The sequence below is a fragment of the Lepidochelys olivacea genome (genome assembly GCF_965140295.1).
Source record: "Lepidochelys olivacea isolate rLepOli2 genome assembly, chromosome: 22".
Classification (NCBI taxonomy): Eukaryota; Metazoa; Chordata; order Testudines; family Cheloniidae; genus Lepidochelys; species Lepidochelys olivacea.
In genome coordinates this window covers 9,470,767-9,611,084 of record NC_140432.1, presented here as the reverse complement: position 1 = coordinate 9,611,084, position 140,318 = coordinate 9,470,767, and the positions used below count along the sequence as shown (strand labels likewise).

Sequence of the window (140,318 nt, the reverse complement as noted above, 5' to 3'; positions counted from 1 at the left end):
GGTGACTGGTGCGACGCATCTCAGTGCACCCCGGCTGGGAGTTGCCGAGTTGCCACGTGCCTCCAGTCCGATGGTCTTGCCTATGCCGGCTGGGTGTCAGCTCCCTAACACAACCAGCCTGTCAACTGCTTAAGCACCCACCTCTGAACCTGCCCAGCCGCCGAGTCCCTTCAAGGTGTGCCCCTGTGATATCTATCCCCTGACCACTGGACACCCACAGATATCCCAGATCCTCTGTCGCCAAAGGAGCAGTGTGCCCCAGTTAACCAGCTTTCCCTCAGCCCACTGCTCCTATCGCACACAGAGCAGGTGCTTTCAGTTCTAATGCAAGAAGAGGAAATTTTGTTTAAGAAAGAACAGAGACTCCAACCGAAACAAGTGTGCATGCTGGAAACACATAGCTATACTCAAAACAAAATCGGATAATGCAAACTAGGGCCTACACTTCCTGCTAGTCACCCTTCCACCCCAGCAAAGTAGATCCTCACCGCAAAGTTCCGCCTTTTGCAGTGCTTGCTAGCCCCATGGAGCCAGGACCCAATCTTTCATGGCACGCCCCTGCTCAGCAAGATACCTCCTCAGTGAATCGATGCAGGGTGTCTTTCTCCACCCTGTGATATACTGAATCCGTCTTTTGTCTTTATTCACAGGCAGGGCCATCCCCGTCTGTTGTAATGTTCCTTTTTTACCTCCAAGTGGGTTTGATTGTTTGCAGTTGTCTTTGACGGTTTTCCATTGACTGTTCTGGGATGGGGCAAAGGTAGACAATTGAGCCTTGTATTACATCACCAGAAGAGGGGTGACAGCTCCCTCCCACTGGAATGGGCCTTCCCCAAGACACATGATTCCCTGGTGACTAGCTTTTACTCCAAGACCACAAGGCATAGTTCTAGGTATAGTTACATTATTTCCTAAATATTACCCCATGCTCATCTCACAATGATTAGGAGTACTGATAAGTTACAAGCTTTCAGGAGAGCCCTCACAGGCTACCCTTCATGGATAAATACCATGAAAGTGGTGTATTGAGCGTAGCGAGTTTGTCAGGTCTGAGACAGGAGTTGCTTGTAAAAAACAGTGAGCCCTTTGCCAGCTGGCACCAATGGCACAACTGGCCCTTTAAGAGAGAGTGCGGCCCAGTGCACCTGTGACTGGTCAGCTGCTCCCCCCCACCCCCCAATGGGCTTCAGAGAAGGCACTGGGGCTATTTAAAAGGCCTGAGCCTGAGCTAGAGTTAAAGTAAGGCAGAGTTCATGTGAGAGCTTCCTGAGAATGGAGGAGAAATGGATGGAGCAGCAGAGAGTTGCCAGAGGGGGAAAGCTGCAGGAAACTTGAAGGAGAATGGTATCTGTAAGCGCCTGCTGATGAGTGCTGCGGCCAGTTCTTTGGAGGATTGGCTAGAGCTGGGGACCCTGCTAAGTTGTCTGGTGAGGGGAAGAACCATCATAGTCAGTGCAAGCCAGGCCTAGAAGCAAGGGGTTGGCTTAGGGGGAGAGATCCCCAGGAGCGGAGGTGAGGGGGCTGGGGAGTGACATGCTGTGAGGAACCCTGACTTGGGGTCCCAGGAGATGACTCCTGGGCAAGAAGTGGGTCTTGGCACTCTGTAGTAGGAGGCCTGAGGAGCAGGGCCCCGAAACAGGAGCTAAAGGAAGTGGGACAGAGGGCTTATGACTCTGGGTTGGGTGTGCTGGGAACGGTGGCCTTCAAATGGGACTGAAGAGCTGCTGTGGTGTAACCTTGTTTTACTTTGGGGGTTTGGGAGGAGCTATTTTTGCCCTGAGGGGCCTGCAGCCTCTGGCACATCCCTATGAATAGAAGGGCTTGAATGTGATGCTTTCCTTCGAATGGGCCGATAAAGGAGCAACTGAGGTGAGCTGGGCCTGTGCATGAGGGTGCAGGTTCTCTGTAACCTTCACCTGATGTATTGTCAGAGAGCAATCGGATCCCCTCTTGGCTTGTTTAGCCTAGGAAAATGAAGGCTAAGGGCTCTTAGCTGCCTCCTTGTGAGATTGGCTGTGATCATCCAATAGCTCTTTTCTGCACCTGCGCCTGTTTGCATTTGCCTTTCTTGAACATGTACTGTCCTTTTGTTCTATGTTTGTACAGCACCTAGCGCAGAGGGATCCTGGTTCATGAGCAGGGCTCCTAGGTGCTGCAGCAATACAACGGACAGCATGGGTGTGACCAGAGTTGGACACAGTATTCCAGCTGAGGTTTTACCCGTGCCTTGTACAAAGGCCTTGATGCTCATTAATATACAAGTGGGGGAGGGTGACTGGTGCCCTTTGAGTTGAACAGAGGAGGTGAATGAAATAGGCTGTGGATTAAACTCTCAAAAGTCCTGTTGGAAGGGAAAGGTTCCAGAACCTGCTCCTGACACCTCGGGGCTGCAGACTGCACTAAGCACCCCGCACCGCAGCGTCCCTCGGCCTGACGCTGACGACAGCTTGCAGGTGGGCCTTGTTGCTGCTGGGATGCTCTTGAAAAACTTAAGGAGACCGCAGGTTTCTTTGTAATGATCTTTCCTTTGAGTGACAGCTGGAGGGAATATTCATGCTCTGCATCTCATGCATCTGCGGTTAACATTGTCCCCGGATGGATTCAGTACTGGAGAGAGTAGTTTGTGTAAGCGGGAGAGATCTCCCACATGTGTCTCTGTTCCCTCGGGATATCTCCGTCTGTGGCTATCAGAATTCCTCAAGGAGGCAAAAAGGGATCGCACACAGGGTCAAGCATTGCACAGTCGGCCAAATGCACTTATTGGGATTTGCCTGCCTTTGATGCCGCAGATACTGGGCATTGCTGAAGGAGGAGGACTCCTCTAGGAGCTAACACCTAGCTCTCATGTAGTGCGTTTCATCCACAGATTTGGGGCCCTCTATCTTGGTTGGGCCTGCTAGGGGTTACTGGAGTACACATTATAAGGCACTTTAAGCTCTGTTATTAAGGAGGGGCAGTAGTACTAAACTTATGTTACATGGGGGGAAACTGAGGCACGAGGACAGGAAGTGATTTACCCGTAGGTCACTGGCAGTAGAAGAGCTGGGAGTAAAACCCAGCTCTTCTGATTCCTAACCCAGTCCCCTTGATAGACAAACAGCAGAGATTTGGAAATCTGATCATTTCAAGGTATCTTGCTGTGAAGGGAACACGTGTCTCTCCCATGGTAGGAGAGGCCATGCATAGACACAAAGAGCACTGATCGCTCAGTGATGGCTAAGAAGCCCTTTTGCTTCTCTTGATAGTCCCCAGCATTCATTGTCATTGTCTCAAGTGTCAAGATGACCCCTGGGTTCAGATTGTGGGGTGTCCTAACACCATGCTGTTTACTCGTTCTCCTTATAACTGGGGTTTATCTCTGATGCAAATGAACTGCCCCTTGTCTCTGGTGTCCCGATGCTCAGTTTATATTGTAGACACAGGCAAATCAACATCCCTTTGTCTAGAACAAACTTGTTTATCAAGCCTGCCCCAAAACATATTTCGGGACCTATTTCCAGCACAAGTATATAACTTTTTATCCCCCATCGGTACATATATTCTGCAACAACATTCATGACTGGGGTGTCACCAGGTCTCATTTGCTACTTCCCATGATGCTCTTTACAGATAACTCCTATGACAGAAATGTGTTGGGTGCAATGAGTGTCGGGCATTACAGAACAATGGGCCCTTGGCCAGTTGGCACTGAGGGGCTCGTAGGGTCACAGGTGGAATTTTTGTTTCAGATTATCTTTGTGCTTTCTTGTTTTCCTTCAAGTCAAAGAGAGAGAACATGCAGTGATTCTTTGTACCATTCTGCATCTGACCTCTGACACAGAATGGTCCCTAGTGTCTCCCCTGCTGCTGGCAGAGAGACTCTATTACCTTTAAAGGTGCAGTAAAGAGAAATCTGAATGGGATCTCTTCACTGTTATGTAAACTGCAAACACCATGATGCCCTTTGTATGTGCATCTGTGAATCAACTAAGACAAGAAATGGGGGAAAGATGCATTGTTGGGATTGCACTGTAAATCTTTCAAGGCACTTGGGGCTAGATTTTGCTGCTTTACACTCCGGTAATTCCACTCTCTTCGATGGGAGTCAGCCCTGAATTGTAGGTTGTAAGTGGGAGTGGTGCGATCTAAAATAGATAGTATCCAGACACAGAAGGAGCTGGTTTTTCCAGATCTGGTTCAGATGATGCTAAACTCTCCCAAGATTAGCTAGTGAGATCCGGGCAGCACTGGATCCAAACATTAACCCTTGCCTTGATTTAAACTCAATCCCAACCTAATGTGGAATTTTAAATCTGCTCTGGATCCAAATGCTTCCTCCTCAGCCCTTCTCCCAGCTCTCTCTACTCCCATTGGTGTGTTTCCAAAGGCAGAGAGATTTTTATTTTTGTTTTTTTTACATTCTGAAGCCACTTTGCAAAGTCAAATGAAGGGGGGAGGGGTGGAAAACCCCAACGATCTCCCATATGCTGCAGTTCAAAAAGAGCACTAGTTTAAAATAGCCTGGTAGAGCACTCGAAGCCAAAGACAGAGTGGAAAGGTTCTAGCAGAGGAAATTCTGGCTTTATTACCCCACTTGTCATGTTGGCTGTGTCAGAAACTGGACTGCAGCCCAATAGGACATACTGAGCGCTCCCCGCTGCCTAAGCCAGGAGCTCCGTCCTGACCACCTGATCAGGAAGAAGTATCCTGTCTCCAGGGAGAGAGGGTAGATCAAACCAAGCTGTTTGGCTGCTCTTTGGAGAAGGCTGATAGGAATGAAATCTGGCTGGGTCCTAGTGGGATCGTTGGGGAGAAATGGAGACAATCTGAATGTTGGGAGGCCGTTGTACACCTAGGGCCAAACCCATCCCTGCTGTCATTCCAAGCAGTCAGAGGATTTGCAGCAGGGATCTATCTGGCCCATGGTATTTGCCAAATAACCTCCATAGGAGTGTTAGGTGACTAGCCGAGGACATGGGGAAACTTGGGAGCAATTCTTGCTCGCTTAGTCTCTCTGTGCAATGGCAGTAGTCTCTCTCTCTCTCGCTTAGTCTCTCTGTGCAATGCTCTGCTCTTGTGGGTGTCTGAATGCACTAACGATTGTAAGGCACTCGGATACTATAGTGACGGGGGGCCATGTAAAGACACTGATGTCCATCTGTCTGTGTTATGTATGCAAAAGCTGCAGATGTACACAGGGTTGGCCTGGGAGAGTTACACATCTGTCTAAACAAATCAATGCCAACCGATTAGGAGCCAGAGTAGAGTGTATTTTGTAATGCCTTGTCCTCTACTGAAAAAATCTACTGAACACCCCCAAAAGGACACGCCTACATGAATCACCGTATTCCTAGTTAAAAAGTAATTCTTAAACAGGAGTTGCTTAACTTAGGCCCCAAATGAGATGTGGCCCGTCTATGCTGGGGTGTTTTGCACGCTTGTAGCTGCATGAGGGCAAACCCCTCGTGTAAATGCGTCATGCTGGCGTAAAAAGTTGGGTAAACTTCACTAATGCAAGTCACTTTTTTACAGCATGCAGCACATCTACAATTAAGGGTTTGCACGAGTGAAACTACAGCAATGCCAGAATTCCCTGGCGTACCGAAGCTCTTAAGACAGCCAGTTCCCCTCGAGTGGGCTACCTTGCTAAGCAACTGTTTTGAAGAAGAAATAGAAATTTCTTCTATTGCTCCATGGGTCTCTGCCCTTCTAGGTCCCCTCTATATGGAGGCTAGGGATGAGCAAACCAGTTTATTTTTTCAAGTGGCATTCCCTGTCTCCATGCTGTAGTTCCTGACAAGCAAGAAGTTTCATTTCTGCAGAGCTCTGAGAATGTCCAGGTATGGGCCACTTCACCTTGACTGGGCCTTTAAACATGTGTTACCTACTGATGCTAAACAATCTGCTCCACCTTGTAGTGAGCTGTGACCCTCTGAGTACGTTTCCCAGACCTGAAGAGCTGTTCCTTGGGTACGGTGAATGGGGGCGACTGCTCTGGGCCCCACGGTCGGTCTTGGGAGTGATGGGTCGGTCCTGGAAGTGACCACTTCGTCACTTCCACCCTGAGCCCTGCACCCCACTAGGGACGGCCCTGTGTGTAGCTCAAAGACTTGTCTCTCTCTCTCTCACCAACGGAAGTTGCTCCAATTAAAGCTATTACCTCCCCGACCTTGTCTCTAATATCCTGGGACTGACACAGCTCCAACACTGCATAGAGGTACTTTTCTGTCACTCCTGCCTTGGCTGGTGCTCAATCTGGAACTACCTAAATATCCCAAGCAAGTCCGTTCTTACCACACCCTCCAGCCCAGCTTTGCAGGCCTGAGGGCTGCATGGAGCTCCACTGAGCTTCAGCAAAGCATCCACCTGCTCTTTTCTGTAACCCCCAACCTTTCAAAGGTTCAACCCTCCTTCGGGCCCTGGGAAGAGCAATGGGTCAGTGAACTGTCCTTCCAAATCGACTGCTGCTCGTTGTAGATCGGTGCTTTTCCGTAGTGGCCTGTCTGACCAAACACTTGCATGAGAGGCAGGGTTGCTCAGGGGTTCGTACACGAGCCTGGGCTCCAGGGACCTCTCTTCTATCACAAGCTTCCTGTGAGACCTTAGTTGAGTCACGTAGTCTCTCTCTGTGTCTCAATTCCCTGTCTGTAAAATGCCTCCCAATGAGGCAGCAGAAGCAAAACATCATGCAGGCATTAATGTAAAATGCATCCACAGGTACTGGAGCCCTCATAGGCAACCCTAGATTTGCAGCCCGTTGTACTGTACGCTCCTGTTTTATACAGGATTCCTCCCAGATTAATAAGCCTCCTGCAGGATGTCCCAGCTGGAAAGATGGATGCGAAGCATAGCTCAGGTTCAGAACAAAACCAGAAATACTGTGCTCACGGCATTGCGAAGCTCCTGAGCTGGGGAAGCCCGACAGTTTGCCCGAAGTTTACACTTCAGGAATAAACCTGGTGTAATGGGGATTCACAATCCAAATACCAAAGACACATGTGGGCTGAGCGAGCTGTTCTACAGGTCATTTGTTTTCTTGTCAGCCTATAAACCAGCATAGTTGGAGCAGGGATTCTCACGCTTTACCATTGTGTGCTAACCAGCATACGCTCCCTGTCCTAGCCAAGGGGAACTGAGCAACTGTGACTTTAAGGGACTTGCTCAAGGTCACACAGAGTCTGTGGCAGAGCCAGGAGTGAGCCCAGGGCTCATGAGACTTAATCCAGCACCTTAACCATACAACCACCCTTTCTCTCTCAGTAAAATGCTCCTCTCCCATCTAGCTCTGCATGGCCACCTCTTTCCCCTCCATAAACACGTAAGACCCCTGCAGCAATTGCCTATGTGGAAAATCACATTGGGGAAGTAGTGGAAATATTGGTAGCTGACTTTAGTCTATGACTGACCCTTATTTGGCTGCTGTCGGTGCAATAGTTGAGCACCTCCACATCTTTCATGAATTTATCCTCAACACCCTGGTGCGGAAAGGCAAGGCTATTTACCCCCAATTTACAGATAGACAGACTTCCCCCACTGTAGGAGAGCTGAGAATTGAACCTCATGCTCCCAACCACTAGGCCACCTGCTTCCTCCCACTACATCGGGGATCGAGCTGCTGGGAATAAAGAGGGGCCAAACCAGGTGACCAGCCAGCTCTCCATCCACCGCCAGCCAGTGTTTTGCAGCCTCCTGGCAAGGTTTTGTAAACAGAGGGCCTAGAACCCGCCGACTCCGGCCTGAAAGAGATCTGCCCCGTGCAGATCTGTGCTGCCTGAATACAGAGATATCCATTGCATCAAAACTTTCTTTCCAGTTCTAGACATTTGACATTTTAGCCAAGTGAGAGGAGGGAAAAGTCTGCAAATAATGTTTCAATTCTTCTGCTCCCAGCTTCACATCCTGCCTAGGAAACAGCGCATCAGCCTTTTGGCTCTGCAGGCTGCTGACACCTGAGGCCAAGTAAGATCTGCCGCCAGGCACAGCACTTGTACCTTCTCTGGGCCGGCAGCAGGGGTCATTGGAGCACATGCGCTCCAAGCCAGGCAAAGGGATGTGGACAAATTGGAGAGAGTCCAGTGGAGGGCAACAAAAATTATTAGGGGGCTGGGGCACATGACTTACGAGGAGAGGCTGAGGGAACTGGGGTTATTTAGTCTGCAGATGAGAAGAGTGAGGGGGGATTGGATAGCAGCCTTCAACTACCTGAAGGGGGGGTTCCAAAGAGGATGGAGCTCGGCTGTTCTCAGTGGTGGTAGGTGACAGAACAAGGAGCAATGGTCTCAAGTTGCAGTGGGGGAGGTCTAGGTTGGATATTAGGAAAGACTATTTCTCTAGGAGGGTGATGAAGCACTGGAATGGGTTCCCTAGGGAGGTGGTGGAATCTCCATCCTTAGAGGTTTTTAAGGCCCGGCTTGACGAAGCCTGGGCTGGGATGATTTAGTTGGTGTTTGGTCCTGCTTTGAGCAGGGGGTCGGACTAGATGACGTCCTGAGGTCTGTTCCAACTCTAATCTTCTATGATTCTATGAAAGCTCTTCCTGAAACAATGTGGATCCCACAACTGGGTGCCCCCCTGTAATGGATCTGTGCAGATGGATTGACCACCGAACCGGACACCTGTTGCATCAAAGACAGGATATTGCAAATAAACCCACAAGCCTCTACACATCCTCTGTGGGAGAATCATGCTTAGCAGTCGGGGGAGCTGCCCTGATTATTATCCCCAATAGCCCTCCGAGGGCAGGGGAACCCACAGGCACCAGCCAGTATGTTGCACCGTAGTGTGCATAAGGCTGGCATGGCCTGTGGTGGAGGCTGCTAGTCAGAATCTTGCTCTCCAGCCCCCTCCCCCAAGGTTCAGAACCAAACCCAAATCCAGGGCCTGGTAGGCCTGTGAGGAACAGGATGCAGGGGAACCCTACACCCTTCCCCCTGGGGAGGCCTCGCGCCATGACCACCTCCGCTCTGCAGTCCTCCAGCATCCCCTGAGCTCTCAGTCCTGCCGTGGCCTAGTCTGGCCCCGCGGAAGGGGAAATAAGCACAACTCTCAAGCACGGCTGTGCTGGCAGGAGCAGAGCTTGACTTAAAGAGGGGCCCTTTGATGTTGGGGCTGCCAGCAGGGGGAATCTCCCACACACTTCTCCCTCCCTCTGCAGTAGGTGGGAGACTATCCCACAATCCCAAACCGTGCCCCTTGTAAGAGTCTGACCCAGGACTGGAGGGTACTGTGGGGTATTTGCCAACAGGTGGGATTCCCAGCCACGGGTAGATCTGTGGCCCCAGCTCAGTGTTAAAACTGAAGGCAGAGCCGCATTGCAGCTGCTCCCTGATTGATCTCTTATCTGAGTGATGCATTTTGGGGGGCTCCCCCTCTCATCTCTCTGCTCCTGGCCCCCAGGTTCAAGCTGTGTGCATGGGTCAGTGGGACCCATGAGGCAAAGGAGCTGGCTGGAGGCGTGCTGTGCTCCCAGAGCACAAGGAAGGGGACTGTGGGGCAGGATCACTCAGAAGGGAAAGAAGCAGAATGCCCCCTCCTGTTTGCACCTACTTGAACTGCTGCAGAGAGGCCAGGAGGTGAAGGGAAGAACAGTGGGAGACACAAGAGAGAGGAGAGATGGGGCAGGGAGAAAGATGCTCAGGGGTGAAATGGGGCAGGGTGGGGAGGATCTGCACCATGGGAACAAATGGAGAGTTCCTGCCCCACAAAGAGGAGAAATAAGTTAGAGAAAATAAAGGCGAACGGGGGAGGGGAAGAGAAAGTGGGGATGTGGGGAGGGAAGGAAAGCATGTGAGGGCCCCCTGCCCTGTCCACTAGTGGATGGATGTTCTGTGGCTGTGTCCTTAGATTTGTTCTCTCTTCTTGGAGCTGCAGAGTGGAGACAGGGGACATTGCCGCTGCAGTCTAGCTGCTGCTGTGGGGTGTGTAGCCTCTCGTGCCCTGAGTTACATCAGCCCCTGGGTTTCACTAGCAAGTAGGATTTTCCCCTCCCCTTCCCTCATTCAGTTCTGCAGGGTTTCACCCAGTGATGCCCCTGTTGTACCATTTAAAACTTGCAGGCCTGGGAACAGCACCACCCTGCCCTAGCAGCTGGGCGAAAGCCCCACACAAGAATCTATCCCAGCTGGGGAAGTTCATGCTGGAGTTTGGGTTCTGCTATTGCCCTGCAACCTGGCCTTCTCCTTCTGCCTGTGGCTTTGGGATGGGTGGAAAGGATCTCAGGGCCCAGGGGAGGAGACCTCGGCAATGCAACCTCACAGTGCAGGTGCCTCCTTGCTGGGGGAGGCAGACCACTTGCCCTGCGGCTGCAAAGCCAGGCTTGGGATAGCCCCCCCCTTGCCACTGGATCCACCACTGAAATAGTCCAGCCAGGAGCCACTCATGCCATGTGCCACACCTCTCCATCTCACGTGCTTTGTTGGAGTCACTCAGCAGAGGGAAAAGGCTCACAAACCCATCAGCCCATTGCTTGCCTGGCAGCATCAGTGTTGGTGATGAGGATAAAACAAGGCAGAGCTGGTGTGTCTCAGGAGCCATAGGAAACATAAGCCAAGGGGGATTGGGTGGCCTGGGGGACTGATAGTGGGCTAGGAAATCTGTCATGGCTAGGGGACCGAATCAAATCAAGCACCGCTCAGTAGTGGCCAAAAGGAACTGCTGTGTGAGGGGTCTGTGAAGACATGTATGGAATGAGTTGCTGAGTCTCAGCCTGGTGCCTAATGCACATCCCCAAAATCACCAGCGTGTTTAATCCATCTCCGCAGAGACAGCAAAAGCACCAATGAGCCCATGGAAAGTGCAATCCTCTCTCACCCATCTCCAGGCCTGTTACCATGTAGAAGAGAGGAGTTTGGTGTCATTCCAGGGCTAAATTCACTGAAGAAAGAAATACTGAGCAGGGGAAAGGGTGAAACAAAGAAGGAGGAGATGTGACTTTTTCCATCGTAGTGTAAAAGGGAAATAAAAGTATGAAATGCAATGTGGAAATAAACAGGTATGTGCATCTGGTGGATAGAGCACTAGAGTGGTACTCAGGAGATCTACGCTCTATGCCTGACACTGGCCTGCTGGGTGACCTTGGGCAAATCTCTTCACCGCCCTGGGCCTCTGTTTCCCCATCTGTAAAATGGGGCTAATAATACTGCCCTCCTTTGTAATGCACTTGGCGCGCTACAGATGAAAAGAGCTAAGAAGTATTGGGAAGGAAGTGCTTGGCTAGAACCCTAGCCATGGGAAATAGGAGACCTGGTTCAAGTCCCAGCTCTGCCATAGGCTTTCAGCAAGTTCCGCATTGGAAAAATGGGGATCTTAGCATGTCCCTCACTCTGGGAGTGCTGTGAGGGTAAATGTAGGTCGTACCTTACCTGTGTCCAGAAATGTAGGAATGTATCGTCATTTATAGACATTAAGACACATAATAGTTCCTCCCTGAAGAGTTTACATTCTATCTCTTATTCTGTACAGAGCCTAGCACAATGGGGCCCTGATCTCAGCTGGGGTCCTTTGGCACTGCTATAATACAAATAAGCTCATTTTATTATGTCTAAATAGGCAAGCCAGACAACAAGAGGCAGAAAGGAAGCATTATCCCCAGGGGAAACTGAGGCACAGAGCAATTAAACTAATTTGCCAAAGGTCGGAGAGGTAGGACTTAAACCCATGTTTCCTGAGGCATCAGCCAGCGCCTAAACCGCAAGCTTGTCATCAAACGTTTTCTTAGCATGTTTCCTTGTAAGTTACTAATTGAGTTGGAATGATGGGGCTATTGTTTAGTTCCTATTTTTGGAAAGCTTTAAACCTGTTCTCCTTAAAGCACACTCATATACCTGTGTCTAAGGGTACCACGGACTGGAGTGTCAGTGTGGAAAATAATTTGAAACCACAGTCAATCAAGACTGCCCTCTGGAGGCAGATAATATCCTCCTTAGTTCTGTAATTCAATAGAAATGTATTTTTAAAAATACAACTGAAACGAAAATGTCAAGGCCCTAAACGGACATGTATAAATGGAGTAAAGCATTATAGTGAGGAGAAATGTGAATGATTCTTTGCATAATATTGCAGGGATTTGTGTGTTTAAAGTTTTTAAAATAACAATACTTGTAGATCAAGGGTGACCTCTGGAGGCCAAATTTACACGATTGAGTGTTTAATACACTTATTGTAGATTGATATCCTACAATGATATATATTGGTGTTGGATGCACTTGCCCATTTATTATGCACTGATCTTAAGCAGTACAGGTGCTAAGCAGGGCTGTGATTCTTTTTCACAAGTTAGCTAAAGAAAATGCTAAGCTATCAACATTTGCCGGCATTGTAGTTTCACATCTTTATGATCAAGACGTTTTTCAATGAGTGCACTAGAAAATAATCTGGCAAGAAACAGATCCTGTCCATGGATCTTTTCCTAAAGAGATTTGTTCCTATCCACTGGGTTTTGTTTTAAAGGAAAACTAATCAAATGTATTATTTCAACCTCAGGAGATACAGTATTTACATAGGCTGGGCCAAATGCTGTTTTTAGTTACTCTGAATTTACTCTGATAGTTTCAGTGGAGTTACTCTGGGTTCACACTATGGAAGTGAACTCAGAGTCAGGCCCTGTGTACACAAATAATTCCCTGTCTTTTTTTTTTTTTTCTTCATTTGCACACTTCACTATCAGCTACAGGCCTGAATGAAAATCTCAAATTCAACATCCCATGACTCCGGATGCCTCGCTGCATCTTGATGCATCTGCATCATATTTGCAGCGTAAGGCCTGTTCAAATTGTTCTCCTGTATGGGAAAAGTTGTCTCCTCGGGCTGATCATTGCTAGTTCTTTCATGGAAACTGACACAGTCGCGCAGGGGGAATATAAAGCCCTGGCTGGGATGATTTAACTGGGAATTGGTCCTGCTTCGAGCAGGGGGTTGGACTAGATGACCTTCTGGGGTCCCTTCCAACCCTGATATTCTATGATTCTATTGGGGGCCAGGCTCAGGCAGCTGCCAGCTGAGAATTCAGTAGAGAACACACTTCCAAGCGTTAGTCAAATCACAGAGTGATATTCACTGTGTGAAGGTAATTCAACCTGGATGATTACCAGCTGATCTATCCCTGGATGAACAGATAGATAGATACTGAATTCAGCTGACTAAACACTATTCCCCAACCCTTCTTATAACTGTCTGTGGGAGGTGAGAACACACTCTAAGACACTGACTATTCCCCTTGCCGGGAGTTCATTATTTACACTAGCAAGAGAGACTAAAACAGCGCTGACATCTAGCGGTTGTTTTTGGAGTGGTAGGACTGTATGTACTTCAGAGATGTTGTCCCTAGACAGCACAGGGAAGGCAGAGAACTGAGTGCAAATTAAACAGGGAAAGCACAGAAAAGAGAGACAGCTCTGAGTCAGTGCTCCAAAAAAGAAGTAAACCTCCAAATTAGGCAGGTGACCCAAGACAATGTATCAGGGGTGGCAGGTGAAAGCGATCAGTAATACTAGAGGCTTTTCGTTGCTACACAATCATGGGAGCATGTGCAAGGGGCCCAATCCTGGAAGCAAAACTCACACAAGAGTCAGCACCTTAGGACTGGGGTTCTGCATTTTGAAGATTGGTGACTTCCCTGAGGTTTCTGTTTCTTAGTCTCCTGGCTCAGTGCAGTGATAGATTCAGGTGTTTGGAGAGGGGAAGGGGAAAGAGTTTGCAAACAATTTGATCAAAGGGGCTTTAAATTCACATTGATTATTAATTAGATGCTTTTATATGCTCAGCCCCTCCCATGGAAATTAAAGTCCCAATCCTACTCCCATTGAAATCAAAGGGAGCTTTGCTACTGACTTCAGTGTCACGGGCATTGAACCATAAATTCCTGTTCTCTGTTGGTGGTTTGTAAAGTGGATCTGAAAGGGTTACAAAGAGAAACAAATACTCCAGAGAAGTCAGTGGGTTCTTTTTTTTTTTTTATCTGCTCCTCAGATCTGTGAAAGGACAGTGCCTGAAGCCAGAGGTGAAAACCAGGTTTGGTTATGTTATCCCAAAGCACTCCTTAGAACTGATTTTAACAAGTCCTGAGAGACTTGTATCAGCTACAAGAAACTACGAGCTACTGTTTGCAGACAAAACCACTAATGAAAACCAGGGCTGCCTAAAATCTAAGATATAAATGTGTCCTCATAGGTCAAAGGCATGGCTGTGGAAGGGGAGGATAAGAAATGAGTTGTGTTGTATTGGAAAGATGTGTCCCCTGTGCCTTGTGAAGATGTTACTGCCATAGTCAAGCTTGTTGTGGTCATAATTTATAACCTGTTACCTCCAGATTCCCTTTTACCAAACCCTAGTCGGATTTGTTTCTGCTCACATTATAGGGCTGGATGCTAGGGCAGTGAGAGTTGATGAGAAGGATGGCATATCATTAAAGAAAAGGAATCAGTCAGGATTCCTGGGTTCCATTCATTGACTCTCTGCATGACCCTGTCAGATGTCATCTATCTGTGCCTCAGTTTCCCCATCTTTTAAAGGGGGATGATAATATCAACCTCACAGGACAGGGGATTGTGAGGCTCTAGTCATCAGTGTGCTGAGGTTCTTGGAGGAAAGACACTACAGAAGGGCCATGTCACGATTGCTATTTTTTGGGTTACTTTAAGAAAAGTTCACAATGTGAAGTGATGCTGAAAGTGACATTCTTCCAGAAAAATCACTATGGGAAAAATGGCCTCATCTTACACCACCAAGCCATGTGCAGCAGAGTCCTATCTGCAGGCTTTAATTACAAAATAAATATACAGTACGTCTTAGGCCTCTGTCCCCTACGAAGCACAGAGAGAGTGTACAGGAGTCCATTCTAGCTCATGCGTCCTAAGCAACGGGATTAGCAGCTAAGAGCCAAGAGCAGCCTCCTTATTATAGATGCTGGTGGGTGGGTGAGAGAGGCCCCAGCTTGACTTTCAGATCCCACAGTGAGTTGGCGGGGTGGGGGGGAACCATTATTTGTAAACTGAGCACGTTTGATACTGAGCCACTGAGAGAGAGGTCACAGATGGATTCCCACCATGTTGTTTTTACAGCTCTCTTTAAAAAGACAAGCAGTAATTAGAAACTTGGCCCTGGGTAGCACTCTATTTGGAGACACTGCTGTGTGTTTACTATATAGGTAGAGACTTGGTTTTTAAATAGAGACCATCAGAGAGAGGGGCGGATGTAAATACTCCCCATACTAAGACATTTGTGGAGGGAAAATAGCCTGTAAACCGTGATCCTGCCCCACCCCCGCAAGTCTTGGCCATAAACTAGATTTCCTGGTGTCTAGAGCTTCAAAATGCTGCATTAGCCTTTCAAATGTTTTAAGGATTCTTTAAGGAATCTTTCAAAAGATTTAAAACACAGGTTAGATTGGCTGATCTCTGGGCTTTCATGCACTGGAAGGGAAAGGAAGTTTTGGCCCAATCCTGAGCACCTGCAACTCCACGGCGGCTCCTGAGACCTGAGGGTGGGCTTTGCAAAGTGAGGCCCCTTTCCATAGGGCTGTCTGCAGAAGCAGCACCAGTGATGACGTTCCATAGGATTTTTAATGGGGTCTGGAGCAAAATGCAAAGCTTTGGTGTCTCTTGGGGCAAGTGGGAAAGGGCGCTTAGGAGGTAAGAAACAATCTATCAAAGGGGTGATTTCCCTCTCCCCTTCACAACAGCTGCTCCATGGTTCTAAAAACTTTCCCAGCCAAGAACATCTGCTTTCTGTTGGAGCTGTGTTCTGCTTTCTCCTTGCTGAGCACCTGCCAACAGGTGATTTTCCTGGGTCTGCTTCCAGCTCTAGGAATCCCACTCCCTGGAAAGACACTCCGGTAGCAAGCTAGCTGTGGTTTCTATTTCTCTAAATCATGAGATGGGATAGTTTCAGGAATTCCCCCCATCACGCGCACACCACACACACACACAAAAAAAAAAAAATGGGGAAGGAACAGTGTTGTTTGGGTCATTTTATTCTCATAGGCAAACACTAGGAATCTGCTTTACTGGCGAGTCCATAAAGCCTGGTGCTTTATTTTGGCTTTAGGAAAACAGCTTCGTTCAAACCCTCAGCATCCAGCTGCTTGGGGGAAGTTCTGTTCAGAGTCCGCACTCCCTGTGTGACCGCATTTGCTTCTGGACCACAGGGTGCATTTGCGCTGGTTGATATGGGGGGGATAGTGTGGACTGCAGAGGAAAAACTGGATGCAGAAGGTTTGCTTTCAGCCCTGGCGACAATGCTGTCTGAAAGGTAAGGGGCTGACTCTGCTCTCGGAGGGTCTCCCTGGAATCGGTGGGCGCCGCTTCAGTCCCCAGGGGTCGGACTCTGCCATGGCAATCAGGAGCAAGTCCTCTGGAATCAGTGGGGGTGAAACGGGTGTAAGCTGGGGAGAAGGAGGGTCTGCGTCTGGTCTCCGTGTAAATCAGGACTAACTCCCCTGAAATCCAGAGGCTTCTTGCTGTGAGAGCGGGCTCTTTGATCTCGGCAGAGGCTGGGCTGAAGGAGTTAATCCGGAGCGAGTAAACGGGTCGGGGGGAATGCTGGAGTTGACACTTAAACAGGAGAGGCGGGCCCTTCTGGCTCCTGATTGGCCTCCACTTCCATCCAAAACTTTTTTTTTTCTTTCCCTTTTTCACTTCTCCTCCTCCTGCTTCTCCGGGTCCCAGGGGAGGGGGAAGTGGAATAGTGCGAGATCAAAAATAAACCTCTTATGTCAAAGCAGGGGGAAGAAAGTATAAATACCGAGGAGTCGGCAGCCCGCTTTGGGGCTGCAAAGGCTTTGGAGGGGCTGCTCCAGGCGAGCTCGGCCAGAAGCGCCTGGGGAAGACAGGAGGGAAGCAAACTCTTAGAGAGAGTGAGAAGCCCCTTCCCCAAGCCCCCCTCCGCCTCAGCACCTTGCCCAAGCAGCCAGCTGACTGGCGGCTGCTGGGTGTTTGGCTTGCAAAGGTGCAGGGAGCCCCCAGCCCGGGCTCCGGAGGGAAGCGGAGTTTTCTCCATCTCTCCCGCTTGCTGGTAATTAAACCAGCCGGCGTGAACCTCTCCCTCTTCTATTGCATCTGGCTTCACGCCCCAGCGCCGGTCCCACGCCGGCTTGCGGAGCTCGCCCTGCCCTGCCCTGCCCTGCCCTGCCGGGGGGCGGCACTTGGGTCTCCCGTCGCACTTGTCCGGTCCCACCATGCCCCTTTCCCGTCGGGAGCCGCCCGTGCCTGGCAGGCGGGCACCTGCCTGCCCCCTCCTGCTGCTGCTGCTGGGGGCTGCCCGGGCGCTGCCCAGCCCGCCCGGGGACTCCCAGGAGGTGGTGCCCGTGCGGATCCCAGACCCGCGGGGCGGAGAGCGGGTCTCCTTCTGCCTCTCCGCCTTCCGCCGGGACTTCGTGCTGCAGCTGGCGCCCGATGCCCGCTTCCTCGCCCCCGGGCTGACGATCCAGCGCCTGGGCCGGCGGGGCCCGCGGGCCGAGGGCGGCGAGGCCGGGCTGCGGCGATGCTTCTACTCCGGGACCGTCAACTCGCAGCCCGGCTCGCTGGCGGCCGTGAGCCTGTGCCGGGGCATCCGCGGCTCCTTCCTGGTGGACGGGGACGAATACCTCGTCCAGCCCGCGGCCCGCGGGGGCGCCGAGCCGCTGCGGCAGCCGCACCGGCTCCAGCGGAGGGGCCGGGGGGGGCCCGCGCCGCCCGCGCCCGGGAGCGAGCTGCCCCTGGGGGCCGGCCGCCGCGCCAAGCGCTTCGTGTCCGCGGCCCGCTTCGTGGAGACGCTGCTGGTGGCTGACGCGTCCATGGTCCGGTTCTACGGGGAAGAGCTGAAGGTAAGACGGTGCTTCCCGCCCCCCGAGCCCCCTCCAGCACCTGGCAGGTCCCTCTCCACCCTCCACGCGTGTGGAATGAGAGGGGGCAGCATCCAGCCCCTTGCGATGAGCATCTCTGGTTCCTGGGGTGGGGGGGGACCTTCCCAATCAGAGATCCGGGGCTGAGCCCCACTGGGGAGCATCCACGCTCACAGGGCGAGGAGCTGCCTCCCCAGGAACCCGACCTATTGGCTCCCCCTGGAGGGAGCGGAGCTTCCGAGGAGACCTGCTGTCTCAGCCCAGAAACCAAGCCCCAGGGTTAGCGCTGCGCCCAAGGGCTAGAGGCTTCTCGGTCCTGTCTCCACACTTGCATCCACCCAGAAGAAATGCCCTGCGCTCAGGGGTGAGCCTGCGGGGTTCCGGTTTGGGAGCTGCTGGTGATTGTCCACGAGCTTGCTTTGCAAAGGCTCTGCGGCTTGTCCCTCTCTGGGTACCCTGAATGGGTGGCAGGGCGGGAGGGAGAGACCTGAATTCACCCTCTGGTGACCGCAGGCGTTTCTAAACATGGCCAGTGCCCTGGCTCCCAGGGCGGTTGTGACGCTTACCTGTATGGAAACATCCTATGATCAGACAAGTAATGGGTTGCTATAGAAATCGGTCTAAAAACCCCAGCACCTTTCTATAGGGTCTTGGCCCCACCTGGCTGAATTTTGTAGCAGGGATATATTTCTATGAGAGACTATAACATGGTCCCTCTTCCCCCCTCCAAACAAGTGTATTGTCTTCCATTAAATTCTCTGTGCTTTTGACATAAGGCTAGTTAACTAATGTTCCCAAAGTGCTTTCCGATCCTAAGTGTCACTGAAGCGTGAGTTTATAACATAGATATAAAATGAAAGAGATGATTCTTGAAGGTGACCATAAGAACGGCCAGACTGGGTCAGACCAATGGTCCATCTAGCCCAGTGTCCTGTCTTCCGACAGTGGCCAGTGCCAGGTGCCCCAGAGGGAATGAACAGAACAGGGAATCATCAAGTGATCCATCCCCTGTTGCCCATTCCCAGCCCCGGTTATGCCTGGGCATCTACAGCATCTGTAAGGTGGGCTTTCAAACCTGTAATGAGCATGATCACTTGCATGATCACATGATCCCTCACTGAGGTCCAGCTACATCCCAAGTGTGACACATTTTAAAACTCAGCTATTGTTAAGCAATGTTTATGCGTTCACACACACACAAATGACCATACGATGATCTGGGGTGTTTTAACCAGGGTAATAGTATTTTCCCTATCTGAGTCATTCAAAGATAGCTGCATGGGTTTTGATGAAGCTTTCAGAAAGTGTCTTGCACTCTTGAGCTGACAAATGGTGCCGTTTCAGCCTGAAAGGAAAACTCTGGAGACTGTTCTGAGCAGCTGAGTAGATGGATTTGCCCTCTGCCTTCACTGTATGTACACAACACATATACTAGCTAAGGCTAGTGCCTTTCATGTTGCTACAGAGCTAGCCGGGGAAGTAGGAAACGCGGTTGTAGCAGGAGGTGAAGGAAGTGTTTCTGGCCAACGGAGTGAATCATAGAATCATAGAATATCAGGGTTGGAAGGGACCTCAGTGATCCGTGTCTGGGCCTGCATCTCACCAAGGAGAAAGTGCTACTTTTTCACCTGGGTCTGAGGACAGGGTTTGGAGGGGAGGATGAGGGGAGAGGGGCAGAACTGTCCCTTGGATATATCGGGAAAGTGCTCTGCTGCAAAGGGGATTAACTGAATTGCCTCTTGCAGCTTTAGCACAGGGAGTAATGCAAGCCGCAGCTGAACAATGCACCAGCCTGCTTGGGGTTAGCCACCCACTATCAGTTAGCACAGACCCTCCCTGCACACGAACACACTCATGCCACAAGGCAAACAGACTCTTCCCCATGCTCCTGCCCTGGAAAACATTCTCTCTTCTATGGTAAAAGAGGTGTCCTTGGCCCGGTACAAGTCCAGGTCTCACGTGTCCATAGCATGATACCGATGGCACTGGTTGTCCCCTGTGTTCAGTCTGAATGGAGAGGCAAAGGACTGGGTGGGCTGGGGAGGCGGATCTCCCTTCTCACCCTCCAGCTCAGGACTGATGCTCTCTGGCAAGGTGCATACCTGCCAAGCCTGCTCTATGGACAGAGTGTCTGTCTCCAGGGCTGTCAGTCTGGGCCCCTGTCACCAGCACTGTCACTTGTAAAGCCCTTGGCCTATAGTCTCTGCCCAAACCCAACTTCTATCCACCTTCTCAGCCATCAGATGCACCAGAAGCAGTCGTACAAGTGTAAGCATGAAATCCACCGGCTCTTGTGTGGGGGCATAGGGCACATTTCGACAGCAGAACACAATCTACCCCAGGAAATCCCTGTATAACTTCTATTAGTGTAATAATAACAGCAGTCCCTAGGTCTTATAGTGCTTTTTATCTGCAGATCTCAAAGATATTTTTTGCCAGGGAGGTCAGTATCACTCTCCCCTTTTTTACAGATGGGGAAACTGAGGCACACAGAGGGACATGACTTGCCCAAGTGTAGGGGGAAAGGAGACCATGCCTCAAAGGCAAATATACCCCAGCCATCACTGGCACCAAGTGGAATCCACACCTCTCCGTGTATTACCCTGCCACCTGCTTGTGCAGGTATTTGCCGTTGTTTGGGTGGCGTGTATTCTGTAGCAGAGGGTGGATCTGGCACTGAAGGCCAGACCGATTCTAGGTTTGTCATCGCGTGGTTTGAGTGACCCACTCGTGCTTCTAGGTACTAAAGTGACAGACGGTGCAAGAGACTGGCACCAGTGTCTTAAACAGTAAAGTCTGTAGGATAGCAGCAGTTGATACTAAATGGTGAATGGTCCCTAAGCAGCCTCTGTGTGTGTACGTGTGTGTACAGTGTGTGTGTGTGTACATACTGGGGAGCACATGCAAGTGGAGGATGTGCAAGAGACGAGACAAGGCCTGACTCTGCAGTAGTTCTAGGTACGGAGCTCACATTAAAGCAATGGGATATGGGGGTGGGTAAATTTTAACCAGATGAAACCCATGTGCTGCATTTTGCCTGAAGTAAGCAAGCAGCCAGCAGGATTAAGGTGGGGTCTGACCCTTTCCCAAAGGCTCCCCCTCATGTTCTCCCCAGTGGGGCACATTCTCATTCCTGCTCTCTTCAGTTGAGATCTGATCACAGGTGCTGGAGGGAGGGCCTGCTGCACCCCCTGGCTGGAAGTGCTTTCCATCATATCCAGGGTTTACAGTTTGGTTCAATGGCTCTCAGCACCCCCACTATACAAATTGTTCCAGCACGTGTGGGCCTGATCCTGAGGTGTGCTGAGCATTCCAACTCCCACTGACTTCAATGGGACTTGTGGGTGCTCAGCAACACTCCGGTTTTGGCCCTTGTTTCTTGTTGTTTATATAATACTCGTAGGATGCTCAGTGCTTTGAGAAACACAAAGTCCCTGCCCCAAAGAGCTTACACTCAAAATAGCAGTAGATCAAGTCCTATTAGATGCAACATTGTGACTCAAATCCTAAGGTCCTAACTGGTTTCCTCAGTTCTTCACCAGACAAAGTCAGTGAGAGTTTGGAATGCGAGAACCTGATGTTTTGGGCCCATATCAAAAAACTTGGTCTTGGAGAAGAATGTCACCCCACCATTGCATTTCTGGTCCCAGCCCTTAGAGGGGCCATCAGTGCAGACCATAGTGGTAATAATGAGGTTTTGCATCTTCCATGTCCTATTTGTGCTTTCAAATGGGCACCAAGTGGCTTGAAAACAGCAGTAGGGTTTTCAGGATTTGTCCTCAGCTGGTTATTGAAGCTGCTCATAGCTGTCTACGGACACACTGATGAAATCAACAGATCTCTGACCGAATAACTGATCTTGCTGGGTTTATGTGATCGAGCTCTCACTAGGCAGCTCTCAATGGCACCCCGGCCACTGAGCTGCACTTAGAACCGATGAGATGCTGACATGCCAAGGATGTAGCTATGGGACAAATCCAGAAGCCAGTTACTGTGGTTTAAAGGAACGTGATGCCACCTGAGGGCCATGTAAACAGGCTGCTTATCAGCCAAGAGATCGCAGGACAGTGTGTAGAAGGGTGGAGGGGCCCTCTCCCGATCCACTCTTGGAAGTTACCAAGCTGTGTAGAGGGAAGGGAGCATAAACTTTAGGGCTTCTCAGGGGGAAAATGGAGTAACTCCATTTTCTGCAACTGAGGTTGGATTCTGGCTCATCATCTTTCACAAAAGCAAGATTGAACTGATTTCAGGGGAGTTCTTCAGGATTTAGAGGCGTAACTCAGAGGAGCATCTTGGGTAGGGAATATCCTAGTAATCCGCATTCGGTTCCCCATCCTGCCCCACCCTCTTCCCCTTCCTACTGATTTCTCTGCTTAATCCCAAAAGGTGCAGGGGAGGGAAATATCATTTTCAAGGTGTTTATTTTGGGCAGGTGGGGAGGGTCAATTTTTTTTTCCTGGCTGAAAAAAAAGATTAAAAAAACCTGACATTTGAAAAAAAAATGCCAATCCGTTCTAGTGCTGAGTTTACACACGTCAGGGCAGTTATTCAAAATGGCCCAACTCACCTGGTCTATTTCGGCTTCTTGCGTGATCAGCGACAAGAGTTCTGAGCTTCAGCTGGCAATCCAAGAGGCGGATCAGAATCCAGCTCACACTCCCTTAGCTGAACTGGCCCTGCTGAGCTGGTGGGAATGCACACTTGTTTGCATCAGTGGGAGCAGCACATCTGACTGGAAGATGCACAGCGAGCAAAACTTGTTGAGACAGAAGGGACCATATTTACATAGTTACTTTTCTTCCCGTAACAACACTTTCATGACCAAATATTTATTAAAGGTCAAAAGCATTGTTTATAGTAAGAAGCTATTTTCTTACATAAGCTGAAACAGATCAGGCGTGGGATATACATAAGAGGAAATGGGGGAGTCAGAGCAGTGTAAGTTATAATCAATTTTATGCTGCTATTAAGGAAGTTCTATCAATGATTTGCTTTTATTCATTCCATTCCATTTGCTCCATTCTTCCTCAAGTAGCTCAGCAGTTAGCCTAACTCAGACAGCAAGGGTCTGATTCTGCTCCCTCTTCACACTGGTGTAAATCAGGAATAACTGTGCTGACATCAGTCGGGGAGGTGACGACAGAACCGGGCCCTAAGGCTTTCTGTTTCTCATCACTTCTCTGAATCAGATTATTCCAGTGGGCATTTGTTGTTGCACCTATGGGCATGTTCCTGAGAGGTGCTGAGCACTCTCCACTCAGCAGGCCTTGGGAGCGCTCAGACCTTCGCAAGAGGGTGTTAGTGATGAACGGTGCCTAGATTCTACAGTGATAAATGTAAATACCCGCGCTATGCACACAATGCTCTGCACGTCTCCTCCAGAGACCCCACAGTGCTTTACAAAAGTGGGTGAACATCATTAGCACCATAGGGCTTTTTTTTTTAACAGTTGAGGAAACTGAGGCATGGAAAGGACTCGGGCCTAATTATTTCAGAGATGCTGAGCACCCACAATTGCCGATGACTTCTATGGGGCCTGGGGGTATGGAGTTAGGCACCCAAAGCAAGGGGTGTGTTTGAAAATGGGGTCTCTTTGACTTGCTTAAGGCAGCACAGCCAGTCAGTGCCAGAGTCAGGGCTCAGATGCAAATCTCCTGAGCAACGTGCTCAGTTCACTTGAGAGTGACCTCAGCCCACCAGGTAGGAGTAAGGGCTTTGGCTGTGGGCACAGTGTTGCCAACCCCAAGCATTCCACAATCATGAGTTTGATCTTAAAAATCATGAAATTTCAAACAATAATAAATGTTGGGTCCTTTTTCTTTGCCATCTGGTCTCTGAGCCTTCAGGGTGCACTGGGGTCATGTCTTCAAGCTTTTCTCTCTAACCACAAGGGCTAGACTCTTCCTTTGTTCTTGTCAAAGAAAACTGGGACTCTCTGGGTATCCCCTGACTCCAGCAGCTGGGGCTTGAAGAAAAAGCACCAAATATCATAAGACTCGTGATAAAATCAGCAGCTCTGAGTAAGTCATAAGATCTACCGTTGACTGTAGTGTTTCTTCCATACAGTTGGGGTCTGCGCTCGAGCTCTGTTGGGCCTGTTACAATCTGGGTCCTTTGAGAACAGCCAGTAGCTAAACTGCTGGATCGAGTTTGTGGAGCAAGGCTGTATTGCATCAGGTTACAGTCAAAGTCCCATCTATTGCAGACAAGCAGGGCACAGCCTCCTACATAGGCAAACTGTCCCGCAAAGTGACCTTGCAGGTGAGCTAAACCCAACCAGATCTTGCTGGTAGAGTTGCTTCTAGCAGTTCTCGTCTACCAAGTGGCTATTCCAGCTCAGATGAATTTTCTGTGTCCCATAAAGTCCCAGGGTGAAATTTCCGAAGTCTCCTAGGGGAATGAGATGCACAGTTCCTGCTGATTCCAATGGGAACTAGATGTCTGAACCCCAGGTGGATTTGAAAATGTCACCCTGGGCTTCCATCTGATGCAGGTGGACAGTCGCAGCTCTCCGAGGAGGAAACGGATATTTGCTTTGCTGCCTTTCTGCCACTCTGTGCTCTCTGGCCGGGACAGCAGATGGCTCCAGATGTGATTGAGATGGAGCTAAGATCGCCTTGTTCCGGCTCTCTCTCCTAGGCTTATGCCAGGATTTTTCACAGTTTGCACAATAGAGTTCAATTAATCCCTTGACAAAGGGAGCCAGCCCTCCTTATCTGATTTCTGGAGAAAGTGGGCATTCTGCAATCCATGGGGGCCATCTCTGAAGATTCAATTAACACGGGCTGTTTCCGGCTGCTTTTCACTGCAGCCCTGGAGGAAGGCGAAGAGCAAGAGAAGTGGGTGGCTGAGCACATCAATGCATTGGCCTTTGTGCTCCAGGGCTCCTGGCTGGAGTTTATCTTGCACATGGAAGTGGGATAACTTTGGCAGCCTGAACTCTGGGTTCAAGAAGTCCAGGACAAGGTTGAGCAAAGAGCTTAAGAGGCATAATCCAGAGGGGGCCAATACATTTTCCCCCCCTCAATTTCTGCCCACTGGATGTGGGAATCTTCTCCACTTCCTTTCCTGAACTGCAGCATAATGTTAAACAGCTGCCACAGCTGACCCCAGAGGTGGCTGCTGGCAAAATGACTGTTGATTATAAAGCACTTTGGTATGAAAGGCACAGTGTAAGAGATCATTGTTATTACTCTGCGTCTCATGCCTAAGGATCTGTGCATAACTCCCACATGCTGAGAAAACAACCTACCCTGGAATAATTACAGGGATGGCAAAAGGCTAAACAAACGTGGCTGTGCGCCTGTCCAAAGCTCCATCAGAAAACAGACATTGCGTCATCTCTCCGATCTGGTGTGTCTAGCAGGTTAGAAGATGGGACGAGACATCAGGATTCCTGGGTTCTACTTCTGGGATGGAGTGCGTTCTTGTAGTGAGAGCAAGGAACTTTGGAGTCAGTAAGACTGAGTTCTATTCCTAGCTCTGTCGCTATCAAGCTGTGTCCCCTTGGCCAAGTCACTTTAACCCTCCTGTGCCTCTGTTTGCCCACCTGTAAAATGGGGATAATGATATTTTTCTGACCTTGCAGCGATGGGCGGTGGGTCAGCTGATCAGGAAAGGGCCGTGGTGACTGAAATGCTGTCATCTCAAAGGAGAAGGAAAGCAGGTTGGATTCCAGGCCCAGCTGTACTGACGATGAGCCACCTCCCCTAGGGCACTAGGTCAGGTTACGGGTGGGGGGTGTATGAAGAGCACATTCTGAGCAGAGGATAAGAACATCGGAGATCCCCAACTCCTTAAGCATGGAACATTCAGCGAGGAGGGAAGGAAAGGAGAGTGGGAGGAAGAGAGAGAGAGTAGGAAAGGAGGGAGGAGAGACACAGCTGCTGAAGAGGGGGGGAAAGAAAGGACTAGAAACAGATGAAGGAAAGGAAAAGATGGGGCAGAGGAGGAAAGGGAAAGGGGAAAGCATGTGAAGGAACAAACAAAAGAGGGAGGAGAGGAGCTGGAGAGAAAGAGGGCCGAGAGGAATATGAGCAGGGCAGCAAACAGGAGGACTGGCCAGGGTTCACTTTGCCTCCTGCCCCCGTACTGCCCACAACTTACTTTGGCTGCAGCCTGGCTTTGTGCTAGGAAATTTCTGGCTCGGCCATCAAACTGCAGAAGGAGGTATTGCATGAGAGGCAGGAGCCAAGGCCCTGGCAGGAGCCCCAAGAGCTCCCAGCGACTTTGGTAAACATTGAGGAGGCTGCCCCACTCCCCACCCACCAGGGATTCCAGCTGGGGCTGGAACGTCCTCCTGGTTCCCACTAGCCCTTATCATAATGGAACAGGAGCTGATGCTGAGCCATCTCCCGAGGAGCTCCACTCCAGTCCCCCGGCTCAACGCTGCATATGCACCAACCGATTAATGCACTGACAGCCCAGCAGGGAGTGAGTTTTGCTTTGCAGCAGTAGGGACAAATGCTTGGGGAACTGGCTGCATAGTATCAAATCATTGCTTACTGTGGGGGGTGGCTTTTAAAGGTCCTTTTCAGAGCTCATCAGTCTTAAAAAACGACCACCTGTTTTCTTCCCGGGGCCTGTCTGCGTACAGAATGCCCTGCACTTATTTCCCCTCCAATAAATGCTGTCTTCTAAGGAGAAAAATCACAGCCAGTTAGGATGTTTGGCTTCAAAAGCGACCCTCCAATAGCAAATGGCAGTGCGGGCCCTACAATAACACATCAAATTGTGGTGGGGGGGTTCTACAAAAATAACCCGACAGTAAAAAATCATGTTGAATGGATGCGTGTCCTACTGAAACAACTCTACAGCAACAGGGGTGTGTGTGTGTGTGTGTGGTTTCATTCAGTTTTTTATCCTTCCCACCCAGACGATATTCAGAGGACAGTGCAGATTCAGATAAATAAGTGTGCAGAGAGGCGTTTCGCAAGACTCTTTAGTCACATGGAATCCTTAGATGTGATCAAATTAAACGTCACCACTTACGCTCTTATCTCTCATCTTATCTCCTTCGCCCTGTGTTGTGCTGTACACTAGTAGCAGTCTCATGATCTGTCATGGTTCGTGCTTTTCATGTCAGTCAGCTGCAGAGCTGCTGGCGTGACCGATGGGGCACGTGGGTTCCTTGCTGGGAAGGCAGTTTGTTTGCTTTGTAACTCAGCTGAGCAGAAGCTGTTAATACTACCTGAGCATAATAATACCTAATAATAATTAATATCTACGCTTCTGCAGTACGTCAGCTATAGATCTTCAAGCGCCTCATTAGGGATATTAAGAAACATCATTCCCAGAGGGAAACTGAGGCACCACTTAAGTTCCTAAGTCTGGTGTGTCTGCTACTGAGGGTCATTGAGTGGCATTTTCTGATGCGTTCCCCCGTCTGTTTCTCCTTCTGGGGGAATTGGATGGAATTTGGTTTTCTCGCAATAGCAATGAGCGGAGAATCACAACTCCACAACCACTACTAGGGAGGTGGAAAGTTTCCGTGGGCTTCATTAAACAGTGGAAACTTACCACTTTATTCCAGTATGGGCCAAATCCTGCTGCATCTGCCCAGGCAGCTGTACCAATGCACTGGGTGAAAAGGAAGGATTCCTCTCCCTTTCCCCTGAGAATTTGATAATGATCCAGATTCGTCTCCCCAGATTGGAACCTGCCCCTCCAGTTTTAATTCTCGGTCAGATCCAGGACTGGAAAAGGACCAATTGTCTCGCATTAGTTAAAGATGTGAGTGAAATCTCGAGAGCAGTTTTTTTGAGCAAGATGGCGGAAATCTCACAAGAATGCTCCTGATCCCACAACTCCGTTCAAGGTGGCAAAAATGGCTCACAAGATTTTTAATTTCATCAGATCTGATCTCCTCAGCCTTGATTCCACCCTTTTCCTAAATCTAACCCTGCTTCCTCAGCAGCAGGGACACCACGAAGGCAAATCCATGGAGATCCAACGACAGAGAGAGGCTAAATCTCACCCTGGATGTTCTTCATTAATACAGAGGCCCCTAGGGCTAGGGGTGGCAGAAAGGAAGGTGGAAAAGCAGGATCAAACAACTTTAAATGTTGTCTTTGGCTGAGAAAACACAATGATCCGCCTCTGCAGAACCCCTCAGATTCCAACGTGTTTCTGAACTGGCTCTGCTGGTCAAATGTACATTCTGCAGGTGACTTGCTTCTCTCCCAAGAGCAGCCAGGTTCCTATCATGGGCCAGCTGAACCAGAATGCGCTGCCCAGGCCGAGCGCTGGTATAAATAGACACCAGATGGTGGAACAAGTGAATTTGACCTTTTAATCTACACTAAATAGCTGTTTGTTCAGTTCACTTTCCATCTTTGCCTTCCAGTTCTTTTCTATGTTTGCAGATACAGGCAGGAAATAAGAATTTAACCCAAGCCCCACTGTGCCATCTGCCAAACCAGCTTACCCCACCACAGCGTGCTCCTGTATCCTGCATCTTTGGACCAGAAAAGATCTCATAGCACTCTTTGCAAGAATTGAGCTGTAAACCCAGGTGTCTGGGCCATTTCAATATAGGTAATTATTTTCAGACCCTTCAAAATTCTCATTCTGGTTCCAGTCTCCCTTGTTACCTCATCCCCCACCCCCCCAAACATTGCTATATTCTACTAAGCAGTGACCATATTCCACCCCAGAGACAGCTGCATTTCAGTGGTGGGTGATGTGAACCCCTGGATGGTTTGCATATGCGTTCAAGTGCTTCGGGGAGCCTTCTGCTTTAAATTAGAGGCTATTATGCCAATTTCAACCCTAGTCTTGTGAAATATGGAGTCCTCTTCAGATGCATTATTCCACAGCTTTGTGGCCTCTTTATCAGGGTGCCCATTTTGACTTTACCTTGAGGCAGAGACAAAGAATTCCCACATTTCCCCTGGAACAGTAACAGTGGACATTGCACAGTCTTGTGTATGTTTCTTGCCTCAAGAGTGAATTCTTTGCTGCATCTGCTCTATGCTTTGTAGCTGTATGTCACATAATGGAATTCTGGCCAGTCTGAATAAACAGGTCGAGCGAGTGTGCCCCTCACTCCTTCTGGTGCCTGCTATAACACAATGGACTGAATTTGACTAAAGTGCCTATTGCTAAAATTAGACATCTGTTCGCATGGCTATTCTGTGATAGGATAACATGTTGCAGAATGATTTAAGATAACTAGGAATGTCCTGCTTATATGGCACTGGTTCAAGGCGGCCCCAGTGCACCAATTAATCTTTCAGATGAGACATAAATCCAAGCTCCTGACCACATTTTGCAAATTAGGAGTGGCACTTTTCATAGGAACAGGGATACGCTGACTGCAGTGTGTCAGTCACACTTCCGTTTATTTAATTATGTTGCACCTCCTGACTCTTGCCGCTCCCTGCAGTTTCAGTTGATTGTGGTATTCTTCACTTCATACCCTTAGGTACTGTTCAATGTTGCTGTTAAACAGCTCTCTCATTCCACCCCAGAAGTGGCTGCATTATCAGCAATGACTGATCTCTACACACAGTCTGTGAAGTGCCTGGGGATCCTTGGGGATGAAAGTCATTTTGTACGTTATTTATGTATGAACGTTGCAAAGTACATCAGAGGCTCCGTGTTGTGACAACATTTCCGATCCACTGAATGTTGGGATGCAAGCGAGACTCCCATCATGGCCACTGATTTACATGTGTGCATTGGTGAGTCTTACTAATTTTCTAAACAAATGGTGCTTCTGCTCCTCCCATGCAAATCACTGGCCCAGGAAAGGCTGTGAGCACTGCGAGCTGTTTATTCCCCACTGAGGCAAAGAACTTGGCGCGTTCCATTCTACGGGATACTGTTCACTCCAGCTACAGCTGAGATTGTTAAACTCACAGAGCCAAATTCTGGTCTCAGCTGCTGGTGTAAATCTGTAGCAGTTCTGCTAACTTCAGAGCGGCTCTGGATTGGCACAGGTGTAAGAAAGGGCAGAATTCAGTCCTTATGTCTGACTCTAATCTAATTACATAATTATGCTAAAGTCACTGAGACCGCAAAGTGTAATTTGCCTGGGATGAGAGAAGCCGCTTTCTCTTCCCCAGTTCTCATGCTGTTGTGACATGATTGCATTTTTTTCTCATGAATATGATTCCGTGAGACGGTGCCAAACAGAGGAGGAATTTCAATGCGCCGATAAGATGTTTACATCAACCTAAACATTGCTGGAGCGTTTGACGTATTCAATAACCTCTGGTTCGCTGGTTCGCCCAAGCAGAAGGAACTCCTGAGTGAATGCTTGGCAGCTTTCATAAGTGCTATAGGAACAAATCCCATTCACAAATAATAACACCGGAGCCTAACGCCCACACACGGTTTGGACTAAAGTACCGCAGCACTCAGCGCTTGCTGGAACAAACTCGCCTATTTCCTGCTGTGCTCGTACCTCCCAGGAATCTCCGAGCCAGGAACGCTGACCACCCTTCAGGAGTGGAGAATGTGTTTAAAGAGCACATATTTGAAGCTGAGTGTAAAGGCCAGCAAATACTCCACCATACCATAGAGTGAAGACTTGGGGCCAGATCCTCAGCTAGTCAAAATTAGCGTCGCTCCATTAAAGTCAACAGAATTACATTGATTTTTACCTCTGCTCTCCCCTCCCCCATGTTCGTACTGCAATCATACATCCAATAATGTAGATTTTGTATCTTTAAAATGCTTGTAAAGCATGTGTCATGCCCCCTCTAGAGGCTGGTCCACATAGAGGTTAATAACCTGCTACTGTTGCTAGCTAAGAGAGTTTTTGCTATACCTCAACTAGCAGAGGCCTGTAGTTTGGAGCTGAAGGCCCTCGGGTCAAACCCCGCTAACCACATGAACATGTGGGTGTTATATACACAGCACTGAGATGGAAAATGTCAAGTTAAAGTGGTTACATTCTGATTGGTTCCTGGCTTTAGTGGACTGGGGCTGGAAAATGAGGGCATGGCTCACGCTATTACTGAGGACACAGACACATCCCTCAGATCATTGACATCCTTCTCCTGAGCAGCTGCAGACGGCAGTGCGTTATTTGCCGTACAGAGGGTCGGCAGTGCTCCAAGCTATAACAAAAGGCAATACCGACATCGACTGAGATGCACCTAGATACACCAGGGGCGGCCAACCTGGGGCTCCAGAGCCACACGCGGCTCTTCAGAGGTTAATATGCGGCTCCCTGTCTAGGCACCGGATCCAGGGCCGGAGCTACAGGGGCCAACTTTCCAGTGTGCTGGGGGGTGCTCGCTGCTCAACCCCCGACTCTGCCACAGCCCCTGCCCCCACTCCACCCCTTCCCGCCCCCTCCCCTGAGCCTGCCATGCCCTCGCTCCTCCCCCCAGAGCCTCCTCCATGCCAAGGAACAGCTGATCAGGAGGTGCAGGGAGGGAGGGGGAGCGGCGGGGCCGCCGATGGGCGGGAAGCACTAGGAGCGGGGGCCGGGGGGGGAGCTGATGGGGGGCTGCTGACGTATTACTGTGGCTCTTTGGCAATGTACATTCATAAATTCTGGCTCCTTCTCAGGCTCAGGTTGGCCCCCCCGATCTAGGGGATCTGATTTTCCCTGGTCTTGCACCTTGGTTATAATTTAAACCAGTACAGAACAGGTGTAAGAATTTTACGCCCCCTCTGGGCTGGTGTAAACGACTGCCCAAGGCGCAGGGCAATGGAAAATGCAGCCCATGGAGCGTATTAAGGATGTTTGTTAGGTGCCCACTTTAGACGCCGTAGAAGTTGTCAGGAAGGTTGTATTGCTTCATCCCTAGTGCCCGGGACTTAACAGAACCCTAACTAGCGGCCCCTGCGAAGGAACAGAAAGTGGCAGGCTTCACGCTGTATACTTTGGACCCAAGGGTTTAACCCTCTGGTTGCCCGCCTGCCTTTCTCCTTTCAGAACCACATTCTGACCCTGATGTCAGTGGCCGCTCGGATCTACCAGCACCCTACCCTGAAGAACTCCGTCAGTTTGGTGGTGGTGAAGGTGCTGGTTGTGGAGGATGAGAAGGCCGGGCCGGAAGTGTCCGATAATGGAGGGCTCACGCTGCGCAACTTTTGCAACTGGCAACAGAGCTTCAACCCCGCGAGTGACCGTCACCCAGAGCACTACGACACTGCCGTCCTGCTGACTAGACAGGTCTGTAGTCTCAGCCGCTGACAGACCAGAATCCATATGGGATTTACCTTGGCCATGGCCTGGAGCATAGAGGGAGATAAGGAGGGGGCAGAACTATACCCCTCCAGTACAATATTCTAACAGTGCTAGGTGCTGTACATACACCTACTAAGAGATGGTCCCTTCTCCAAGGCTCTTACATTCTATTTAGAGTGTAGACTGTTATTCCCACGTCCGTGGTGGGGAACTGAGACCCGGAGAGATGACATGACTTTGTCCAAGGTAACACAGGGACCCTGAGGCAGAGCTGGGAGTTTAAGCTAGATCTCCTGATTCCCGCTCCAGTGCTTACTCATAAAGCCGTCCTTCCTCTCCATTAAATATTTTCTTTCTGGTCCATCATCAAGTGCCCAGCAAAGGCATCAGAACTTCAGAGAAAAGGAAGAGATGAAAACTCCTTGGAAACTCACTGACCTACAGATCCCATAACAGTGAATTTTAGAAAACCAGCTGCTCGAGGAATCTCACTTAGTAGTCAGTTAATAGGCCACATCTTGTCTTACTTATTTTCATATCACAGAACCATGGGATTTATAGACAGCAACGATCTAGGAGTTCATTTTATCTATGCCTCAAGCATGAGAGAGCTTGGTAGATCTGAGTCTAACGTGCAGTACCATCTCCTGGCACAAACATACAGACATAGACAGTTCTTTCAGCAATCTATGTAGCAAGACACAGGTTAACATACAAGGAAAAGCTAGAAGTGGGAATAGACCCCAGGGCTCCTGCAGTCCCAGGGAGTGGCATGTTAACGGAACAATCGATAGATCCCTGGTTAGCCATATTCCTACAAATCTATACAGGCCATGAGTCCATAGAATCAGATGGGGACCCATGCTTTCTCTAACTATATTTCCCCTGGTTCCGTTTTCAAACACAGGACTTCTGTGGGCACCAGAGCTGCGACACCCTGGGAGTGGCAGACATTGGCACCATGTGTGACCCGAACAAAAGCTGCTCTGTGATTGAAGATGAGGGTCTCCAGGCTGCCTACACCCTGGCTCATGAACTAGGTAACTCCTTTTGTATGGCACGCACTTGAGGAACAGCCAGCCGGGCCACTGCAGCAGAATCCATGGCAGGGTCTTTATAGCTCCAGTTTCTCGGCTCTGAAGTCTCTCTCAAGTCAGGGGGGCTGGGAGGGGGCAGTTTAAACTGGAGTGCCGGATCCTCAACTGGTGTACACCATTGTAAACTGGCGTAGCTCCGTTGACTTCAATTATTATTATTTATTATTATTTTATTATAAATGATGTTTATTATATTAGTGTCTAAGGGCCAATCAAGATCAGGGCCCAACTGTGACAGGTACTGCTCACTGCTCAGAGTGTAGACAGTCCCTGTCCCAAAGAGTTTATGAGCTCAATAAACCAGGCAGACCCAGGGTGGGGGCAGAGGTAATACACCCAAACAGAGCAAACAAGATGATGGCACCAAACGTCTTTTTTTTTTTTTTTCCCTGCAGTCAAGCTATGCCACTTTACCCTAGCTGAGGATCTGGCCCAAGCACTCCAAACCCTTTTCTTTTTATTCACTGTGGTCCTTTGCTCTTGTATTGAACATTCCCTTTTTATGGTGGCACCTGCTTTTGCCTGCACCTGGCTGACGCCTGTCCTAGGAGAGGTGCTCCCCTTGGGCCCTCTGTGTGTGGGACTCTCCTGGAAGCAGATGGGGATTCCCCGTTCAAACCCACGACAAGGCTGTCAGCCTGAGAAGGGCGGGAAGTGTCAGAGGCCAGTCGGGATGTACTCAGAGAGGATGTAGGCTAGTGAGGATGGGAGGAGGGAGGAAGATGGCTTGCTAACATTCAGGTGCTCTCCTCTTCCAGGACACGTGCTCAGCATGCCCCATGACGACTCCAAGACCTGTGAGAGGCTCTTTGGGCCCCTGGGAAAACACCACATGATGGCGCCTCTCTTTGTCCACTTGAACAAGACCCTGCCCTGGTCCCCCTGCAGCGCCATGTACCTCACAGAGTTTCTTGACGGGGGACATGGTAGGAATCAATTCAGTACCCACTGGATGGCTGGGGTTATTCCAGACCACGGGGACCCAGGCCAGCACAGGTCCTCCAGGGCCAGATTTTCAAACATATTTAGGCCCCTAAGCTGCTGTGGCACTTTTGAAAATCCCATTCGAGCCCATCTGCATCCTTTGGTGCCTATATGCCATTGACAATATGGCCCTATTGATATCCCTGGCTCCTGTTCAGCTGGGTGCACAGACTTCATCTCTAACGGCTCCTAGGCCAGTCCAAGCACCGCGGCAGGTTGGAACACGCAAGCTGTGAAAGGCAGGCAGTGGGCCCTGGCTGACATCTTAGCCAGGCAAAGCCTGAATAGGTCAGAGGCCCCCAAGGTCCCATATCAGTCTTTTACCCACCTGCTTGGCTTATAAGCTCTCCGTCACAGACACCGTGCACTGGGGCATCCCAGTTATGCTCGGGAAGCAGTGGTGTTGGGGCAGCTTCATGCAGACAATGGCAGCTGAGGAATTGCTTCACTGGGGGATACTGCCGGCTTAGACGTGACGCCCACTGATCAGGGACAGCATAGAGATAATAAAGTCATCCCTGCTGGACAGCAAAAGAGAATGGAGCTGGCCCCTAGGAGCCCAGGACTATGCCTTAGCTGAATGGTAAACTCCTTCATTTCCAGCCTCACTCTGCTTTGCCCTGTTTGCTGACTAGGTGACTGTCTGCTTGATGCTCCAGCCGAACCCATCGTCCTCCCCACAGACCTTCCAGGCCAGCTCTCCATGTACGACCTGGACCGCCAGTGCCAGCAGATCTTTGGCAAGGAGTTCCGGCACTGCCCAAACACCACGGACGAGGACATCTGTGCACAGCTGTGGTGTAGAATGGACACCAGGGAGCCCCTATGTCACACCAAAAATGGCAGCTTGCCGTGGGCAGACGGTACGCCCTGTGGAGTGGGCAGGCTGTGCTGGGATGGCAGCTGCGTGGCACAAGATGCGAGGAAGCCCCAGGTAACAGAATGGCTGATGGGAAAGAGATGATCTGTCTCTACCTGGGTAAAAGAACTATTCACCACGAATGAGGCTGAAGAGCCGGGCCCTCTGGCATCTGCCCATGATCTTCCTCTCCACAATCATCTTTAAAAAGCAGCTGAGCTTTAGGCATTGCCCAGCCTTGAAGGCCATATTATCATTCTTATGTGTATTGTGGTAGCACTAGGAGCCCAAGTCATGGCCCATGAGCCCACGGTGCTAGGTGCTGTATAAACACAGAACAAAAAGAGAGCATCTGCCACAAACAGTTTGTTATCTAAGTAGAGTTAATACTTAGCACTTGCATACATGATTGCTCCCAAGATCCAGGGAAGTCTTGTTAACCCGAGGTGGGGAACCTAAGGCAATGAGCCGACGTGACTTGCCCAAGGCCACATGGCAACTCACTAGCAGAGATGGGATTAAAACCTTGAAGTCTTGACTCCCAGCCTTGTGCTCAGACTGCTAGACCCTACTTCCTCATTGCCTACATCCAAGGAGGGTGAACTCAAACACAAAACAATTTCTGCCCGGTTCTCAAGGAAGAGACAAGATGAGCAAATATTCTGGGTGTGAGTGTTAACTGCTGATAGTGTCGATGGCCCTGATCCTGTAATCCAGTCTGTTAATGTGGATCCCTGTGGATCAGGTTTATGCCAATTAGAATTGAGCTCCTAGACATCTGGTAATTTATAAATGAAGCACCTCATGTTACAAAATTGGGGGGAGAGGGAGGCGGTTCCCTTATCCTAGTCCGTCCTAACCTGTATCCAGGAAGGGCTCATATCTTTTGATTTACCTGGTTTTCTTGTGAATATCTCCTCTGATGGCATGTTACACTGAGAGATTTTTTATTTCAGCCTGTGCTGGGTAAGGCCAGCTCATAGATTAACTCTGCAGTGAATTGCATTATGGTTTGTGCTGGTCTGAACTCGACAGAGCAGATTGTCCTTGTGCCATTGAGTCATTTTCTTTCCCCGCTGGGAACGTACACAGAGATCAGCTACGTCTGAATCAGGCCCCAGGTGCAGCAAAGTATTTAAACACGCGCTTAACTGTAAGCACTTGAATAGGTTCATTAAAGTTGATGGTGCTTAAAGATAAGCAGGTGCATAAGTGCTTTGATAGATCAGGGCCCCCGTCAGCACTGTTAGGCAGCAACATATGGGGTCATTTCACTGGTGCTGTAGTCCTTTATTTGCCCTCCATATTTACATGACAGGATCAATGTCAGGATAAAAATCACAAGGCTGAGTCATAATTCACAACCGCTTTCCTCTGGTGTGATTCCTCTGGCCTTCATGACCTTGCTACTGAGTACAGAGGCTAAGAACTGAGGAGAGAACACCTCTCCTGGTGTGCCAAAGTATCGGCTCTTTACTCCTTTAACTGTGAGTTTCCTGTCCTTTGTGGGCTCCTGCTGCAATCATAATGATCTTTTAATGTACAAACAATCATATTTGTGTTCCCCCCCTACCCCGCCCCCCTTGCTGCTCGCTGTTTGCTTTCTGCACGTCACTCAGCTGGCACGAGGGACGTGGACTGCTCCGTTTCGCTTGGGCACCACAGGCTTGTTCCCTGTCTGGGTCTCCCGTGATGCTGCAAGGTTTGGGTTGCAAATGTCACAGGGGATGTTTAAACCTCAGCCAGAGCATGTGGCTTGGCTGCATTTTTTTAAAAAATATTTTGACCTCCATCGGGTTTTGTAGAACACCTTTTTGTCATATTTATCTATTTAGAAATGAACGCTGCCAGCGACCCCGGGCTACAGCAACACACCGCCTGACAGACAAACACACTGTAACATAACTTCTAGGCTCATTAACAGCCTGCCACCATAAGCAGCCACGTCCCTTAGGCACTTAGGCTTGCCTGTATAGGCTGAGATTGTCCATCTTTGGTACTCAGAACCCTTTTGAACATCCCACAAATGGCCTCTCTAGTGAGTAGTGCATTGGACTGGGACTCAGGAGACCTGGCTTCTATTCCTGGCTTGGCCACTGGCCTAATGCTTGGGCAAGTCACTTCCCTCCCCGTGCCTTGGTTTCCCCATGTGTATAATGGAGATGATACTGATCTGCTTTGTAAAGCACTTTGAGATCTACTGCTGAAAAGCGCTAGATAAGAGCAAAAGATTATTACTGATTTATTTCATTGCCGTAACAAGGGCCTTCTGTAACAGAATCCTTTGCAATGTCTTGCAGCCCGTGGTGGATGGGAACTGGGGCCCCTGGAGCCCGTGGGGAGCCTGTTCCAGGACGTGCGGAGGAGGAGTGCACTTCTCGTACCGGGACTGCAATGATCCTGCACCTCAGAACGGTGGAAAATACTGCGAGGGTCAGAGAGCCAAATATCAGTCATGCCGCACAGAGGAATGCCCGCTGGATGGTAATCCGCTGTTTGCAAGTCACACTACCCTCCACACAATATCCCTGGCTCCGTCTGCAGACGCTCCAGAGAGAACGGCCGGATTTCCCAGTGCAGGAGTGAAAGGAGCCATTGTACAGCTATTGATATAATTTAGGAGGCATTATGGATGGCAGCAGCCTGTCTGCTGAGATCTGACTGCCAGGCACTGCATAGCGTAATGTTAGGGAGACAGGGAGGGCTCTGTCTGCCACTGAGACAATCAGAGTATCCCTCACCCAGCTTCTGGAGGCAGCTCACGGCCTCCCATCCCACACTTACCATCAGGCTTATTCATCAAAACCACCCCTTCCCCAGTCACCACTTCCCCAAGAGCCATTGGCAGGTTAACTGGCCACAGTCTTCTGGTAGGGGTATCCACCCAGCTCCCAGCTCCCACAGGGTCTACTGGTGAGACTTGCAGTGTGTATGCACAGATAAGCAGCAAGCATAGCTCACTGACTGGATGGATGCCATTTGTAAGACTTCAGGCAAGTGATTCATTGCCCTTAGGTTGCTGTCGGGTCACATTTCCCCTTCCTTTCAGGGAAGAGCTTTAGAGAGCAGCAGTGCGAAAAGTACAACAGCTACAACTTCACAGATCTGGATGGGAATCTGCTGGAGTGGCTCCCCAAGTATTCAGGGGTGTCCCCCCGGGACCGTTGCAAGCTCTTTTGCCGAGCCAGAGGGAGGAGCGAATTCAAAGTATTTGAGGCCAAAGTAAGACACTTGCCTTTAATTATTATTGTCCTTGCCTGGAATATAATTGAATGAAAGGCCCCAGCTGGGGTCATGGAACTGTCTCATTATTGTCTGCTTCTTATGGCCCAGGTGATCGATGGGACATTGTGTGGGCCAGAGACCCTCTCCATCTGTGTCCACGGGCAGTGCATCAAAGCTGGCTGTGACCACGTGGTTGGCTCCTCCAAGAAGCTCGACAAGTGTGGGGTGTGCGGTGGCAATGGGTCAACATGCAGGAAAATATCTGGCTCACTCAACAGATCCAAGTAAGTCCTGGGAAGGTTGAAGCCTGGTATTCCAGGCTGTGTTGGAAGGACATGATCGTAGCGTAAAGGTGCACCAAGTGAGAGAGGGTTGTCTCTCCTGGGGATGTTTTTGGAGCAGCAGCTTTCACCTCATAATGGTCCTGATACTCACTCAGCCCCTGGCAGGATCAAACCCCCGAACAACCTGCAAACTCTGGACGGATGCTCTCAGAGGTCCTGATTTTCCATCGTTCCAGCTAATGGGAGCTTTGCAGGATCAAGCCCAGTGAGAAAAGGGGTTTAATCATAAAACATAGTCACTGTTTCCAAGGCTCTTTCCCAAGGGGCCAAACACTAGACTTCAGTGGAGCTCCACTGATCTACAGTAGCTCAGGATCCAGCCTCTGAACCGATTCTTCACTCAGTTACACCTCTGCAACCTCACTGACATTAATACATTCACACAGGGTGTAGCCGAGCAAAGAATACCCCCACACATTACTAAAAGCATATCTCCTTACACAGACGACCAGCAGCATGTCAGATGTTGACAATTATTTCAGATTTAATCACCTAGGTTACTCTTCCCCATTTGTTTTAATTTTTACTCTTGAAACAGCTTGGATAGTGAACCCAGACCCGGTCAGACTAACATTTTGTCCCTTGTCCGTTACACTTTCTGATTCTTATGTGCTATCTAAGTGCTGCAATGTTGTGGATGCCAAAATTGCTGGAAAAACTTTAAATATATATTTTTAAAAATACCTCTTAACATTAACTTTTAAAGGTATCATGATATTATTAAGGTTGCAAAAACAATTCTCTCTCTCTCTCTCTCTCTCTCTCTCTCTCACACACACACACACACACACACACACACACACACACAAGTTTAGACTCTAAACTACTTGTCAGTCAGGCAGATTCTGATCTACTTTGCACCAGTATAAATCAGGCATAACTCTGTTGGTTTCCATAATGTTAACCTGGATTTACACTAGTGTAAATGAGCTCCGAATCCAGTCAAGTGACCCTGTTCTGTTCGTTATCTCTGCCTCAAACTCCATGAAACTTCTGCAAAGTTTATTCCTTATGTAACCCAATCAGTGCCTGTTGCTTTCAACATTATCTGGTGCCACTGGCATGGGCTTGGTGCTCTACCAAGCACACAAAGTCAGTCCCTGCCCTGAGCGGAGAGGTTGAATTTCACCTGCGTGCAGTGGGCCAGCACAAGACCTATGCAATGCTTGCATGGCTCAATGATCTCATGCTGGCCTGACACGCTGGTGAGTTTTGTTGTCTGGGCCAGAGCTTAAAGAGGGTATAAATCAGTGTATTGCCACTAACATCAATAGAACTGTGGCAACTGACACCATCCGAAGAGCTGGCCCTGTGTGCTTAAAGGTTAAACTTCAAGCAGAATAATGCTAGCCAACAGAGCCCAATATAAAAGGCTTCTTGGAAAGAGAGTAACAAAGGGCTGAGATATCAAATTCCATGTGGCGAGATTACTCCCAAAGTCCAATTAGATTTCCTAAATGGTTTCCTTCCAGGGAACACAATGAATGGAACTTCCATTTGCCAATGAATTGTTTGTGGTTGACTAAAGAGAGATTAACGTGGTAATGACAGCCAAAAGGATTTAATCTACAAGAGATCCTATTAAGATCAGGGTTAAGGATGCCAGCGCGACGGAGAGCAGAATTCGACCCTAAGGCTTTGTTCCAAAATACTCTACGCATAATTGCAAGCCACAACGCAAGCCCTTGAAATGCCATGTGTGAATATTCCTGTCGGTTACAGGTGCTGACTTGTGCCAAGTGCTGGATTCTAGTGTGTTGCCTCATACCTGTCACAGATGATCATTATTGTTTGCTGAGCACAGACAATGTACAAGGCACAATGACAGAGTGTCCCTGACTTAAAGGCCTTTTAGTCCATAGCCATGACTCAGTGCTCACACTGCAGTCCCTAGGCCCCTGCATACTCCAGGATTCGACAGCAACACAATTTGCCCTGGAATCCAGCCCAGCGGCAAAACTGCACTCCAGAATCTTATTTCCTTTTTTTTAAAACCCAGTTGCTGTCTCTGATGGTTGCAAAGAAAACCGGATAGTTCAGTGGTTTGAGCATCGGTCTGCTAAACCCAGGCTTGTGAATTCAATTCTTGAGGGGGCCATTTAGGGATCTGGGGCAAAAATTGGGGATTGGTCCTGCTTTGAGTAGGGGGTTGGACTAGATGACCTCCTAAGGTCCCTTCCAACCCTGATATTCTATGAACCAAGTGCAACCAATGCAGAGATACATGCCTGAATCTGCAGACGGCCTGGAAAAATAGCTCAGACAGGTGTGAACTGCCCTCCTCATCTCACAGGAGATGTTAACTCTGAAACCTAAAGAGGACAATATAAATATCAGTAACTGCTGATTGTTTTAGCAGAAACATCCAGCCAGTGTTCTTATCCTCCAGCTCCAAACTGTCACTGATCCCTCCCCAGGTATCAAAATCCCCAGCTGCCTCATACCCAGCTGTCAAAACTCTCCTCTGTGTCCGTGATGAGGTCCCAATACGGATCTGAGCTTTCAGTACAAAACTCTGCAGCCCCATTGCAATGTAAAAATTTAGGGGCAGTGTCAAATAAAGGAAATTTCATATCAAAATAAATAATTGATTGCACGGCCCATTTTCACATTTTGTTCAGAAAAACCCTCCTGTTTAACTTTTTATCAGAGGCTGTCGTAGAATTTCCCGGCCACAGCACTGGAGTGCTGATTAGGTCAAGCTTGTCATGGGCAATATGCTAACCCGTCCCTGTACTAATTTGTTTGTAAGTTCAGGACGACAACCATCTCCTCTTGATTCATGCAGGTATGGATATAATGACATTGTCACGATCCCTGCTGGAGCTACCAACATTGACATCAAACAACGCAGCCACCGAGGGGTCCGACACGATGGAAACTACCTGGCTTTGAGAACCCTGGACGGCAAGTACCTCCTGAATGGAGACTTTGCCATTTCAGCCATGGAGCAAGACCTCCTGGTGAAGGGGACAATCCTGAAGTACAGCGGCTCTCTGACGACCTTGGAGCGGCTCCAGAGCTTCCAGCAGCTTCCGGAATCTCTCACCGTCCAACTGCTGACCGTCTCCAGTGAGGTCTTCCCGCCCAAGGTGAAGTACACTTTCTTCATCCCCAAGGACGTCCCCTTTAGCAAGCAGAAGGTCAAGGAGAAGAAATCCGCCAACATCATCCAGCCCATGCTGACCTCGCAGTGGGTTATGGGAGACTGGTCCGTGTGCTCCAAAACCTGCGGCTCTGGCTGGCAGAGGCGAACGGTGGAATGCCGGGATGTGGAGGGCCAGGCCTCTGCCACCTGCGACAAGGCTCTGAAGCCTGAGGACATCAAGCCCTGCGGCGACCTCCCGTGCCCCATCTGGCGCGTCGGCCCCTGGTCGCCGTGCTCCCGAACTTGCGGCGAGGGAGTGCGGACACGGAGCGCCACCTGCATTGACTATGAAGGAAAGATTGTAGCCCCTGAGAAATGCAGCTCGCCCCCACCCCAGACGGCGACGGCTGCCTGTGTACTGCAAGAATGCTGAGCCCGGGCAGGCCTAGTGCATCGGAGACGCATAACGTAGCCACCTATTAACCAGACCAGACCTGGCTTGGCAAGTCAAGCAGGGACGTAGGTTTAAAAGTGAACGTGCACTAATTGACCTGAGCAGGCCCCCGGGGGGCAGACCTGCTTGGAAGACTCTTTTCTGGTTTCATCCCCTGCCAATAGACATCTACCTCAAGGGGAGGGGGGGAGGAAATAGCCCGGGGGAAGGGAGGAGTCATGTGATTTATTTTTACCGGTCAATGGCAGATGAATTTTAATTTAAGGAGAGAGTCATATTCTAGGCTATTTCCCAAAAGAACGACCTGAGTTTCAGCCATGCCCACCCACTCTCCATTATTTACCATATGTGGCCTGAGAGACTCATCTGCAGGGAGGCTGAGGGGTAGGATAGCTGCACCACCTGGCTTGAAGGGATTTCCATTACATTCAGGGTTCACAATTTGGTTCAATGGCTCTCAGCACCCCCACTATACAAATTGTTCCAGCACCCCTGAGTTTAACAAAGATTTTTTTAAAAAAAAACCTGTGTGGGACAAAGGGCCTGATCCTGCCACCATTACTCAGGTACAATTCCCATGTTCTTCGGTGAAGACTGTGAGAGCAGAAGCCTAAAACGTGACCTTCTACTAATTTGGTAAATTCCAGTAGTGGTGTTCGGACCCAGGGCTTTGGTTCAGCCCATTTGAAGCTGGGCCCCTTTGCAAAACTTCTGCTGTGGATTGTGGCTCCGATTTCGGTCCCCTTTATCCCAACGTTTGGGGGTGTTTGGATCCAGGGGGCTTGTTCAGGGCCATCTCTTTTCTTAGATGGTTATATATGGCTGTCCACCATCTGGACAGATGGAAGGAGAGGGGACAAAGTCGGTCCATCAGTGGTGCACACTGCAGTGGAAGCCCTGTGAAAAGTCAACCTGCAAAGTCAAATCCAGCATTGCACATGCCCATCTGAATCTTTCCGACTTGTCTCTCTCAGTTAGCCTGCACAGACAACCAATGAACTGTTGCAAGAGGCATAGCATTGTGAGCAGGGGACTGAACTCCAGCTCCTCCTGAGCCTAAAGGACACTAATTCCTTTATGCAGCCTTAGGTGAGTCACTTAACCTCAATTTCCTCAGCTGTAAAATGGGGTTATTGGCACTACCCTGATTAACAAGATGTCATGAAGATTAGCTGATGTTTGTACAGTGCTTTGAAGAGTGAAATATTTATTGCATGATATAAGCTAGATGCTGCATCTCAACTATGCCTTGCCTCCTGACCAGGAGGGTGCGAGCTAGTGTTTCCTTGCGCATAGAAACCCTCCCTGGTTTACAGTAAATTCTCCCACTACTTTGCCCTGGTGTTGTTCTCCATCTGACCAGTCCTGACTAGAACATCTAAAACAGCTTCTCCCAAGGCTGGAGTCTTTTCTTTTTTTTCCCCAGCAGGGATTGCTGCCAGAGCTAAGTAATGTAGCCAGCTCTTCTCTCTCTGACCCAGATGTTGTCTGTCCCTAGTGCAGACATCTGGCCAGTCTCTGAACTTTCACCTTTCGAAGCAAGCGCCCTGTGCTACGCATCCGGTGAGACTGATCAGAGCTATTAGCAGCCTCTGGCTTTAGGGAAAATGTGCAAATTTACTTTTCATCAAAGTTTCTCAATAGGGGATCCTCATATTACCCAGAAGTTCCCTTTTCTTATGCCCCTACCCTGGGGACTCTTGAGCATCTTTCTCTCTTTTGATGCTCTCTCTCTGTCTCGCATGTGTACGGCTTCCATTTAATTGTTGGAAACAAACCACAGAGAACTAAAAAGGTCTCCATTTGTCTGTCTCTCTCTCTCTCTCTCTCTCTCTCTCTCTCTGCCTGTCTCATGTGTGTCCTTTTCTAATTAGGGCTGGGTGACCCTCCTGGAGGATAAGATTCTGTGATCATTGAAAACTATTCGGTGGAGGGGAAGGGTTCTCAAATCTATTGACCCTATTTTCCCTGTATTTTAATTCTAGGTTTTGCTAGCTCAAGCAAAGTCCGTACTATAGGGAGGGACATGCCAGCATTTCCCCATCAGAATAGTGGTGAGAGCAGATTACTAGGAGGCAGGATTCCCCGGTTCTGTTCCTGGCTTTGCAGCTGCTTTCTGACCTTGGGGAAATCGCGTCTGTTCTCTGTACCTGTGACTATGTCTACACAGTGACACCGAGCCTAGGTCGATTGACTCAGCCTCACAGGGATTGGCTGTGGGGCTGCAAATAGCAACGTAGAGATTTGGGCTCGGGCTGGAGCCCAGGCTCTAAGATCCACCCCCATTGCAGGGTCCCTGAGCCTGGGCTCCACCCTGAGCCTGAATGTCTACGCTGCAATTTTTAGCCCTGCGAGCCCAAGTGAGCTGACACAGGCTAGCTGCAGCCATGCTGTAGGTCTTCTATCTGTATAGGAGCAGCCTGGCCGAAGTCAGCTCCTTAAAGGTCAGCAAAGTATTGTTACAGAATGGGAGTGTTTGATGAGGCCCGACGGAAGCTATTTCAACCACAGATGTCAGCACTGAGGGCGCACTGTGTGGTGGGCGGCTGCAAGCCCTTGTAAGAGCCATTCGTTTATTTATTTATTTTTCGCTGTTGTTATTATTCCAAAAATTGACTCCTGCATCTTTGACTTGCTGCTCCTCCTGGGGCTGGCACTGCATGCAGAATGTGCTCTGGCAACCTCATTATGGGGGGTGCCCCAAGACAACATCCACAGTGGGGTCCCTCTTTTTTTTCCTGCAGTCGGTGACCTTTCAAACTAAAGCTGCTACGTGCAGTGTGCTAGGGGGCTCCCCGACCTTTACCCACTCCCTGAGTAGACCAGTGTTAACATTCTGCTAGCTTGGCCCACGTGAAAGGGCCCCATTAAACAGCCACGCCAAGGAAAAAGGTAAGGGGATTGACCCTTCCACCTTCGAATGGAGTTGGGATAGTGAAAGAGAAGTCAGTTTTGTTAATCTTGAACAAAGAAAAGTCTGGCTGCTGGGTGCACTGTATTTAATATAAGGGGCAGCAGGAATAGGAGAAGTGCGAAAACAAACATGTTGGTTCTTCAATTAAACTCTAGTCCTTTCTTTCAGGAAATCTAGCTAGCTCGTGCAAAGGTGTGTGGTTAAATTCTCTGGCTGCATTTGAATATTTCAACCAGTATCTCAAAATTGGGCGGAACCAAAATCCCAGATCTGAAAGCTCCTGATTTAGGGGTTCAAAATCCAGATCCAAAAGCATGGCCTATTCAACCTTGAGGTTTGGATCTAGACCCTTACAGAGAGAGGTTTGAGCTTTAAACTCTTATCAGAAGCTGGAGTAAGGAGGGTTGGTTCCTACCCACCTCTTAATAAGAACTGACCCAAACCTGGGCCCCAAACCTGAGCTGAACCCAGAGAGAACCTTAGCACCGCTGCGTCTGCATTTCTAGGTTCTGGGTGCAGATGTGCCAAAATAGCATGAGAACGGCTGTTTGGACCAGGAATCTTGCCAGAAAGCCTGTCCTCACCAGACATCTAGCTTAATTTTGAAGACCTAGAACATTCAGGCCCTGATCTTCCTCCAGCAGGATATGGATAACTTCCATTGAAGCCCAGTGAAGATATTCTTATCCTGGGGGTCGGCTGGAGGGAAGAAAAGACCCCTGCTGATCTGGTTGTTTCCTTTAATCAAACCACTGAATCTCAAGTTTGCCCTCCTCCAAATATGCTGGGAAATCTTTACAAATCCACATTGGGTTCCTTCAGGACGCAGTGGCTCACACGTTTCTCACCTTCCCTTCACTGATCTGAAAATGTGTATGTAGAACAGGTCATGAACTCAATAGCACTCTCCTCCAATATCATTTTACCGGTGTGTTACACAATATATGAAACGGACGGACCCGAGCCAGAGAGTGCACGTCGGGATCCAGACTTTGAAAACGTTCACAGCATAGGGGATCCAGAATTTCTGTTAAGCCCCTTTATGGAGCTAATGGACAGCTGCAAAGTTTGGATCCAGCGCTGAATTTCCCCAGAGTTTGAGGTTCAATTCAGGCCTCTCTAATGAACATACATGGAACGCTGCTCTAGCTCCAGGAATTTAAACCATCTCACACGCTCCAACAAATAGTTGGATGCTGAAGTCATGCTTTCTTGCTTTGGTATTTTTTTCCTTCGTGTGTGAGTGTTTAACTCAAAAGCAACTATGTGTTTTTTCTCCCAAGGTTGTAGCACCCATTTGAGATAGACTGCGATTTCTGACCTGAGATTTCCCTGAGATTGTGCCAAGAAAAACAGATGTGCTAATAATGAAGCCCACCCTGGTGTCAAACAAGCAGAGAGACCTCCTCCATCTGTTTATGTCCATGGCACAGTTCATTAGCTAGAACTCCTTGCATGTGCAAGTTCCCGGTTAGAGACAAATCCCAATCAGCGTGATATTTTTGATTAGCTCCCCAATTACTTTCTAGCTTGGCTTGTGTTCCCCTTAGTCCTAATAATGTGAAAGAGGAATCTTCGTCCCCAGTTCAACAAGGTACTGAAGAGCACATCTGGCTTTAAGCATGTGAGTAGATCTGTGGACTTCAGATGAGTTTAAAGTTAAGCATGGGTTTAAGTGATTCGCTGGATCACGAGGGGGGAATGCATCTGTGGTATAGAAAGCTCAGTTGAAAAAATACCATGGTGTTTTGCTGCATTGGTCCTTGATATGGAAGTAACATTATAGCAAGCATTTACACTGGTGCTGTTGTTTTATATTATTCAGCCCAGGCCTGTGTCTCTAAGCTTGAAGTGGGACTTCTTTACAACAGCTGCATTCCTGTTACTGAGGGTTAAGAGTTTTAACGCCAGCATGTGCGGTCCAGCCCTGACCACTGAAAAGTTGAGCTAACCTCGAGGTGACAAGGGCAGGAAACCTGCCAGTTCCTCATTCACGCCAATGTCAATCCTGTCTATTTTAAGCAGACCTTTTGAGTCTCTTGTTCTCACTCTTCCAGTTACTGTAGCTACTAGAGATTCACTCTCAGCACAAAATCTGGATCAGGATCAGAACTTCTTTGTGTGGTGTTCTGATCCCAGGCATTGGGGCCCAGGTCTGATACATACATTTCACTGGGTGATGATTGTTTTGGAATTCCTGACCTATCCTTCTCTTAGAAACCTGTAGCATTTATGGTGATGTAAGTCAAATAAGTTATATATAGGAGATATATATAGAGAGAAAGATGTATATATGTTTCCCTTCAGTGAAGGATTGTAGCAGTGTACTGAGCCTCTTCTGTAAGATATTTATTATGAATTTTTGTTTTGTACAGTAGCTGTCTGAAAAGAAGGTGTGACCATTTGTGTTTTAACATGCTGCTGCTGTCCGCCCCCATCGTACACCCGCAGTGGAGTTTTGGGGGAGGAAATCTCGCTAATCTTTCTAACTGCTTAGTTACACAACTGGTGTCTCACTACTGTTTGGTGTGCAAATCAGGACGCGATTTCCAATCAAGCTTTGTAATCATAACAAACCAATAGAAACAAACGTTCTAATTTTATTTTAACAAAGAAACATTTTCTTGTTTTATCCTGGGTTTGGTTTGGTTTTGTTAATCTTTGAAAATGGATAGTCCAGTTGTAATGCTAGCCTTTATCTCTTAATAAAGGACTTCCTGCAAGTTACCACATTGTCAGTTTTTGTTTTCCACTGGTTAGATTTGGTTTCATGAATACTTTCCTCTGTGTGTTTTATATGTCCAGGCCATGAGCCTTATTTCTGATCCTCACATTTCCTTTTTCTATGTAACTTTTCAGAAATATCTCTCTGGATTTTAAAATAATGAAATAAAACATTACGATAGGAGGCAGTCAAAATAAATCGGTGAGAAATTGAGGAGTTGTTTACATTTTACAGGTTGCTTATGCTGTGTTGTTAGGCACTGCAGAACTCTGTGACTTATTAGACCCGAGAAGAACTATGGTCTAGTCATTAAAATAGCAGGACTGCTGCGTTCTTCATTTAACTCTGCTGCCAAATGAATTACTCTGCATTTATATCAGTGTCAGAGAGAGCAGAATTTGCCCCTTATTATTATAAATGCAGCATCATCCTCTAAAAATACAGCTGCTAAAGTTTGGAACTTCTGACCTCATATTAGCTAGCAAACTTATCTGGATGTATGGACTGAGTTTAGAGGGTGTCTCACTTCATATAATATAGATGGTTTGCCTTTCTCAACGCGCATGTTAGCTGGACTTCCTCTACCTTCCCTTAAATGACTTAGGTCCTGATTCAACAAACCAGTTAAGCACATGCTTAAAGTTAAGCACGTACTTAGGTGTTGTGCTCAACCGGGGTCTTAGACTCCTACTGACTTGGCAAGGTATAACATATCCCTTTGCGTCTTATATATCCCTTCTGAATTTATCCTAGCGGCATTAAACACTAACGCCACTGACTTCAGTGGAGTTACTATGGATTTACACCGGTGTCTCTGAGCAGAAATTGACCCATTACTCTGTTTATGTTCTACTTGAGTTTGTCTGATTCCATGGTTGGTTCCCACAAGCTTTGCTTCTCTAGTCTGTGCTGTCACCAGAAGCCTTCTGCAAAAACACAGCTGGACATCATATAGAGGCTAAAGTTTATCTTCTTTGTATTACATGGTTGCTCGTCTGTTGTTCTGTTTAGACCTAGACCCCAGCCATAGGGATGGTTGACATGCCATCCATGGAAGGTAAAATAAAACCAGCACATACCATACATTTAAACCATGTTCCTTCCTGAAAACTGTTGTCACTGCAAGATTATGACTTGGCCAGTGAAATACAAAGCCTTGGGATTGAAATACCAAGGAGAATTTGAATAGAAAATTCTGGTCCCAAAGCAAAGTGAGCACCTCTGAAATGGCTTCTTTGCATCTTTCCAGTCTCTGGTTTCTTTGCCAACAAAGAGACATGTGGGATGGGATCTGGGGTGGTTGGGTCTCCCTGTGGTAGGGCCCGGGCTGCTCAGGACAATGGGGTTCAAACGTTGCTTTAAGCCATGTTTGTGCTTCCCCCTGGTGGTAATTTGCACCTTGATTACACACTGGTCGCCCACGGCCAGAGATTGCTCTTGTGCTATTGAAGGTTTGTCATGCTATAGGGACACACTGGCCGGGCCTCCTTTCCCCCCCTAACTGGTGGCATGGCACAGATGTTACTGCAGTACATCTATACCCTAAGGAATCTCCCAGGCAAAGGGACAGACTCCTGAAGAGTCTGGTTAAGTTCCTTGGGCTGCCAGTGCGGCATAGAACAGCCAAAATGCAGCAGAGGATCACTCCTTGCCTGGCTTTGCCCTGCAGTGCAGGGATGGTGCCTCCCCACCGAGCTGGCCCTCTTGGCATACAAATGGTCTACGTTCCATGCACAAGCTCCCTCTGTCCTGCCCCCAGCTTGAACAATGGAGCTGCACCAGGAGTTGCTTGCGGGACACCGGTTCCAATGGCTTCAGGCATGTACTTGCAGCTTATCCATTTGCTTATTGTGGGAATGGTACCCTAACACGCCTCTGAGGTTTGGGAACCGTTGCTTTTACTTCCTTCCCGAAGATGGACTGGACAAATGGTGCTGATGGTGGAGGGTGTGGGTTGCTATTTTTGGTCTCAGCCCAGGAAAACCAGAAAGGGTTAATCCTCTACCATAGACAGTGCATGGTAGCCTACTCTACATGTCGCTATGTTAGTGGGCATAAAAATGCATGACACCCTATTTATAACCTTGTGTACCATTAATTTTAGACAACTTCTGTTGGCCCCCTGTACAGCTGGGTCCTACCTTTCAGCTCATTAGAAAGCCAGACTGTCTTTTCAAATCGAAACATTGTTTTGCTCTTATGGCTGGAATTTCATGAGTATCGGTCAGCTTGGTGCTGCTGCATTTCGGTGAAGCCATGGGTGATAGAATATTAATGGGTAGCTAAAAGCTACCAACTAATCAGGCCTCAGTCTCACTACAACTAGATTTAAGAGGGGGAAGGTTATAAGGAAATGCATATCACTGGAGTTTCTCTGCAGCTGTTCCCTTTCGGGAAACAGAAAGCCTAGGTGACAGTGGGCAGTGAGATGCGCTACCTTATTTTTGCCAGGGAGAGAAGATGTGTCCCAGTCCTGGATTCACTCCATTCTAGCATGCAGAACTAGGGCTGTGACCCAGTGTCGAGGTTGCACTCCAGTTTGGGGTAATTATATTTTGTCAGCCTTCTTCCCTCACTGCAGATTTCCTTGGTTATGGCATTTCCGTCACTTCTCAGCCTAACGGGCTGCGTTGTGCCAAACAGTTGCTGCATTCCACCCCAGGAATAGCTGCACTTCAGCAGTGGGTGACGTGAGTCACGTACGTGTCTCTGTGCTGATGCAGAGCACTGTGCGGTCCTGTAGGATGAAATGTGCTACCTACTCACTTAATCCTATCAGGTCCTGAGCACTCGCCTTGAGTGCAGCATCCCTCACGATCATGCCATGAATGCACAATACATAGTAGCCATTCTCGTATAACGTGTGTGAGCTGTACTGGAGATGGGCCCAAAAATCTAAAATTCCAGCCAAAGCCAGATTCCCACCACTCACAAGGGGCTAGGGCAGTGATGCTCAGATTGCGGCTGGCTCTTTAATGTATCCCCTGCAGCTCTTTGCAGCCCATGATATTAAAACAGTGTGATTTAATTAGTAACCAATCAGGATACTTTTACTACATTATTAACCAATTAAGTTATCAACTTGCACTAAGTTATTAACTTATTTGCCATAGACTTATATATAAACTAAATATTTCCCCATCAGATTGTTTAAATATGAATAGTAAATGAAACAATGAATTCGCAATACTGGGGCTCTTTTGGGTAACATTGATCGCCAATTTGGCTTTTGAACCGCTGAGGTCTGAGTACCACTGCTCTATCATTAAGTATGCAGCCATGGATTTCGTTCTCTCTTACTATCCCCTAAATAAGTGGACTGATTTCCAAAGGTGCTGGACACTTGCACTTCCAGTGACATCAGTGTGATTTGTTGGCATTTAGAGCCTCTGAAAATCACTCCACTTTCATGTAGGTGTCTAAATAAGAATTTAGGGGCCTAACTTTGGGCACCCAGGTTTGCAAAGTTTGGCCATATAGGACCTTAGTCTGATCGCTCTTCCACCAGTGCAAATGGGAGAGTAACGCTACTGAAGCCAAAGGAAAAGTGGGGGTCAGAATAAGCATTATAAAGCCAGCCTGGGTCAGAAGGAGGTGGGTGTGACAGATTGGCCTCCCATTCTAGGATGTCACTTGATGTACTGGGATTTCAATGCGCCTGCCTGCTCCGCTAGCCTGGGCTCCCTCTCCCTGTTTTGCTGAATTAGGCTCTCCGGCCTCTGGCAGCACACACACACGGGTAGGTCCACACCAGCTGTAGAATCCCACAGAGTCTGCAAACAGCTCTCTATGAGATGACTCAGCTAGGAAATCACCCAGCACTCAAGTGCAGCTCCCCTCTGGAAAGTACACGCAAAATAATATTGTCTTGCGCTGCAGAGAAATCTATACAATGTAAGCTCATAAATTCGCCCCCTCCCTCAGTGTGGAGGAAGATATGCACAACTTCTTCCCCCCTCCCCCAGTTAGCACAAACTGGATTTAATAATAAACAAAAACAAGTTTATTAACTATAAAAGGCAGCTTTTAAGTGCTTATAAGGGATAGCAAACAGAACAAAGCAGATTACCAAGCAAATAAAACAAAACACACATACTAAGCTTAAGATCTTAAAGGGACTGGTTTCAAGAAATAATTTCCCACCCTAAATGTTGTTTTAGGCAAGTTGCGGAGTTTCTGTAGCTTAGAGTTCCAGTAATTTCACTTTACAGGCTAGACTTAGTCTGACTCCTGTCTTAGTCTGGACTAGCCCGTGCTTTTCCCACCGTTCAGTTCCTTTGTCTCTTCAGGTACTTTCAGCAGTCTTTCTTCTTGGGCTGGAAGGCAATGGAGAAGAGTCCTGTTTGCCTTACTCCCCAGCCTCAAATAAGATTTACATAAGGCGGGAATCTTTTGTTTCCCAGTCTTGACCGCCTCCTCCTTTTAGTGGAAAATTACTAGAAGTCCAAGATGGTGTTTAGTACCAGGTGGCAGGACCACCTGACCTAGTAGTGTGACAGCTACATCCCAGGACATCTTTCAGAAAGGAGAGAGATTAGTATCTTCAAAGTCTTATTGTTTCTTCCTAATGGCCTATCAAGGCTGATGGCCTGTTGTCTGGTGGGTGTCTCCCAAATACACACGCAGGTGTCATTGTTACATAGTCAATATACCTAATATTAGGTACAGAAATGATACAGGCATACAAATTGGATAATCACTTTCAGTAAATTATAACCTTTCTGATTATACAAAAGACCCATCTTGCATAAAATATACCTCAGTTAGGCCATACCCATATCATAAGCATATTTCCATAAAGAATCTGTGGTGTAACATCACAGAGGGATAATTATTAGTTTCTTCGGCCTCAGTTAATATCCTGAGTGAATCCTACTCAGGGAATCCTGCTCAGGGAATCCTACAAACAGCTGGGTGACCAGATAGCAAGTGTGAAAAATCAGGACAGGGGGTGGGGGGTAATCAGAGCTCATATAAAAAAAAGCCCCAAATATTGAGATCGTCCTTATAAAATCGGGACATCTGGTCATCCTAGCTGAGAAGCAATGAAATCCGTGGCAGCTGAGACTTTGGTTCCTTGCAGGAGCCGTTCTTTTCATACAGCCATTGAGAGCTATTTGCCTGAGCCAAACGCTCTGTGTTCTCACCCTTGCTTCCTCGAAAGCCAATCTGAAGTATGTGGCACGCCGACAGGCCTGGGGCAAGTGTCTCTCTTTCATCCCCCAAGAGTCCACTCTCAAGAAAATCTTGTCTCTCAATAACTGCCTGAGAGCCCAACAAAGAGCGCTTATGTCTGGAGAGCCGTTCCTAATAGGAATCAAATGCTAATATAATAAGCCTATTCTGACAGGCTTTTTACACAGTCCCTTCTACCCACCCCCCTTCTGTCCAGGCTCAGAACCATTAAACAGTCAGCCACGTTTTTGCCTGCCTTTTAGCTCGTGTTGTTTCTTTATCAAATGCCAGCTAAGGACCCAATCCTGTGACTCAATGGCAGCTGAGCCCTCAGCACTCACAGGGTCAGACCCTCAGGCACTAGAGGGTGCATCCAAATCTGCAGCGTGGCTTTCGCAGCAGGGCCTGGTGACTGAATTGTATTCCCCTTGGGCGATTAGTCAGTCACATGTATCTAGTGACCTGCGCAGGAACAGCCTGCCATGCTACTCACAAGATAAAACCAAATAAAACATAAAACTGGAGAAAAAAATTTGGCAGTTGCCAAGCAAGTAAGTCAGTGGACTTGATATGAAGTTAGTTAATGGCCCTTTAGAGACTAATATGGGCAGTAATGAGGAGGTGAATTGGAGAACCACGAGGCAGCCTTAAAAGCTTTCGGGCTAAATCAAAGAATATGCAGCAGTCTCTTGAGGGTAACAGCAAAAGGGTTTCCCTATGGAACTACCCAGATCAAAGAGGTTGGGTAAGTGTGGCAGGGAGACAGCCTCTGCTGAGTGTTGTATGTAAGGGATTTGACTAGGTTCCTGGGTAGGAAATGAGGTACAGGACCCAAATATGCCAGAGAACCTGAATCAAAATGGGAATAGCATCTGACCCAAGACACATGGAAGTTAATGGATAGTGTCCCGTTGACTACAAGGGACTGCTCATGAGGCTAATTTATTAGGACAAAGGCAGTGTGCCTGCCACCCTGTATCCGATCAGGAGGAACACATGCCAATATCCTGGGACTGGTGAGCAATCCGGGAAAGGCGGTGCCTTCTGGGGTTACAGCATGAGACTTTGAGCCAGAAGTACTCCTGGCTCTGCCACTGACCTATTGAGCAACTGTGGGCGATTCATAACCTCTCTGTGCTTCAGTTTCCTCATCTGTAAAAAGGGGAATATAACACTGAGTGTGCAGAGAGCTCAGTGAATATTTTTGTAACATGCTTTGAGATCTTCTCGGGGAAAATATATGGAAGTGGGGAGAAAGTTCTGCATGGGTTGCAAATTCTCTGAGGAAGAAGCAGCCAGGACACTAGCGAGTGCAAAAGTGACATCCTGGTGGAATAATTCCTGTAATTGTACTAAGGCTGCCTGCCTAAAAATGCAGCTCCAAAGACCCAAGGTCAAAGATATTTCCAGTCTGAGAAACTTTGGCAGCAGGAAGAACAGCACTGCCATGAAAGGAAACAGCCCAGGATGGGAGAAGAGGTCTCAGTGTGCAGAGCCCAATCAATCACAGCTCTGGCTTGTTAGTGTTCAGCTTGAAAAAAAATTAGTCATCTCCTCCAAACCTTGCTATCAGAAAGGCAATCACACCGTGCCTGCTGTCGAAAGGGCCAAGAGCTATACCTAGGTGTCTGCTGCATAGACGGGAAACCGGAATCTCATAGCCAGACGAGAGGGCTTGAAGTGTCATCGCTAGTGAATTGCGCTGATGCAGGCCCGTCAAAGATCGACCCAAACAAATCAGCTCCCTGGCTTTGTGGCACAGAATGTTCACGCTGAGCCAAAGCCACGGGCATTCCACAGGAAGGCATGCTACAAGCTGCTGAAAGTGATACAAGACAGCGCTGATAACTGCCCTGCGCTTCATGCCACACTTTCGGGGAAATCTAAGGAAAAAGTTCTCACATCTTTTTGCTCTAACAGCAGCAACCCTCCCCCCCCCCCCCCCCCGATAACGGCCCTGAGAGAAGATAAGCTATTAGCAGTTCTGCCAGCTAAACAGGGCCCTTCGGTAATGTAGAGCACAAGCCCTACGCATTCAAAAGCAGCGTCCTGGAAAGCTGAGCATCTATCTGCTGTGCTGTTGGAAAAAAACCAAGAGACTCTTTGTCAGTGCACACTAGGGAGTACTGGAGCTGCAAAGTAATTGTTTAAATCACACATAATCTCTTGTGTGTGTGTGCGCAAAGGGAATGCAACATGGTGTAAAATGTTCTCAGATCAGAATTATCCATTCCCTTACACTACCGGTAGAGTTTCGCACGAGAATATGCCAGGTGCAAGGTAGCAAAGAATCAACGCTCCCTGCACCATAACTGGTATATGGTGTGGTGTGAAAGGGCGAGAGGAACTCTGGGCCAGAGCTGCAAAGATATTTAGGCACCTAAGCCCCAGTTTTAGGCACCACTCTGCAAACCACACTCAGCAGCTGCCCAACAAGGTAGGTGCCTAAACTTATTCGGTACCTAAACGTTCAGGGTAAAAAAATCCTCAATGACCTAAGTTTCTGCCTCTGATCATAAGTTGTGCTCCCTGGTTCTAGACTTCCAGACACCTGTCGCCTGCCTAAACACCAGTGCCATCCAGGAACAGGGGGAAGATAGGTTGAGGAGTGTTTACCTTGCCTGCCAAGGGGGACTGTTTCCTTGGTGATCTCTTTCTGCTTGAGGCTGTTGTTGGGGGTGCAGAGGCTGTGGGTGGGGACAGAGTATGTGTGGAGCCTTCAGGAGGAAAGGGGCTGGCTTACCTTGTGTTCTCCTCTTTCTGCCTGCCCCTATCTTGCCTGCCTGCATCAAATCCCATTCAAACTCTGGCCGCCACCAGCACCGTACTGAGCTAAGCAACGCACAGCCCCTTTGTGGATCCAGGCCTCTGAGCCTAAGGGTAAAACTCTCAATCACCTAGGTCTTATTTTCAAAAGGGACCAAGGCAGGGGTTCTCAATCTTTTTCTTTCTGAGTTCCCACCCAATTCTGTCAAGACATGGGGGTGGCTTCGACAGGCACATATGCATGTCATGGTCAGTGTTCATCCTGGCTCAGCTTCAGCTCTGGGTGGTGGGGTTCAGGCTTCAGCTTCTGCCCTGGGCCCCAGAGAGTCTAACGCCAGCTCTGGTTTATTTTGGTGGGCCCCCTGAAACCTGCTCGCGGCCCCCAAGGGGGCCATGGGTACCCAGTTGAAAACCACAGGACTAAGGCACTTAGGAGCCTTCCACTGAAAATCAATGAGATTTAGGCTCCTACGTTACTTCAGTGCTTTTGAAAAATGTATCATAATTCTCCTCTCAGTCCAGTTTACACCTTTGAAATTCTATTGGCTTTGGTGATGTTACTCCAGATGTACAAATTAAGTGAGCTTCAAATTAGTTCCAGTGGATTTATAGGGCCTGATTCAGCACTGTACGACTCCAGTTTCATGCCAGCGTAACTTTGATAATGTCAACGACTCAAGCCCATAATGTTGTAAAATGAATATGAGACCAAAATCAGGCTCACCCTTTATGGAAAAGTCCTGTAGAAAATGATGGCTTTCCCGTGGGCTTTCTTTAACCATCCTGTAGAATTTAATTAAAAATGATAGCCCAGCTATAGAGGTGGGTAGGAGGGTTCAAAGAAAGGAGCTCATTCTCATTAATTAGGTAGGTTTTTAGAGTAATGTTTATAGAACTGTCACATGCTGGCTGGCTCTTTAAGGGGAATTTGGATCTGCCTGGCTTGTGACAGACCAGATTCCCCTGCTCCCATCCCTCCATCCCAGCTGATCTTGATCAGGTTGGGGGATCAGGTGGCTCCATTCAATTATTTGGCCCAGCTAGGGAAGAGTGGGTGATTGCCATAAAGGGATGGGAGCTCTCATTTGGGGAGGAGAGTTGTTTCATGTGACTGGCCCTGAAGCAAGAGGGTCATTGGAGAGAAGATGATTCTTGTGGCAGGCCTGGGAAAAGACCAGCCTCCCAGGTAGATGGCCTGGAGGTAAACTGGGTATATTGACCCAGCCAGGGGGAAGGACTCCTAGACAGAAGCTCTGAGGGTCAGTGGTTTGGCCAGGAAGAAAGTCTGGAGAGTCAGCAATCTGAGAGTGCAGGGTGGATGAGGAGACCAGGAGGAGTAGAAGACTTTTTGTTTGATGTTGTCCTAGGACTAGCTAACTGCTGACATAGCCTCCCTGGGAAAACATGCTCCTGTCAAAGCAGCATTGCTGAGACTAAGAGGGGAACAGCAGGGAGCTATTGCTGTGCTGTGCCATCGTGGGTCACCAGGGAGTGGAGGTACGGCATGCTACCCCGAGAACGCTATTACATTTCTAGAGAATCCTACTTGTTTCATCCCTATTGGACTATTTCTTCAGGGTTTGACTTTATCCATCGCACCTACTCACTGCATGCAAGTTGTGGCATGCAGGTGCTAGAGGCAGCCGGGCACCATTCATTTCAATGTCCTTGGAAGAAAGCAGAGGCACCATCGTGCCCCATGGAGAAATTACCAGTTGGACAGAAAAAGCAAATAGTAATAAAAAATGACCTGGTTTTTTAGGAACAAGGAGGCCAAATCATCAGGACAGCTCCTACATAAATTTACCCCCAGCTGATAATCTTGTGGAACTGCTGAGGAACCTATTCTGAAGGGACCAATGATTTCTTTTTACCAAAAACGGTCCTCTTCTGCCCTACTTGGAAGAATTTGCTATTTAGGTTACGCTTGGGAAGGTTTACGTCCCAGGACCTCTCACAATTGAAAGCTGGGGGATGCAAACATGACAGGCTCGGCTGGGCTGTACGCGGTGCAGACATAATGCTTACTTGCAATTACTGGGCAAGGGTGATACAATTGTCTAAAGTGCTGTACAGTGATGTATGATGTGCAGAGAACACTGTATATCAAAATGTAACTCATGAGCAGTTTCTAGCACCTTTCTTCCTAAATCCAAAGTAATCTGCTGTCAATTAAAAGCCTAATGAGGCATGCAGAGATCTCAGCTGGGTGCTGTGGGTCACGTCTACCTGTGATGCTTTCTTGGGGTTGCCAGGACTGAGACACACCCCTGCTGCAGGGAGAGAGAAATTTGCTGATAGTAAATTGGTTGCCAGCTCCCTGACACCCCCAGGCTGTTAGCCACTCAATCTCCTCAGAGCTCTGCCAGCTCTTACTTTGCCCTGCAGGGTAACACTATCTATTCCCTGAGCGCTTCTGAAGCGCCCCCCTGTAGTGTCCAGCACCTGTCACTGACACTCAGTTACTACCAGTTTTTCTATTCCCAAGGGAACAGTGTATGCACACAGCTTAATTGATACAACTCAAAATCAAGGCCTTGGTACCACCACAGCATAGGGATGTAACAATTGTACCTTTTATTATTAAAGATGTTTATTATCGAAGAGGTTGAGTATTGAAGACAAAGATTTCAGAGATACTGAGAAAGGATAATGGAAACAGAAATGGTTACATGTAGGACATAAGGTATAACATGCTCCTTAGGGTTCACACTTCACTTTCATTGGGTAAAATCTTTTTCTAAAGCAGTTTCTCACTGAAAGCATCTTTGCAATGTTTCCAGATAGGAGAGGCTGGGATCCCATTTTCATGAATACATTGCACTGCACAATTCCTTCCTTAAGTGCAGGATAAAACAAGGGTCTCTTTGCCCTCCTCCTATACCCCAAAGTTCACTGTCTTTGCACCCAAGACAGGACAACCACTTGTGGTTAAGTCCCTGGTGGGCTGACACAATGTTGACTTTCACATCCTCGTGTTGACTTGGAATGCAAATGCGGCTGCCACTGTGTTTGACTGACAATGCTTAATTTACATCGGAGACAGGCGCAGGCAAATAGATAGGCTTTTACTGACAGAAAATATGTTTGTCAACTCTGCCTTGTTACATAGTTTTAGTTGGTACTCATAAGTTATTAACCGTACATTTCACAATGACATTAATGACCACCATGACACCAGCTTTAATCTGTACCTTGCAAGACACGAGCTCTGGCAGTCGCTAAGGTGCCACAAGTACTCCTTTTCTTTTTGTGAATACAGACTAACACGGCTGTTACTCTGAAAACTATGAAAGCAGTGTGTTAGGTGTACCGAGTTTGTTAGGCCGCTTAGAAGTTGCTGACACAGAGTAGTGCAGGGGGTTCTCAACCTTTTTCTTTCGGAGCCCCTCTCCCAGCCCCCAACGTGCTATAAAAACTCCACAGCCCACCTGTGCCACAAGAACTGTTTTTCTGCATATAAAAGCCAGGGCCAGCGTTAGGGGGTAGCAAGCAGGGCTGTTGCCTGGGGCCCCACGCCACAGGGGCCCCTGCGAAGCTACATTGCTCAGGCTTCAGCTTGAGCCCCTGGCGTCAGGGCTCAGGACCCCAGGCTTCAGCCCTATGCAGCGGGGCTTTGGCTTTCTGCCCTGGGCCCCAGCGAGTCTAATGCTGGCTGTGCTTGGAGGACCACCTGAAACCTGCTCATGGCCCCCCAGGGGGCCCCGGACCCCTGGTTGAGAACCACTGGAGCAGTGAACCCTTTGCCAGCTGGCACCAAGGGGCCTTTGTGTCACAGGTCCATTTCAGGATTCTCCAAGAACAAGAGAGAAAACTGGGAAGAAAACAAATGAAGGGGTTGCTCTCACTGGGGGTCTTAACCAAAGCCCACTGAAGTCAATCAAAATCTTTCTCCTTGAGCAAGTTTCTGTGGAAAGAACTATGTGGGGGGGAGGGGGAAGGGCATCAAACATGCTGACCTGCCTGTCTTCCCAACCAGGCTTGTTCCCTGTGAGGGGCATTTGGCAGACCTGGGAGAAGCTGAATGACTGCATACGCTGGTCATGTCCCCGCATGACTGCGTGGTAAATACCAAGCAACTGTGTCACATTGCTAAAACTTGCGCAGCTTGGCATCTGCGTGCATGTGAAGTTAATGACTTCACTTTGCTTCAGTCCTAAACATCTGCCAAAGTCTGAGCAAATGCATCAGTGAGGGCTGGGAAAGCAGAACTAAAAATGTGATTTGAAAAATCCAGCGGAAGAGGGTCAGCATGCAATTGGCAGATCCTGCTGAACTGCACTGGGTCAGTGGGCCGTTCTAATTGACCTGGCAGAGTTCAGGCAACGGTCACAGTTGGTTGAGTTAATCCAGCTGGAGGTGCTAACAACCCTCATGGAAAAAAGAAAAGGAGTACTTGTGGCACCTTAGAGACTAACCAATTTATCTGAGCATAAGTTTTCGTGAGCTACAGCTCACTTCATCGGATGCATACTGTGGAAATTGCAGAAGACGTTATATACACAGAGACCATGAAACAATACCTCCTCCCATCCCACTCTCCTGCTGGTAATAACTTATCTAAAGTGATCACTCTCCTTACAATGTGTATGATAATCAAGGTGGGCCATTTCCAGCACAAATCCAGGTTTTCTCACCCCCCCAACCCCCCCTTCCAAAAACCACACACACAAACTCACTCTCCTGCAGGTAATAGCTTATCCAAAGTGACCACTCTCCTTACAATGTGTATGAAAATAAAGGTGGGCCATTTCCAGCACAAATCCAGGTTTTCTCATCCCCCCACCCCCATACACACACAAACTCACTCTCCTGCTGGTAATAGCTCATCCAAACTGACCACTCTCCTTACAATGTGTATGATAATCAAGGTGGGCCATTTCCAGCATAAATCCAAGTTTAACCAGAACGTTGGGGGGGGGGGAGGAAAAAACAAGGGGAAATAGGCTACCTTGCATAATGACTTAGCCACTCCCAGTCTCTATTTAAGCCTAAATTAATAGTATCCAATTTGCAAATGAATTCCAATTCAGCAGTTTCTCGCTGGAGTCTGGATTTTAAGGTTTTTTTTTTGTAAGACAGCGACCTTCATATCTGTAATTGCGCGACCAGAGAGATTGAAGTGTTCTCCGACTGGTTTATGAACGTTATAATTCTTGACATCTGATTTGTGTCCATTTATTCTTTTACGTAGAGACTGTCCAGTTTGACCAATGTACATGGCAGAGGGGCATTCCTGGCACATGATGGCATATATCACATTGGTAGATATGCAGGTGAACGAGCCTCTGATAGTGTGGCTGATGTTATTAGGCCCTGTGATGGTGTCCCCTGAATAGATATGTGGGCACAGTTGGCAACGGGCTTTGTTGCAAGGATAGGTTCCTGGGTTAGTGGTTCTGTTGTGTGGTACGTGGTTGTTGGTGAGTATTTGCTTCAGGTTGGGGGGCTGTCTGTAGGCAAGGACTGGCCTGTCTCCCAAGATTTGTGAGAGTGTTGGGTCATCCTTCAGGATAGGTTGTAGATCCTTAATAATGCATTGGAGGGGTTTTAGTTGGGGGCTGGAGTTTTCCGAGGAAAGCAAAGTGCATCCGCTGAGTTTCTGATCCTGCAGCCACTTACTCCCATGAGCAGTCCTTCCTCACTTGAATTCAAGGGTTTACTTGTGGGAGTAAGAGTTTGCAGGATCAGACCCTAGATAATTTACACTCCTCCCTACCATGCACAGAACAGAATACCTAGAGGTATGGGGCCAGATCCTCACTCGTGTAAATCAGTTCTGCTCCAAAGTTGAAGAAGTATGCTCAGTTACACCCACTGAGGTTCTCGCCTATAGTCATTGTCCATTGTCATTTCCTCATGCCTCATTTTATAAGATGATAGCTCATTACCTGTGATCACATACGTTGTGTCATTTGGGCCTGGGACTGTCCTTTACTATATGTTTGTACAGTGCCTGCCTGTGGCCTCCAGGTGCTTTCACTATATAAACGGTAAATCAAACAATAAATAATTTTGTCAATGTTTTGTTTCATGCAATGACACGACACTTTTGTTCCCATTTCTGTACAGAATTTAGTATCTCTTTGCCAACCTGCACATGTACAAACAAGGACAGGTGGATGTAAATGCTTTTTCACTGGAGGTTCATTCCTTTACTCTGAAATATCTGATCAGTGGTGGGGTATTGCTTGAAATGCTCCTCTGGTCTGTTCCGGTATGATAAGTCTTATGTGTTTATTTGCAGGTCATTCTGAGCCCACTGTAGTGTGATGGCATTTCTACCACTGCCATAATTCTTAGCGGGAACCCCATTATCCAAGCGGAGTTGGGCCAGTCCATGCCACCGTTCACACAGGTTATATCCCTGTTTATCTGACCACCAGAGTTGAACCTACCTACCATTACTGGTGGCATAGATCAGAAGTTCATTGTTCTTCTCCCACAAGCCACACTTGGGGTGAGAAAATTCTCTACAGATTCTTCTATCTGGGATATTCTTCATATGTTCCCACGCTTCACGGACACTTCAGCTAATTTAAAATCTCACCCAAAGATGTACCTTTTCTCTCTCCTGTATGACTATTAATTTCCCTTACCCGTTGTTATGGCCTTCTAACTAGAATGCTTTATTTGTTCACCATGCATTCTGGCTTTCCAGCACTGCTTTGTTCAATAACTTATGCCGTGCACTATCCAGTGTCTTTGTTTGATTCCATACAGCATTTTTAGATGTGCTTTGTGTGGAAGATACCGCACCAAGCTAGGGTGTGTTGCATTCCACTGTCAGACTGGTTGACTGACTACACTGCTAAACCCAGGGTTGTCAGTTCAATCCTTGAGGGGGCCATTTAGGGATTTGGGGACTGGTACTACTTTGAGCAGGGGGTTGGACGAGATGACCTCCTGAGGTCCCTTCCAACCCTGATATTCTATGATTCTATGACAGCAGTGAGAGTCTGATTTATTTTACACTGGTTTTACAGCAGTGTAACTCCATGGACGTCAATAAAGTTACCCCTTATCTGAGCTAACTGCCCCTCTGATCCCTTGCTGGACTGTACCCCCTCTTGGGCCTGAAGCCATCACCTTTGTTAGGGTGGAATCACATGATGCGCTCACTCTCAGACTGGGCCTTGTGCTGCAGTCCCCAGATGTCAGTCATGATATTCTTGGCAGATCTGAATTAGGTTCAGTACCTGCAGTTCTGTTACCTCTGGGAGCAGCAGTAGCCAGGCAGTCTCCTGAAAGCACATGATTATTTATTCAGAACAAAAGCATTTAATAGAAAACAGGTCTTAAACCTGTGTAGTTTGAAAGCTGGTACCTTCCACCAATAGAAATTAGTCCCATAAAAGATATCTTGTCTCTCTCACATCCTGGGACCAACACAGCTACAACACTTACACCAATGGATAGCCTATGTGCGTGCCTGTCTTTCCCTAAGGTTTACCATTCCCTGGAAGCCACAGAAGCCTCAGTTGCTTTTAGACACCCTTGCTGGACCTGTCTCTCTCTTTCATCTCAGTCTGTTCTCACCAGGTACAGCATCCTCAAGTCCCTGCCCTTCTCTCGCTAGTGTCCTTTTGAGCATTTGGTGTTCTGATGATCTCTACCTCCCAGCAGTGGCAACACCAGGCTTGTACCTTCATTGAAGACAGGTTATAGGATCCACAAAACAAACAGCTTTCCCCATTGTCTTTCAAGTGTGTGCTTGTTTGGCCAACAGCCCCCTATTAAGTTAGATCAATACATTCATATAGGAAAGCCTAATAATCCAGTGCAACTGTACAGTATCTTTGCCTCACTGACCAGATCACCTATAGAATTCATCAATTACTATAGTATTCTTAGATTAGTACATAGCAGCTCCACATCTGCTATACCCCGATTTGCAAGGATTAGGTGAGAGGAGAATCAGGCTCAAAGTGTGTAGGCATGATCCTTGATTGTAGTTCCACTGAAATCAGTTGAACTATGCCAGTTTACTTCGGCTGATGCATTGGCTTGGCAATTTTTGCATCAGCATTTAGAGGCTGGGATAAAGTAGGTCTGATCATCAACTCAAATTAGTGTAAATCAGGAATAATCCATGGCAGCCAGGGCCTGATTCTCCACTGCCTCACGACTTATGTCTCCATTTACACCTATGCAGAGTGGGTCTTCATTTAATGCTGCCAAATTGGCATGGGAAAATTTTACTCCTGCTTTGCAGAGGTGTAAATGACAACACAAGGTGCAAGGCAGTTTTGAATCAAGCTCCCATTGTAGTTGCTGTACTTTGGTGTAAAGCCAGAATAAGTCAAAGACGAAGCAGGAAGCAGGTAGAGAATTCCTGGAATCTGCTCATTCTCATGCTGGTTTCCAGCAAGGCTCACTAGTTTTGCTAGGAACCTATTACAATTACCCCAGTATTTTTAATACAGCACTGAGAACTTGCTCCTGTTTTTTATCTTTACAACAGTGAGCAGCGTGTCACTTTCCAGCAGATGATTTAGATTTTTCACTGCTGATTAATACTTTTGGACTGTGGCCTTTCACTGTGTTTCCTGCTGCAATTTATTTAGAATTTCTTACAAAAATGTGTAGCAAATGGCTGCACTAATCAAGTTAAATCAAGCCATGCTTACCTTGGGTTAGCATTAACATGGACCAAGTTCTAGGGAGGGATTAACTCAGAATTTGACCTGGATGGATGAACTATGCAGCCATGCAGAGTGACTTTTGGGAGGCGGGGAAGGGAAGGGTGCTGTCAGAAAATAATTCCACATGCAAGGAGCGAGGAAGGGTGCTTCCTTAAATCCACAGCTGGACAGGCTCCAGGGTGCTTCAGAGCATGACATGTGGCTGATCTGGTCAACCATTGCTCTAATCTGCCACTGCCAAATTCTAAAAGACATCTCTCATTCTGAGCAGGGTTCAGTCATTTTCTGTACTGTCAGGAGCGGCTGAACATGGAGTGCGTTTCCAAGGGGGAGATTGTGATCTGGCTCCTGGGAGAAAACACATTGGTGTGAGAATGGGCAAGATTTCCCTCACTTGCCTTGTATGCCCTGAGCAGAGGCAAGACGCCATTCCATTCTCCTGCGAACCCTGAGCACCAGGTGAGGTGACAGTCTACCCGAAAGGACAGGGAAGGAACAGGGCTACCCTCAGGAGCAGGTAGAGGCTGCACTTCCCAAGAGCTGCCGTTGGCTTATCGTGGTGAACTGCAATTGCCTTCAGAGCTGACCCTGGGGTGATGCAAATCCACACACTACTTCGTACATAAAAGGCATGTCAGGCGAAATGATAGTCTCTTTTTCTCTGCTGCTCTTTGCCCAGCAAGGTGGGGCTGACATTCCTTTCACACCAAAAGGGCTGGAAGTATCAGATGGTTCTGCTGCAGCTGGGCCTACATGAGGAGGCAGGCACCTGGGAACGGCCACTGGAAGTGATGGGAGCGGCAGCTGGAAATGACAGTTTAAGATTCAAATTGGGAACTGTACCATATGGATTAGGCGGGGGGACCCTGCATGCCTCGGGCTGCGGTACCCGCCCCAGCACTGGAGGCCGTGAGTGCATCGGGCTGCACTGTGTCCTCCCGCAGGAGCCTGATGCGAGCACCGGGCGCGTGCAGGCCCCGGGCGGCGGCTCCGCGCTAACTTGGAGCCGTGCGCGCCCCGGGCTGCAGGACCCTGCCCCGGGGACCGCGCGCGCACCGTTGGGCGCCGGCCACAGGCTGGGGCCCGGGCACGCGCCGCGCGAGCCTCGCACTGCGCCTGCGCCGGGCAGGCGGCCCCTCCTCCGCCCGCCCGGCCGGCCGCGGCCGCGGTGCATTGTGGGACACAAACAAAGTGCCCGGCCCGGCTGGAGCGCGGAGCTCGAGCGCCCGGGCCCCGCGTGCCCCCCGCCCCCCCCGCCCGGAGAGCCCGCGCGAGCCGGCCCCCCCCGCCCGGCGCCGCCCCCAGCAGGGAGGAGGCAGCGGCGGCCCCCGCGCGCCCGCCCGCCCGCCGCCGCCGCCATGGCCCAGCGGGGGCCCCGGCGCGGCCCCAGCTAGGGGCTCGGTCTGCCGCGCGGCCCGGGGCGCCGGGCCCAGCCACCGCAGGTAACGGAACGGGGCCGGGCCGGGGGGAGACCGCGAGAGCCGGGCCCGGGGGCTGCCTCGTCCTCCCCCACTCCGGGGCCCCCGTCCTCAGAGACCCGCTTCCCCGGGCCCTAACCCCCCCCCGAGAGCCCCCCCTCCTCCTCCCGCCCTCCGGGCCCTAACCCCCCCCGAGAGCCCCCCATTCTCCTCCTCCCGCTTCCCCGGGCCCTAAACCCCCCCCGAGAGCCCCCCCTCCTCCTCCCGCTTCCCCGGGCCCTAAACCCCCCCCCCGAGAGCCCCCCCTCCTCCTCCCGCTTCCCCGGGCCCTAAACCCCCCCCGAGAGCCCCCCTCCTCCTCCTCCCGCTTCCCCGGGCCCTAAACCCCCCCCCGAGAGCCCCCCCTCCTCCTCCTCCCGCTTCCCCGGGCCCTAAACCCCCCCCCGAGAGCCCCCCCTCCTCTTCCTCCCGCTTCCCCGGGCCCTAACCCCCCCCCGAGAGCCCCCCATCCTCCTCCTCCCGCCCCCCGGGCCCTAACCCCCCCCCCGAGAGCCCCCCATCCTCCTCCTCCCGCCCTCCGGGCCCTAACCCCCCCCCGAGAGCCCCCCATCCTCCTCCTCCCGCCCTCCGGGCCCTAACCCCCCCCCCGAGAGCCCCCCATCCTCCTCCTCCCGCCCTCCGGGCCCTAACCCCCCCCCCGAGAGCCCCCCATCCTCCTCCTCCCGCCCTCCGGGCCCTAACCCCCCCCCCGAGAGCCCCCCATCCTCCTCCTCCCGCCCTCTGGGCCCTAACCCCCCCCCGAGAGCCCCCCATCCTCCTCCTCCCGCCCTCCGGGCCCTAACCCCCCCCGAGAGCCCCCCATTCTCCTCCTCCCGCCCTCCGGGCCCTAACCCCCCCGAGAGCCCCCCATCCTCCTCCTCCTGCCCCCCGGGCCCTAACCCCCCCCCCGAGAGCCCCCCATCCTCCTCCTCCCGCCCTCCGGGCCCTAACCCCCCCCCGAGAGCCCCCCATCCTCCTCCTCCCGCCCTCCGGGCCCTAACCCCCCCCCCCGAGAGCCCTCCCTCCTCCTCCCGCCCTCCGGGCCCTAACCCCCCCCCGAGAGCCCCCCTCCTCCTCCTCCTGCTTCCCCGGGCCCTAACCCCCCCCCCCAAGAGCCCCCCATCCTCCTCCTCCCGCCCCCCAGGCCCTAAACCCCCCCCGAAAGCCCCCCCTCCTCCTCCTCCCGCCCCCCGGGCCCTAAACCCCCCCCGAAAGCCCCCCCTCCTCCTCCTCCCACCCCCCGGGCCCTAAACCCCCCCCGAGAGCCCCCCCTCCTCCTTCTCCCGCTTCCCCGGGCCCTAAACCCCCCCCTTCTCGTCCTTCTGCTCCCCTGGACCCCCCAAGAGCCCCTCCTTCTCCTGCTTCTCCAGGCCCTAACACCCCCCCGAGAGCCCCTCCTTCCTCCTGCCCTCCCCGGACCCCCCGAGAGCCCCCCATCCTCCTGCTTCCCCGGTCCCTAACCCCCTCCCTGGACCCCCTGAGAGCCCCCCCTTTTCCTCCTCCTCCTCCCGCTCCCCTGGGCACTAACCCCCCGAGAGCCCCCCTTCTCCTCCTCCTCCCGCTCCCCTGGGCACTAACCCCCCGAGAGCCCCCCCTTCTCCTCCTCCTCCCGCTTCCCAGGCCCTAACCCCCCCCTCCGAGAGCCCCCCCTTTCTCCACCTCCCGCTCCCCTGGGCCCTAACCCCCCCCGAGAGCCCCCCCTTCTCCTCGTCCTCCCGCTCCCCTGGACCCCCCAAGAGCCCCTCCTTCTCCTGCTTCCCTGGGCCCTAACCCCCCGGACCCTCCAAGAGCCCCCCATCCTCCTGCTTCCCCAGGTCCTAACCCCCCCTGAGAGCCCCCCCTTCTCCTCCTCCCGCCCCCCCGGACCCCCCCTAGAGCCCCCCATCCTCCCGCTTCCCCAGTTCCTGACCCCCGAGAGCCCCCCCTTCTCCTCCTCCTCCCGCTCCCCTGGGCACTAACCCCCCCCGAGAACCCCCTCCTCCTCCCGCTCCCCTGGGCACTAACCCCCCCCCGAGAACCCCCTCCTCCTCCCGCTCCCCTGGGCACTAACCCCCCCCCCGAGAACCCCCTCCTCCTCCCGCTCCCCTGGGCACTAACAACCCCCCCCCCGAGAACCCCCTCCTCCTCCCGCTCCCCTGGGCACTAACAACCCCCCCCCCGAGAACCACCTCCTCCCACTCCCCTGGGCACTAACCCCCCCCCCCGAGAATCCCCTCCTGCTCCCCTGGGCACTAATTCCCTGAAAGCAACCCCGGGCTCTTACCCGAGCCCCCGCCCAGTACTCCCCAAGAGCTCCCCCTCCACTGGGCACTAACTCCCCAAAAGGCCCCCTACATGCACCCTGAGAGGCCCCTCCGCCCGCTCCTTGGGGCACTAACCTCCCGAGAGGCCCCCCCAAGAGCCCTCCCTGGGCACTAACTCCTCAAGAGGGCTCTCCTTGCTCCCCTGGACACTAACCACCTGAGAACCTCACCAGGTTCTTACCCCCCATTCACCCCCTGCTCCCATGAACACTAACCCCCTGAGAGCCCCTCCAAACTCTTGCCCCCCCTCCTTTGGGCACTAAGCCCCTGAAAGCCCCCTACCCCAGACACTACACTCTGGAGAGCTCCCCCCAGGCTCTTAATCCCCCATGCACCCCTGTGAGCACCCCCAGCTGCACAAGGCAGTAACCCCCTGAGGGGTCTTCCAACTCTTACCCCCTGTGCTCCCCCAAGAGCCCTCCCTGGGCACTAACCCCTCCAGAGGGCCTTCCCGCCCCCCCCCCCTTCCCAAGAACCACCACCCCTGCTCCCCTGGGGTTGGCCTAGAGGCCACTAGATGCCTCCTGTCTCTACCCTAGAGGCTGTCCTATTTTCCCTGTCCCAAAACCTTGCCGCCTCCTCATCCTTCCTGGCATTTATTGCCCCAACACAAACTCTCTGGAGGTGTGCCCCCCCCCCCCTTCCAGGACATACCCTAGAAGTACCCCTTACTCCCCTCTCCCAAAGCTTAGCAGCTCCTCCTCCCCATTCCCCCCACTCCCTCCTGACATCTACCCCTTCCCATAGCCTTTGAGGCCTCTCCATTTTCTCTCTTCCAAAGCCTGGTCTGGTCTCTGTCCATTTCCTCCCCCCATGCTGCCTTCCTGTTTTCATCAGCCCTCCCCCTGGCATCTATCTGCCCCACTCACCCTTTGGTTGGTGGTGATCTCTCTCCATCCTTTCCCAAGGGTGACTGCTACCCCCCATCCCAGGGGGTTGCTCTCCACAGCCATAGGGGCTAGCAGCTGTTCAGGGCAGCAGCTTGGCATTAGTTGTCTTTTATGTGCCATGCATGCTTGTAGGGCCTCCTGGGGAGCCCTGCAAAGTGATGCACTGAGCACAGGTGCTCCTGGCCTAGCAGGGTTTGCACACTCACAGGATAATCTGTCTGTCGGAGGGGGGCGGTGGGTGATGACACACTTCCTCTTTGCATAGGGGTGTGAGTCCCACCCACACCACAGAACCAGGCACACAGAGATGATCTCTTAGAGTGGGCCCACTCACAGGTTTTGCACCAATTTAGCTATATCTGCTTAGAAAGCAGCATAGTTAAGTGAGTGATCCAATTATATCAGTGCAGGTGTTCGTATTGGTATAACTTGTTTTGATATAAACACTTCTGTAGTGATATAACTGTCCATAGTAGGGGGTTACAATGATTTAGCTATCTTTGTTTCTATTCCAGTATTTAAATTGGTGGAAAAAGTGTATGTAGGTAATCCCTTACTAGAGGGAATTCCACTCCCGTGCTGTTCTCCCCAAGTGGGAAATGCACAGAGGATCCCCTTTACGCTAGAGAGAATTGTTGTTTCTTTTGCATGTCGGTGATTTCCCTGATTTGCTTCCTGAACCTGACACGCACAGAGATTCAGTTTACAGGGGGAGGGAAATGTCCCCTGTCTGAGATTTACAGATGCACTGGGGGAACAACCGATTCATACTTCTCTTTATTGTTGTCACATAAGATGTAAATGAAAGAATTAGTGAAACGAACTCCATGCATCATTTGTTGCTGCAGGAGGTTGAATCACATGCTCTGGCTGGTTTTAAGGAGGGCAATTTTGTGGTATTGATAGTAAAATGTGTGCTAAAATGAGGGTCCAGTCAGATGTTGGATATTTGCTAGATGGGTCAGAAAGAAATTTGACTCCCTTTCTACCTTGTATAACATTGCACAAGTAGCCAAATCCATTGTTAGAATGTTTGCCGTTTTCTGCAGCTTCAGGTATTGCCAGGGATAGAGTATCTGATCCAGTATGATAAATCTGGTGACTATTTTAGTTAAGGAGGTTTTTCTCTTTGGTATCTTTCTACTCATGAGGAGTCTTTGCTGTATGATGTCTGTATTACAGGAGTAATAATAGACATTACAGCCATGTCTGTTCTTTTAATAAACTGTGTAGTTGATGAAAAGGAGGGCTTTGGGACCGTGCCACCCTCCCCCCCGGATATTTTTGACATTGTGCAGTCCAGTAGCACCTTCTTTGCTGTATGTTCCTGGTAAATCACATCAGTTCTGTACCAATCCACTTGAGCGTTTCAGTATATGTTCATTCAGTACTATACAACCTAGGTGTTGAGAAGTCTGCTAGGAAATAAAAAAATCAAACCTCTTAACTCTATAAAACTATAAAATGAAAAAATAGAAAACAGTAGAAATTATAGGAAAATAGTAGTGTAAAGGTATTCTGTGTAAACCAAAGAATTTCGTTTTGGGGTGCAAAAAAGGAAGCTGAGAGAATTAGAGTTCTAGGCCATAAAGTGAAATGGTGTGTTTTTAAGAATGGATTCGATGAGAGAACTACTGAAATCTAAGGGATGCTTGCAAGTCTCTGATGATGAAGAATCAGCTTTTTAAGTAATGGTGATGGATTCCATTTATGAGCCTTAATTATAATCCATGAACTTGAATGACCTAAAATAAGCATCATTTTGTGAATGTCTGTCTGTGCCAGATCTTCTCTTTTTAGCCTGTCTATATAGCTCTTTCCTTCGTTTCTTTTAAAAGCATTGTGGTTTGTAGGCTGTTTTTGAAACCTATCAGGTGTGTAGCAAACCTTTTTCTGAAAAATGGTTTCTAGTATTCATTAGTGGCAGTACATTCAGATTATTTTTGTTCGCTTTCCTGTTATACTAAAGAGTGCATAATGTATTTGTTCTAAATACTTACGTGGCACCCCTCATCCAAGTATCTGGACTTGTAGTAAAGCAAAAACATTTCCCTTGCACAAGTAGCTAATTGCTTTACAACACCCGCACATGTCACAACTTTAAAAGGTCAGGTGTGGAAGAAATTGCCAGTAAACTGATGGGAATCCAAGCTAGTAGTTATCAAAAAGCTGCTTAACACTTTCTGAACATGGCCATGAAGTGAATTTCTGTTGACATACTTCTGTCTTATCCATTGCAAGAAAGTTATCCCAAATTATTCAGCCTGTGCAGAGAGCCAGACTTTAGAAACTCTGAATACTTTCATGCTTAGAGCACACACATTTTTAAATGAAATTATGTAGTTGAACAGTGCTTTTACGATCTACATTACTTTAAATATTATGACATAAGTTGTGGAATTTGTCTTTTAAAGGGACACCACCTTATAAAACACATATGTCTCTGAAAATGTTTTGTTATAAGGATCATGTAAAATTGCAAGGAAGAAAGCGTGTGGTTGGTATGCCTTACTAATATGTAGTGACATCAGAAGTATTTCAACAATTATATTTGGAAATAATGAAATAGTTAAAAGGGAATTGGTTTGTTTTAATATACTTTGGAATAAATATGAAAATGCAACCTCTGTGCACTTAGGGAGAGATTTTTAAAGGTATTTAGGGTTTTCTGTGTTCAGTATCACAAAACCTGATTGATGGAATTTAGACGCCTAAGTGTCTGAAACCTTTTGAAACAGGCTTCTAAACCATTGACAGGTTGTGATGCCGAGCACAGCTGTGCCTAAATACCTTCAAAAATCTGGGCCTTGCTCCTGACTAAACTCCAGCAGAGTCCACTGTCTTTAACTTGTTTAGTAGTTAAAATTGATACAATGAACTCTCAGGAAGAAAACAAATGCTTAGTGCTGCCATGTCAAATGGGCATAAAAGTGGACCACTGAAAAACGATGGGTGGGATATATAAAAATGTAGTAAAATAAAAATGGCTTTAACTAATACCACTATAGAAGAGAGAAAAAAGAATTCTAAAGCGTTAGCAACATTCCTTCTTCTAGCTTCCATCTAATCAAGTTACTAAGGAAGCCTCTTAAACTACATATTGTGTTTACAGACAGGCTGTTTGTAACATGTATTAGAAAGAAAAGTCTGCTTAAGCTAAATCATGAGTTTTATTTAAATTTGAAGTTGGAAGAAATCAAATTCTGTAGATGAACTGTGAATAATGGAATAGGTGTTTTAACTGAAGACTGTTTCATTCATTTTATTTGAGAGGAATGAAAAAAGGCAGGTTCTCTAAAGCACAAACATCTTACTAAATGGATGTTTATTCTCTGATAGCATATCTGTATTGACAATGTAATTACTGAGTACAATGTCTTGCATGCAAAAGTGTGACTCCTGTTCATTTGTATTAAGAGTAGTTTTAGTGGAAAGTTTGTGGATATTGAGGAAGACTTTCAGGCTGCTAAAGGTGGCTGAAGAGGGCACTTATGAAGTAGATGGCAGATTATCTAGCACAGGGGTTCTCAAACTGTGGTTCGGGACTCCAAAGTGGGTGGCGATCCCATTTTAATGGGGTCGCCAAGGCTGGTGTTAGACTTGCTGGGTCTCCGGCCCAAGCCCCACTGCCTGGGGCTGAAGCCCAAGCCCCACTGTCCAAGGCTAAGGTTACATGCCTCCTGTCCAGGGCAGAAGCCATTGGACTTCAGCTTTGTCCCCTCCCACCTCCACCCCCACCCAGGACGGCAGGGCTTGGGCAGGCTCGGGCTTTGGTCCTCCCCGCCTGGGATCGTGTAGTAATTTTTGTTGTCAGAAGACGGTCACGGTGCAATGAAGTTTGAGAATCGCTGATCTAGCATATTATATACCTGGATTTTATATATAAAAATAGCTTTACAGGAAGATGGCTTAAAATGACTGGGATTTTTGCCAGGAGCAAGTCTTTTGGGAAACATGTTTGATAGCATTTAGAAGTAATGTACCTCAGGGTACTGGAGCGCTCAGGAATGGTAATGGACTCTGTACAGGCTCTCCCCCCACCCCCCTCATTTGCTGGTTTGAGTCCAGCCCATGTTAGTAATGACATAAAGTTGTTAACATCTGATGACTTAAGTGTGGTTGTTATTAAGGCTACGTTGTAGTCACAGGTATTTTTAGTGAAAGTCATGGACAGGTCACAGGCAGTAAACAAAAATTCATGGCCCGTGACCTGTCCATAACTTTTACTATATACACCTGATTAAAACCCCGGGGGTTTTTAAAACGGGGGGGACTATGGGTGCTGGGGGTGTGGCCCGGCGGGGCGCATTGGGAGGGAGGGGGTTTGGCAGGGTTGGTGCAGACTCCCTACCTAGCTCCTGGAAAGCAGTGCCCTCCAGCTCCTAGCTCCACTTGCTGCCTCCGCTCCAAGCCCAGGTTCTGTAGCTCCCATTGGCTGGGAACCGTGGCCAATAGGAGCTGCGGGGGTGGTGCCTATGGGAGGAGGCAGCATGTGGAGCTAGGAACTGAAGGAGGGGAGTTCCTGTGGCCTTTCTGGGGAGCCCCCCCCCAGGTAAGCACCACACCCCAACCCTGAGGGCCCCCCACCCACCCAAACTCCTGCTGCCGGGGGCGGGGGGGGGTTGTTGAGACTTCCCCAGCAGTGGCAGGTGTGACTGATGCAGGGGCTGCCCAAGCTGGTGAGGGGGCTCCTGGACCATCTGCATGGGCTGCTCCAGAAGTCACAGTGGTCACGGAAAGTTGCGGAATCCGTGACCTCCATGACAAACACGAAGCCTTAGTTATTATATTTACATAGTTTTAGACTCTGCATAGCACTTTACAAAGATTTAGAAGAAAACTAGGGTCCCTGCAGTGATACAGAGTCCAACTTCTAATGTACAGGGTACCCGTGTCACAATAAAAACACACTAATTGGCAAGTTTAGTGGCAGTGTTGGGCCAATGACTGAATAGCCATGAGGAGACTGTGCTCATACCCATAGAGAGAGTCCTTGCAGACTCAATTGTACAAGGGGAAAAATGTGGGACACTTGCATTGCTTTTGCTCATCCTTTGCCTGTTCTGTGGATAAACAGAGCACTCTTCAGTTTCCAGGGCTAAGGACAGAGTTCCTCCTAGGCCAGAGGTGGGCAAACTATGGCCCGCGGACCACGTCTGGCCCGTCCTGCGTGGCCCCTGAGCTCCCAGCCGGGGAGGCTAGCCCCTGGGCCCTCCCCTGCTGTGTCCCTGTCCCCCCCTCCCCTCCCCCGCCCCGAGTGCAGCAAGTTTCAGCGCTGTACAATGCACCAGCGCTGGGAGCCACGCCTCTTGTGGAGGTGGTTTTTTTAGAATGCTGGGAGAGAGCGTTGCCAGTGTAGACAAGCCCTTAATGTTAACTGTGCTGAGACAGAGCTGTATTCCTTCCTTGCTTAAATTTGTTCAGGACTCTTTAAATCCACTTTCTTTTGAAAAAGTGTCTGTATACTTGTTTATACAGTATAGGTCTGGTACTTTGAGGAGTTGATGACAGTCCATGCTGCCTGTTCTATCTATTGGACTGATGATTCCTGTTTGTTGTCTTGTTTAAGTTTTTGCATGTGTGTCTTGATCTCTCCCGCAGCCCCAGCACAAATATATTACATGTAGTTTCTTGTTACTGCAGTTTTCTCTTTAGCTTTGGCATTAATATGACTTGGATTATTGGGGTGTGAAGTGGAGGGCTACATTTTGCTTCATAGCTCATTAAGAAACCCAATCATGGAGGTTCACACTGTATTTTATCAAAAAGAGTGTAACGCTTTCCCAATAACTTGTTACGGAAGTTAGAGAAGGAAGGATATCAATTGTTATAAAAGGAAATCTGTTTGCAAGTAAACTTTAGACATAGAACACATAAAACCAGCAAACTGTCAAAACTGTCCTACCTGTCATAATCATTGCTGTCATGTATGAAGTTACAATTGTATATTAGTGTAGAATCTATCCCATAATTTTATCAGAGTTTTGGGTGACAGGAGTAAAGTCTCAGAGCAGGAATGAGGGAGAATTCTTCAGGTAGTGAAGTTCTACTGTCCCAGGAACTTTAGGGAACCCACCCAAGTAGCCAGGCTCTGTTTTCTCAGAGGAAGTGAAGAAGGAATTGATTTTCAAAGTGTAACCTCGGCTTTTCTCTCCTAAAACTGAAGTTTGAATCTTATATTACCTTGTTTGAAACCCCAGGGGATGTGACTTTTCAGATAGGGGGTTCAGGTTGGTTTGGTTTGAATAATTGAGATTCTGCTGAATTTCGTAGCTTCATATTATTTGTTTTCTTAAGTGGGACAGAAGTTTTGTTCTGTAAATAGACATCTTTTTAAACTTAAAGATGCATACACAAGCATGTTCAAGTTTTTTTTTCTTCCCAGAGTTGAAACAATAGTGTTTGCATAAATAGTGAGCTGCACTATAATTGTGTTTTGGCATGCAAATAAGCACGTTAAGCATCCCACTTTGCTTTAGATTTCCTTTACACAGCACGTCCACAAATAGCTTTTTAAATTGGGGTGGAGTTTACCCAGACTAGGTTCATAAGAGTGAATATTATTGTCATAAATTTGAATTTGTATAGTAGTTATACTTGCAGAGCTTCTAAAATTGACATTGATTGAAAAGCTGTATGCAACTGTAGAAAATCGATAGAAAATCACTTCCTTCAATTAGCTCTTTCAAAGCTTTTTTATTGCTTCACTCAGTGGTCACTGCCATGTGCCAGATATCAGAGGTTTATATCATTTCTCACAGTGGCTTGTAGAACCGTACAAGTTAAAAATTGTATTTTGGTTTCCTTTTATTTTTCTCTCCCTTCTCTTTGCATATTATTTGTCATTTTCAGTATCATCTTCATGTACTGCTTCTGATGGTGGGCTGGGAACAGTTAAGTATTTGTTATAAAGGTGTAGTGTATGGAGGCGGTGGGAGGTCACAAAGGTCAAACTTTGATCCTAACAACTCTAGTGTTCGCAAAAAGAAAAGGAGTGCTTGTGGCACCTTAGAGACTAATAAATTTATTTGAGCATAAGCTTGTAATCATGTTTATGCCAGTGATCTAGGTATGACTATTACTATTCTTTGTGTTCAGATAATTGACACGCTTATAGGATATAAGTTCTACATCTAGAAGAAAATCTGCAGGTTCATTTTGCACACTGGTCTTACATGTGGTGCCTTTTAAGAGCACAATAATCAACTTAATTTGGTCCAAACATAAATGTTATAAACGTCAAGCTTTTTATCAAACCTAAGCCCAAAAGTGAAATGGGCTTCACAGATTCATAAATAACAAAGACTAAATTGTGTATTGTTTTTATTTGATAGTAACACAAGTAAATTTGTTTACATGTTTAAGCTGGTAGTGTCTCTTTAAGCACTTTCAGACCAAGTGAAACAATTCTGTTTTTAATTCTGGTAGGTCAGCAACTACACTTTGCAGATTACTGTTGTCGTTATGCAGAAATTGCAGAGCCCTGAAGCTTTGCTAGTTATTTCATGGGATGTCAAGTGGTTCCCCCACATAACAATTTTTCAAATGCTGATTATTTTACCACGTGAAAATAAAATTCATTCTAAAACAAGACCTGTAATCAGTTACTGTTCAGATATTGTTAATGGGACATCATCTTAAAAATTACACTGCTTAAAAAATTACTTGCCTGCTATTCTAAACAGCGTAAGTGAGAGTACTGTGATGGAGTCTCCCATTGAGTTTGATGGGTGAGCTACAGTCACTTATTCTGAGTCCTGAGATGGGACCAAAGACCAGCTTTGGACCTGCAGCCCCATCCACAAGTGCCAGAGGTGAAGACCATTGTAGATGAGTGTGTGTTGCTTTTATCTTTATGCCCTCTCTCCTTGGTTGCAGCAATCTGCGAGCTCTCAGTCTTTCAGTCTGAGATAGTAGAGATGCTGCCATTGACTGTTGTCATGGGCTAAGAGCTCCCAGGTGTTGAGGTCAACATTACAACACTGCAGATTGACCTTGAGAGTGTATTTGTACGTTTCTCTGATCTGCCCCTAAAACAAGTTGCAGTCTTCAGTTCTGCCTAAAAGATGGCTTTCGGTATTCTGCTGTCAGACATACAGACCACTTGACCACACCATCTCAGCTGAGTTCTCAAACTTCAATGTCTGAGAAGTTGTAGCACTGAAGCACCCCAGTGTTTGGAAATAAATATTGCCACATTATTATAATTGAAGGATTAAAGAGGAAAATATTTATTTGGTTTGTTTACTTGTTTACTTGCATTACACAGACAGCTGTCAAATACAATTTTACTCTTCCCCTTTTTAGTACAGTAAATTTTCTTTGGCTACCTTTAGACAAGGAAACATTCTTAAGCAGTAGTGTCAACAGGATTTAGCACGTTTATAAGTGTTCTTACTTGTTTGTGGTCAAATATGGGGGACGCTAAGAAAACATATTCAAACATTTTTAAACAACCTATTTTTCTAGTCTAGATATGGTCTTAATGAAAAAGATTGTAAAGCTCCCAACACTTGTTGACAGTGGATCGAGTGAGGCTGCACATGAAAGACCTGCTGGTCACAAGACAACTTACAGGCCATATCCCAGGATCCATTCTTTGTTTTGGAAATACAACTTCTGAAAGGCAACGGGTTAAATCTAGGGCTGTCAAGTAATTAAAAAAATTGATTGTGCGTTTAAAAAAACATGAAATTTCTAAAGATAGCTACAGCACTCAACCCAAGATTTAAGAAGCAGAAGTGCCTTCCAGAATCTGAGAAGGATGAGGTGTGGAGCATGCTTTCAGAAAACTTAAAAGAGCAGCACTCTGATGTGAAAACTAGAGAATCCAAACCACCACACACACAAAAAAAAATTAACCTTCTGCTGGTGGCATCTGACTTATGATGATGATGATAATGAACATGCGTCAGTCTACACTGCTTTGGATGGTTATCAAGCAGAACCAGTCATCAGCATTGATGCATGTCTCCTGGAATGGTGGTTGAATCATGAAGGAACTTATGAATCTTTAGTGCATCTGGCATATCAATATCTTGTGATACTAGCTACAACAGTGCCATGCAAACGTCTGCTCTCACTTTCAGGTGACATTGTAAACAAGAAGCAGGCAGCACTATCTTCTGCAAATGTAAACTAACTTGTTTGTCTGAGTGATTGGCTGAACAAGAAATAGGACTGATTGGACTTTTAGATTCTGAACTTTTACGTTTTATTTTTGAATACGGGGTTTTTTTGTACATAATTCTACATTTGTAAGTTTCATGATAAAGAGGTTGCACTGGAGTACTTGTATGAGGTGAATTGAAAAATACTATTTCTTTTATCATTTGTACAGTGCAAATATTTGTAATAAAAAATAATATAAAGTGAGCACTGTGCACTTTGTATTTTGTTGTAACTGAAATAGATATATTTGAAAAAGTAGAAAACATCCAAAATATTTAATAAATTTCAGTTGGTATTCTATTGTTTAATAGTGTGATTAATCAAGATTAATTTTTTAATTGCAATTACTTTTTTTAGTTAATCGCGTGAGTTAACTGCGATTAATCGCCAGCCCTAGTTAAATCTAAAGGTTATCTTTCAAGTTGCGCTTGATAAGATTCTACTCTCTGAAAGCGCTGATCTCAAATACTTCTGCCAGAATTTCAAGAAAGTTGTGGTAAGATTAAAAAAAGCACATGATTTACAAAAACAGTGACATCGGAAGGATGGGAATTTCTTGGGGGATTTTCTTGCATATAATTTAGGTTATGGTAGTAGACAACATATTCAAGTTGATGAAAAGACAGGTGCTTTTTTCTTGCATTTGTCAAAAGATTAGTGAGAACAGTTAATCTGTTTAAACCCTCATTAGAGAAAATGTATTAGGAGCTCAATTTGGTGCACCAAGGTGTGACAAGTCCACAATTCGAGCCTCTGTACTTAAATATTTGAAATGGATTGAGGAAAATGATGGCCCTCTTTCTTTTCCACATTCTAAATATTACACCATAATTAAATGGAAAACATGGAAATGACTGTGATTGACTAATTAGTGTAAAGGTAAAAATAACACTTGCTAAGCTATATTAACTCACAGTTAAAGAAAAAACCTGCAGTGTTAAAGTATTGGAAATAAGTTTGTAAAGGAAGTAGAAATCAAAGCAATATTGTATGTCTTATAAAACCAAGGCAGATACTGGATATTCAATTGTTATGAAAAAATGCATATTTTACAAAAAATATCTGTATCTTAAGACTGGATGATAGTTCCCGCCAAAATTCCCATAGAACTCACCTGTGCCTGAAAATGTGGTAAATAATAGAGAGTTCTGATAGAATTTGATGGACTAATCAAAAGATATTGCCCAGATGTTTGTACCTTCCAGTCTGGTTCTGCTGTTTAAGCCATGTAATAACATGAACAAGGTGCAAAACTCACCACCACCTGTTTAATCTCAGTGAGTGAACTTCAAAGCCTAACATGGATCACTGAAGTGTTATTAGAAGTGACCTTGCATAGAAGAGAAGTCTGTCTGTCTTTTTTGGGTTTTTTTGGGGGGGGTGGGGGGGAAGGCGCCACGGGTGGAGGAGAGGGAGATGAAGGGGATTGTTGCTTTGTGATGTATAAAGAATTAATTGTTTAAAAAACAAAAACTTTAGAATATCAAGTCTGGACTTCCAGCAAAACCAGGGACGTCTAAGGCCTGGTCTGCACTAGAGCTTACGTCGACCTAACTGTAAGCATCTACATCAGTGGTTCCCAAACTGAGGTTCCCAAATGTCCCAGGAGTTCTTGGGGGGGGGGGGGGGGGGAAATTCCCTAATGGTGGACAGATCTGTCCCTAGGGATCCCAGGCAGCCTGGAGCCTCTGGGCTTCCAAGAGCTAAGCAGATCAAAACAAGCATATCTATCACACTGAGGAGATTTAAACTTCAAGACTCCTTATAAGAAATGGAAAGATAGGTGGATATTTTTTTTTTTTGCTGTTTTTAAAATTTAATAGGCAGCTAGTATTGTTTTTAAAATTATTATGAAGAACAAGTTTAAACTTTGTTGTAACGTGTGGTGTTTCCCGGACTGCTCAAGACCTGAATGCTTGTGTAGGAGGAACTCTTTGAGTTGGCTTCTTAAATACCTTCATGCTGTTTCACATTGGATACTCCTTGATGAAACATAGGAGCCTTGTCTTACAACAACAGGCTTATTCAAAGTGATACAAGCTACAAAAGTTAGCTCTAGGAAGAGTGTTGCCGTTTTCATAATGTAATAAAAATACTGTAATGATTAATAATAATAATAGTGTGTAAATAAGCATGTCATTAAAAACAAATTTTATATTTCCAAGATCACTGCTTTTATAATTTATACTCAGGTAAAGGAGAAAATTCCTGGAAATATTCATTTTCAGGAGGGAATTTGAGAGACTTGGCATTTTAGTGAAAGGGGTTCACAGGTTGTTAAAGTTTGGGAACCAGATCTACGCTAAAATGTTGCTCCCACCTATGTAACTTGCCCATTACACCGACTTCATAACTCCACCTCCGCAAAAAGTGTAGTGCTTACATCAGTGTAGTTAGGTCAACACAATGTCAGTGCAGACCCTGCGTGCTTACATCTGTTGTTGCTGCCTTTCAGAAGCTGTCCCACAATGCCCCACACTGACAGTTAAATGGTGCAAGCGCTACTGTTGCAGACGCGCACTGCCCACACAAAGAACATAGTGTGGACATGCAAAAGCGATTTAATTACTGTGTTGGCTGTATATTGATGTAACTTAGGTTGACTTAATTTTGTAGTGTAGACTTGCCCTAAAACGGCTTTCTCAATAAGCAGCTGAAGGGGTGGAGATATCAAAGTGCCTTTCTCCCAAGAAACAATCAAAATAGATGTTAATAAACACCTAACAATAACAAAAAACCCAAAACAGTATGACACAGGTCCTTTCCCTCAGTCTGTTCCCAGATGAGAATATTTTAATCCAGAGTTAATTTATAGCAAACCCTAAATGGCAAATATGTTTGTAAATGAGTATTCTGGACAAACATTTTTGGGTGTCCACACTGGCATTTACAAATGCGTTAGCTAATTCGAATTAACTGGCTATCAGTTTATTTGAGTTTAAAAAGTTCTGGTCTAGACAAACCCTCAGTTGCTCAGGTTTCACTCTTGTCATGCCATAATCTCAGTAGACTTGTAGCATAAACAGGGACATTGTAATGTTAAAGTCAATTTTCTTTCACACCTTTATACATCATAAAGAAGCAAAAATGGACAAATGTAACTATTTTTTCTTTTAAAAATACTGTGTACATAAATAGATCAGCGTAATGTTAAAGTCAACAGGTTTGATCTTGGGTGCTTAAATTTAGGTAACTAAATCCCAGTTATGCAAACATACTTGAAAATATTCTTTACATGAATATTAAACTGGCCAACGTGAGTATTCTGTGTGTTGTAGGGCATATATATTGTGCATGTTGAAAATAAATAGGTCTGTTAATCTGCATATTTCTCAAATGGGAATTGAGAATACTACTATACATATGGCTTTTTGGTAAGAATGTTAAATTTTTAATTTTCCAACTAACTGTGCAGCCTTAGTGTTTTAAATAATGTGGCTTTTTTGCAATGAATTATTCTCTAACTGGGTACTAATGAGCTAAACTCTGGAGAATGTTTGCAGCGGAGTAGGTGGTTGTGGTTTGGGTGTAATATTTTATATATCAGGAAATGTATTTGTTTTTTAAAATATGAGTGCGCACACATTGCTGCAAAGAAACACTGCAAAGATTTTCTTGAGCTAATTGATCGTGTAAACATCTTATTTTCAGATTTGAATAAATGAACTTGACTACAGTGGAAAAATTTCCTTTCTGGCTTCTAGAATTTTCCAGACTACTTGTAGTTCTGTGGTTTTACTGGGCACATGGATTCTTTCTTAATTTTGCCAAAATTCTTGCAGTTGCATGTGATGTAATATTTACTTTATATCTAATTACTGGTCTTTGAAAGAGCCAGAAATTTTACTATGTTTTTGAAATAATGGGGATTATAGTCTTCCTTATTTTGGAGGATGGAATTAAAGTACCACTAGTGCCACCAAGATTTCTGACAGGGGTCTAATACAAAATGAGACTGTCTTTTTGAATATTCCTGACTCTTCTCCCCTTCATCCTAGCAGTTTTTCCTTGCGAATGGAGATAACTAGTTGTCCTCAGAACAAAGTTTGAACCATGCGGATTTGGCAGCAGCGTTTGGCTGTAATTGCAACAGTTTGAAATTGAAGCGCTTTAAACTGATTTTAATGAAAGGAGCAGTGACAAGGTTTGCATGCCTAAAATGTGATCAGCTTTGATACTTAGACCTTTCTGTAGACTGGAAGCTATAATTGCATTTAACATCATGTGTTCCCTCTAGTATGATTCTAGTGCAACCTGCATCCAATCCAAGTCACTCAGTTGTGTCTAGGTTCCAGTAGGTTCCACGAACAGTGGAGTTCTTGCTAGGGCTGACCATGACCAAGACAATTCATGTCAGCTTTATTGTGTTACTGTCCATGTGGATGGAGGCTAATGTCATGTTAAAACACACAAGTCAAATTGGTCTTCCATAACCCTTTGCACTGCAGGAGTGACCTCTTTGGCTAGGTAGCTAATCTTCATTGCTCAGGGGTCAGCAAGGCCAAAAACCAGCTACTTGTTTAAATTTCCCTGAACGGCCACATGCATTCCAGCTGAAGACTGATTCCACAGCAACCAACTTCTTTTTGCAACTGATCAGCAAACTGCTTCATGCTTCATCTGTAAATTAGTTATCTATCTGCTATAAAACTATAATGTTGGCAGCTAGCTACCCACAGTGCTCCTAGCGTGTGAGCTGTGGGCATCTTAATTTTGGCTGTCTTCTGGGCCAAGGCACCAGCAGTGCAGAATTCCTTTAACAGAAATCACAAGGCTTACAATGAGATTTCAAGTCATCATGCCAACCTGGAAATTTCCCAGACCAGAATGAAAGCCATATCAAGGGGATGAAGGTGGCCTATAAGAAGACAAAGAATGGTAAATCCAGGAGTGTTGCCAATGTTTTGACCATTTCCCCATGAAATGAATTGAATTATGAGATTCTGCCCCAGTACAAGGCTGGTATACTTAATGGACCGCCTGGTAAGTTCCTTTTATTTATTATACTCCTTTACTTGGCTTCGGGTGGAGACATTGTGAGGTTTTGTGGAGGCAGCCGTTGGCAGATACAGCTTCATTTGGGCGCACAATTTTCCATCCATCTCTGTGGCCTCCTCAGGTTCCATCCCGGTTGCAATCTAATCTCCTGGTTGGACTCTGGCCACCTCCTTCCCACAGACCCGCACCCAGTCTCTCTACCCCTTGATATCTCTGGCAAGGTTCCTGGGGCACAGTTGCTGAGTGAGGAAAGAATGTCCACTCTACCATTGGTTATGACTGCCTGTTGGCATGGCACATACTGGCAGGCAAAATGGGTAATCAGGGAAAAATTTCAAAAGTGAACTGCACACACAGTGCACTGAGGCTTAACTAGGAGGGTTTTGTGGCTTTAAAACAATGGCGCTCAGCCTTTTCCAGTGGTACCCCATCTTACCACAGGAACAGTTTTGTGATACACCCTCTCTCATCTAGCCATAAAGAAAGGGTGGGTGGTTGTGATACTCCCACCCTAGTTGCGAACCCATACATTAACACAAGCAGAGGCATTCCCAGAATACAGGAGTTGCAGGTGGCATTTTTAACCCCAATATGACATCCCACTTACACAGGTAAGCAAACAAGTGGAGATTACTCCATGTATGCATTTTCATGTTCCAGAGTAGCACTAGGACAATGCAAGTTATTTTCAAACGAGAGTTCCCTGAAGTTATCTGATTGGTTTGGATCATATGCTATAAGAAAATATAGCAGTGTGAAGTGCATTCAGAGCAATGAGAGAGAGTGCACTTTTGCAGGCACTGCATGCATGCAGTATAGGCAAAATTATTTTCGTGAGGCAGATACTACAGACACTCTACCTTAATCTGTTTTTGGAGTTAATCAGTATCCACCCTTTTGGCACAAGATCAGAAACTTTCCCTTTTATGCAATATTCCACATTGTTCTTGAGGCCTACAGAGATGACCTGCTTTTCCTCCACCCCCACTACCTTTTACAGGTGACACTGCCTTTCCGAGCATCCAGCAAATGTCTTCATATGCCAAAATGACTCTTTGGTATAGCTCATTAGCTTTCCTCTTGTTGCCTGAAACACCTGGGGCCTTTCATACGCTGGAATCTGCAACATGTTGTCAGACAGTCTGAAATGTGTAGAAATTACCAATATTTGATTTTCTGTACAGGTGACATTCTCGAGCAGCTCCCCCCTTTTAAAAAAAAGATAAATATTGTTTTTAAGGATCTAATTCCAATGCCTTGATAGTCTTTGGGAAACATAAAGGGAAGGCAGTAGCTTATGGTAGTGCTGCCCATGTCTCTTGGTGAAATTATGTATTGGAATGTAAAAGTGGAGATAAGTGTCTGTTTTTCCCTTTCCAGAAAGGATTTGGTGGTATGTTGCTGTGGACACTGATATAGACTTTTGGCTTTTCCTACAGGCCCTCTTAATGCTGCTCATCCCAGGCTTGAATCAAGAAGACCATGTCCTAACTGGACATGCTTCACAGTCGTCATGCCAGGAGAACGATTCCAAAGAGGGCAGACTGCCTGAATTTCAGGCATTGTCATACCTCTGCTTTTTCCAAGCTCCAGCTGAGAAGGATACTTCAGGTTGCAGAGAGAGGATGGCAAGTAGTTTGACTGCTGGACTGTGGCCAAATATGTTCGTTCTCACAGATTTAAAGGGAGGACGGTGAATTCCAAAGACACAAGTTTCAGGGATTTTGAGGTGCTTACACACAAACCCTCAAGCCATCCTGCTGCCTCTGCCTCATGTGCACTGCTTGTACCTGCTCCCTCACCTCCATGTAACGATGCGCTCCAGAATAGAGTGCTGTGGTACTTTAAACAGCAGACTCGTGTTTCAACCATAGCCTGTGCATGCCAGTGCAGAGAAGAAGGAATGAGAAACAGCATGCTGAAGTGATGCACTTCCGCTACCTCCAAGATGTTACAGAGAAGAGTAGCCCCGAGCTTTCTTTTTGGGAGAATGCATTTAAGGTTACATATGCAAACCTGACTAGTTAGTTGGGGGTATACTACAATAGTCCATACAAAAATTCACATTTGGGAGCTAATGTTAGTCTTATTGCAAGAATTGCTTTCTTGGCCTTGTTTTGTAATGCCGGATGCACCGTGTACTGTCTTTTCAGTTTCAGATTTAGTCTGTTGTCACAAGCTGGCATCTGGTCTACTTTCTCTACTTCCAATAAAGCTGTGTTTAAAACTACTCATTTGTTACTTGCACTTCAAATAATTCTGTCTCAAGTAATATTTTCACCACCCAAGGGGACAGCCAGAGCCTCACCGCCAGGGTTCAGGCTCTCCTTCTCCCCATCTCCCAAATCCCTCATTGGGAGACAGACTGGGCTCAGGCTGTCCTCTTCTCCTCACCCCCTTTTCCCCCCCACAAATCCTTCAGCAGCAGGTGACCCAAGCTCTCCTTCCCATCCCCTTCCTTCCCAATCCCTCACCTGGAGGCTGTGGGGCTCCATCTGTCTGCCTTGGGGTGGCAGCAGCTGTGCAGAAGTAAGGGTGGCAATAAGTCTGCTGTGAAAAGTGGTGGTGGTGGTGTGTGTTGTTACAGTAACAATTATAATCTTTGTTATTAACAAATATCACTTTTTATATTGCCTCCCTTCTGTGCTGCTGCTGGCGTGGCACTGCCTTCAGAGCTGGGTGCCCAGCCAGCAGTCGCTGCGATCCCCTCTAACTTCAGAGTTGGTTGGCGATATATCTACTTGGCGGGGGGGCATAAATGACTACAGACACAAAGAAGGGGAGCCTGATCAAATAAGTTTGAGACCCACTGATCTAGTGTAATCACTCTGTGTTTGTGGGCCTGACCCATAACTGCTGCTTGAGTGTTCCCTTCATTCATGAGGAAATGATGCAGTTAGTCATGGAACTCCTCTGAGACTCTCTTCTTGCAGGGCATTCCTCACACCAGGCCCACATTAGCTATGCTAGGAAATTATATAATAGATTTTGGGACCTTGGAGAAATTGAGAGCCCCCTACCCCCGAGGAATCTTGGGATTTTTCCAGGACAGGTTATAGGAGTTGAATCATAGAATCATAGAATATCAGGGTTGGAAGGGACCCCAGAAGGTCATCTAGTCCAACCCCCTGCTCAAAGCAGCACCAATTCCCAGTTAAATCATCCCAGCCAGGGCTTTGTCAAGCCTGACCTTAAAAACCTCTAAGGAAGGAGATTCTACCACCTCCCTAGGTAACGCATTCCAGTGTTTCACCACCCTCTTAGTGAAAAAGTTTTTCCTAATATCCAATCTAAACCTCCCCCACTGCAACTTGAGACCATTACTCCTCGTTCTGTCATCTGCTACCATTGAGAACAGTCTAGAGCCATCCTCTTTGGAACCCCCTTTCAGGTAGTTGAAAGCAGCTATCAAATCCCCCCTCATTCTTCTCTTCTGCAGGCTAAACAATCCCAGCTCCCTCAGCCTCTCCTCATAACTCATGTGTTCCAGTCCCCTAATCATTTTTGTTGCCCCCTAATCATTTTTGTTGTTTTGAGAAACTAACCCTTCTGTGTGCAGTTTCCCTGAGCAGTTGCAAAAGTCTCTGAGGCCTGTGTAGTCATCCGTGAGGCACCGCAGTTTGCTGTGGTGTTGGGAACTCTGAGATGCAGCTCCAGAAGGCATTGCTGCTGAAAAGGGTTAAGTGTAGTGCTGGTGTGGATACAGAGTGTAACAGCAGATCTGTGTGTAGAGACACTGATATGTTCAATAGTCAAACTAAGGATTGAGTTTCTTACCGTTCAGATAACAATGGTATAGATATTGCTTCAAGTACAATTTAAAGGTACTGCTTTGTGAGTTACATTGTGCCTACCCCCACCCCAAAAATTTAATATTTTTGGTGCTGAGCCCTATTGATTCTTGTAAACTAAGTGCTGTATATGGTGTCTCTATGTAAAACTTTCAGCAAGGTGATTTGTGAAAGATCACTATTTAAGCCAAGAGATGGTAGTTTATTGCAGAAATAAATTTTCAGTGGCCTTCACAAAGTAAGGACTACTTTCATGACAACTCTCAAGGTAGATCAATTTTTAGACCTAATATCCTTGATTATAACAGTTCCAAGCTCTGTCGTAAAAGAAATATAGCATCTGTGGAGCAACTGGTATAGCCTCGTCAGACTGATTATGAAAGCTGTGATAATCAACACTATCCCCAAACTTGTAGTTTGATGTCTTTAACTTGCGTTCAGCCATTGTTTGTTGCATGTTGTCTGTTTGATGTAAGTTCTTCAATATGCGTGGAAATACTGCAGCTCAACACGTGTTTCAGGTTTTAATGTAACTGGCATTTATGGCAATAACTTAACTGTAATTCTGCTGGACACTTGTGATTTTAAGTATGCGGTACTGACAGAGATGGGGCTGTTAAAACATTGAATTTGTATCTTGATGGCTCAGTGCCCTGATGTATTCACTCATTACCTCTAAAAGTGACAGGTTTGCATTCCATAGATTCCATTACAGCAGACTGAATATTTCATATTGAAGTAATTGTATGCAAGGAGACCTTGCAGTGGTGGACTGCCCTCCCCTACTTCTTTTTTTTTTTAAAATACCATAGGTTTGTCCACACTGAGGCTCAAAAAGGGCTACTGAGCTGGCTTAGAACAGTGTTTTAAAGGAAATTCAGCAAATAGTGTTCTTGGTCCAGTGTAAATGGGAGGCCTCTGTCAGCTAAAGCTAACATCTTGAATATTTTTTGTGTATTTTTGAAGTTATAGGGCTAAATCCACTTTTGCTGTAAGGAGGCACAACTGGTGAAGTTGGCCCATGGTATCACCTTTAAAGAGAAAACCAATTTCACACTATAAATCTCGTGTCACAAAGATGATATTCTTAAGGTATAAAGAAAAATTAAAAAGCAGGAGGCAAGTGAGAAACAAAAGTATTGGTAATGAGACAGGACCAGCAGGATAAGATAGAGAATGCTGAAGTTGGACCTATTGTTTGTTCATAGTATACATTGTACAGTTTGTACTTTCAAATATGTTTGAAAATATGTTTCAAATATGTTTGTCAGGCACACAAGTTTTACGTACAACTCAGATGTTGAAAAATAAGTACTTTAGAGGACATGAACTGGTAAATGTGATTTGTTGATTCAGAGGTTTTAACTTTGTTTTCTCCTTTGGAAGTAACTGCTTGATTTCTTCAGTCTTGAAACAGTAAAAATGAGAGAGGCCACCTTAAATGATTTAATATCAAGGTCTACCCTACTTCTAACTCGATTTAAAATCCATTAAACTGAACTTGTGTGAAAACCCAGTGCCCTAACATTTATCATCAGACTACCCATCAATTGGCAATTCAGAAAATTCTCCTTGTTCTGGCATTCTGAGGCACTCTTGTCACACTTCAACAGAGTAGTGTGTGACTGGCTCACTCAAACCATAAGAGTAAAGACAATGTCAGGGAAAGTTTGAAATTGCTGTTGCATCAACCTATTAAACTTCTTTGAAAATAGTATTTTAAATGTTTACAGTTAATATAAGTGGTTTATTCTTTGAACTTGAAAAAACACTGTAGTGTAGCATGTTGCGTGTGTGGGACAATTGAATTTTCTGAGAGATGAGGGGTGAGAAGTCCATCACCCATACCACCAGTCGTGGGGAAGGGGCAGCATGCCTGTGTTTCTTTCAGGGTGCTGTCCCTGCTCTGTTCTCAGAGTTGGTCTTATCTTATATTGTCCTATGGCTGGAAGTTATTAAACTTTTCCAGTTCCATTCCGCCACACATATACCCCAACTCCACTCCAGGTTGCTGTTGGGGGGAATCTCTACTACTTTTCTGCCTCCTGACTGCAAAGTAGCATCAGGAATAGTTCTCCCTTACTCCATCCACTCCCAAGCTCTTCATTTTTGGTGGTTCTTCCGCAGATAAACTCTAGTCTGCCTCTCCTGTTCTTCAGTAAAGCTATAAACATAAACTAAGCCTCTGGAGCTATCTCTCTCCAGACCGCTATAGATATGAGACTGGTATATGATTTCTTTCACTTAACAAAAAGAAAAGGAGTACTTGTGGCACCTTAGAGACTAACCAATTTATTTGAGCATAAGCTTTTGTGAGCTGCAGCTCACTTCATCGGATGACGTATGGTAACACCCATTGTTTCACGTTGTCTGTGTATATAAATCTCCCCACTGTATTTTCCACTGAATGCATCTGATGAAGTGAGCTGTAGCTCACGAAAGCTTATGCTCAAATAAATTTGTTAGCCTCTAAGGTGCCACAAGTACTCCTTTTCTTTTTGCGGATACAGACTAACATGGCTGCTACTCTAAAACCTTCACTTAACAAGTGTTTTGTTTATGCTTAATTTCTCCCTTCACAGTGGCGTGAAATTTCATTTTAAATCCAAGTTGTCTTCATAATTTGACTCAGACTTCATAAATTGTTAACGTTTTTCTCATAATTTACGGTTATTGAAATAGATTAGCCATGTGACTGCATCTGTTAATGTTAGTCAGTTGATTCTGTGCTCCAGAAGGAGTAACACTTTTCTCTGTCTGAAGTTGTTTGCAATATGAAGAGTGAAATGGCAGGAACAAGATAATGTGAGGTGGAAATATGGCTCATATTTAAGAGTGGAGTGAGTAAGTAATGAGAGAGATTCACCAGGAGGTTCTGATAGCCACTATTTATGTATATTTTAAGGCTCCAGATCAGTAACCTATTCCACATAGGCAGCCCCCTGCATCCATGAGCTTATAAAACTCCTCCTGGGCATGAGATCCACTTGTACAGATTTGTGAGTGTGAGAGGGAGGTAATATGGCTAGAAGGGAGGAGAGACTTACCCCTGTCAACCAACCAGGTATAATTCAGTCTCTGATATTTAAACATGGAGGAGCACTTTATTTATGCATCCAGCTGCTTCTGAACTGTGTAAAGCCTATAAACACAGAAGAAAATGGGGTCCCTACTTTAATTGGGAGTTGTGTTCGTGAAAGGAGTGCATGTTTAGGGCCTTAAGTAACTGAAATGATAGCTTGTTTTCCCCTTTAACAATTAAATACATAATTAAAGCTGCCTCAGAAACTAGGTCTCATTTGGAGACCAATTCTATCCTCCTCTGCCACTGCAGAGGGCTGTGTATGCAGCAGAAGTCGTATGGTTCCCTTGCAAAAGATGGAAGCAGAAGATGCACACAGAGCCTCTCTGTGCAAGGACTCTTTCCACATGTCTGCAGAGTGAGGAGTTGGGGTCACTGGACCATCTTATTCCCCTGTGAAATCAGAGGTGTGTAGGTTTCAAACAGTCAATAATGTCTTGAGACTGTTTCCTCTGTATCCTGGAGGAGAGGATTCTCTGTCTTCCACACCTCCAGGAAATTGTCAAGCCTTTTTACTTAGATTAGCATCAAAGAGAGGATTTGTCCCTAAGAAAATAGTTGGAAGTGTTCTGGAAATCTATTGCAAATACAGACTAACACGGCTGCTACCCTGAAACCTGTGTTTATATTGTTTCAGCAGTAGATATGCAAAGGAAGATGTTATATCCCCTGTGTTTGCTTTACCTTAGATGTAAAATCCAGCGTTGTAGATATGATTTGGTAAGCCAGAAGTGTACTCTGAGGTTTACAATGCATTTTGGTTTTGGAGGAATTTTCAACAACCTCTCATCCTAGTCCAAAATCATGTATTGAAAACAGCTTTAGGCAATCACTGCCTTCGCTACCAGCAGCACAGCTTAGCTATTGTCAAAAACTGTTCTATGTTTGATAGCTTGAACTCCGTCTTCCGAAAATTCATACAGTGGACTCCATACAGCTTTTTTATTTAGAACCTTCACTGAGAAGTTTGTTTGATTCTACGCATTTGCATCCCAGCCCAAACTAATGTCAGGGTCTTCAGTTTACAGAACCATTTCACAAAGCCCCTGAAGACTAATAACTAAGCAGATTCCAGAAAACAAAAATACAGGTTTAAGATGCATTCGTACTAATTTAAAAGACCATATTTCCCATCTCAACAGGTAAGTGTCCCTGTTAATTACCCTGATCACAATTTATTTCTTTGAGCAGGTGACAGCAGAGATGTGAAAGGTGATATTATTGGCTGAGTTCAGATAATCTGACTTTGACATTTTGTTTGCATTATTACAAAATATTAATAACTCAGTGCATTCTCGTTGAGTAAATCTAATATAATCTCACATAATTTTTCCTGGCCCATGGGACAGTCTGGATTCTAAAAGATCTAATGTACTGGACTTTAGTGTAAAGGAAGATTCTCTTTCATATTAGTCTCTGCAAATATGAAGTCACTAATCTTTAATTCTCAGTGTAGAAATTTGTAGTGTAGAATATCTTTATAAAAATGACAAAAGATAATGTTTTTTGTCTGTTTTTTAGGACACTTGTGACCAGTTGCATGGTGAAAGAGCATCAGCAAAAAGTGAAAAAATGGGTGTAAAAACGTTTACTCATAATTCCCCTGCTCACAGCCAGGAGATGCTTGGAAAACTTAACATGCTTCGCAATGATGGACATTTCTGCGACATCACCATTCGCGTACAGGACAAAATCTTCAGGGCACACAAGGTGGTCTTGGCAGCCTGCAGTGACTTCTTCCGCTCTAAGCTAGTTGGCCAAGCAGAAGATGACAGCAAGAGTGTATTAGATTTGCATCATGTGACAGTGACTGGCTTTATTCCCCTCCTGGAGTATGCTTACACAGCCACGCTGTCTATCAACACAGAAAATATTATTGATGTGTTGGCTGCAGCCAGCTACATGCAAATGTTCAGTGTTGCTAGCACATGCTCAGAATTCATGAAGTCGAGTATTTTATGGAATACGCCCAACAGCCAGCAAGACAAGATGCTAGATGCAGGACAAGAAAACAGTGCAAACTGCAACTTTACATCTCGAGATGGCAGCCTTTCTCCGGTTTCCTCCGAATGCAGTGTGGTGGAAAGAGCCATTCCTGTTTGTCGAGAGTCCCGAAGAAAGCGCAAAAGCTACATAGTCATGTCTCCTGAAAGTCCACTTAAGTGTAACACACAGACGAACTCCCCCCAAGTGCTCAATCCTTCAGCTTCCTATGCAGAGTCCAGAAATCAACCAGTAGACTCTTCCTTAGCTTTTCCTTGGACTTTTCCTTTTGGAATTGATCGAAGGCTTCAGTCTGAGAAGGTGAAACAGGTAGAGAATTCTAGGACTTTAGAACTGCCTGGTCCATCTGAAGCAGCCAGAAGAATTACTGATTATGTGACATGTGAGAGCACAAAGGCCAGTTCACCTCTTGTGATTGAAGAAGATGTGCGTGTCAAAGTGGAAAGGTTAAGTGATGAGGAGGTTCATGAGGAAGTATCGCAGCCTGTCAGTGCATCCCAGAGTTCTCTGAGTGATCAGCAGACAGTTCCAGGAAGTGAGCAAGTTCAGGAAGATCTCCTGATCAGCCCACAGTCTTCCTCTATAGGTACAGCCACTTCTACTATTTTATATATGTATACATACATGCACTCGTGATTTTATGTAAGAAAGTCTGCTTGAATTTTTAATTAGGTCACAGAAGATTGGTGAAACTGTATTTTGTTCTGACTTATGAAATGCTATGCAGTGATTTTAACAGTTTATTAATAATTATTTTCTTAATAGTGCCAAATTGTTTGGCCACAGTCCATTCACAGTACCATTTTGGAAAGATTGGTGCTTTCAGTAACCTTTAACTCCCTTTACTGTATCTTTGAGCCAAAATCAAGCCTTTTATCAGTGTAGGTACAATGATAGTAGAGAGCTTTTATTATAAGAGTTAAGAACATAAGTTGCAGAATAAATGGTGGAAAGCTGTCAAATTAATATCCCAGACAAAAACAAAACAGTGCAGTCATAATATATAGAATCTTTCCATTTCAAAGGGATTTAATCACAAATTGCAGCTGTTATTCTGCCAAATGCTGAGACTAACATTTTTCCCAAATGACAATTTGTAGCCATTTTTGGGTTCCTCGAGTGAGCTGTTATCTATTAATAGCTAATATTTAGTGCAGTGGTTCTCAACCGGGGGTATGTGTACCCCTGGGAGTATGAAGAGGTCTTCCAGGGGGTACATCAACTCATCTAGATATTTGCCTAGTTTTACAACAGGCTACATAAAAAGCACTAGCGAAGTCAGTACAAACTAAAATTTCATACAAACAAAATGAAAGTAAGCAATTTTTCAGTAATAGTGTGCAGTGACATTTTTGTATTTTTTGTCTGATTTTCTAAGCAAGTAGTTTTTAAGTGAGGTGAAATTTGTGGTACGCAAGATAAATCAGATTCTTTAAAGGAGTACAGTAGTTTGGAAAGGTTGGGAACCACTGATTTAGAGGACATAACTATTACAATCCAGTTTTCTCTTTGCATAGAAAAGACTCTTAAAATGGCTTTTAGTAAGTCTGGACACAGTTTGCAATATTTCTAGTTTGGTTGCCAGAATTTTGTACAGATTATCTATTTGCCTTTGTATTTATAAAGTCTATTTATTGAAGGATTATTTCAGTAAATCTGGTTTATTTGAGAACTGTTTGGTCAACTTCATTCAAATAATATCATGCCAAATGCTGTTTCACTTAATAAAACTTTAAATGTAGCCTTGTACTAACTCTACCTCAGAGTTTTGTCTGGTGGATATAGCACTGTGCCTTCGTGAGGGAGTGGTAGCTGATCTCACTCACCCTATCAAGGAGGAATATCTGGTCACTGTAATTATACTGTATCAGTTGCTCTAAAGAAGCAGGAACTTTGTCATATTAGTACATGCTTCCACTCTTCGTATATTGCTATTTTTTTGTATGTCTTTATTTTTTATAGCTCATATGATAGCATTCTACATTGGTAGCATTTATGCCCAATCTAAACTGCTTTGCTTACTGGAGATTTACAGACACAGTTTTTGTGAATCCCCTTTGAGTAGTAGCCACAAAAGTGTGAGTAAATACTGGTTCACTGAACGTGCAATTTGACCTAGTCCTTAACACATTGTAGCAATGCCTTAGAAAAGAAATTGCCAAGGACATGTGATCAGTTGTGTGAAGTGGCAGGAGACTATATTGAGATATATATGTATCTATCAGAAAAAAATATAAACTGCAACATACCAAAAAAGACAATGAAACTAAGGGTCAAGAAAAAAATCATACTGAAAAGTTTTACCCACTTGTATTTCTTATTCAAGCAGCCTGAAAGACAACTAACTATGCTGCTTCCTTTTGATCAGGATTCAGTGTGATCTGTATAGAAAATGTCAGAGGAAAGGTACATTAGATATCTGTTCTAAGCCACTCCAAAAGTAGCAGTGTATAAAAATGTGTCCAACATAAAGTAATCTTTAACCATAGGAGAATGGGACGAATGGAAATAGAAGAATGAGACTAGCACTAGATCATAAAGAGAGGGACTCCGGTGAGTGGCCTAAATGTTCTTTTCTAAGAAAGTCTTAGAACTGAACAAATGCACTGAACATACGCTAGTGATCAGCCCCTGATAATGTGTGTGACTGAGTTCCTTTTGCCAAAGATTGACCTAGCCAGAATCCTTAACTGTGAAATGACATTGACTGAGAAGCAGCTTTGAAAATGTCACCTTATAGTGCTAACCCTTTGATCTCTACCCTTCTGGGTCTGTTGCCACTGTGGGCATGTTCCCTATCGATATTTACACCGCAAAAAGAGGATTTGGGGTTTGTGCCTTGTTTTTGTGTACTGCATTAGTGACCATCATTTTAACCAAATGCTCTAAAGTCTAAAATTAAATGTCTGTAAGCTTTGAGGATAGTTCAGTATAGCATGCTGCTGCACCTTCATGGCTGCAGATACAAAAAAGTTGGCCTGAATGATGCATGTGTGATGCTTTCCTTAGAGCACCTAGAGCTTTAAGCCACTCTTAACCTCTGCTTTAGCAAGAGAGAGTTTTGCTGGAGTTTAGATTAAGAGACAGTTCCCTGCTGCACCAATCGGTCTGCCTCACCAGCAAACTCCGAGACACTGCCAGGCCTTGCCTTGCCTTGCAGGTAATAGAGTGAACACAGGTTCACCAGAAACATCTCTCTGCAGAGAGGTAAATCCACATTCCTTTGTCTAAGCCAGGCTTGCCTCCAGAACATATTTCCAGCCCATACACATAACTCTTTATATACAACCTGTACATAGATCACACAATATGACCAGCATGTCACCTCTTTTTATATGATACCTTACCCAAACTGTTTGGCTAAATATTTTGACAACTGTGTGTTGTGTTCCATTTGCCATTTGGCATAAAGGGCCCTTAAGGTATCAGTGTATTTGAACTTACATTTAGCATTGTTTGCACAGCATTATTATACCATAGATTATAGATTATATTCCTGTTTTTCTGTATTCTAAAGAAGTGCAAATTCCTTGTTTTAGAAGGTTTGCACTGTACCAGAGGTATGATAAAGCACAGTTGCAGCCCAGGCCACACTCTAAGCCTCCTTTATTTCCTAAAGAGGTATTGCCTTGCACACGATCACAACATTAGGGATGATCCAGTATAGCAGTAACTGTTGGGGGCAAGGAGGTGTGTTAAAACACAATGTTCTCTTTCCTGAACACACACATTACCCTTTTAAAATTACATGTATTTATCTCAGTGTTTTATAATGCATTTATAAAAGCTCCCCTGCCTGTTTTTCTTATATTGTAAAGAGCTCTCATTCGCTACTTGGGCAGTTGCAAGAATTGCTCCTTTGCGGTTTGTTATATATAGTATCACTTAAACAGTGTGTAAAAGCACTTTATAATACTGGAGAAAGACAAGCCAGAGAGCCTTTATAAATATATTAGTCTGGTAGCAACACTTGTTATGTTTGAGAAGATATTTTCATAACTCTGTGACATCAGCCCCATCAGAAAGATAAGTACACAAAATAAAAACTCTAGCAGCAAATGAACCTTTTTTGCACTAGGTTTTATTAGTTGGCAATATTGTGAAGGATAAAATCAATATAGAATTCAGTGTTCTTATTTTTACGGTTTGTGTTGCATCTGATCTTGCGAGCCCACATGTAGTTTCCCACTTTTTGAGCACTTTTTACTTGCATTAAATTGCAAATTGATGTTCCTTTTTTCTTCCCCAGGTTCAATAGATGAAGGGGTTACTGAGGGATTACCCACTCTCCAAAGTACCTCTGGCACTAATGCTCATGCAGATGATGATGATCGGTATGTACCAACATAGTGTGCAAACTGTTCTGTAGTGAGTGAGTGGTATGCTATAATTAACTTGCCCCAGCCCTGCTCGGAGAAAGGTTAGCTGCTCATACATATACTTTGTGTTGAACAAAGTACGATCAGTGCCTGAAGGATCAAATACTTTAGGAGAGCAGAGGTGGTGAAAGTCCATGTTTTGCTTAGCAGTTGCACTGTTTCCTTTTGTGAAGTTTCCAACTGAAACTGAAGAGGAAAGAGATGCTTATTTCTGTGCTGTGTATTCCCACTGTTCTGTATTTATACACAGACTTCATTGTGAAACAATTAAGATTGTTGCATACATTGTATATCTGACACAAAAACAAGGGAATGAAAAATTAATCCACATAACAGTACATATCTTCTCCTCCTCCACCTAGAGAAAGACATGCAGCTGTTACAACTACTGTACATCACACATACCACAACCGTAACTCTGTTCCCTCAATCTGTTGTTCTTAATATACCTTTACCAAAACACCCTGTTTCATCACTATTAGGTGTAGATGTTTAACATAGTAGTTTGCTGTGTTGGGAGCAGGTAGTATGTTAAAGTGGGTGATGGAAGGCTGGCATACCTAGGTATATAGAGTTAAAGTTATGGGGACATGGACTGAAGTGTATGGTAGTTGTGATGAAAGGAAGGTATGTGCTCGTGGGCGGGGTATGGGGTATGCGCTGTTGGGTAGTTTAACTTTTTATTTCCTAGCTTTTGTAGTTTTTGTCACGTGTGGTATGTATGGAGCCACACTGTTTCCCAGTGAAGCTTTTAGTGTATTAATTTCCTAATGTTTAAATGTTTGATCAAGGGAGTTGGTCTTGAGCAAGAGGTATGGACCCTATGCTGGCTGTTCCAGGAGCTCTGACACAGTTGCAGTGTCTGATAGAGAATTCGTCATCAGCCAGCAGCTGCACTTTTCTAGTGCACAAAATCTCTGTTGGCAGCTGATACGTAAAACTTTCTCCATTGTAGGGTTACATGTGAAAGAAGAATGTAACTGCTGGCAAAAGATTTGGTGTATGATTGAGAAGATTTTACACACTTTGGTGTGTAAACGTAGTTATAATAATAACATAGTTCTTATAGTTATGACTAATAGTTAAAATAACCCTAAATACCCTTTTTAAAACTACCTGTTGCACCAGATCTACTCCCAAGATCATCTCTATCCCAGTTTTTAAAAAGATACGAGTCAACAACAAAAAAACCAAACTGCCACAGTTTGATTTCAGCCATGGATCAAATTCAGGCACCTTCTATTAAAAAATATACGAAAAGAAATGAATCAAAAACTGAACAGAAAATTCAAAGGGCATAAAACTAACATGTTATGAAATTTCACACTGAGAGGCCACTTACATGTAAAGGAGAAAGGAATTTATGCCCCATTTTAAGCCCATGCTCGAAAAATTCCCAAACACAGATTGGAAGAACCATCAGTAAAATCCAGCAGGATTTGTGTACTGTTTACACAGTACTGAAAAAATTGCGAGCTGTGTGCATTTATTAAGAACAGAATTCTGCGCTCCGGGACTTTGGATTTTCTAAACCAAATGATTTATAAATTCAAATTCAGGTTACAGGCCTTACCCCATAAATTGGCTAAATATTTAAGGCAGAGTTTCCAAGTCCCAGGAAGCTCACTCTTAACTCTAATGTAGTGGGAAGAGCTGTTTATGTACCCCAAAACTTTATTCTCACTCTGTAACAGACTTTATCATTACCAGCATTCAGATCTGCTCAGCTTAGTAGTACACAGTCAACAGAAAAATCTTTAGCTGCGCTCCTACTCCTCTCTCTGAGGAATAGACAAATCATAGTTTAAAAAAAACGACGCTTGTGCTCTTACACGCTCCCTCTCTTTCTCAGTGCCTGTATATGTATATATAAGGGGCTCTGATTTTGTCTGGAGGACAGTAAACTGGCTTCCTGGGCAGCCCACTATTTTTAATTCATTGTGCAGCATTTAGAATAGACGCTTTAGAAATGGGGTGGATGCTGATTCCTCATATGTTTGGAGTACAATAAAGCCTGTAACTCTCTTAGTCACCTTCGGTTAAAAAATAAATAAATAAATAAAAATCTAAAGGCTTCCTCCTACAGATAGCATTATCCATTATGCCCTAGGCTCATTCTAGAAACACTATACCTCAAATATAGCTTGAACTTACTCCAGGCTCCTGGGAGCAACAGGAATTTTTCCTATCTGAAATAAGCATAAGAACTTTGTGTTCTACTTCTATCACTCAGTGGAGCTTCTGTTACTGAACAAAGCTCTAAACACACTTGGTTAGCAGATATGGATACAAAAACTTTGCTCAGTGGGTTTTTTCCATAGGGATCATTAGTTTAAACCTAAGTTGGAAATTCCTTTATTGATAGATTCTTGAAACTCAGAATCAAGTTTTAGACAGACTTGCATCTTGAAACACTTAGTTGACTATGCGTGTGCTGGTCTTCTGTTGGGCTAGTCTTTGTATTCTAATCTAAGTAGGTTCTCCATGCAAAAATCCTATTGATTGATAAAATACTTTTTCTGGTAAAATATCTTCATCCTGTGTTAATTGTTTAATACGATTAAATAGCCTCCTTGTTTCAAAAGCAGGTCCTATGATACATGACTTGAAGTAGACACATGAATGTTTTATGTGTTTGAACTGTTCTCACAACTGATTTCTGTAGTAGTCTTTCTTCTGTTGAACGTTATTAGATTGTAAATTTCCATAATATGGATATGTAGTAGACTGGGTTAAATGTTTAGTCTAGTTTATTAGCTACTGTTAAATTAAGATGAGGCAAATTACTAGTACCGAAATATATAATGTTTGTAAAGTCTAATGAGAATCTGTCTGTTCAAATGGCTTGTCCATCTCTACAAACGGGGCATTCTTGGGACAAACTCAATGTTTTAGTGTTCGTATTTGTCAGGATTTAGTTTTGCATAGCTGAATGTGCATTCCAGTCCATTTGCAGAATGTCAGAAGCAGATCAGTTGCTTATAGAATGTGGTGCTTGGAGGTTATAACATTAATTATAATGAACAGTTCTTGTTTCTTGATCTGGGTTGATTGGAATGTTTTCTGTGCTTTTGTTAATTTTTTGAAAATTATAAAATATGTCTTATTTAAAATGAAGCTTTTTTATGTATGTTACAAAACGTCCAAAAATGTTTATTTTAGTTTAGATTTTTCCCATTATACCTGATGTAATAGGAATTGCTCACAGCTTCCAAATATTTAAATAAGTGAGTGTATAGAATGCAAGGAAGGGAGGGAAAGGGTGATTTTGTTTTTACATTTCTTCCTTGTGCTAAGGTCCACAGATCCATGAGGATGGGTACTTCAGCCAGCTTGCAGCATGAGGAAGAAACTGACCTGTCAGTCATTGGGAGCTAGAAAATGCTCTGCTTCCTGAAATGCCCTCCAGTTTTATTTGCCTCCCCAGAGACAAGCAGATGGCTCACCCAAGCCTGCCTTGCTGCAGAGCTTTCTGGGGGAAATTCCAAACCCTGTTTCAGTTTTCTTATTTTAACTCAATAAAATATGGTCTGATTACCAGGTACCTCAGGGTGGCATTTGCCTTTAAGGGAGATTGTCCCCTCTGCTCTGCTTTGCCTTCTGAGGCATTTGCAGCAGCTGGTGCTCCTGCAGACTTCAGGGAGTGAGCTAGGCCAAAAAAAGCCAGAGGCGAAAGAAAAGGTCTCCTGCTTTCTCCCCCTCTTCAAGTATCTCCTTGGTGAGCTTGTCTGATTCTGTGGGCAGAATGTAGTCTTTCTCCAGCGCACTCCAGGCAGGGTCATCTCAGACCCCTTCCCCCAGGCAGGAAAGTAGCCAAGCAAGGTTGGAAAAACTGGCTCCAGGAACAAGTCGCTCCCCCTCCACTGGCTTTGTGAGTGGAGCATTACCTAAAGGGCAGTGCACCATACAGCCTGCTACAGCAGCCATACCTCCAACTGCGGAGTTCAGCCGTCTTCTCCCCCTCACATTCTCTCAGGCCATGGATAAAGGACAGTGGACAAAGCATGGACTCTACCAAAGCTGCTGCCATCTCCATAACAGGCCTAGTGTTCCCTGCTGATATTCCAGGCTGGGCCCTCCAGGAGAAATGCAGATCTATCAGGCCCAGGTCGATCCCTTGTGCTAGAGATGGGTAGAATTTCTGGGGAGTTCATTCTTGAACTTTATGACAGGTCTGTGTGGGGAAGGAGAGGCAACAAACCCAGCCTCTCGCAGGACAGAGAGATTGCTAGCCACTTGAAATAGTTGTAGGAGCAATCTGAGCCCAGTCTCTCCTCAAAGCAAGATTATAGGAACAAATTTCCAAAGGGGAAATAAACAAAAGCAGCACTGTTCCCTCTGGACATCTCCATCAAGTGCAGCATGTACCTAGAGCAGTGGTTCTCAACTTATTTGCCATTGTGGGTCATATATGCAGCTTTTTTTGTGGTGTTTGGGCTGCATCCACACAATATATATATCTGTATGGCCCTGAGGATGTCACATGGGCCATAGCTGTGTGCTGATTAGGCTGCATGCAGCCCATGGACCGCAGATTGAGAACCACTGACCTAGAGGTTATGGGTAGGGCTACGATTTTGTCACGGAAGTAAAGGATTCAATGCCTTCCAGAAACCTCCGTGACTTGAGCTTGCAGCACCTGGGAGCTGCAGGGTATTCCCCCCCATCCACCCCCCCCCCCCCTCCACCCCATCACCCATGGTAGCTGGGAACTCCGGGGCCCTGAACTCCCAGCCATCCTGGGCAGGGGAGCTCAGACCCACCGCGGCTGGCCGGGGTGCCCCGGGAGCTTCGGACTGGCGGGATGCCCTGCAGTTGGGAGCCAGGGGCCAAGGGGATGCCTTGCCGCTCCCAGCCAGGTCCCTAGGGGTGGTGTGGGAACCCTCAGCTCCCCATTTTGTCATGCATATTTTTAGTAAAAGTCATGGATAGGTCATGGGCCTCTTTGAATTTTTCTTTATTGCCCAGGACCTGTCTGTGATTTTTACTAAAAATATGTTTGACAAAATCTTAGCCTTCGTTATGGGTCAAAACAAATTGAAGTAGTCCCTGAAGTACAGCAGGAGAAAATACTGCAAGTGGTAGCTAGAACAAGAGCAGGCAACTAAGGCAAGGTCAGTCGCTTCCCTCAGTTGACTCAGATCTATATGCAGGACTCCCAAACCAGGCCTATCTGGATTTAGATCTGTTTGGTTTCTGGGTCCTTTGGTTTGGAAGTGAATGGCTACCAACCACTTCAGTTAAAATGAGGTCACTGGACATGGTCCACAGGAGGCAAGAATCTAAGGCAAGAATTCTAAGGCAAGAATCTCATGAACAGCTTTGTCCATTCTGAATCTCAAGCAACCTATGGAAATGCCAGGATGTGAATGAAACCATCCAAAGTCTAATTCAGATCAGAGCAGTACAACCCTTTCCCCATCCTATTTTCTAGCCTCAAGCAGTCAGGAACAAACAGACCAGGGCCTAAGTTCCTTAAAAATGCTTATCTTTCCCATTTCTCCATCCCATAGACCATTCTTCCCTCTTACATGCAGATGGCAGCTTTTTATTTTCTCAATTTGTATTACCATTTGATTTGACAAGTGGTCAAATCAGGGTCTCTTCCAGGATCATGCCAGTATTAATATTGACTTTAAGGAAGAAGCAAATTCACTTCTCTTCCTAGACAATTTTTCTGATCAGGGCTCTGTACAGAGTCAGCTGCAAAAAAGACAGGGATATGTTTTCTAGGATATCTTGGATACATGTTATATGGTGCCGGGGAAGTCCATCATAGGATTGGGATGAGAATAAATACGATCAGATGCAAGGTTTCACCTCAGACTATTTTTAGCAGAAGATGAAGAACAAAGGAAGGGCATGCAGTATCACAGAAACAAAAATACAGCTCTATTGGGCATGCTGTTCTTATACACAGACATGCTTCAGTGATCGAGAGTTCATGAGAAACATCCAGTAATTATCCCCCTCTGCATCACATCCATTGGCAGAAATCAAGGTCTCATTGGATAGTCTCCACTCTCTCCGATGAGTGTACTAAATCAGATTTTTTTGAAGGGATCCACCCATTAGCAAACCAGGCAGAGCAATCTTCAGTAGATGCTAGCTGGGGGGTAATGGAGAGGGCTCATTCAGGTCCCAGTTCATTCCAGGGAATGGGTACCAGAAAAAGCAGAGCACAGCACCTATGATCTGGGACACAATGATTCATTGAGGCCTCAGAACACTGTTCCTTCCATGGGTCACAGACGTGTTTTGGGTTGTGACAGTCAAAGTGTCTGATAGGGTTTTTTATAAATAAACATGGGAAACATGATCATATCAATCACATAGAAAAGCGGCTTCTCCTGGTCAGAGCAAAGTTGCCTATCCCTGTGTGCACTGTCTATCAAAGGGGAGATGAACACCAAGGCTTACATGGCAGAAGTTTGATTAAAGTGGACCCTGGACCAAAAAATGTTCTTACTCATTGTAAGTTAGTGTGGTGGGCTGGTGAGTCACCTGTTTGCATCTGGAAACAACAATAAAGCACCCTGTGGCCTTTCCATGGGTCGGGACTGGCGTGTGAGATCAGAAGCGACTTACAAAGCTGAGCAATGCCTCTACTGTGTGCTTTTCCACTGCTCCCCAAAACCATACAAAAAATAGGAAGGAGTGAGTGGCAATGAAACTGTTGTCTTTCTGCCTGTCAGGCCTCATTAACCTAGCATTGAGCCTTCCAGTGTGTGGTTTTTGCAATAGTAGACTTCCTCTGAGGGGGGGGAAAAAACCCAATCCAGACAGGTTTAAAATGGATACATGAATGAAGTGAATTCACTCTCATGGACCCTAAAAATCATTCAACAAATAGAATTTATTCTGCTGGTTGATGCAAAGTCTGTAATTTAACTACAATGTTAAACAAGTAAAATACGGTCTGGAATTCCTATAGGAGGGCCTTAGTGTCAGTGAATAAGTGTCCAAGTAAAAAGGTCATGTTTCTAGTATAATGTTATCAACATGTTCAGGAAAAGGGAATTTTGTACAAATCCCAGCATTAAATACTTTCTTAAGGCAACAACTATTATTCTAGCTCTGAGGCTGTAGAGCATGACTTTGGAACCTCATTCTGCTCCTTACAGTGTTACCCAGATTGAGCCCCTGTAGGAGGTGTCATTATACTTGCTATCCGTTAAAGTAAAGCTTCCAATATCCGTAATCTCCAGTCAGATGAGTTATGAAGTTAGCTTTCTCAGATGAGACCCACTATTGTATTTCATTCAAACAAGTGTTGTCCTCTTAACTGTGTCATACGATTCATTCCTAAAGTAAATTCAAGAAATACTCTTCCTTCTCTTGAGCATCAAGTCTAACTTCAGGAGCACTGACAGTCTCAGGGCAGAGAAGTCCTATCTCCTATATTGAGATCTGCTAGGCAGCCAAATGACCATAGATACATAAATTCACAAAAATTCTGCATACTGGTGAATCCAATCTTTAGTCAATACTGTTTTTTTAGCAGAAGTATTCTTCCATGTCTTAGTGTTCAGGGGAAGGAGCATTAAATTGGATGTCCATATTTAATGGATGATCCTAGTTTGTCCACTGCTGTGGAAATCCCCTTGTAACGGATTTGTTAACCTTCAAATGACGAAGTATAGGAAAATATATCTGCTTACCTGAAAATTTCCTTTTTTGAGTTTTAAGATCCACAGATTCAGCCCACCCTAGAGACCAGTGGATTTTCCAGAATAGGGATGGAAATTGACATCCAGCTATTTGGTTCTGTTCCATTAGGGGGGAAATTATCCTGGTTGTGGAAGTTGCCTCAACTGGAGGGAACTTCAGGTGGCAGTGATAGACAGGTCTGGTTCTGCCCCTAAGCTGAGAGCAGGCTGCAGCAGCCACAGTAATAGATCTGTGGACCTTTCTGCTCAAAGAAAGGACATTTTCAGGTAAGCACAAATAATAGAAAATGCCATTTTTATCAACTGGATTACTCTGGTCAAGCATGTGGACAAGGGTGATCCAGTTGATGTAGTGTACTTGTACTTCCAGAAAGCCTTTGACAAGGTCCCTCACCAAAGTAAACTGGGTGCCCGGTTGGGCCACACTGAGAATGCAACATTCAGGGCAGACTGGAAGAAATAGGGCAGACAATCCTGCCAAACTGGTGGAGGGTTTTCTGTAATTTGATTACCAAGCCAGTAACAAAAGGGCTTCTGCAGTACCACAGTGGTTAACCAGAAGCCAAACACAGTCCTCTTTAGGCATTTCAGCCCTTGGTTATAACAATTTCCAGACAAACAGGTTAATAGAGTGAAGAGTTCTTGAAAACCTAATTCATCATATGTGAGGTTCTTACTAATCCCAAAGGATCAGACACTTACCCCAGGACACTTACCCAAATATCACACTATCAGCCAATCCTTAGTAAACTAACTAAAGATTTATTAATAAAAGAAAAGAAGAGTTACTGGAATTGTTAAAGAATCATATACATACTAGTGATTTTCAGTGTTCATAGATCAGAATTGTAGCAGTGATGTTACATCTCCTGGCTTGCAAAAGTCCCTTTGGAATTATCCCAATAGGTCAGAATCTAAAGGCATCTTAGATGTAAAGTCTGTTAGTTTTTCCATGGATTTTCCAGGGTATTCCAAATAGCTACTTGGAAGATCTCAGTCCCAAAGCTTAAACTTTCCCTGTTTAAAGTTTGGCAGACTAGAGATGCAGGATCAGGCCCAAGGTTTCACTTTTATAGCTCTCCAGCAGGCTGCCAAGCCTCCTCAGTGCTTTTCTCCTAGGAAGAGTAGGCAGTGCAGATAGTTTGTGAACCTTTGTTCTGAAAAAACAACTCGGAGTCCTTGTGGCACCTTTGTTTTGAAGTTAATCTTTTATTTCCTATGCATACACAGGTAAACTAGTTACACTCATTTACATAATGAAATTAGCCAGTCTTCCATTATAACAGAGATAGATAAGCTGCAGACAATGTAGGTAATATCAACTTCCTGCAGTATCTCACATCTTTGATCTTAAGGTTAACTGAACACAGTCACATACATAACGTAAGACAATTTAAGACATGAAAACAGACTTAGAAACTAAAAGCTAATTTGATTACACTGATAAACTTCTAACAAAATATAGATAAACACAGGCAAATATACTTAGCATCTACCCTTGATGTCTGTTATGAATGAGTTAATGATTGTTGTGGTCTAAGAGTAACAGCCGTGTTAGTCTGTATTCACAAAAAGAAAAGGAGTACTTGTGGCACCTTGGAGACTAACCAATTTATTTGAGCGTAAGCTTTCGTGAGCTACAGCTCACTTCATCGGATGCATCCGATGAAGTGAGCTGTAGCTCACGAAAGCTTACGCTCAAATAAATTGGTTAGTCTCCAAGGTGCCACAAGGACTCCTTTTCTTGTTGTGGTCTAGTACATCTCTTAGAAATTCACATACAAGTGAATTATCCTGGTACAATTGTAATGCCTCCTGTTAAGTTGTTATGGGTCCTGCATAGGTTGGCTGGTCTGCCAATGTCACAAGAGATAAGAGGGAAAGTCCTCTTTTCGATCAGTAACTGATTAGAAGAGGGGTGGGCAAACTACAGCCTGGGGGCCACATCCAGCCCTCGAGCTCCTGCCGGGAAGTGGGGTCCGGCGGTTGCCCTGCTCTGGTGCTCCAGCCGGGGAGCAGGGTCGGAGTCTTGTCCCACTCCGCATGGCTCCCAGAAGCAGCAGCATGTCCCCCCTACAGCTCCTACTCATGGGGCAGCCAGGGAGCTCCGCACACTGCCTCTGCCCCAAGTGCCGCCCCCGCAGCTCCTATTGGCTGGGAACCACAGCCAGTGGGAGCTGCAGGGGCGGTGCCTGCTGGCAGGGCAGCGTGCAGAGCTGCCTGGCTGCACCTCTGGGAAGGAGCCAGAGCGAGGACTGGGAGCTGCTTGAGGTAAGCGCTGCTCAGAGCCTGCCCCACAACTGCGTCCTATGACCCAACACCCTACCCCAGCCCTTATCCCCCCTCCCCCCCTCCAAACCCCTCAGTCCCAGCCTGGAGCAGCCTCCTGAACCCCTAGCCCCACCCCAGAACCGACACCCCCAGATGGAGCCCTCCCACATCCCAACCCCCAATTTTGAGAGCATTCATGGCCTGCCATACAATTTTCATGTGGCCCTCAGGCTAAAAAGTTTGTCTACCCCTGGATTAGAAGGTAGGAAACAGAGGGTGGGAATAAATGGTCAGTTTTCACAATGGAGATTGGTAAATAGCTGGGTCCCTCAAGGAACTGTCTCTCTGCTGTTCAACGTGTTCGTACATGATCTGGAAAAGGGGGTAAACAGTGAGCTGGCAAATTTGCAGATGATACAAAATTACTGAAGATAGTCCAAAGCTGGCTGCGAAGAGTTACAAAGGGATCTCACAAAACTGGGTGACAAGGCAACAAAATGGCAAATGAAATTCAATGTTGATATGTGCAAAGTAATGCATATTAGGAAAACATAATCCCAACTATACATATAAAACGATGAGGTCTATATAAAATTAGCTGTTACCATTCAAGAAAGATCTTGGAGTCATTGTCTCTAGTTCTCTGAAAACATCCACTCAATGTGTAGCTGTCGTCAAAAAAGCTAAAAATGTGAGGAACCATTAGAAAAGGGATATATAATCACAGAAAATATCATGATGCTGCTATATAAATCCATGACATCCGCACCTGGAATACTGCGTGCAGTTCTGGTTGCCCCATCTCAAAAAAGATATATTAGAATTGGAAAAGGGGCAGAAGAGGGCAACAGAAATGATTGGGGATTGGAACAGCTTCTGTGTGAGGAGAGGTTAAAAAGACTTTGATCAGTTTAGAAATAGAGGTGAGGGAAAAGGGGGGATATGATAGGGTCTATAAAATCATGAATGATGTGGAGAAAGTGAATGGGGAAGTGTTGTTTACCCCCTCATGTAACACAAGAATCAGGGATCACTCAAAGAAACTAATAGGCAACAGGTTTAAAACAGGCAGTGCTACTTCACACAGCACACAGTCAACCTGTAGAACTTGTTGCCAGGGGAAGTAGTGAAGTCCAAATGTATAACTGGGTTCAAAAAAGAATTAGATAAGTTCATGGAGGATAGGTCCATCAATGGCTGTTAGCCAAGATGATCAGGGATGCAACCCCATGCTGTGGGTGTCCCTAAACGTCTGATTGCCAGAAACTGGATTGGATGACAAAATAGATCATTCAGTAATTGCCGTCTTCTGTTCATTCCCTTGACGTTATCTGGCGCTGGCCACTGCCACTATGGCCATTCTTATGTTTGTGTTTAAGTGATAGGCAGGGCTGTTTCTAGTTGACTAAGGTGTCCCATCCACTGTGAAGAAAACACCACACCAAAAGACCAAATTACAGTGCTATATTCCCCGCAGTTAGTTTGCAGTTAGAGAATAGGTGGGGGTACTTAGATAATGTCAGGTAATTAATTTCTTTGAAAGTTAAAATGTTTCCTTCATCTGCTACCTAATGACCTTAAAATTATAACCAAGTTTAGCTAACTTTAAACATACTGATACATATCCTGTCACGCAGCAGGCTGTATCAAACAAACATCCAGTATAAACAAATACAGTTTACTTTCTTGCTGCCTGCTAGGCAAGCTAATGACTTGAAATTATAAATCATATTATTGATTAATTATTGAATCTGACTTGAGCTGAAAATGAACTGTCCTGCCTCAGTTTCCTTTAAATGTCACAGGAACTGCAGAAATAAAAAATTGGATTTGCCTACCCATCTTACTAATTTACTAAATTCTTTCTTTTGCTCCAGTTGCCAGTTGCACTTTGTTATGTACTTTTGGAAGAATGCACATATTCTATATATATATATATATATATATATATATATATATGTTCTCTGAAAAATGAAGTGCATTGTACAGCTAATGTTCAGTGACTGTTTCCAAAGAAATTGAGGTCAGAGGCCAGTGTCATTTCTTGCCTCGGGTCAGGTTTTCTTTGGACAGGCCACCTCAATTTTTTTTCTAGCCTGCTTGTAAATTAGTGATTTTTTTCTCCCCCCAGGTTGGAGAACGTTCAGTATCCCTACCAACTCTACATTGCCCCTTCTACCAGTAGCACAGAGAGACCCAGCCCAAATGGCCCGGATAGACCTTTTCAGTGCCCAACCTGTGGGGTCCGATTCACCCGCATTCAGAACTTAAAACAGCATATGCTCATCCACTCAGGTAAAGAAACTTAACTGTTTTGAAGAATAAGTAGGTCATGGATCCAGGACGCTTGCTGTTTTTACAGCATGCTTAGTACTGTAACTGTTTTTAAATGAACTGCTGTATGCAAACTGACTTTTTTTTGCTTCAATCTCTTTTTCAGATTTCTAAAAATTGGGATTAATCACTGTGTGCATACCTATTTTTCCAACATACAGTCTAGCTGTGTTGCTGAATAATTAAACTTTGTATGGATGAAAACATATTTATTAAAGTTGGTGGAATAAAACATTCATACAGTAATGGGGCTTCTGCTTTTATGGAAAGGTTTGAGGCAAAATCAAGATGTTAAGCTGCGTCACTCAGGGGTGTGAATAATCCACACCCTGAGCAATGTAGTTATACTGCCCTACGTGCTGGTGTAGACAGCGCTATGTTAGTGAGAGAGCTTCTCCCGCCAATACAGCTACCACCTCTTGCAGAGGTGGCATTATTAAACCGAGGGGAGAGCTTTCTCCTATTGGCTTAGAGCGTCTTCACCAGACAGCAGCACAGCTGCACCAGTGCAAGTTTCTAGTGTAGACAAGCCCTATGAATCCTTTGCAAGGGTTGTACTGCATTGGCTTTTTTTATTATACCAGTCTCAAGTGGTGTAGATTGGAGTTCATCCTTGGATGTCGGAATTTTCTGGTGTGTTGCTTGAAGAGACTCATAAACCATAAGAAAGCTGTGACCAAAGCCATTTTATCCAAAGCAGGTAGCTGAGATTAGTAGTTATGTCCTCCTGTGTCTCAGAAACTTCTGCAGGGATAGGTGAAGGGGAGCAATCAAAATGACTAATAAATTAAGTGGTTGCAGTCAGTGTCATTTAGCAAGAGTTATGTATTAGGTCTGCTGCTTTTGAATCAGCCTTTCTCTCCAGATTTCTTTGCAGCCATTTTCTTTCAAACAAGTGACCAAAGGATGAGCTGTTAATGAGGTTGTTACTGTTTGTCACCCAGAGATTTAACAGTGTAGGATTTGGTAGATCAGCATTAACTGTGTCTTTGATAGTCCAGTGAATGTAGAGATACTTTTAACAGTTACAGTGCAGGCCTCTAAGATGCCCCTTATAGTTGTATACCAAATGGAATTTGTGCCCGTCAGTCAGAATGGTTGATCCTTGCTGATGGTTTTTAAGAAATCAGATTATAAATAATAGTTTTGATATTTTAAACATGTTTATGGCTGAAATACACAATAAGTTATATAAAGTGTATATAGAAAGCAACTTTTGATGGAGTTAGCCACCATTTACCTAATAAAATGTTTAAATCTATAAAAGTCATTTTGATATAAGAGAAATTGGATCCTTGCAATTGAACAGTAACAAGTTTACCCTCTCCTGGTTTATATTTGACCTGTCATCTTGCACAAATGCCATAAAATGTATGTGGGCAGAAGAACCACAATTCTCAAGGCACAAGTTTTTACTAGCAACTGTTACTTAGCCCAATAATGATCCATTAATGTAGTTTTTTGGCATTTGACAGTAACAAGACAACCTGCCTGTGCATATTTGGTTATTAAATTGTCCCAGGTAGGCTGCTAAAATTTTAAGATATCCATCAAGCATGCATAAAGTATTTCAGCTTGATCTGTTAGTGGACAGATGTCAGTAAGACTTGCATGGGAAGTTGGAAGATATTTTTTACTAGCTGTTTTTGAGTTACTCGTGTGAGGAAACCTCCAATCTGTAAATGCCAGAAGTATTTTCCCTTAACTCAATTGGCTGAAGAGATTTGCCTCAAACTTTTCAAGAAAATAAATGCTTTTGGACAGAGACCAAGCATGGAAAGTTTCAGCCCCAAAGGACAATATTTTAGAATGTTTAGCATGTGAAAGCAAGTTTATAAAGAGACTCAGTTTAACCTTAACTGTAGCTTTCACTATGTTGGAAGCCACAATTAAAGGAGCTCACTTACACATGAGGAAAGCAGAAGAATTGACAAGTAAGGTTAACAGCTTGGACTGAAACAACATCCTTAATTTAGACCATTTAACATTTTTTTTCTTTTGAACTATAGTGCGAATTGAGGTCAGAGTTCCAGATTCTTGGCCTGAATTCTGTCAGACCATTTAATAGGACTTTTTGTGGTTTAACCTTTTGTATAGTATTAGTGCTGGTAGTGATGTGATTGTTTAGGGAGAGCATGTTTCTCTCAGCCATACGCATTCCATTGCAAATTAACTGCTGTTGTACCGTGTAATATTTGTATTCACTCTGAAATGAGCATGGTCAGTAAAGGATGAGAGAGTTGGTAACAAGGCTTCTAAATTGGATGTAGGACAAAACTCAGGGCCAGATCATCAGATGTGTTAATGCTGCTTTGTGCTCCTTTGACTGTGCAAAGCTGCATTAAGGCTTACTTACCTGGCCCCCAGAGGATCACCCCTGTATGCAAGCATCCACAGGTGGCATAGAGCTGCTGTGTAGGCTCCTGTACCACAACTCCCTTGTCAGGCTCCTTGCATAAGCTAGGGTATCCCTATGGCCAGGCAGTCCCTTACTACCAGAACTGCTTATTGGGGCTATAGACAGTTGATGAAACTTTCTACTAAAAGCAATTTAAAGGTTGCTGTGTTGCACTGACCAGCCCAGCTCAGATCAGTCCAAGATCAGGAGACAACAAAGGTGGTTTATAGGTTCTGCTGCATCAAACACTCTGGCTGCAGGTCAGTTGGTCAGTTGCCTTGGTTTCTAACCCACAGAAGCCTTACAGCGGGTTTAAGTTATATAACGAAGAAGGACTATATAAGGATCCACCTTGTCTCTCTGTATAAGGACCTGGTCGTTATAAAACTTCCTTGTCATCTGATTGAGACAAATATCAGGTTTATGCTAATCGCTTCTGCCATTTTAAAGATAACCTGTTTCTCTCCTTCTTAAATCAGCACTTTACTCTGACTGGTCACAGCTGCTGTCCTGTTGAACAGAAATTGCCAAATGTGACCTCCAGTTGCACAAAGTAAATATTCCCCCCTCTTTTCCCACAGGCATTAAACCATTTCAGTGTGACCGTTGTGGGAAAAAGTTCACCCGAGCTTACTCGCTAAAGATGCATCGCCTGAAGCACGAAGGTAAACGCTGTTTCCGGTGCCAGATATGTAGTGCCACTTTCACTTCCTTCGGGGAATATAAACACCACATGCGGGTTTCCCGGCATATTATCCGCAAGCCTCGGATTTACGAGTGCAAAACATGTGGCGCCATGTTCACCAACTCTGGAAATTTAATCGTTCACCTGAGGAGTCTGAACCATGAAGCGTCAGAGCTAGCAAACTACTTCCAGAGCAGGTGAGGTGCACAACAAAAACCTAACAGGGGAAACTTGCTTTTTCTAAATCATCTCTTCCTGCTTTCAGGGCAGCCTGCTGTTCCTCTCATCAGGTTGCCAGCTAATTGCAGTCACGTTCATTCCTGCACTACTATCTGTAATCTCTGAGCTGCTTTTTAGTGTGTATAAACTGTATAATAAGGCATTGAAGAATCTAGTAGTTTCGAAAGACTGCTTCTTAGTGACTAGGCTACTTCTCTTTCCACTAGTATCTAAAAGCACGTTAATAGTGCTAAAAATAGCATTATATACCACAGTCTGTGAGTTTTTATAAATTATTTGATGGCTGTATCTGAAAGAGTTTGGACTGTCTGTTTAGATGGGGGGTGGACTTATGACCTAATTTTTTTTAAGTACTTTTTATTGAGGGAAGGATTTTATTATGAGACTGCATGAATCCAGATGATCACATCTTCATTCTCATTTTTAGGTTTATTTACTGCTAAATGATCACGTTTTAAAATTTCCAACGTATTAATCATACAGGCCTACTGCACATTCTTGTTAATCAGGTAGTAAAGAATTGGCTTAACATACAAAAACATTTCACTAAAAGCTCTTCAGAGGCCTGTAAATGAGTCTTGAGGAGTTAAAGTAGCACAGTAATATCACACTAATATGGGATAAGTGTTTATAAACAAGAGATTTTTAAATAGAGGGATAAGTAAATGAAAGTGAATGAGGGGAACTCTAGAGAGAGGGAGACTTCATTACTGTTAAATATTTAATCTTCTGAGAACAAGTTAGGTTTTAAAAAATAAAACAAAAGTTCCTTCATTCATGATAATGCAGATGTGTACATGTAAGTAGGCTGTTTGTTTTAAAAAGTATGAAGTAAACCTGTTGTAAGTTTATTCTTTGCATCATAGCAACTAAAATTCCCTAGCAATAATCTGTCAGGTGTTTTCTAGATGTCATATTTTTTTTGTCTTATGAAAGGTTTCAACATTTTGTTTGGTGGTTAGTTCTACACCACTTGTATAAAGAATTCCAAAAGAACATAAATCAGGAAATGTTTGCTTGTCAGCTGTCTTTCCCTGAAAATATAGTTTAAAAGTACAAAGTTCAGTACCTTCTGGTGTGTGCAGTTCATTGAGGGTACCACTTGTGCCAGAGGTAGCATGAATATACCACGAGATGATGCGGTTGCTGTGGTAAGCACTCTTTTTTTGTTGTTGAATACATTAAAACACACTCCTTTTAGTGATTTCCTGGGCCTTATTTGATTTTTGAAAATACAGATTAACATGTTAGCATAGTGCATTTTCCAATTATTCCCCGATTTGGATTTCCCCTAGATTTGGAAAAGTTCATCCTTTTCTGCAGAAAGAAAAGGGTCACTGAATCTCATATCATTGTTCCAGGAAACTGCTCCCTTTTGAATGGACTACATGGAAAAACCAAAGAGTGCCTATACTGGTTTTAGTTATGAATATGTCTGGTGCTGGATATTTGCAAAAAAGTTGACTTTGTATCATGCTCGCACAGAGTAAATCAGGAAATATTGGTAGAGTGTGTGAGACCTTTCCTCTGAGCATGTTCAGCCCCCAGTTTCTGAGAATAAGCTGTAAAGTTATTGTGACAAAAGAGCCAGGACTGGGTGGCTCGGGAGGAAATGAAATTCAGTCCACTTCTTAGTACAGGGAAACCTGCCAAGAGTGACCACTCATGGGAGTTAGCAAAAGTGGTCGCTTGTAAGAAGTGGTCTCTTTAAAGTTTGCAGACCAGATGGTGGTGGTGTTCCATGGCCTCTGCAAGTAGTCACTCATGACAGGCGGTCTCTCTCCAGGGGTGATCGCTAAGGCAGGTTCTACTGTAATAGGATAGGTGTCAGCATCACAAAAAACATTACAGTTGGCATCCTTATTGATAGTTTAGCAGAGAGGCCAAGGATGGAATGGGCTTTTGAAATTGAACTACCCTCAGTCATCTCGAATAGTCCTGTGTCATTGTTGAGGCACGTTGGCGGGGCAACTTGAGGCTCGGCTTTCATTGCTGCTGCCTGTGCTCCATCTGCTCTGTGGATAGAGAGCTATCAGTCCAACTTCTTTACCTTGACCTGTTGGAGCAGTGGTTGTCGTCTGCAGGTCTGTGCGCTGGGTCCTGCACTAACATGCTTTTGTTATACCTTTGTCCCCGTGCCTCAGCCCTGTCTCTTTTGCTTCCTGTATCCTTTTTAATTCCCTTTGACTTTGGACCCCTCCCCTTTGAGAGGAAGGTTGTGTTTGATTCTCTGGTAGTCCCTGCCCCCTCTACAGAGGTTGAATAGACCTGAATTTACCTGCACTAAATTTAGTTTGTTCTTAAAAAAACAAAACTCCAGCACTCCCTTTTTTGGCATGGAAGCATTCCGCACCAGGTGGCGATACTAACATCAACTCCCATCCTCCTCAAGGGGCTCAAACCCAGATACGAAGCTACCCCTGAGGAAATATGGTTGCATAAACCATGAAAATTTGATATCCCAGGTATAGCTTCTCCAAACATGTAAATAAAAACTGAGTTATAACCCTTAGTGAAGCATATTAGTGTGAAGATTGTAGCCCTAGCTGTGATAATAGTTTCTTTATTCCCTGCGCAATGCAGTAGTTAGCATAGCTGTATCTGATGTTTCTTTGAAAGGTTAACATTCTCTTCTGTCCTTTGCCCCTCTTCTAGTGATTTCCTAGTCCCGGACTACTTAAACCAGGAGCAGGAAGAGACCCTCGGGCAATATGAGCTAGGAGAGCATGGGTTTGAAAGCAACTCCTCTGTCCACATGCCTGTCATTTCACAGGTCTCGTCGACTCAGAATTGCGAAAGCACTTTCCCCTTGGGGTCTTTGGGTGGGTTGGCAGAAAAAGAGGAAGACATGCCGGAGCAGCCAAAGACTAATGCCAGTGCCGAGGCAACCAGTGATGACCCCCCGAAATCAGAGCTGTCCTCTATTACTATTGAATAATTCATGGTTTGGTTTCATTTTTGTTCTTTGGAAAGTGCCTGTGTTTGGTCCTGTACATTTTAATTTAATTTTTTTAAACAAAAGGAGGGAGATTTCCCTTTTTACTTTGTAAGCTACACTTTAAACAGAAAACTGCAACAGACGTTACATTATTTTTCATGACTGAATGATCAGTTCTGTGAAAATGTTTAAGACTGAATGCACAATAAGGTCCTGTCAGAGCATCATAGAAGCTGTGATGCACTTCTAAAGAAGAAGCAATCGACTGAAATCACTTCAACTTCCTTCTTCCACAATTAGAACAGCTCATTAAATTTCTAATGCTTCTGCAGACCCTCTGGTAAAGGGAGAGAATCAGAAGACACTTTTAAAATGACCAGTACAAGCATGCATGCTCGCAAGTTAATTAATGAGCAGAGTTTTGACTAACTTTAAGTAGATGTGTTAATCCTCTGCTTAAAATATGGCATGTCCTGTCTTTGTCCTTACTGTTTTTCAAACTGCTTACTATAACCCTTTTTTGGAAATCGTAAGCATTTCTGAAATATAACAGTACTGTCCTTTTAAAAAATGTCTCTTTACAAAAAAATCTCTGAATCAGTTCTGACAAATTGAGTGATGATGCCATGCCAGGTCCTCCCACTTCTGATATTCCACTCCGCTCATTCAAATAACCTATCCTGATTTGCTTATATGGGGCGAGGCATACAGTCAAGGAAAGTATAAATCCATGCAAGCCTGACAAATCTGTCATCACTGTATCTTTCTGTAAAGGAAACCACCTTTAAAAAAAAGAAAACGTGTCCCAGACTAAAATTCTTAAACCTTGGCCAGACTGCTTGCAGTCCTACTCACTTTCCCCTATCATACATATCACTAATCTCCAAAAGCTGGCTAGAGAGAGTTTACAGAAAGGAAAAAACAAGTTGTTCTTCTTTTGTGCATTATTGCACACTTTTGTGCTTATACATATGCATGTATACTTTCTGGGGTTTTTATTAGTCTGTTTTGGACAAAACAACCAATTTATTCTTTTTAGAGGCCAAGTTTCTAACCCAACAGGGGGTTGTTTATAAAAACCCTATATAACAATGTTAAATTGTTCCTGTTCCAAAACATTTTAAACCTTTGCCAAGTTAGTTTATTAAAGGCTGTTACTCCAGCTACGTACACAGCTCAAGCAAGCAATAAAGTGAAAGATTTGCGATTTCATTTTTTCCAGATTTAGAAATGGCTGTAAATTTTGGGTATGGGATTTTCAGAGCAGTGATTCTCATTTTGTTGCAGGCAGTTTGGGCTATAGTAAAGCTTAAAAACTTAAAGGAGGGATTGTATAAATTCTTTGGCTGCTGATGAAATTAACTCTCTTTGATACATAAACAGCTGTGTTCCACAACCCACAGCATGCTGAGAGTTTAAGTATTACCTGACCTTAGTATTCCAAGGGCATGTGTCAGACTCCCTTGGTTTTAGATCTACGTGGTAAACTCATACCATGGGTATGAGTCCCTCTGTCATGCACACATTGGATTGAAAGGAATTCAATCCTTGAGGGGGCCATTTAGGGATCTGGGGCAAAAATTGGGGATTGGTCCTGCTTTGAGCAGGGGGTTGGACTAGATGACCTCCTGAGGTCCCTTCCAACCCTGATATTCTATGATTCTATGAAAGAGAAAAATAGAGAAATGTTTTTAAAAAAGGGAGGGAGAGGAGATGCAGAGCTCAAATGGCAAGACTGATTAGTGTGCAATGACTTCAGCAGTTCTAATGTATCTGTAGAACTATGAAATATCTGCTGATAGCAAATCAGTGTAAAGCTTGTTGCACATTGGTAATATTTTAAAAGGCTTCAATGATAACATACTTACACATTTCTAGTGTTTCTTTAAATAAGTTTTCCCTACCCTGTGTTTATGTTAAAAAAAAAATTTAATAAGATTCCCAGTTTTTTCCAAATTACTGAAGCTACCTTTTCCCTCCTGTCTCATCTGCAGAAAATGTCACAGCTACAATTCATCTTATATGTCTATCTTGGTCTTTTGTAAAGGGCTTGGAGCAGAACAAATTTTTATTCAAGATACTGTACTATGAAATAGGCCAGTATCCATTGAAGGGACTGGATCAGAGGACCAGTCCTCTTCCACTTCTGATTTCTATAATTAAGAATCCAGTGAGTCAGGACAGTGCCTGTTAAATATTTCTTCCCGCGCCCCCCAGTAGTTCAGGATAAAAGTAGGATCTGGTACTAAACTCTAATTCATGATCCTCTTTCTCTGTTACAGAAGCATAAGTCTTCCTTGTACATGACAATTTTTAGTCAGTCATAAGTTAAAAAGCACTTAGGTACACACACAAACTCGTACTTCACAGCTGGCCCACTGTGTATAATGCACAATGAATTAACACATCACACATGGATGGACTTATTCCTTCTGCCAAAAAAAGATGGTTTTCACCCAGGACAGGATCTGTCGTAACACATAATTCACTGATCATGAGATGTGCAAATGCAGAATACACACACCTAGAATAACTGATTTTTAGATGACTTAAAATTTTGTAGGATGGTTAACTGCTGTCTGAAATGCTGTGGAGAACACATTAAAACTTGGTAGCTACAAGGACAGTATTGTAGCTCTAATCTGTTCTTTGGTTGGTATTTGTAATTGTTTCCTGTTAATATATGTATCCCTTCTCCATAGAGAGGAGTCCAAATGAAATGTAAATCTTCTTTCATTTCTCTTTTCCGTGTCTTTCTGGAAGTGCTCAGTTCTTGGGAGTACTAATGTCCCTCAAAGGAGAGATTTAAAATGTTCTAACATTTTACATCAAGCTCTATTGCTGGATATCCAGGTTCTAAAGCGAGATAAATGTCTAAGTAAACTGAAAGCAGCAAGCCTTAGAGTACACTGGGGATTAAACCTGAAACATAACTTCTTTAAAAGATGTTATCAGAGGGGTTTGATTCCTGGGCTGCTTTTTCTAAAAATAGATACAAGGAATTAAGTTATATTTTGGTTAAAAAGTAAGTTGTTCAGAATTTCTTTCAAATAGAGGAGATTCGGTTTACTGAGGCTGTAGTACCCCTGGCAGCAACTGTTGAATTGACAGGTATTCTCCAAAAGTATTCAGAAAGTGGTTTGAGTGCATTTTCCTTTTGCATAATCTTCTGGTGTACAGAGGATGATCAGTGCATTAAGTGGAAAATCCTTCCTTCCCCCACCCACTTACGCTAGAAGAGGGCCCTGACTACCACAGACCATGGATGGTTCTGCTATATGGCAGGGAGCAAGATTCAGGGACATGGATCTGCATTCCCTACATGTTGGACAGTGCCTCAAGGCGGAGGGGAGAGGGTCACCTCTGGCTCCCCTCTCCCCCACAGAGAGGAGAAGGAGGAGGAGCAGTTGCTTCAGCTGTGCGCTGGCCGATTTGGCCAAGTAATAGTTTCCTTTTGATGCTTGTGCACACAGCTCCCCAGCGATGGGGATACATTTGCATTGAGGAGATTAAACTTTCCCCCAGTACTAATTGGAATGTCAGTTTTCTGCAACATAGTTTTATTATCACAGGTTAAAATTTTTGTGTCCCTTATTAGTTTGTCTTTCTCACTACAATTTGAGTTCAGTTGTCAGGCTAGCAAGTACTGTGGTCAAGTCTCTCATACTGAGAGTTTAGTTGACTAGATCTTTGAAAATGGTTCTGGTTTTCACGAGGCTGAAAGGTGTGAACTTAAACTTTTAAAAAAAGTAATAGCTGCCAATGCAGTAGAATATATTTTATAAAACTATGGTCCCTAGGTACCTTATGGTATAAAATTTTATTGTTTTTAAGATATGGCTTTAAGTTTTTATATGTGGGCTTCCGTCATTTCTTGGTTGCTGGTTTTCCCCTCCAGTCCAAAGACTTCAGCGCATGAGAATTTTGCCATCCTGTTTTCAGGGCATACCCTGTAGCATTTTATATGCAATTTGGAGGGGTAGAGGCTTTGTGCACGCTGCCTGGATTGGCTGGCATAGGTAATATGCAGATGTAGGGAGCACCTTCTGTTCCTAGTTCATTGTGGGCAGAAAAAAGTACTGGTCTCACCATCAAATATAGGGTCGGACTGTGCCTCAACCACATCAGAGGTCACCAGCAGAACATAGTTGGTGCAAAATATTCAGAGGGAATAAACCGTAAAACGTGAACTTTTTAAAAAATACAACAGTAATTGTTAACGCTCTGGGTTTTTGTTAACTTGGTGCATGCTACAACAGTCATTCAGTATCCTACAGGGCTCGCCGACAGATCTGGTTGCACTAAAAAATAAAAATAAAAATAAATCAGTTTCTGGGGCTGCCCTCCTGTATGGACACCACAGTCTTCCTGAGGGTTGATAAAGTCCCCAGAGGAGATTTTTGACCATTTTGTTTAGCTGATGCATGCTTTTGATATTCTGACTATAGCCCTGCCTACAAGAAAGTCCTCAGTGGCTTCCTTGCCCTGCTGTTTCAGTGCCTTGACTCTCTGGGCACTGGCCTTTGATGGAATCCTTGAGCGGGGGGAGGGTAAAGCTGGAGGAAAAATGTGAATTAAATTATCATTGGGCTTCTTTGTGTGTTTTAGTAACAGTGCAACCCTTTTAACTGTGCCAGTCTCCAGTCACCAGCCGTATATCCAGTCGTCATCTCATACACAGTACAGCTTCTCTTGTTGACGCTGGTCACCGCTAGATTACTTGGCATGTTTATTGACTTAACAGAAATGTTTTTTGGTTTTGTTTTTAATGTATACGATGTTTAAATACACTTCACATTTTATATAATACTATCTGGCTATTAGTATTTTTCAGGAACCATAGTTCTTGGTGGCTATATATATTTTTGTGACTTTTTTGTAAACTAAGTGCCGTTTCAACGTTACAATCATTTTTAGAGTTCTTGTAATCAATGTGAATATCATGTTTTTTCAAATCTGTTCTGAGCCTGTAGTGTTTGCTTTGTGATCATATGTGTAATGTATATATTCTGTATAGTTACATTGTACTGAAATACTAGCTTGTTTGATATAAGAAAAGTATGTATTGGGTACTTTTTTGCTAGCCTGATTGTTTAATCTTTAAAAAAAATGTTTTGAAATACAAAAAAAAATAAAAATCTCCAAACTGGTCCCCTTATAGGTCAAAATTAGGGGGGGCAGGAGGAGGAAAAACTAGTTTTGAGTGTCTTTGGATAGAAACATGAAGCTAAGATTTTTCATTAAAATATTAATGTTTTATGGAGTATATACTTGCTTTGTGTCGTTACTTTACGTATGCCTAAGAGTACGGACAACAGACTCGATTCAGCTCGGCTGTAAGCAGGTGCAACTCTCAGTGGGATTTCAGCCTTTTATATTAGGGCTGACTTTGGTCTGAAGTAGTTAAATAGGGTGCAAAACTACTGTTTTCAACATCCTGTTCAGAAGGAAGGTAGCTTTAAACGAAGTGAGTATTAATGAGTGACCGCAGAGACTGCCTGAGTAAGGAGTATTATAAAGAAGTACCTGACATCATTTGACTTTCATACATGTGTGTATGATCCTTGCTATTCTTTTGCCATGTGTTCTGGAGGGGGAAGAAAAAAGGCACAGGGAAGGCTTCCTTCCTAATGTGGTTTTCCTGGTGGAACATCACTGGAAACAGGCCTGTTCTGAAAAGAACAATATTTAAAATGTCATTCGATGGAGTCTTTGCAATTGCAGCTACAAGCTTCAATTTGACCATGGCACAAGCTCAGAGGAAGGGGGCTTAAGCTATGCCATCTCTGTCACCCCTTACAGTTAAATTAGGCCTGCTTTGACAAGTCCACACGGCCCTGGCTGTGCTAGAACACTTGGCTCTCCACATGGCTAGGGAACCAGTGTCAAGGCACTTGACTTCTGGAATAGCTTGACTGAAATGTTTAAAACTCTACCCAGCCACCTGCATATTTGCCATTCCTGCTATGGTCTGATGTGACTGCCAAATATGAGCATGCTAGCAGTCCAATCCTTGCTGTGTTCAGCATCTGAACTTGGGATTAGAAAACCAAATGGAAAAGCCAATGAGATTCCAGAGTACAGGGTAAGCATCCATGATGAGCTTTGGAGGGGTGGGTTAGAACAGCTTGAGTTTTACGTATTTTGTGCTCTTACTTTCCCCTTTGAAAACTTTGCCTCGTGACTGGTGTATGGTGTGGGAATCATAATGGATTTTGTTTGGGGAACGGCAGGGTTCTGGTAAAAGTGTTTTGGACAGATTCATGATTTGAGATGGAGGCCTTTACACTCTTCTGGTCATACTGTCCTGAAAATAGGAACCTTAGAAAGTCCCTGGGAAGACATTCAGACTGAAATGGGAAAGGAGCAGTGATTCTGAATGAACTGGCACAAATTAAAAACCAACATTCCAATATATGAGTCTCAGTGTGAACATCTGCTGAGATGAGAAAAGACCAATAGTGTGTGTTCCCTTGGTAGATCTCAGGGTCCAAAGAGGTCACTTGAGTGTGCAGGCAAGCGGACTTTTGCAATACAAATCCAAATATGCTAAACATGCATTTTAATTTGATGTGAAACTTTTTCTATATTAAAGACCTTGCCTTGGCAGTTGTACTCTGTCTTAGGGTGTCTCTACACTATAATGTGAGCCCAGGGTTAGTAAACCTCGAGTTAGCAGACCCTGAGTTTGCTAACCTAGGGCTTGAGCGTCTACACTTATTTGTAACCTCAGGATAGGAATTGCTCCTCCTGCAGGAAAGCAGGCCAGCGGGTGGTACTTAGGTCAAAGAAGAGAAGTTCCTTTCTTCATCCAGGCTCTGCCACATAGTTCCAGCAATTGCTCAGGAAATCCAACCTGTGACCACAGAGCCCATTGTGAATAACTTCTCAGTGCAGAATCAGTGGGGGCAGCACTGGCTCATACCAAGGTTAGTTATATGACCCTCAATATTTGTTGGGTCAGTGTATTAATGACTTCAGTGCGTTCCAGCCTTGAAGAGACAGTGCCCTGTTCTAGGAGATATGATTAAGACTATGTCCAAGGGCTGATGGCTGTGGGTCTGCTGCCAAGGTGATAGACATAGAATGCAATGGAAGGGTTGGTGGATGTTATTCCCCAGGGAAAAGAAACTCCCAGCTGAGAACAAATGTCATGTGAAATAGAGCATGGATGATAGAGGAGACGGGTCTTGCTTTCATGGTCAAATCACTACGAGTTTCCTGAAACATTCTGATGAAAATGAAATTTTGACAAAAAATGGAAACACCTTTTTTTTTTTTTTTCCAAAAAGGATCATATATTCCACCTCCAACTTTAGTGCTTTTCCCATGACGGCATAAAATGACCCCCTTTTAAAAGCTTGACCCTGCACGTTGAAGGCAACGGGTAACACTGACACTGGCTTCAAAGGACCAGGAGCAGCCACTGCAGCCCCAGTTCATCAAAGCATTTAACCACGTGCTTCAAATCATCCTTATTCAGCAACACACTGTTATCTTGTGCTTGCGTGCTTTGCTGATTTGGGGCCTTAATGCGAGTAGCTTCTCTAACTTGTTTTCATCTGAGCGATCTTGAACTTCAGTTTTTAAAGGGCTTCATGGAAACTACATTAGATATTGGACTGGAAACCCCAGAAGAAGCGGCAATAAGGTGGACCAAGATAACATGGAAACGCACAATAGAAGCAGAATAGAAAGCTATCAGAATTACATGGGAAGAAGCTAAGACTGCAGCAGGAGCCCAGCAAAGAGGGAAGGCAGTGATGAAGACCCTATGTTCTGCATTGAATAGAGAGGCATGAGAGAGAGAGAGATGGAAACTATATTATTGTTAGGTTTCAGAGTAACAGCCGTGTTAGTCTGTATTCGCAAAAAGAAAAGGAGGACTTGTGGCACCTTAGAGACTAACCAATTTATTTGAGCATGAGCTTTCCTGAGCTACAGCTCACTTCATCAGTGAAGTGAGCTGTAGCTCACAAAAGCTCATGCTCAAATAAATTGGTTAGTCTCTAAGGTGCCATAAGTCCTCCTTTTCTTTATATTATTGTTAGTGTGTATTTACATGAAAACAGACCCATGAACTGTAGAATAAAATCCCGCAGAAAGAAGAGTCTGAAGCACTGCATAATAGACAACAGAACTTTAAAAAAGGAAGAAAAAAAATCCCCTCCAAGTTCAGACTTCATCTTTCCCACAGTTTAACAAAAAATGCCTTTATGTAACGTTGGAGCTATAGTGATCAGTTTCAGGGTTGACGTGACAATAATTATAAACAACTGTTATGTAACCTCTTAGTTGATTGAGCTGAAATTAATAAATTTAAAGGAAAAGACAAACAAAAAAAGAGTCCCTTTAGGGAGCTTATGTTTTAAATAAATAAAAATCTTTCAGGTTGACCTTTTTTGCAAAGTTAATGCAAACCCTGGATGAAAAAGCTGCTTGAGGAATAGTTGGCCAAAGGCGCTGCTCTTTAAAAACACTATTTATGTTAAAGGGAGAACCTTGTTTTAAGAGCTAGACACATTTGAGTCTGAAACAGGGCGGTGGTGTTTAATAGTTCATTTTTATGTCAGTTTTGTTTACTTTGTTTAAAACACTTTTTAAAAATTTTTAACATGGGAGCTAGGTGTAAATCAGCCAGGTCCATTGCCTACAATGGAGATACACCTACTGAGGATATGGCCTATATATATATAATTCCCCCTTTGTTTGCCTTTTGCCATCTGGAAAACATTTCCAGGTTTTTGAGTGGAGCTCAAGTCAACATGGCTGGCCTGTGCCAACTGTCTCAGGCTTGCAGGGCGTGGACTATGGGGGTATTTAACTGCGGTGTAGATGTTCAAACCCGGGCTCTGGGACTTGGGGAGGGGAGCCTGAGTCCAATTCAGCTGACATGGGGCAGCGGCGGGCGTTTAATTGCAGTGTAGACATACCCTAGGAAGCCAAGACTGAATTTATGCTTTTCTGTCTCCAGAGGTGTTTCATTAGCACAGTTACCCGTGACATGTTCTACTGCGTGCTGCTTACTGAATCAACTCAAGCAATCCAAATCCCTTTCCAAACAGACCCCGATTAACCTCATTCTTCCACACTTCCTTTAGCCCTTTATGTCCTGTGCACAGCCACACCGTTCAAGAGGGAGCCGGATAAACTAATTGAGTGAATTTAGTGTCTCTGTGCAATGTAGATGTTCTTATTTGATTTGAATCTGTTCAGTTACATTTGGTTTTCTGCTGTTTATTGTTTAAATGACAAGACCCTACTTTGTAATAGTTCCCAGAGGTGGAGTTCTATGGCATTTAAATCAGGGGATGTGGACTCAGGGGGCCTGGGTTCTCTGCCATCAATTTGCTGTGTGACTTGAGTAAGTCACTTCGTCAGTCCTTGCCTGTGTAAAATGAGGATAATGAGACCTTGCCTTTATTTGCAAAATTCTTTGAGATCTTTGGAGGAAAGGTGCTGTGTCAATGTAAAGGCCACACTTAAGGGTGCTGTTATGAATGTGTTTGCTAAGGGTAAAATTTGCCCCTCTGTATTTTCTAAATCCCACTTAAGCCCTGTTTTGAGGATGTAAGTGGTGCATGGGCGTTGTGCTGGCCCTCTGCTCGGGGGTGAATTTCACCCTAGATACGTTCATGTTCTGGCTGCAACATGTCCTCACTAGTGCTGTTTAGTCACTTGGACACTGCAGTGATTGGCCTGGCATTAAACCTAAATGAATGGATTGATCACAGCAGTATGCTGATTGTCTGTGCAAGTCTGATCTTAACAGGAGACGCATCCTGCCACCTCCAGCAGGTCAAGTCCCTGACTTAAGCAAATAGTTTTGAAGTATTCCTGTGTAATTTCTTGCAGTTTTGCTTAACCTTTCAACTCTCTCTTCTACTGATATTCAGCGTGGTCCAGCAGTTAGGGCACTGAATTGGAATTCAGTAGGCCATCTGCCACTGCATGAACTTAGGTAAGTCACGCCACCTGTCTGCCTCAGTTTCCCCACCCACCTTCATCTTGTCTACTTAGTACCTGCCCTGAAGAGCTTAGTCTCTTTTATTAGGTGTATGTACAGCACTGGCACGACTGGTCACAATCTTAGCTGGACAATCTGGGTGCTACTGTCATGCTAATAATAATAATGATTTGGCTGATTATTTTTAGTTGCTCCTTTGATTGCTTACTTGAGTGAGAGCTCACCAGGGGTCAGGAGTTACTCTCCAATTTTCTTACAGCAGGAATTTTCTTTAAAGCCCTTCATAAGCGGTGTCCTCCAAACATGGCTATAATAAGCAAGCCATAAAAATGTGTGATGTTGCCTGGCTGGTGGAAATGTGTGATTAAGGACATATCCAATTGTGACGCATGACTGGAAAGCGTTAAGCATCCTGCAGGATAAATAACTTAAATTCAACCCTTAAAGACATATGGAGAGATAATGTTTGTGTTTTTCTTTATTTACATATATATGGTAGTGGTCAACAATGTAATCAAACAGTCCCTGTCTATGCTGTATTCTGTTACTTCAGAGATCAAAAGGACATCTTAACATTTAAATTAACTGTAAACATAGGATATGCTGTATTCATCTCCCTTTTGAATATGCTGTATTCATCTCCCATCTGTGAATGGTGGAAAAACAGGCAATTGCCTTATGTTAATAATTACCTGCGATGCTTAGGAAATGGGTCCACTTCAAATTTCCCATGAGTGCCTATTGTTCATGAAGGACTCTGAGCTGTCACAAGAGAGCCTGAAACTGTATAAAAGTAATAGCTTGGGTCCTGATCCTGTGATCTCAGATCTGCTTGAGGCTTCATGCAGGGGAAGTCTAAGCCACAAGGACTGAGATCCTGGACTCTGGACCACTCTGAATATAAACACTGGACTATAACCTATGAACTATTTTGGAAATAACTCTTTGCATCTACAAAGCTCTCCATCTCTGCCATGAATCTGAATCTCAAGATTGTACTCAAGTCTGTATGTATACTGATCTTTTAACCAATACTCTCTCTCTCCTTTTTAAATAAATTTTAGTCTAGTTAGTAAGTAAGTAAGTAGTTAGTAAGAATTGGCTGTAAGCATATATTTGGGTAAGATCTAGAATATTCATTAACTTGGGAGGTAATGTGTCCAATCCTTTAGGATTGGTAGAACTTTTTTATATGATGAATAAGATTTTCAGTAATCCTCATCGTATTTGACTTGGGTGTCTGGGTGAAGGCCTGAGGCTGGGTTACTTTAAGAGAACTGCATTGATGGCTTCTGGGTAACCAGTAAGGTATTATAGAAGCTGTTTTGTGCTGGTTTGGTAAATCTAAGTGTTGGAATATCCACCAGCTTTGGGGATTGTCTGCCCCGTTCTTTGCAGTTCACCCTAATCAAGTGACCTCAGTTGGCTCCCCTGGGACTCCGGTCACACCAATATAAATTATAAAACTATATACGTCCTATGAATTTAGAGCTGCTGAAAGATTGACACAGCCCTGGGGACTGATTTTCCTCCACAGAACAGGTTACAGCGGAGACCACTGTAGTGCAAGTTTCTCCAGACTGCCTCGTTGCTCTGCCTCAACCCTGACCTGAAATGACCTAGACTGAGCAGATCACTGGTCATTCTGTCCTTGGAGCGCCAATGGGACGGCGTCACAAGTGCCAGTTGCCAGGGTCCTTTTTCTTGGTGATGTAGGCGCCTGTTTATTGAGATCCACCAAACTCATTAACACACAGTGTGCGCAGAGTGGTACGAGACATACAAGGAGGTATAGTTTGTGCTCTCAGGATCTCACGGGCTACATACAGAGGCATTCTGGGTTTTGCATGGCTCTGCTCTGAGCAATCAAATTCCATGTTTTAAGAGCTACGTTGGTTTCGAATTAGTTGCCAAAAACAGCATTTGAAAAACAAAGTGGGTTTTACTTATTCCTATAAACTCAAATACCTTGACAGATTACTCTGATGTGTTTTCTAAAAACTTGGCATGTGGATTGATATTGTAGATGCCAAGTGACTGCCCAGGGTGAATTGGTCTGACATGTGTAGCCTGGAAAAACAGAAGCATCGAACGGGAAAGCTGGCAGACTCCTAATGGCATGCACAGGGCTGATGAGCCTGAAGAGAACAACTGTCCTCCACACATCTGGGGTCTCTCGTGGTTGGCCCTAGCAGGTAACAGCCACACAAGCCCCGAGTGGTAAGTATGTACATGCAGCACGTTGACTGATAAAGTGGAATGAGCGGTAACATGGGATGGGGCCAGACTCTGTACAGAGAGAACCAGTCTGCTCAGGTCAGGTTTTCAGTACTTCATTGTATGTTTATTTCCCCCATGTCCCGTTTGGAGCCCTGAAAATCCTTTCTGATGTTCCTGCTTTTGATGCCCTTTTCTTCCCAAAATAAGCCAGATGGACTATGATCCACCCAGCACCGACCTAAGAGACCCATGGGAGCCCATCTATGCTTCCCCAATTGTCCCATAGCATGAGGCACCCTCTCCTTCCACTGCCTGAGTGTGTTGCCTCCTCAGTGCACTCAGACCCTGCCTGTCCAGGAGCCCAGGCTCTCCAGTTTGGCAATGCAGAGCCATTAGCGGCTAGCTGAGCCCACTGGATTTTTCCACTCCAAATCTAGTGGTTGGGTTTACAGAGATATGGACCCAACACCAAACCCTGGATCTAAGCACCGCCAGACTTCTTGGGGGTGGCTCATCCAAACCCATGCGCAAGGTCAGAAGGTTTGCAGGTGTACCCTGACTTCATAGCAAAGTGAACCAAGCCCCTGTTTGCTTTGGGCTGTTTGGAAACTGACACAATTTAGTGGCATGAGCTCATCTCTTGATTTAATATTCCCTGGTAGCGGGGGTTGTTTTGGTTTGGCTTTTCTTTTTTGTGTTGCGGGGGACAGGTTGTTCTTGCTTTGTTTCAGTTTGCATCTGTAACACATCAAGTGCTTCCACACAGAGGAGGTAGCCTGTAGTTTTCCACGTACAATCTCTCTGCTTCCACTCCGCTCAGTGCATGGAGATGTTTGTTCTATGCTAAAACAGCGGGGCAGGCAAAACCGCAAGTAAATCAGACTGTGAGTTTTTTTCCACTTTTAATAACAGTTTACTATTCTGTAAGTGCATATAAAGCATATGTCCCGTTCATCTAGCCAAGGAGCTTGATAGTCCATCAGCAAGAACTACCATAGGTCTAGGGAGACTGATTTATACAAGCGAGAATACACATGCCAGGAGCTGGCAGCAACTTGCTCCTTCTTCTTCTTTTTTTTTTTTAAACAACTTGGCAAATCCTCTTCTTCTCCTTCATCCAAACTTTTGCCTTTTATAGTCGTTGAATAATGCTTTTTATTTCTGGAAAAAATGTATATAGTAACATTTTTCATCAGCCATTTTTCTTCCTTTTCTGAACAATATGGGGTGCAGAGAACCCTAGCTACACAACAGTCAGTTGCTGATTGAACCCCCCCCCCCCCCCCGCATGAACAGTCATACGCACTGTAACCTGCGCACCGTGCCTGGAATGCACACCCTCCGGCATGGACTCACGCACTCTCTCTTGTACGGGCTTAGACATGTGCACATCCACACACACACACACACAAACGCACCACACTCATGCAACCCCTGGCACCCATTCTCATGCTCACATGCGTGAGCATACATAAACGTACATTCGTATGTATGTGTACAGACATACAGGTATATTAACTCATGCACGGACTCATGGAGATCAGTACCCCCACCCCCCGATCCCTGCATACTGGTACATGCACAGCATCAGCCATCGTCTCATCCACGTTTCAACTTTTCTTGCCCACTTGGACTTACACGTTTGCAATTTTTCCACACATGCAGGGACACATTCAGATGTGGATGGACAGATCCTCAGACACACATTATTAGACACACACTGTCTCACACAAGCATATAGATTTATGATTTGTTGTGAGTGGAAAACAGCTGGGTCAGGTTAATCAAATACAGCAGAAGATTTAAGGCCAAATATTGAAAAGCAGTGTCTGGTAGTGAGGGGAAATTCTTAAAAGCACAATGGTTTCATGGCTCTGTGCCAGCACAAGAAGATGTGTGTCTGGCTACGCTAAACATCAGCACTAGGTCTGTTTCACTCCAGGAGTGCTCTCAGATGTCGGGGGGGAGGGCAAAATCCATGTTGGGTTTGGCCCCACGCACCAGGGACGTCATTTTGGAGCACTGGCGTTTCAGAGGGGGATGCTGAGTTGCATAGCATGGGAACTGCAGCAAAGGGAATTACAGTTAACCCCCTGCTCATGCCACAGTCGATCAGAACGCTGCTTCCCTGTCATGTGTTTTCTGTCTGTCCCTTCCCATCCTTGCCAATGACTAAGATGTGTGTTTGCTACCATGACAGTAAGTGTGACTAAATGACCCAAACAGCTAAGTCTCCTGTGTGGTACAGCTGAATACCAGATACTGCAAAGCTGAATGGGTCAAGGTGATAGAACTTTTTACCCTGAGGTCGCTGGTTTACAGCCAGACCAGACTGGGAGTGACTGTGACCAATTGATGGTTGTTCTGTAGCCTACATGGAATGAGTTGGTGGATTCTCAGTCCAGTTGCTGGGCATCCACGTTGTAAGAATCATCCCTTCAGCTGTCTCTAATTCACCCCCTTCTTGGCAGCCTCTGCAGAGAGCCCAATGAGTTGAATGGCCACAGAGCCTGGACTCCCATCATTCCCCTGATTTGGGTCTGTCCAGTTCAGGGTAACAGCACATTAGCAGGGACAGAGGGGGGTGGACACTTGCATTACCGTTGCCCGGGCTATACCTGTTCGCTGGCTAACCGGAGTGCCTAATTCTGCAGGGCTGTCAATTCAGTCTGTCTCACAAGTGCCGTAAGGGCTGGAAAGGTTTGGAAATAATCAACTGCAGAGGAAATAATTTCATCTCAGGATTCTGCTGGCTGACGATGCTCACAATTTATGATGCCCCGGAAGCTGAGGCTGGGATTATTTCTGTGCGACTCCCACAGCTGCTGCTTGGCAGCGCCGTGACTGTGTTAGAAATGACTGAACTAGATCAATACAAGCAGAGCTGACCTATAAACATCCATGAGCCTGAGTGCTGGGGCTCAATTTAGTTGAGTACGGATGGGAGCCACTCCTTTCCCTGCACCTCCGTCTCCTTCTGTCCATAGGTAGTGCTGCCTGGGTGGAACTGCCTCCTCCTTGACCCCATGATTCCTCTGTTCCCATCTGGCAGATGGGACATGCTGCTCTGCAGTGACTTCTCTTCTCCCAGAGAAGACCTGCATCTCCTAGTCTCTCATGCCCTGACTGATGTTGGTTGGGCAAAAGAGGTAGTCCATTTCCTCATGTGGGACACCTGGCTTGGAAGAAAGGCAGGTCTAGTGGGAGGGCACTGGGCTGAGCCTCAAGAGACCTGGGATCAATTCGTCCTTGGCCAAGACAGTTAATCTACCCCATGCCTCAGTTCCCCATAGCACTTCCCTGCCTCTCGGTGGTGCAATGAGGATAAATCCGTTCATGATTGTGGGCTGCTCAGACTCTCTGGTGAGGGAAGCCAGGTAAGTACCTGCATAGATTGGGAGGTGTGTTGTGCTCCCCTCCGCTGATTGGCTGACATAGAGCCCAGGGATTCTCTACCTGGCTCTGCCACTGACTACCTGTGATATAAAGAGCAAATTGTGTAACCTTACTGGGCCTTGGTTTCCCAGCTTACTATATAACCAAGTGCTTTGTGGAAGCACTTGGCGATCGTCAGATGAAAGGCACAGTGTAATTGCAGAGTATTCTATGCATTACATGAAGAGATCATCAATGTGCCTGCTCGTTAAAGAACCTGTAACAAAAGCTCATTTCTGACAGGCGTGGTTTTGTCTGGGCATCCACATTCTGTTTCTTTGTAGGTAGATGAGCCTTGGCAGGTATAGAGTATGTGCTGAACACATGGTCTACAGAGATGAGAACCAGCTGCTTCTTCCAGATGTTTCATTCCTCTTTCCTGTTTGTTGCACTTCAGGATAGGAACCTCTTCAGCTGTGTGAGACACTCACTGTTCTAGGATCTCTGGGGGTGGAGGGGAGAGATTAGTCTTGTGTGATGTCAGCAAGAAATGGAAGCAGAAACAAAGTTTCCCACTTTTGTGGGGACATGCTTGAAGGGACTTGGAGCTCTGGCTCTTCCCGTTGTTCATGTGTTTGCCTGCTGTGAGATAAGAGAGGCCAGAAAGGAGAGCTGCGAATTACAACTGAAAACACTGATGTTCTTTCCGTGCTCATATTGTCCTGGCAGCGTTCATGGTGGGCAAATGGAACTGGATACAATAGAATCCTCAGGTTTCAGAGTAGCAGCCATGTTAGTCTGTATTCGCAAAAAGAAAAGGAGGACCTCCTGGCTCAATCCTTGCTCAGAACTTAGACCCAGTTCAGATCCCCTTTAGGCGTTGTCTGCTGGAGCCTCGCAAGGGAGCTTAACGCCCTTCGTCAAGCCTCATTTTACCATGCATAAGCGCAGCTCGGAGGTCTGTGTAAATGGGGCAGTAGGCAATAATAGGGGATGTTTACTCTGCATCACAAGGGGTGGCTGCAGTTTGTGGTGACGTACCCAAGCTAGCTAACTCGGGTGCCAGACGAAGTGAAGCCATGACAGCATGCGCTCCAGCATGGACTGTTCAAGTTCACTCAGGACCCCGGGTGATTACTTGCATGCTGCTGCAGCTTCACTTCTCCAGTCCCTGAGCTGGCCCAATTAAAGCTAGCTTGGGTAGGTCTAGGGAAGCTACAGTCCCATCCCGTGATTGCGGTGGACACATACCCTTGGAGACTTGCACAAATGTGGGGTAATTTCCCCCTGTTGTTTTAATTGGGGGGGGGGAGAGAATGACTTCTGTGCTCTGGTTGGGGCTGGCGTGATATGGAGAGTCTGTTCTCAACCACTCTCAGTAGGACCAGGAAGCACCAGAAACCTAACTGGGGAGAGCCGTTCTTGTGAGCTTGCCAGCCCAGTTTTGCAGACTTGAGCTTTGGATAAGCAGTCCTTGTTTTGAACCAACTTTGGATGGTCTGGGAAGCTTACCTAACACTTGGTAGGATCCTTCTCTGAGAATTGTGTCATGTGGAGGGAAGGGAAAATATTTTCACCATGCAGGAGCTTTTCATTCTAGTTGTTGGAGCTGGGGGTCCCGATGGATGTGCATAGAAATATTTTTACAGATGTCAGAGGTGTGGTATCCGGGACTGTGGTTTGTCCCCTTGGAATATCTCACGCTATTAATGCTTTTCTACTGTGGATCACAAAGCTCTCTAATGAAGTGGATAAGCATTGCTAACTCTGCCCCAAAGCGGATGGGACACTGAGTCTCAGAGATTGACACGACTAGGCCCATCTGCAAGGAAGTTGATGGAAAGCTGGGGTCTCCTGAGCACCAATCTTGTGCTCTATCTCCTGGGCCTGGCCATATCTATCTCACAGGTAAGGGCCACATGCAAAGTTCTAATTCAGAGCTGGGCCTGAACATTTGCTATAGCTTGGGGGCGATTGCAGGTCTAAGATTTCACATCAGACCGCACCTCTGATCCGGACATTTCAAAAACCCTTTGGTAGCTGAAATAGAATCATCATAGAATATCAGGGTTGGAAGGGACCTCAGGAGGTCATCTAGTCCAATCCCCTGCTCAAAGAAAGACCAATCCCCAACTAAATCATCCCAGCCAGGGCTTTGTCGAGCCTGACCTTAAAAACCTCAAAGGAAGGAGAATCCACCACCTCCCTAGGTAACGCATTACAGTGCTTCACCACTCTCTTAGTGAAATACTGTTTCCTAATATCCAACCTAGACCTCCCCCACTGCAACTTGAGACCATTACTCCTTGTTCTGTCATCTGCTACCACTGAGAACAGTCTAGATCCATCCTCTTTGGAACCCCCTTTCAGGTTGTTGAAAGCAGCTACTAAATCCCCCCTCATTCTTCTCTTCCGCAGAGTAAACAATCCCAGTTCCCTCAGCCTCTCCTCGTAAGTCATGTGTTCCAGTCCCCTAATCATTTTTCTTGCCCTCCGCTGGACTATCTCCAATTTTTCCACATCCTTCTTGTAGTGTGGGGCCCAAAACTAGACACAGTACTCCAGATGAGGCCTCACCAATGTCGAATAGAGGGGAACGATCACGTCCCTCCATCTGCTGGCAATGCCCCTATTTATACAGCCCAAAATGCCATTGGCCTTCTTGCCACCAAGGGCACACTGTTGACTCATATCCAGCTTCTCATCCACTGTCACCCCTAGGTCCTTTTCTGCAGAACTGCTGCCTAGCCATTCGGTCCCTAGTCTGTAGCGGTGCATGGGATTCTTCCGTCCTAAGTGCAGGACCCTGCACTTGTCCTTGTTGAACCTCATCAGATTTCTTTTGGCCCAAACCTCTAATTTGTCTAGGTCCCTCTGTATCCTATCCCTACCCTCCAGTGTATCTACCTCTCCTCCCAGTTTAGTGTCATCTGCAAACTTGCTGAGGGTGCAATCCACACCATCCTCCAGATCATTAATGAAGATATTGAACAAAACCAGCCCCAGGACCGACCCTTGGGGCACTCCGCTTGATACCGGCTGCCAACTAGACATGGAGCCATTGATCACTACCCATTGAGCCTGAGGATCTAGCCAGCTTTATAGACACAGAAATATAGAAATAAACACAGCTTCAGGAGCAAAGAGCCTTGTTTTGGTTTGTTTTTTTGTGGGAGTTAAACCACGCATAGTACAGAGCAGCGAAACTGGTGGAAGACCCCCAAAGAGAACTGGCGCTGGGATCCGTCCCTCCCACACGCTCGGCTCAGGAAGAACAACGTGCAGCTGCCAAATTTCCCCATTAAAATGTTGAGTTCCCTCTCCCCGCACCAACCAAATAAAGCTTGATTGAAACGAGCCGTTTTCATCTTCAGTGCTGCGATGTTTTGTTCCTGACTGTGAGTCAATGATTTTTCCAGTCCCTCCCCCATGATAAACAAGTGCAGGCTGAATGTGGCCCAAAGGAAAATGTGATTCCCTGCCACATGCCTCCCCACTACCAATAATAACCATATGGCCGCTCCCAGATCCCCTCTTTCCAACCAGCAGAAGCGCAAGCAAGAATTAGCCCTGGCACATACATAACAGGGGCTGAACCCAGCATTGCCTGCAGCTGGGCTGTGCACACCCACTAAACACAATCCCATCCTGCCACAATCACAGAGCCTTGTGCTGTGGCCCGAGTAGCTCTCCCAAGCTAAGCAGGGTTGGGTTGAGGGGGTGCTTGAATGGGAGATCTATGAAAAAGGAGCCGTGCCGCTGGGATGGCTCTGAGATGCTTTTTTGTTGCATGCTAGGGCAACCGTGTGCAATTCTGTATGCCTGCAGCAAGTAATTTGATGGGCATGTATACAGGGGATTTTTAGGACCAACTTCTCCCACCAGACCTAGAGCAGTGGTTTTCAACCTGTGGTCGACAGACCCCTTGGGGGGGGTCTGCAGACTATGTCTAAGATTTCCAAAGGGGTCCACACCTTCATTCAAAAATTTTTAGGGGTCCACAAATGGAAAAAAAAGGTTGAAAACCACTGACCTATAGGGACAATCAAGGATGTATAGCATTACGGCCCCCTCCAGCCAGAAAGCCAAAAGGCAAAGAATCCATCAGTCAAGCCCTGTATCTAAAGTCCCTGTCTGCCCACATTTTGCAAGTGCTCACAGGCCACCCATTGCAGCCCCACAGAGGGTGGGGACAAGGCCCATGAAGCTACTATGTCCTAAAGTGGCCCTTTAGTTGCAGTGACATCTGCCTCCTTCGTAGGTTGAGCTGCCTAGATGCTACCTGCAGGTTGAAGTTCTATGTATCTCATTCTCAGGAGTTCGGAAAAGTCCAACAATTGTTTGTCTGTTTTTGCGGGGGCGGGGAGGGCCCTGATACAGAAGCCATCATCGCCATATGGGTGCAGAACCACAACTCCAGCAACCTGAGCATCCCAAGCAGGTCAAACATTGCCCGACTGAGACGCTCATGACATGCTGGGCAGAAGCCTCCACCTCCCAGGTGTGCAAGACGACATCATGTTCATCACCCCACCCATTCGTCAACCACTGTTGAGTGACTCTGGCTACATTTGAGAGTGGCACCTTCAGTAGGAGGGTTCTCTAAGCAATAACAACAACAACAAAAGATATGCCACTTCCTCCTCGGTGCACCGTTCATTAATTCTACAGTGTGTCCTTGAGTGTGTCTACTGATTGGACCAGGGAAGATGGATGTATGTTCCTCAAGGGAACCCTCATAGGTAATTCCTTCAGTCATAGTCCTTTCTCTGCCCATCCTCTATCCCACACTCCTCCCCTGGAAGAGATGCACTGCCTTAGATCCTTGTATCTTTTATTCCCATTTTCCTACCCTAATTTCTTCCCTAGTTCAGCAGCCTCTTTCTGGAAAAGAGCCAGTGGACTGGCACCTTATCTTCAGAGCTTGAATGACAGGTTCTTTGCTTCCTGGTAGGTTGACGCCATAACGCAGCACATCCTTGACTGTCCCTAGTGGCAGGATGAGAAAAGAGCAGAGGAATTACCACTCTGGCCTGTTGTTTTCCCTTTCATAATCATCCACAGAAAAGGGCAGGTAGGTCAAAGTTGTGCTTGGGTAGGTTGGTCATCATTAGCAGTAGGTGGGAGGGAGGAAATCTCCAGACCAGACAGCACAGCTGGTAAACAAACATGGAGTGCAGGGATGAGCATGTTAGTCAGGCGTTCAGTAATTCCATCAGTGTTCTGACTGCTAAGGAGCGATGGGAGAGCTGGAGACTGGCCCCCTGTATTGTCCTACTCTGGTAGTTTTAGTTGCTGCCAAGCCAGGTTTAGCCTCAGTCAGAGAACAGTGAAGACACAAACGGAGGCATAACCAAGATTTGGGGAAACCCCAACTTTCAGTTAACTGCAGTTACACTTTGCCCTCCTGTAGAACTTTCTGTTCCTCCCTCTAATTCAGGCATTTCCATCATAGGCCCTAACCCTAGTGCCTGGCACTGGTGTCGGAGAGTCCAAAAGTGTTTCAAAAACACTAAGGAATTAGGCTGGGATATTAAAGGAAGCTCAGGAAGTTAGATGCCCAAGTTCCATAGAAATTCAGGGGGGGATTTTCAAAAGTGCCATGGGGAGTTAGGTGTCCATTTGCCCTGGACTCCTGCATGGGACTTGTGCTCCTAAAATCCCTTAAGTGCTTTCCAAAATCTTCCCCTCAGTGGGAGTTACAGGTGGGTTTTTCAATAGTGTCTACATGACAGAGGCACACAACTTGCCCTGAAACTCAATGAGGGTTGTGCTCCTAAATCACCTTTAACTCCTACTGAATTTTAATGCATTTTAGGAGCAAATTCTCATAGTCTCCTTTGGGCAATTCCAGCTTTGAGTCCCTCGCCTTCCCAGCGTAGGTCAGCATTAGCCCAGCTTTTCAAAATATTTCAGCTTTCAAAAACATTTTTATGGACTTGTAAATACTATAAATACTTTGTTTCTTTCCCCTTACAGGAGGAGGCTGGCAAGTAGCCTTTGGGCCAGGAGTGACAAGTTTTTTTTAGTACAGAGGCTGTTTTATCTCTGTTTTGCAGATGGGGAAACAGAGACAGATTAATGACTCGCCTGTGTCCGCTGCCTTCTGCCCCCTCTCTCTATCTGTGCTTAGGTACATATGTGGCCCCCCATTACTGAGCCCTTCACACTCTAACAGTACACCTGTGACTTTGGGCAGAGCTATTATCCCCATTTTACAGATGGGGAATTGAGGTCCAGCGCTGCTAAAGTGACTTGCCCAAGGTCCCAGAGGAGGTTTGTGGTGAAGCAGGGTATTGAATCCAACTGTCCAAAATCCTGGGCTGGTTCCCTAACCACTGGGCCATCCTTCCTCTCTTCCAGCCCTGTACTTTGCTTGCCCTATGTACGATTTCTACTTGGATGGCATCCCTTTTCAATTTTTGATACCACAGAGTCTCTGAAGCTCTCTACCGAGATTTGACCTCTCAGTATTTTGTATTTTAATTGGCTGGCCATTCTTCCTCAATTTGGAGTTATCGAGGCAACAAGAAGAGAAATTTTTTTAAGCATTAAAAATCTTAGCAGGGTGACGTTTATTAAAAACCTGAAGAGAATAGCTAGCTTGTGGAAGCTTTACTCAGACATCGGTCCGTCGGCAGAGGCCTGTTTGTGTTTTAGAATCCTTGTCCTCTCCCTAGATGAAAGCCCTGCAGAAGGATTTTGTTTTTCAGACAGAAGGCAAGCCAAGTTGGTGATTTCATCCCAAGGCAGGCTGTGTCAAGCTGGTCCTATTCAAGCATGCAGGAAATCAACCTTTGGAGCTCATTCAGAAAAGAAGAGGGAGGGAGGGAGATTCTTAAACTGAACTCCAGGCAAGCAGGAAAGATGCCTTCTGTCATCAGGGTGCTCCAGGGGATGGCTCCTCACCCTTTGAAGGATGAGCTGGCAACATTTCAAACAACATTTCTTAATCCCCAGTTATTCCAAAGAGCAATTTGATCTCTGCCCTCCTGGGGCTGCGGGAGGGGCATACGCTGCATCACTCCGATACGGGGTCAGGTGGCGACCACAGGCCCAGGCGACTTGTCCCAAGCTGCTGTAAATCCAGTGCATGTTTTTCTGGTTAGAACAATTGTTGCCTAATTAAAACAGATGCTTTCTGGGCTTTAATGGGGCTTAGTGAAGGGACAGGGGGCGGGGGGGAGAGCGCAAGCTATGGGCAAAGGAGAGGAATGGGGAGGCTAATTGGCAGCTGTAGAAAGGAGATGGAGGAGGGATTTAATTTCCAGCAAAATAGTTCTGTATGAGCTGTGTGAACATTCTTCACTTGACGTACTTCAAGAGCAGCTAGAGCATGGACTGCAACCGCACCGGCTGCAGAGCATGGATGGTCCAGAGGTTAGAGCACTTGAGGACAACTCAGGAGATCTTTATTCTTTTCCTGGCTCTGCCGCAGACATTTTCCATGACTGTGGGCCAGTCACTGAATCTCTCTGTGGTTCTGCGCCTCAGCTGTAAAATTAGGTTGATAGTCCTTCCACACAGGGGTGTTGTGAGAAAAGATTTTGCTAATGTAGGTGAAGTTCCTGGATGCTTGGTGATGGGGGCTCTAAGTATCTAGATACCTTTATTGTGCTGCTGTCTCTTGCCCCGGAAAGGCCACCTATAGCGATGAGAAGTGAGTTAAGTTTCCATGGACAATTTGGTTGCAGATCTCTTATCTCTCTGCAGCAACAGCCAATTAATATTGGTTGTAATGTGGGCATCAACAACTGGATTCGGAACCTCCTTTCTGTTAGACCACCAGACAGTCCACAGCTGACTGTCAGCCAGAGTGATCCTGACCAAGATTTGAAGTGGCAACTAGGAAGTCACAGGCTCCATAGCTCAACCCCTATCCCATGGACATACTCAAGTCCCATCACAGAATGAAGATCTGTTGGGCAGAGTTTTGGTTACTTTCCGATTTCTCCCATTGAGCCCAGTCACCTGTTGCAGTCTGATGGCACTGTACCTCTAGATCATTGTTTTGCAAAGTTGGCTAGCAACCAAAGGTAACCATAATTGAAGAGTGATGTGGTGCCTTATGAAAAATGAGTGGGAGGTGAGGAGGGGCTCAGATTCATTCCCAGTGGGCAGGTGTCCAGATCACACAAGTCACAGTGGCAGTCTTGGCAGAGAGGCCAAACATAGAACTTGACTCTCTCACCGTGTAGGTGCAGGATGAAGAACATTGGCTGGATGTAAGAACAATAGGACAATGGACCAAACTACGCTGGGGAGTCATGGAAGTTCCTTCCCTAGAGGTTTTCAGCAGGAGGCTGGATAACCATCTATCTTGGATGGTTTAGAGACAACAAATCCTGCATCTTCCCAGAGGGTTAGACTAGCTGACCTTGTGGTCTCTTCTAACACTATGGTTCTTTGATTCTATGGCGTATTGCCTAGCCACTGCCCATTTGCCAATAGACAGTACATCTGATGCCAGGGCTGTGAACTTGACACCTGCCTGGGCTCTGTAGCCTCACCCTATTTAAGGGGGCAGGAATTCTGTTGTTGTGGTGGGCTCCACTTGCCAACCGGGGATCAATTTAAATAGGCTGTGCCCACCACCCCAGGATTTATATAGTCTGACACCTACTACCAGGTCTAACTTCACTTGAAGTATTTGTGTAAAGGGGCCGGTCACTGGATGTAATGGAGCCTGGATATCCAGAGTGTGCTATGCTGCACAGATCCCTTTCACGGTGTGGGCTTGTTCACCCACAGAAGTTGTACTGGTTTAAGCTAAACCAGCGTGCATGCTTGTGTGGATGCTCACAAATCAGTTTTAAATGGGCTATATAGGTTTAGCTTGCACCTTTAAATTTATCACTGCAAGCTAAACCTCTATGAGCCAAACTGAAACTAATTTGTGTGTATTCCCACAAGGGTTTTGCACCAGTTTCACTGAATCAGTTTAAAATCACACCTTTAGTTACTTATTCAATTATGGTCATACAATGTTGTGTATAGCCCAGGCCACGCCTGCCCTGCCCTGTATCAGAACATTATCCAAATCAGCATTTTCCAGTGCTCCCCATGATGCTGCCCCAGAAGCACTCAAAGGTGGCTGTCAAAATCGCCACTATGACGGGTGTTCACTTTGTTGGCCATATCACCAGGGAGATCAAAGATCAAATAGGCCTGGGTGCTGGAGTTGCTCACCCATGCTTAACCGTGGCCTGAAAGGCACATTGGAGAAGGAGTCAGGGGGCAGTTTGATCTGCTGCTGGCCGTGCTGTCCCAATTCTGTGTTTGTACAGCACCTAGCACAATCAGGTCCTGTTCTATGACTGGGGACTGTAGGTGGTACAAGAATACAAATAATAATAATAATAGAGGCTATTAGCCATCAGGGATGTCACTCTTAACAACCTGCACTGACGTACTATATTTAAACAAAAGTTAATCACAAGTTTATCAATGTGAAAACCTTGCTGGGATTACACATTCCCAACTGAACTCTGCATGAGTTCTTTGTAGGGCAAGCAGAGTTTGCTGGGGGTTTTCACTGTAGAAAATCAAATCTACGCCTTTGCAGGTCTCCTACAACACAGAAGGACTTCAAGGAATGCAAACTCTCCTTTCGAGCAGTTGCTTTTATGGACTTTTTTTTTTTTTAAACAAGCTCTTTCTGTTGTGAATAATGCAGACAAAATGTTTGCAACTTGGCCCAGAGGATGGGAAAAATGCAGGGACCGAAAGCCAAGGCAGTATCTCAATGTCGACACTTGTTAGACAATTTTTATTTAGTGGCTGGTGCTGGAATCTGCCCACGCAAGCTGGGGGCTGAGGAAATAGAATGTGAGCACATCTGCTTGAGGAGCTGCTGTCTGACTTGGGGAGCATCTTGTGGTAATTAGGGGTATTTGCGCCTTTAATTTAATTGACTAGAGGGGCTT

The 140,318-nt window shown here is 45.8% G+C and overlaps 2 protein-coding genes across 3 annotated transcripts; both read left to right on the top strand.

Moving 5' to 3' along the window:
• Positions 1-15,958: 15,958 nt before the first annotated feature.
• On the top strand, positions 15,959-47,609 carry ADAMTS8 (ADAM metallopeptidase with thrombospondin type 1 motif 8). Its single transcript, XM_084611937.1, has 9 exons — positions 15,959-17,776; positions 31,689-31,928; positions 32,851-32,983; positions 33,799-33,966; positions 34,660-34,958; positions 37,184-37,367; positions 37,933-38,105; positions 38,217-38,392; positions 41,241-47,609. Exons 1-9 carry the CDS (start codon positions 17,150-17,152, stop codon positions 41,971-41,973), a joined length of 2,733 nt encoding a protein of 910 aa, XP_084468063.1. The 5' UTR covers positions 15,959-17,149; the 3' UTR covers positions 41,974-47,609.
• A 17,947-nt stretch (positions 47,610-65,556) lies between these two features.
• ZBTB44 (zinc finger and BTB domain containing 44) lies at positions 65,557-120,096 on the top strand. Of its 2 annotated transcripts, none has more exons than XM_084611729.1 (6): positions 65,557-65,661; positions 91,433-92,501; positions 96,165-96,249; positions 108,367-108,530; positions 111,549-111,849; positions 114,548-120,096. In XM_084611729.1, exons 2-6 carry the CDS (start codon positions 91,484-91,486, stop codon positions 114,828-114,830), a joined length of 1,851 nt encoding a protein of 616 aa, XP_084467855.1. In that variant the 5' UTR covers positions 65,557-65,661; positions 91,433-91,483; the 3' UTR covers positions 114,831-120,096. The 2 variants fall into 2 exon arrangements, with proteins under 2 accessions (XP_084467855.1, XP_084467856.1); XM_084611730.1 differs by having other exon boundaries at positions 111,549-111,632; positions 114,548-114,670.
• Positions 120,097-140,318: the final 20,222 nt, after the last annotated feature.

Excerpts from the sequence above, each read along its gene's own strand:
- ZBTB44 (XM_084611729.1), top strand. The coding sequence starts at position 91,484 with ATGGGTGTAAAAACGTTTACTCATAATTCCCCTGCTCACAGCCAGGAG. Across the intron at positions 96,250-108,366 it reads CATGCAGATGATGATGATCG|GTTGGAGAACGTTCAGTATC; the intron begins GTATGTACCAAC and ends TTCTCCCCCCAG. Across the intron at positions 108,531-111,548 it reads GCATATGCTCATCCACTCAG|GCATTAAACCATTTCAGTGT; the intron begins GTAAAGAAACTT and ends CTTTTCCCACAG.
- ADAMTS8 (XM_084611937.1), top strand. The coding sequence starts at position 17,150 with ATGCCCCTTTCCCGTCGGGAGCCGCCCGTGCCTGGCAGGCGGGCACCT. Across the intron at positions 33,967-34,659 it reads GTTTCTTGACGGGGGACATG|GTGACTGTCTGCTTGATGCT; the intron begins GTAGGAATCAAT and ends TTTGCTGACTAG. Across the intron at positions 34,959-37,183 it reads AAGATGCGAGGAAGCCCCAG|CCCGTGGTGGATGGGAACTG; the intron begins GTAACAGAATGG and ends AATGTCTTGCAG.